The sequence below is a fragment of the Amphiura filiformis genome, chromosome 9 (assembly GCF_039555335.1).
Source record: "Amphiura filiformis chromosome 9, Afil_fr2py, whole genome shotgun sequence".
Taxonomy (NCBI): domain Eukaryota; kingdom Metazoa; phylum Echinodermata; class Ophiuroidea; order Amphilepidida; family Amphiuridae; genus Amphiura; species Amphiura filiformis.
The window spans coordinates 8,065,958-8,187,853 of record NC_092636.1 but is presented as its reverse complement, the minus strand read 5'-3'; the positions used below and the strand labels follow the sequence as shown (position 1 = coordinate 8,187,853).

General features: G+C 36.8%; 1 long non-coding RNA gene across 1 annotated transcript; it reads right to left on the bottom strand.

The window, feature by feature from the left end:
- Positions 1 to 480: 480 nt before the first annotated feature.
- Positions 481 to 41,498, bottom strand: LOC140160577 (uncharacterized). Its single transcript, XR_011859995.1, has 3 exons — positions 41,445 to 41,498; positions 29,096 to 29,535; positions 481 to 765 (listed from the first exon to the last, which is right to left on the bottom strand). It is a non-coding gene; the product is annotated as an uncharacterized lncRNA (long non-coding RNA).
- Positions 41,499 to 121,896: the final 80,398 nt, after the last annotated feature.

Genomic DNA, 121,896 nt, shown 5'->3' with positions numbered 1-121,896 from the left:
TGATGGGAGTCCTGGTTGTGACATTCCTTCCACCTGCCTTTACCAGGGTTTGAAATGGCTTGAATTGAACTGTGTCCTTTATTATGAGCTTGTCTATATCTTAGTGATGGGAGTCCTGGTTGTGACATTCCTTCCACCTGCCTTTACCAGGGTTTGAAATGGCTTGAATTGAACTGTGTCCTTTATTATGAGCTTGTCTATATCTTAGTGATGGGAGTCCTGGTTGTGACATTCCTTCCACCTGCCTTTGACAGGGTTTGAAATGGCTTGAATTGAACTGTGTCCTTTATTATGAGCTTGTCTATATCTTAGTGATGGGAGTCCTGGTTGTGACATTCCTTCCACCTGCCTTTGACAGGGTTTGAAATGGCTTGAATTGAACTGTGTCCTTTATTATGAGCTTGTCTAGACCTTAGTGATGGAAGTCCTGGTTGTGACATTCCTTCCACCTGCCTTTGACAGGGTTTGAAATGGCTTGAATTGAACTGTGTCCTTTATTATGAGCTTGTCTAGATCTTAGTGATGGGAGTCCTGGTTGTGACATTCCTTCCACCTCACTAGAGCGATATTGCCTTTGCCAGGGTTTGAAATGGTTTGAATTGAACTGTGTCCTGATACATGAGCATGTTTCAGATCTAAGTGATGGGAGTCTTGGTTGTGACATTCCTTCCACCTCACTACAGCCCATTGCCTTTTACTTTAATTGACACTAAACCGCTGTACTGGTTTGTTCGGGTGTCCTTCCATATCAACGCACACCATTAGCTACACATGGGGGTTGAACGAAAGAAAGGAAAGAAAATTGTTAAAATAAACGAGTTCCTGTTGGCAACAATTGAAAATAATTAGGAAAGGTAAATGATACACTTGGACACAAAGGCATGACATTAAACAGTTGATGGATAATAATAATTTAAGGAAATCTTAAAGTCTGAAGTGGTACAATCAAAGTTGAATTCTGGTGTTACTATTTTTCAATCATTTTTGTTTTCTTTGTGTGTGCTTTGTTAGAAAATATAATAATAAAATAAAAACAAATTAACCTCTCTGTTTCCCCAGTTTCATGCTGAACATTTACCATGATTACCAGAATTACTAATTCATATGTGTGTTCCAAACTTCCAATCTCTGCAAAGTGCTTGCTCTTGTCTTGGGAAACTCAATATGCTTGTTTTTCGCATTGGGTTTGCTTTGGGTATGTCTGTAAATGCTCACAAACAAACATTTTATCTGGTACATATTGGAAAACTTATACTGGCGAAAACTGACTACAAAAGTAACTTACCAACATTGACTTTCACCTGTGACATTTAAATTTAACTTTTTACAAAAGAGCTGAACCTCAGTCCAAGGGCACTTTTTTATCATGAAATTAAATTAATTCTGTACGACGATTAAATTAATTCTGTACAACGATTAAATTAATTCTGTACGACGATTAAATTTTGTTAATCCCATATGCAGAGACATATTGTGATATTATCAATGATTCACATTATCTTGCTTCACTTTTTATTGGTTAATACAAAGGAATCAATTTCTATTTTACCAATCCGATGATCATACACAAGTAAACTCGAGTCTTTCTTTAAAAAAGTTGACCGAAATTGTTCTCAATTATTGCAAAATAAAGAGGTTCTCAACTGACTGTGACAATACTGACGCCAGGACAGGGACCTACTAACAATGAATTGACTTGACTTGACTTCTTCAATTGCACATTGGAATTGCTCTGCTTGCTTGGACTTGCCACACTAGTTTTGTGATTTTGTGAAAGTAACATTCTTTTGAAAAATTTCTTTTTATAGTTTTCTCTGGTGTACTGATCAAGTGTGAAGATAAAATAGAATTAGAAGTTTAGTTTAGGAACAAAGGATGAATCGGTAGACTAGACAAAGTTGTAATTATGATGGATTGGGGCTACAAGTTAATTGTTTGGGAATTGCATTATTAAAACGTCTTACTTGAAAGATGGGATATGTTTTTTGGGACAGCTAAGAGGGGGCATTAACCATAGGGAGGGAGGTTGAAAGGCCAACACCACCCCCTATGGCCATGTCACTGATACATGTAAATAGGCCGAAGCTTTCTTGAAATTAATTTCCTTTTGGGTTCACAAGCCACACTGAAAGTTCTTGGGGGCTCCGAACTAACCTATGGACGGGCATCTAAAAACCCTTGATCATGTTCATGTGGATGTCGAGCCACACTGAAAGTTCTTGTGGGCTCCGAACTAACCTATGGATGGGCATCTAAAAACCCTTGATCATGTTCATGTGGATGTCGAGCCACACTGAAAGTTCTTGTGGGCTCCGAACTAACCTATGGACGGGCATCTAAAACCCTTGTTCATGTTGATGTGGATGTAGAGTCTCCTACTTAGCTACATGAAGATGTGCTGGGGGGGGGGGGGTGTTAATAACACTGTTATGTACTTCACATTTACAAGCATGATTAACCTGTGCAAAATACTTTGATATTTCATATTATTCATAGGGAGGAAACCAAGAATGTCATTGAGCGTGTTTATCTACAGAGCCAAATACCGTCAAACGATAAAATATGAACGACAAAATAATTGTATGGTGGTCAAGTTATATGGTCTGGCTAGCTGGCTATGCTGGCTATTACTATATATTCAATGCTTACTCTCCTCTTCCATGCTTTCCAACAGGTAGTTGGGTGAGTAATTACAGAACAAATATTGTTATTATTTACCATGGTCACTTCAACCTCCCCTGTAAAAATGTCAATAACCTAACCCAGCTATTTATGTGCCATTAAAGTGTGTGACCAGAGGATGATTTAAGCACTTCCCAGCAAGTCTTGCGGTTAGCACAGCTGTGTGCGTAAACATGACACCACTGCCCGCCCACTGCATACCCCGGCTGCATACACACGTGCATGGTTAAATTTGAATTTGGACAGATATATTTACAATAAATACACCTTCAAATAGTTGGTCGATTTCACATTTTATGTTATCTACAGAAGGTGTGAATTATCATTCATGCATACATCACTTTAGATCTGAAATCGACCAAATAATGACGACACACGGGCAATTCTAAAACAACATCTTTTGCACAGAGTTCAATGGGATTTGAAAAGTAAAGTGGCAGTTGAAACTCTAGTGATAACACATTTACAGTGCATGATGGGGCTTCCTTAAATCATCCTCTGGTGTGTGACTAACCAATTTCGTTTTATTTGATCAGTTTATCTCCAATGTGTGTTCTATCCTGTGTATAATTTGACCAGCTCTCTAACTGCATTGTGCATTTTGTGTTTAAATGGATTTGCTTGCATTCTTATGTTATCAAAATGAAAAGCTTTTATATTTGGCAAATTACACATACATAGGTAGAAATTGAATTGTTATAGATTTGTTCAAAACTTCCTGTTCACCAAATCGAGGGTATGGTACAAGAAAGGCCTACCCGCAATAGCTGCCCTGTAGATAATTTGACCATTTCTGTATTCTATATTGTACACATTTGACACCTGGCAGCTACTGTAGATATGCCATTCTTGCTCTAAACCCCCGAAATGCTGCAAGTTGGAAACAATATGCCAAAGTATGATTACAATACTTGTTTCAAGGATTTTGATACATTTTTTTGACAGACAGTATTTTCCACAAATCACAATTTAATTTAAAAACATTTATCAATAGGATTAGCTATGAATACCTGTAAGTTTTTCTTTGAATAATGTGATTGATATTTTTCACATTTATTACTTTAAATTACAAGAAAATCTGATAGCTTCTAATTCTGATTAAAAATGATTAGAAGAGCTACCGTAGAATTCCGTCTAGAAGCATATATGCCTCTAAACGAGGGGTTTTTTTAACGAAAGATATGAAAGGCCAATACCCTTCTCAAAAACATTGCAATAGATTGGTCTTACAAATATACATGTTTGTACAGCCGCCTTTATTTGTTCAAACTCCAAATAACGTTTTTGTTGAGAGTGTCTGCCTGTTGTCTCTTGTGTCAAAAAAACCTCGTTTAGAGGCATATATATGCTTGTAGACGGAATTTTACGGTATTGCTATTCATACAAGTATTTAACACACAATTCCCTGGTCATGCTGGTATATTTTTCTATATTCATTACTTGGGTCCTGCATGTGCATGTGTAAGATAAAATATTGAGCCTAAATTGTTCTTGCTTCCTCTAATATTTGAGGTGAAAATTTGATTAAACATTGCAAAAATTATTATGAAACAACACTTGTGTATACCACTGATAATCAGGTGTCAACATTTTACAGTTCTAAGATCCTAACTTCAACAAAATAAACACTAAAAGATAATTCACATTTACCTATAGTACCCCATACATGTATTATTGTTTTATTGACAGGGTGCACAATTTCAGCACCCAACAATAACGAATTTCCAATTAAATATGATTTAGCGTTAATTGGCAATTAACAAAATAAATGTGATGCATGTCTTATCTTGGAAATTAATAAAAGCATGTTATACCTGACTTATCTTGGTCAAGTATCAATTAAAAGGTAGGAAAATGGGCAGACCTGCTGATGTCAAAACAAGCAATTAAAGGTGTTTGTCAGGTCATGGACATATTTAGGCCACAATAGGTACCTATATAAAATGTTGATGTTGTTGACAATTATTGGTAATTTAATATTAATACCAATACAAGAAACTGAATTATGATAAAAAAACAATGATTTTTTCTTCAATGAGTGGTTGTCCTCTTTCTTATCTGGCATAATATTACAGTACTATTGTTAGCAAGTCCAAATTATTATGATTATCAAAACAATTTGCTATTTTTGGAAATACACATTACACAGTAGCTAAAGAATTATTTCAAAATAACTGGAAATGAAAAACTTAGTTTAAAATTAATAAATGGGAGGAGTGAAACACACAAGGGACAAAGGTGAGGGTGAGCTTTTGTGTCTGCAGACCTGTAACGAAATCAGAGGAAACATCCACTTATTCCAAATAATCTAGGTATGATGAAGAGGTTTGAAAGCAACCATTTAGTGGCTTGTTTGGGCTTGCTTGTATTGGCAATAATCTCACCTTTCCGGTCAAGGGTAATTGGTCAGACAAGGTGCGATTTTAAACCATTTCTATGCTATATCATCATATTGCTAATGACTCGGGACTTTCGTTTTCAAAGATTTTTTTAAATTTATTAATGTAAATAATAATTAGGTTATATTATTACAGTGAACATGGTAAAACACTCTAAAATGTATTGATTTTGTTTATTTAATTATCTATTCTATCCAGTCAATTAATCAATTAATTTATATATCTATTTATTTATTGAGCCATTTAACGCTCATCCATTTATACATAAACCCACACAGTCACATACTCAACACATCAAAAGAGCAGTTTGTATATGTGTACAGTGATGAGAGACTTGTGGGCAGTGATTTCAACACTAGGATTATGTGCCATAAGCAACTAATTTGTCATTCTTATCAACTTGATTAACTTTATTGGGTGATGATGATTAGCTGATGGAAAGATGCCCCAACTACATGAACTTCAAATTTATATACAAAGAGCCATGTCGATGTCACATTATATTTTAAACTTTAAAATGTGGATTTTCAACAGGAAAATCATCTGACTTTCATTAATTAATATCTTCTAGTACAAAAACTCAATTTATTTCATCATCATAATTATCATGATTGATTATAGCAGATAACAGTAACACATAATAGTTTTAATTATGTTGTCCCCATCCCAGAGATGACCAAAGATGCTTACAAGTCTAACCATGTCATGAATTCAAGCTTCAGGCAGAGATAGAAGAGCTAGTATTGCCATGATTGCTGATAAGAGATAAGGCTTCATTAGAATGCATCAAGTAAGTCTTCATTTGGGGAATCAACTGCATGGTCATTGGTCAACATTTAGAGCCATATTTGGTCAAGTCCAACTCAATCAGTTGCTTCTCAGGCCAATGAACCCAGAAGGAACGTGAGAAATTTAAATGAATGCGATAATTGACTTACACAAAATATAATGGGCTTTCTTCACCTACACCGTATTAAACTTTGTTAGCAATTTTAATAAATTTATGTGATTCGCCATATATCCTGGAAATAAAATAAGGTGTTTTAATATAATCTGCAAGATATTTGGACTAGTTTAATAGTCAGAGCCATGACAATAGCCAGTACAGTAACCAGCCTGAGCTGCTGGATGTATGCAGGGGTTTTGCCTAATTGCAGCAAATACATACGATAAGATGGAGCTGGGGCAGGTCTATCCTTTTTTTGTACTTTTTAATTGTCAGCATCGTACATAGCTCTTCATAGTCCTCATACAACTTGATCAGTTGCCTCAGAACAACAAGCGTGTTAGCAAGAGCTGAGGCACATTGTGCTGCTACCAAGGTGCGCAGTGCCGAGGTGAGAAGAAGCGCATAGCGCCGACATAGTGCAGTAGGCTTTTTACTAGAGATAGCCTAGAAGGGGATCCTTTCCAGTCACTCTAAACTGATCAGTGTGGTACTAATAGTATTTCATCTCATTTTTTTCTAATATGGGTGAAAAAATTACAGGCTGGCTTTGGAGCAAAGCTATATCATACCAATATCAATGCAGCAGTTTAAAAGGGTGTGACCACTTGTAGTTCGAAGTAGAGAATATAAGACCCTTTACACAACAAAGTGAACAGGTGTTTCTGCAAGCTAACCTACAAAATGTCTCATGATCTTACCAATAAAAGCTCCTCCTCATCATCACACCCAACAAGGGAAACATCAAATTATTTCTTATTTTACCAAAGATATCCAGGACAATGTCTTTAAGAAGGGTGGACAGGTCTTTGGCTTCACTAAGCCTGAAGTTTAAAGTGCCTGTAAAATATCCATAATGGAAATTTGTTTAAGACTCCTAAGGCTCTTCTAACTTCCTAAACAAGTGAAGCACGTTAAGTCATGGGAAATTACTTAAGCTGAGTTTGAAGACTAAATTTACAGTGGGTTTTACTCTGAAACTAGCTAGAAAATGCTATGATCTCAAAAAGAAAACAGAATACTTATTAAACATTGCTAGCCATTAAGCCCCCGCATAACTCTGAAACCCCTCTGAGCCCCCGCTTGAATAGATCCTGGACACGCCAGTGCTAAAAATAAATGTTGATATAGCCAAAAATGGACCAAAAATGTTGATGCTGCTGTATGCTCAAAATCCAGCCCTTTTTACAATCTTATAGCACATTAATATTTGTGTGCCCCCCCCCTTTCCAGCATTTCCAATTATGAAATAAAGCATGTCAAATGTCATAAAACATGGTTCAATACATTCATACAAATTATCACACTCATAAAAACATTGTACAATACAGGTTGTCTAGTCAACCAATCATAGTAATAACATTAATGTCGTTCCATATTGGGTTTCACCTCATCAATATTTAGACCTATATCTCAATCCTCCTGTAGGTCTTACAGTGACCTACATTTAACACTCTCCTTAAATAATAAATAATATGAGACCTTAATGTCAATTTCTGAAACTTTTTTATTTCACTTTTTTTCCCAGTTATCCCCAAAGGTAAAAATTAGCAGGAGATGAATGCTCATAAGGAGGATGTTGAGGATGAAACAAGTGTGGACAGGTGGTATCCTGAAGCATCACCTATCGTGCCATGATGCATTTATCTGTGAAAGAATGCAAGAAAGTCATAACGGACTATGTAACACAACGGTACTTAACAACATTTTGCTGAGATGTCTACACCAGTGCATGATTTGACATTGCACGTACAGAAAAGCCAGTCCCATAAGATTCAAAGTGGATTTCTTTACTGATTAACCCCTAAAAATAGGACTTTTTATCCCCAAAGTAAGTCCTGTAGTGATAAAAAAATGATTGCTTCTTAGCTTTGGTAGATCACATAAAAGTGTACTTGTGAAGTATGTTGCCTAGTTGTTGCCACGCTTAAAATTTTGGTGAAAATCTGCAAATCGATTCTTGTAAACAAATGTGTGAATCAAACTTCTTGTAGACTTGCAACGGAGATTGGTGAGAATCAACTGATATGACAATTTCTTATCAAAGATAAGACAATTGTCTCATCACCTGTGCTTTATTCAATTTATAAATCTCAAGAAAATAATCACAGGTGTTCAAAAATAGGTGGTTTAATTTTGTAATACAAACAAAATCACACCTACTCATTGAGCATGTTGAATGGTGGTTTATGTTGCAGGATTTAATGAAATTGTCATCATTAGTCACTGAGTGATAGCTTCAATGTCTTTGCTTCAAAATCGGTTTAATAAATTGGGTCAAATGAGGTCAGAAACATTATTGACTAATCAAATAACGACCTTGGCCATTGTCTTTCACAAAGATAATAACACTTAATAAAACTTAATCTTTGAAGACAAAGATCACACAGGAATTGAATGGTAAATTTCAATTGGATTATCAGGACACAAAAGGGAAGTGGTCACAATATGGTTACTGTGATAATTAAATGATACCTGATATGAGTGTATTGGGTTTTAATAATTAAAATATGATGCAGTGTTGGTATCTCTGCTTTTGCAAGTAATTTGAACTTTAATTGATTCTTTATGCATACATATGGCTATAACACAAATCACTACAGGGATATGGACAAACTGACATTGCAAATCATGTTCCTGTGCCACAAAATGTGATTTAGGCATAAAATTCATAGTTTCCCCCGGGGGGGCCACTCAAATATGAGAGTGTATGCATGCGTGACCAAATTTTTTCGAACACCCCTAAACAAGTTTTCCTCTGTGAGCAAAATGACCCCCTAAGCAAGTTTTTAGCGCGCTTTCCCCAAAAATTTGACCCCTAAACAAGTTTTTGTCTAATTTTAACCCCCTCAACAAGTTTTTGTCTAATTTTGACCCCCTAAACAAGTTTTTGTCTATATTTGACCCACTTTACAAGTTTTGATGGATTTTGACAAATTGAACAATTTTTTGTAGGCCTACTATTAAACTTGCCATTGAACACTAAAAGTCTACCGGATATACCCCCCGGTATAGGCCTACCATACCACTTTAAAATATAAATAATGACACATGAATTCAGAGTGTAGGCCTACCATGAGGTCTTTCAGATTCGTAGCTTGTTACATGGATCTGATTGGATTCTCGTAAAGTTTTGTGAGAATATAAAATACCAATACACAGCGTAATCCAGAGGCAACATTTAATATTAACATCGTAGTTGGTTCCGAATTCGGCACCTAAAGTTGATTATCGTGTCCCGGTATTGTGTGCCCTTTTCATGCTTTCTACTGCAAATATAATTTCCTAATGTAATCCAGAGAAGGGGAACTCACAAATCTACCAGCAGGAGTAGTAAATAATGTGAGGAATCTATAATAAAGGTCCTGAAAATCTTTTTGAAATACATGATATTTTCGTTTGTCTCCCCGTTTGTCCACTGAACTATATACCCATCACAATTTTAAATGACGTCATTAATTATAATGAATATGCACGTTTTAAAAAAAAATCTAAACGGTATTTTACATTGAAGTACGAGGCCATGGTTAAATCACATGTAATACGTCATGAAATATATTTGCATAACATAGGGACACTTTAGGTTTGGATACGAACGGGGAATTCCGGCACTGGAATAAACTTTTTTCGGAATCGGAGTTTCAGCAGATTTGAAAAGCGGATTAAAATGGTACCCTAAATGCGTTACAAACCATTTTAAAACTACCCCTTTTCATGAAAATCACCGTTTTTTACCCCCTTAACGCGTCACGCGCGTAACGTGCCTAACCAAGAAAAAACACCCCTTTTCACGCGTTTTTTTGGTCACGCATGCTTACATCATTATATTTGAGTGGCCCCCCCGGGTAGTTTCCCCATTATAAATGTAATGCTTCAGATATATAGGGCCTACACCATACATAATGGTGGAAAATTCTACAAGGGGAAAATGATTTAAGAAAGAGATGCCAGTTGTACAAGCAATGGAAAGATGCCCAAGAATTGTACAAGCAGGGCTGGAAAAAATGAAAATTTCCCTGGTAGCTGATCAAAATTTCTCTTCAAAAAGACAAATTTCCCTCCAAAAGTCCAAATTCTTATGAATTAAAAAAAAGCCTGATGTGCATGACTGGTTAAAATGCATAAAATAATATGCACTTTTGTTGATATCCAGTCACATCCCGGACAACTGCAGCCCTTAAGTTTCCTACATGTAGCAACTTGTCAAAGCTCGGACACACAATTCACACTTTTTCACATAATCTGATATCATGCTTTAGGCTAGGCTAACCAATTTACAGGCCCCTCCATGTCCAAGTTCACAATGGTGCAATTAGATTTTTGTCTGAACCAGCATTCCAACAAGGTATTCATTTCCTTAACAACTCCAGACAGCATAGGTTACTATTGAACAAGCAATACTGTTACAATTGATTATTTCTGTTGACACTCTGATTCCAAGATAAAATTGGTTGTGACACAACAAATTTTAGCCCAAATCATTAACAATTTGACCAATTTTCTTTGCTTGGAAATGTTAGATGCTGATATCAAGTAATATTACTAAGTTTCAATCTCCTGCATTGGTTGGCCATGTTTTGCTGTTAAAATATGAACTGAATAGCATACAGAAATGACAAGGTATTATTGAATACAATATTTGAACCCAGGACCTTCAAGTAAGGATTACTGGTCTGCTGCTCTACTAGACTTTGCACTTTTAATATTCCACACATCAGTAAGGAAGAACAGATGATACTCGTTCCCCTCCACAGACACACCTGGCTAAGATAATGGAGCCAAATTTGTTTGATCTTTGGTTGATGCATGGTTGGTTCTTATAATTAAAAAAATATCAATTAATTGAGTGTTGTTAATTGTGATATTAAACATTTATTCTTTGTATGGAAATCTATAATCCAATGACGTTCTATCTATCGTTAATTTTGATCAATTGGTTGACACATGTATGATGTAGATCATTAATAACGAGCATTGAAGCAGTACCGATGGTCAAACCCAAGATCGGGTTGGTACAATTTGTGACCCTACTTCTCATACCCCACTTTTCATACCCCACTTGACCCGACTTATTTTTTAAGTTTTGTGAGATATTAGCAGCGTATTCAGTAGGTAATCAAATATTGAACAAATACCATACACATTTCCTTTATTATCGACTAAAATAACAGCATTTTCAAGCATTTTTTATAGCAAATTTCAAAGCCTCGTTCAGCGATATTGAGATATAATTAGCATTGATGAGTTTTGAGCCCTGTGCAATACAAATCACCCGGACTTATTTGCTCAGACCATGAGCACACCATGAGTGTTTGCTTATTGACCAATTACCAGGAGAAAAGTCAATAACTGGTTGCCCTTTATCTGCTATAAACTTGGTTGAATCTGGTGTGGTGGTAGCCCTATACAGCTGTATACGATGAAGTCAATGTTAAATAAATGCCAAATGTTGCTAGCAGTAAAATAGTTAAATAGACCTACCGCATGCAATGACAATAAAAAATAAGTTTATGATGTCGGCATGCGTAGATCTTAAGGTGGTATTTGAGGCATATTCTAGAAATTAATAAATGGCCGAGACAAAACCGTTTGTGACTTTCAGAAGATTTTTAGGTATGTAATTTAAAAATAAATTATTTGAGTTTGATTTGTTTGACTAGGTCTAATTCGTTTTAGGCCTAACTTTTTAATTAATAGTGTACTCTTTATAATACAGATATTTTATTACTTTCGGAAGATTTTATTTTCATTTTGAGTTAATGTGGTCGCCACATCTCAAAGACGGAAACTAAGTACTTTTAATAACCAAAGCGACATAAAAATTCGAAGCACAATGCATGGGGAGGTACATTTATATTGGCATTCAAAATATAAGAATTTTATCATTTAGGTGTAAATATAGGTTTTCCCGTCCAATTTCAAACTTTGGTCGTTCAGTTTAGTATAAGTGTCATTCCTTTTAATGCGAAATTGAATGAACACTTACATTCTCGATTCAATTTAGCAAATGTGCAATCTATTTCATTTAATACGCATTCAAAATTCTAAATAGTGAACCCAATTTAGCACATTGTGCAGCAAATTTCGCAATTGTGCAGCCAAATTCACGTGGCCTTGAATTCAGAGCCTATTTGGAAATACAAATTCATATATGCTTGAAACAAAATGGAAAAATGTTCAATCGAATTCGCAAAGTGCAAAATCAAATGCAGAAGTTCTTACAATGGTTCAAATATAAAAATGCTATTTATCGTGTTTATATTGAACATTAGATAGGCCTACATGTATCGTCAACATTGTTCAAACAAGCACGCTTGCTATATTAAATGTGAAGGAAAACATATTTTTAAATAATGTTTAAAATTGCCGTATGCATAGGCCTAGTAAAACAGAAAATGAGTTATAACTAATTATAATATTGAAAAGCATTTTACCGGTTTAGTTCAGAAACCATAAAGTGATGTATGTCCCATAGTTCAATCAAGCTCAGTCTAGTTAATCATATAAATTATAAAAATATAATGAAACTTTTTTCTTTAAGTTAATGCTACTTTTTCTTACGATAGATCGTTTTTAAATCTTCGTATTTTTAATTGTATAATATAACCTTTATCTATCGTATGAATAAAAACTGAATGAACACAGTCAAAACAACATCTAGAAATCATATTTTGCAGTCGACTTATAAACACACCCTTCACATCACAACCTGTTTAATTAGACCCCAATCGTGTCCATTTCATTGTGTGAAAAGCTATTCTATATAGGCCTATAGTATAACATTTTATTAATTTTTATTGGGGGGGGGCACCGACCATGATTGAGGGCCGGGTCTGATTAGGGGGCACAAGCCGTTTTTCGCCATTTTCCTGTGGGAGTTTTTAAAATTTCAGATCGATTGAGGCACGTGCCCCCACCCCGTGCCCCTATGACGCTACGCCACTGGATTAACTGACATGTTAAAGTGTTAATATTGCTAACACCCGAGCGTGTTAAGTGACGTTTTAAACATATTTTAATGTGTTCGTGTGTTAAAAACAATATTAACATGTTACATTCAGATTCAGTATTTGCAAGCATTAATGTGCTTTAATGAACACTGTATCTAAAGTATACTTCTCATTACAAGCATTACCCATAAAAACATGTTTGTGTTTATTCTGTGTTACATAGGGCTACTCACTTTTTTCTGCTGCAACGTAGGCGTGGGGCCTATAGGCCTATGTCAGTATAAAATCCGCATAATTTCAAATTGAATTCCTTTTAAGCTAATTAGATTGTCAATGCATGATATTGAAAATAGGATTAACAACATTTCGCAGTCCACCGTGCATCTTTTGCGAAATTGATTGCCTATTCCTTTAAATTAGGCGTCTAATGGTGAAATTGAAACATTCGAGAACGAAATTGAACTGACAATAATGAATTGTTCTGATCATACATTAATTTGATTGAACTAAAATGAAATCGATTGCTCATAATGCGAAAAAGAAATCGGGATTCGTTGCAATCATTCAATCTTGCGCGAAAACGAATGACACTTTTATTAAATCGAACGCACAAGTTGCGAAATTGGCCAGGAAAACCTATACTTTCGTTAACGAATAACCAGAGTAACATGAATGAGAAACCCCGGGGGTAGAAACATGGGGGAGACTCATTATTGGCATTCAACAGAATGAACTAATGGATGTTTCATTCAAGTGCAAATATTCTAAGTAGCTTAAACTTTAATAGTTGCCCCGTCGGCTTCTAAATAGTCAACAGAAACTCAAGAAGCGTTCACTCTAATTTCACACTATTCATTTTCTGAATAGAATAGAATAGAATCCCTATTTTTGATCCCGTAACTATTTCATTTTGATTAGATATGTTCATTTTAATTAGGTATATTATCAACAATCTTATCAAAATGTTCTCAATAAGTGCAAATACTACCCTGTCAGCTTTTGAATAGAAAAATTAATTATGCAAAGTAGAGCAGCTAACTAATTAATTATCTGGAAGTCATTAGGAACACTTTGACCAACTTTGAAACCAGTATTCTATTAAATAAAAATGTTATTGAATATTAATGAGCACTTTCGAGTCATATTGGTTCATTGATTATTGATGAAAAATAATACAATGCAAAGATATAATTGTGTGTATTATAAAAACCATATAATGTCTGATTAGCTTAAAACGTAAGGCGTATTGATCAGTGTTCTTGGCCCTACTCATTTAGTCTATTATTTTTAACATGCATAGAGCACTTCCAAAATGCCTCAAATACCACCTTAATGCGACAGCTTACAAACGACTGGTTTGGAGATTATGGCAGCGAACGAGGAAGAGCGAGGTTTATAAACAATATCTTTGAAAATATGATTTTCACTAATCACACTGATTTAGCCATGTCAATTCGGTAGACTTCATTTACACTTTATTTAGTATTCATTGAAATATTTAAACAGATTTATTGTAACGAAAAAAAGTCGGGTCAAGTGGGGTATGAAAAGTGGGGTATGAGAAGTAGGGTCACAAATTGTACCAACCCCCCAAGATCAAACAAATTTGGCTGTTAAGAGGGTATCATTCATGCTATGTACCACCTGAGTAAGAGGATGCTCCTCTAATGTCTATAATATCAAATGCTAAGTGGTGAAAACAGACCTTGACTTTTGAAGATGAGCCCTACATCACTCTTCTAAGGAATAGGAGATTATTAGGAGAGTGATAGCTCTCATTCACAGCCTGACCCTATGATAGTCATAGCTACATAGTTGGTGTCTTGGAAGAATTTCAACATGGGGGCTGACAAAACCAAATTTTTGTTGATGACCTCTGAGGAGGGTTCCAACTAATAACCTGTCATTCACTAAAAAAAAAACATTCTTGTCTTCTTTTCCTTCAAAAAACACTTCTATAAAATACTAGTGCCAAATATGCTCACCCATCATTGTTTTGCTTTCATAGCTTTGGTGCGTGATGCCCTACTTTGCCATAACCCTGTCTTCCTATATCTTCCTGACCCTTAGTCTGACCCTCATGTTTCCATAATGCTATGGAATGCATCTTTTCCTACTTCCTGAACTTCAAAAGTCATAATTCTGTCAGATTCAATAGTGTTTGTTCAATCCATCAAGATGTAACAAGAGGCCAATTTCTAATGGTGTGTGAAATATCAAATTGGAGAGACATGAACCAGCACTGAACCAGTACCTATGCATGAACCAAGCAGTTCTGACAGTATTTGGTATGTCATGGATTTGAAGTTTTTGTGAAATATGGCATGCAGTCACAGTAAGGAAATGGGAAATAGGCTTAGAGGGTAGGCAATCAAGAAATCCTTCTCAATGCAAACAGTGCTAGAAATCATCCCAAGCTATGTGTAGGCCTACATGTACATCATGCATATTAAAAAAATACCATAGAGAGAAACTCCTTCCAATCAAATTATCTTGCTTTCAATCTAGTTGTAATTGATTAAGTTCCAGCCCTCAGGTTCGAATCCTGTCTACAGGGTCCTTAGATTCCTCACTGCATCCGGGCACTGCAATCAGTCACTACATATTCTGAATACTACAGTAAAGGTTGAACTTCATGAATTCATACAAAAGATGCCTATTTGTGAATAAAGTTTCTATAGAATCAGGATTATGAGTTGGTACACTGATAATCCTGGAGCATTAATATACATTCTCCATTGTACCATTGTTGACTGTCCCTTTCTAAATCTCTCCCAATGAACTCTTTTTCTTTTGCCTTGCCTTGTCCAGATCTCTAAAACCCCTGATCTGGTATCAAATTCTTTTTCGTCAAATTAAAGAATTATGTCCAAATTCCATGGTCCAAATTACTACCCCACACAGACCATCAGATATCAGAATAGATAACTAGTTAGCCTTAGGTAGGACAACATGCAAGGTGAAGTTTGCAGGGATGCCTCTAATTTGCTCTTATCAAAACAATAGCTTCAAGGAATCTGTATGCAGAGATCTGATGGTATATTTATCAGTTGCATCTCGTCTTAAGTTGAGAGTAACACCATGTTGGATTTTGCAGAGGCAGATTTCGATTTGTGCATGCTAGCCTAATCCGCGGAGCGTACACACGTAAAAACTAAATGTGATTTGTCCATGCACTGGTGACGCAACCGCGTAAAACAGGGTTGTTTGATTCAAATCATGTCGATTTAAATCAGTGATTTAAATCGCGATTAAAATCACTTGATTTTTTTTTTTAAATCACTGATTTAAATCAACTTTTTCATTTTTACCATTTTTTGATAAATATAACTTAATTTCTTTCTTAATTTGACTGTTTTACATCATTCCTGATGTTTCTACAACCTTTGGATACAATTAAAATACCTTTATGATGTCACTGTATCTTTTGTTAAAAATTCATCTCCAAGGTGCCGAATTCAACAGGTTTTTCCTCATGATTTTTGCCAAATTTTTTCTTTGAAATTTTCACATGTAAAAACACGTTTTGAATTTTTGTAAATACCTGATAGTATTGTGCATATGTCTAGCATTCCACTGGTCTCTTTTGAACTTATTATGGGGTATAGCAGTTCTTGAAATAAAAAAAATTAAAAAAATCGATTTAAATCAAAAAAATCCGATTTAAATAAAAAAAATCTGATTTTTTTGATTTTTTTAAAAAAATCCAAAAAATCAACAACCCTGGCGTAAAAGCACCGATTCGAATCTGCCAGTGCAAAATCCAACATTACTCTCAACTTGAGATGAGACACACTATAGCATAAGGTATATTGCAGATGGGCATGCTGGGAATGAAAAGGGCCCAAAAGCTATAAAATTTGTGAATATGAGACCCTTTTTGTGGGATAGGCTTTTACGATGGGAATTCATAACAATTAGTGGGTTTTTAGCGGGTTCGCCGTCGGACAAGTCTAGAACTGTCAAGCTTTCGTCAGGAGTAGCTCTGACTTCTTCAGGACAAAGTACCTAAGAATGAGACATGTAGACCGCCCCTTGTCTGACAAGAGTCATTCACTGAAGACTGCCCCTTGTCAACAGAGAACAAGCAGATCTTGCCTATCTGCTAATATAAAGGTTTTTGGTGGCTCTGAAAAGAGCCGTTCACTTTTCCTTCCCAGCATGCATCACTTTTGCCAATCAATCACTATCAGCAATATACCTTATGGTTATCCCAGGAGCTCCCAGGGAAGGGAGGGTGGCTATCAGGGTTGTAGCTAGAGAATTTTTAGTGCCGGGTTGTATTTGAGGAATTTTTTGTGAACAAGACAATTTAATGGCAAATTACCTAAATTTGGCCAAATTCTATGTGATTTTGCAATTTTTGACTGGGTGCTAGAGCTTAAATTGTTTATCAGTGGTGGGCTCTAAATCTGAGTGCCGGGCTCTGCCGCCCACCACCGCCCACCGTAGCTACATCCCTGGTGGCTATCATTCTTGAATAGCTAGACCCTGCATATTTCACATCCCAACAAAATAATGCTTGCAGTTCTATGATTGATGAAACCTTTATGAGTTCAAGTTAAATTTGAGGTGAAAGTAAAGTTACATGACTAATTATTATTAATTAAGCTGTTGCCATTGTGCCTAACAATGTGTTGATATGATTTATTATTGAACTGCTGCATAAAATGATGAAATATGAGCGAGGTTATAGGAGTTTGATTATAAATCTTTGTCAGATTAGTGACACATAGCGTTCAGTTAAGGGGGTACTACACCCCACGATAAATTTGTGTCTATTTTTTGCATTTTCTCAAAACTAATAACACAGTGGTAACAAAGTTATGTATATTATAGGGGCAAGGAATCAATTACTACACTGGAATTTCAGTGACCCAAGACAAGCGGTTTGTTATTTATGATCAGAAATAAGGTACCACTAGGATGTACCTCGTTTCCTATCATATATACTGAACCACTTGTCTTGAGTCACTGAATTTTCAGTGTAGTAATTGGATTCCTTGCCCCAATAATATACATAACTTTTGTTACCAGTGTGTAATTATTTTTTGAGAAAAATGCAAAAATAGTCACAAATTTACCACATGGGTGTAGTACCCCCTTAAAAGCAAGGGGATAGCCACTGATGACTTTGAACAGCTCATTTTTGGACAGAACAAAATACTGTAGTATCCTCTCGCACTTCATCACATCATAGACCCTGGAATTAAATGCAGTCATTAAATTTGATTTCAAAAAGACCAAGGGGGTTACTGTCCATTGTCTTGGGAGCATAACGAGCTGGAGGAAGATTGCCCCTTTGTAAAAATGTTTCATGTAAAATTGGAAATTGGAAAGAACAAATATAAAGCGGACTGTTAAGATCAGACCTTTTATTTTCCCCTTTCAAATGGCATATAATTTCAAATGATAAAGCTTTTGGCCTACAGAAATGAAATGCAACAAAACATTTTAGTATTGAATAATTCTATTTTATCATCCTAGAAATCCATGGACCCTACATGCAAAGCATTACATGTGTACTCCTCAGAACTTCTTCAAACCGCCTTCAGCAGTAAAACAACCCATTTTGGTATTTGCAAATGATATTTTTTCATTCATTTATCTGATGACAGACAGTATCCAACCATTTACATGTATCAAATCGTGGACCATCTGGAAAAGTTGTTGGTTATAGTATACCATACTTACTATTTTGGTAATGTTCATGACCTACAACTTGAGGTCATTGTTTACTGCCAGACATCCACATGATTAATCACCAATAATAAAAATTCCTTTAAAAAGGAATGGGGTGCCCACTGGGAGATTTTTAAAAAGAACAACATACAGCTTGAAATTCCATGAGAGTAAATTAATATTTGTGTAGGTCTACTCTACAAAAATATATAAAACCAGAGGATTCACTATGCATTGGCTTCAACATGGATGACCCTTTGAATATTTGCAGGTCCTTTTTTAGGGGCCACATATTATATTGAAAATTATGCATCCCTCCAAACCCAGCATGGCATTTGGGCCTCAATCTTCTTCTTCCTAGACCTAGATACGTGCTATACCTCTATTTTTTGTTTTGGAGTATTATCGCTCAAGCTCACACTTTACTTATGCACGATCCTGGAACCTAGGATTGATTGCAGATATCAGAACCAGTGATGGTCCCCCTTCTCTTTTCAAATAGCTCCGACACAGGTTTTACTCTTCTTGTAGACAGGACCAACAGCTTTATGTGACTTTTGGAGAGGACGAAAATATATCAGATCTACTGTATAACTAAGAAACTAAATAATATGTACATGTATAAAGCACTGTACTGATCATGCTGATGCTACAGTATAAGTTACTGATGTGACAACACTTTTGTAACATTCATACTAGCAGAACATCGAATACCAGCCAAAATATGCAAATAATATTCTTTAAACTAATTTTCAACCAAACACCTATTTCATTATCAGTGACTTACCATTTAAATTCCAGCAAATATAATCAAATGGAAGATGATTAACAGATTCAATGAAGATGATACATGTGCCAAAAATGCTTACACTATCTGCAAGTGACTTTTCTGACCCTGAAGATTTTTGCCAATTGCCACAACACTATGAATTACCCACATGTAATAATATGCATATGCTACATGACATGTCATTTTTGATAGAATAACTTTTACTGTTGCAATATTTTACAGCAAATCCTCTTTACTTGAGGTTTGACAAAGCTTAGTGACAATATCCCATAATTCCCCATTCAACACCCTCATAAGATGGTATAAGTGATAGATTCATAATTCTATAATAGGCCAAAACACCAAGGAGGATTTCATGCATGGTGATTCCAGCTTTCCAAGGACCTCTTCAGATCATTATCCAGGAAGGGAAAAGTAAATGTTTTTACAGGGCAATATAGTTTACAAAGCAAAACTTGTGGATAGTATTGATATCAACAACTGAAAGAAAAGTCTCCAATTGAGAAGAAAGTGGCCAAGTTTAAAAGAAAAAGTGGTCAAATTATTGATCCACAGTTCTGCACATTGGATAACATGTGGTATAAACTTCCTAAAATAATCACATGAAAATGTTTAGTTGGGTAAAAATTGGTATATTTTTAGATACCACACAAGATGCACATATCATGATCAGCGTTCGAAATTTTGGTTGTCCCGTTGCCCGGGACAACTAAAAAAGTCGCCGGACAACCAAAAATACTGATTCGGTTGTCCGCCGGACAACCATAAATCTAGCCAAAAGTCACATTTGTAGGCCTACGGACAACCAAAAACTTAGACAGACAACCAGAAATTGTAATCTGGTTGTCCGTGGGACAACCATTTATTTTTCCTAAATTCGAACACTGATCATGATTATTTCATTCAAATTCTACTACTTATTGTAACTAATCTTGTTTGAGGTGGGTTTGACTTGGAATTGCATAAAATGTGGATTGGGTATGGATTTAAGCACTGATCTGTACAAAAATACAACTTTTGAAATGGAATTGTAGTAATCCCAAATGGATTAGAATAAGAACACTGTGGAATAAAGAGGTTCTGGACTCCAATATCTTTCTTTGTGGCTCCTTACATTTGTATGCTCCATGTAAATTTTTTTATTCTTAACCAGCATGGCCAGAGATCAATTTTTTCTTATTTTTTTATTATAAAAACATAGACCTTGGGTCTGCGACGAGAAGGGGACCAGAATAGTGTGCCCCTGGAATTAGTAAAGATCGATTCGAAAAAGTTTGAGGGCTACAAAGTGTTGCATTGCAATAACACACATTACACATCGGGCCTATTTCCAACATATTACACACCAGGATTACATATAAAAAAGCACACACTTTGAATTACAAATTTGCCAGGAAGCACATGATATGTAAGCTGCATAGCAAAATAATAGGCCTACATGTACACTATTTTGCTCTCCATGAGCGACTCAAAAGCTTAGCAGAGAACTATTAATATATACATGTAGTCTAAACTCTGGGTCTATAAAACATCTTTGTTCTTAATGCCTGCTACAAATGGTATCAAACATTTGACATATCTATTGACTTCAAAGGAAGGATTTGAACTAGTGTCTCGACACCATAATGTAGTCTAAAACTAATGGGATCATGACTAAGACCCTGTTTACCTGAGACTAACAGGAGAATTCGAAATCAAGTTCAACATGTTCAATAGCGATTAGTGAAATTGAATTCAGATTGCGATGTAAGGATTAGCATAAATTATTTGTCAATGGCGGAGTGGTTACATGGTAGTTGACTTCTAAACAAATTGATTTGACTTTTATGCCATCACTTGCTCACTCTTCAAATAACCATTATGAACTCAACTTCTAATTGCATGTTCATTTACACTGCATAAGTCGAGTTTGAATCCGGGGTTTGAATTTAACAAAGTTGTTCAGGGTTGTCATTAGAAGTTGACTTCTTAACCCTAACCCTCCTGAATACTACAAAATACTACTTGATATATGCGCTGTTCGTGCATGCATCCCACGTGGTGTGATGACGCAATCGCCCTAAGTGACATATAGGCACGGTTTCATTTAAGCTGGCCAGAAGCCCAAGACCTGTGGCAAAGTGTCGCCGACCGAGTGCTTGGCATGCGAGGGGTCTCGGGTTCGAATCCCACCCAGAGCAAACAACTTCTTTCTTTCTTTTCTCTCTTTATTCTTTCCCTTCACGTCGCCAAAAAGCCCCTAGGCGGTTAGGGTAAGGTTACCACTATCGAAACTCAGTATATGCTTCCTTAACCCTAACCCTCCTGAATACTACAAAATACTACTTGATATATGCGCTGTTCGTGCATGCATCCCACGTGGTGTGATGATGCAATCGCCCTAAGTGACATATAGGCACGGTTTTGCTGGCCAGCGAAGCCCAAGACCTGTGGCAAAGTGTCGCCGACCGAGTGCTTGGCATGCGAGGGGTCTCGGGTTCGAATCCCACCCAGAGCAAACAACTTCTTTCTTTCTTTTCTCTCTTTATTCTTTCCTTCTTTCCCTTCCCGGCGCCAAAAAGCCCCTAGGCGATTAGGGTTAAGTTGAGTTCAAAACGTGGCAACCCAGTCTACACACAAACTGTGGAGTTCAAATTTGCCGCTAGACTGTGTAAACTAGGATCTCTGATTCACATTTTATATTAATTTTTCTATATGGTGTAATAAACCTGTCAAAGATACAGAAGGTACAAGGCCAGTTGATAGATCCCTATAAGCCTATAATGTAAAAAGATCTATATTGATCAATACTTGTAGTAATCAATATCCCAATAAGCACACCATGATTCAGGACTTGAGTGGATAAATCCTCCTCTATCATGTCTATTTTTCTACCACCAGCATGACCAAGAAAACATGAAGTGATAGATCAAAAGGTCAAGCAGCTTGTTAAAAACATTTATATTTCAACTTAAAGCCATATTGTAACATTTCCATAAAAATGGATTTGTATTTCTTTTCCATAAAATGTTAGCTGTTACTGTCAGATATGTCCCCTTTTAATTCTAAGCTGAACAACTGAGGTAAAGCAAAGAAAATTGGAATTCACTACCAGCGCCAATGTCGCCAATGCGTATCACTCCATCGGTTGTGCTATGGCACGGTCCTTTGATGTGTGTATGATCGTCCCGCTTGCCATGTACGTACTGTGTTATGAACATCGCGTACATGTTCGACTAATATTTCCATTGTATAAATGATTAAACAATGGTTCCTGCGCTTTATTCAAAATCTCGGATTTTGACCAAATTACAGCACCTAAAGCCTTGATTTTTACAGGGTATGTTAGTTACATCTCAATCGTGTAAAAAACCGAATTTTGAAAAATATTGAGGGCGTCCTCAGCAAATGTTACAATATAGGTTTAACTAAAGACTTCATGAACATCAGCAGGGGACAGCTCCAAAGAAAATGTTGCACCCTGCAATATATACAATGTAGGTGCACAGAAGTCATACAATCATTTAAAGATTTTTTTTAAATAAGGGCCAAATTTAGCTTTATTTTGCTATGTTTACTCTACATTTCAGAACTGTTCAACATGATGTCCAAGGGCCAACCACATTATTGGTCGGCCGGATCTGGCCTGCACAATAGGCCTCCCGGCTAAATTAGAACCCTCTATGCTGATGTTGCAATCTATAGCTTGATTGATTCTTCAAACTAATCAACAATGTATCATTTCCTGACAAAGAAATAATATTGGAAAGGCTGAAAATCCATCCAAATTTAATTAATGTTAACATGGTTAAGGGATCTAAAATGAGCGTTTATTGCGTTTCGACAGTATTTTTTGTAGGACATGAGAGCACCTCAGACCTATCGAATTGCATTCTGAATACGAAGCATGTCTTTCTGATATCAAGTAATTTTCATTTTTTGAAAATCACAATATAATACAAATTTTATGACAAATTATAAAAATTTGATATTTTTCAAATTTTTGATATATAACAGTCCTCGAAGTAAATTATATAAATCTAATGATATATTCTTAAAGTGTATGTAGCAGGGAGGAAAAGCCGACGGTCAATTGAAAATTTGGACCTTTCATATTGAAGATATGGATTTTTTCCCAAAAGACCTAATTTTTTTGGTGTTTTGGGAAAAAAATCCATATCTTCAATACGAAAAGGTCAAAATTTTCAATTGATCGTCGGCTTTTCATCCCACCTACATACACTTTAAGTATAAATCATCAGATTTGTAAAGTTTACTTCGAGTACTGTTAAATATCAAAAATATCAATTTTAATGATTTGCCATAAAATGTGTATTAAATTGCGAATTTCAAAAATCAAAATTATTTGATATCAGAATGACATTCTTCAGTATTCAGAATGCAATCGATATGTCTATAATGTCCCAAAATAAATACTGTCCAAACGTTCATACCCCAGCCCTTAAAGGTCCGTAACCCGATCGACAGCATCATCCCCGATTTTTTCATTGTTGATGAGGTTTTGGTATCACATAATAGATACTATTTTTCTCATTACTATCCTGAAATTTGACGCTCCAAGTCGATGTATTTCGAGAAATCATGAATCACAGCGGTTTTTACAGGTATACCAGTTTGTAAACAATAAAAATTACTTCGGATCATGGGAAGAGAAAAAAGCGAACTACGCTAAGTGTAGTCTCCTACACAGCCAGTTTGCGTCGGTCTGACACTCGTCGATCCTCGTCGATAGCCACATACAGTCTGGCTCGAGACTACGCTAAGTGCTGAGGAGACGGTCCGCCGTATATAATTAAAACAATTCCTTCATTATTTCAGTTGGTGAAATAGCTCAATTGGCTAGCGCTACCGTTCTTTTACCCTAGAGGTACCCGGTTCAAAACCCGTATCGGAAGGTTTTTCCTCTCCATTTTTAACCCAAACTTTTTATATTCATTTGAAATGTACATATTGCAAGGGGAAATATATTTTGTTTCCTTTTTTCTGAAACGTGCGAAAAAACAAAAAAACAAAAATATTTTCCGTTCAATACTGGGCCGAACATTGCAGCATGTCAGCATTCGTCATACTGAACGGGAATTGTTGTTGTTGCATGCCTACCCAGAATGCAATTCACGTATACAAGGTATTGGATTGCAAATTTGGCTATTTATTCACATTTACGCTGAAAATGCTCTCGTTTTTTTCACAAAGCAGCATAAAGGGGGAGATATTTGATATTATTATGTAATTTTAAAGACAATCCATATCCAAAACCAATAGGGTTACCCCCCTTTAAGCTGATATTCTATTTACTTCTGCTTGAAGTGCATACAGGCCTAAATAAATATATGTCTAACATCTGAATAGGTTTATACATAAACCTATTCAATGGAAGATACATAAAAATGTAATCCAAACATGATACTTCCAATCACATAAAACCAATAATTGTTCAAATTTCCATAAAATGGCATTACAGTAATTTTTATGTTGGTTTGTACTGAGTAAGCATTGGCGGTATCAGGAATTCCAGGATCTTTGGTTTGGAAGTAGCATATATCTGAAGATAAGCACACCAACATCTTGAAAAAGTTTTGCGGTCAAACAAGAGTGTGGCAGTTGAAAGACTACATTTCGATACAGAAGATACATGTAGGGTATATTGGTTGTTGCTATAATTATTTGTGGGCAAAGCACCTTAAAAGAATTGATGAAAAAGATGTGAGAAAACAAGCGAGAACCAAAAGAACTTAACGAAAGCAAGAAGAAAGAAAAAGTTATATGTATGTATATCCACATACGCTAGACTTGAATCATTAGATTTCAAATCATAATAGGTTTTTAGAAACCAACATTGAATCTGTGAAGACTCCTCATCAGACAATTAACAATCGACTATCAATGAGGCTTGATCAATACATCAATATACACAACAATATATCTTCCTCTAATCATATCTTGATCAACTACCTTGACTAAAAGTATGACTGTGTCCTCCAGACATTGATCAAATATGATGAATATATGAGAAAATTAATTATTTATGATTTTTTTTTTTTTTTTAGCAAAAACAAGATTTCTTTTCAATTTGGGCAGGTGGTGAATAATGAAACACTTTTAAAGCTTAGTACTAGTTTTGTCTCAGTGTTTTTTCCCTTCAAAAGCATGTTTAAATGAATTAGGATTTCTTTTAAGTTGTTATTCATTTAGCTTTTTACCATAGTAATAATGATAGCATTAACTGTCACACATTGTTTTCTGCGTAGGCTGAATTTAAGCCAAATTAATACGTAAAAATACGTAATATACCAGAACAGCTGATCAGCTGTTCGTGAACACTCATTTGTAACTCACTAGGCATTGGCACATTTACAGAAGAATCACTATGGACCACTATGGCATAGTCCAATAACCTTAATTAAACAATCATAGTGCAAAATTTGACCTAAAGTTGAAGAGTATGAGTTTTTGTACACAAATTTTCAAAGGTCATTCAATGAATGTGCAAATGTATTGGGGTTAAAGAACTGTGCCCCTGATAGATACGCATATTGTGGATCCTAGTGAATCCTACAATAAACATGATAAAACACAATCTCAGATTCTGTTGCAATTAGAGCAGTGCTACGGATTTTGTAGAGGGCACAGTATTTCAACTTCGGATATCTGCGTACATATCAAATTATCAAAATCATTTGAAAATCAGAAGTTAGAAAACAATGGACGGCACTCCTCGTTGTGAGCCAATCTCACAATATTACTTTAATTGGAAGCAAAGTTTAACCTTTAAATACACCTTCTCAAGGAGCAGATTTGACCACTTTGTTACCATTTTTTAGTCAGGGACCCTTAAGTATCAAGTAACAATGAAAAAGTTACCAACTGTCTTAACAATCAGTTAGCACAATGCATCATAACCACTATTATATTTGAAGTTTTACAATACTCTTTGACTACAAAATGACTTAATGAGCCAAAACGACCCTTTCAATTTGTTATGAATGACTATTTTTGGAAATATCGGTGAGAGAGACCACACCACATGGAATGAAATTAAAGAAAAAATCAACCATCCAATCCAACGCAGCCCTGGGAAATGACATCCATGCCTATTGTGTTTTAATGAACCACGGATGGAATACAACTTCTCAATCTCACCCCTAAAGGTGTTACCTTTTGTCCCTGTTAAAGTCGCATACAAAGAATTATCAGTCTGCTTGTTAACCTCAGGGGTCAAGAGGTCAACACAAGACCAAATTAATGGCTGGGAACTTTGGTTGTAGTGATGACACCTTGCGTCTTCTTTTGTATGAATCTCCCCACAAAAAGGAATATTATCATTGATATCAATTATTGTTTACTTTCTTATTATATGTTTTTGGGAAACATAACATTCACTATTTGATTGACAATAGCCTAGACCTTGACTGCGATGCGTGATTGCGTGTATACACCTTATTGATCTTCCCACAATGCATTTCTTCCCTTACCGATTTATTATTAAAAGCAGCATGGGTCGATAGTGACGAAAAAATAAATACCGGTACCTCAATTAACAGTGAGAGCTCACCAGATCTTGCAATCAAGATATTTCTTGTCACTACCCAATGCAGGGAACAAATCCTGGGGGGGGGCACTCAACTTTAGAAGTGACGGGTATGTGCCTACCGGTGTCGCGAAGTAGGGGCCTATCGGTAACAAAGCGTTATTTTTAAAAAGGGGGTCATTGGGTACAAAAAAAATAAAAAAGGGGGGTCATTGGGTATAATATTTTGAAAAAAGGGGGTCATTGAGTATAAGATTTCCAAAAAAGGGTCATCGGGTAGAAAATTTTGGAAAAATGGAGCAAAATTTTGAAAGTTTCGGCATAATTTTGAAAAAATGGAGCAAAATTTGAAAGTTTCGGCATTATTTTGTTGCATTTTGATGATGCTCTTCTAGAAAATCTAGAAAAAAGGGGGTAATTGAGTAGCCGCAACCAAAAATAGGGGGTCATTGGGTAGCCGCAACTAAAAAAAGGGGGGTCATCGGGTATGACTTTTTAAAAAAAGGGGGTCATCGGGTATAGTCGACTTCAAAAGAGGGGGCCTATTGACAGGCACATACCGTCACTTCCAAAGTTGAGCCCCCCCCCCCCGGAACAAATGTGGGAAGTGTAACATAAAGTTTGACCCCATCTATATTCCTCACCCTTTGGATCTTCGGCATATGTATTCTTACGTTATTTGTGATCTTCTGATTAAAATCATTTCACCGAGGACGTCCTCAGTTGTTGTGTGTCCACGTTTTCCTGGGATACAATGTACCAAAACAAACACACGCTCACATACACATGTCTGAGAATGAGATGCATGCCTCTCAGATTGATAAACAGAGTGGCAAAAGTCTGCAAAACATGTTCAATCTTAATCATTTCCAGCATACTGTTCAAGTTCAATCAAAGCAGAAATCAGCACACATGGCACAGAATATGAACTTTATGTTACACTACAAGCTGATGAACCTGAAATGGCACAATGCACCCTAAGCAATACCACAGCAACCAACATCTCATCTATCACTGAACATGTATACAACCAAATCTTATTACTGTACTTCCACAGTAACCCTGTGGGTTAGGATTGGCCCTTATACTGCTGTAGTTACACCCAAAAAGTCAGAAATCCTAACAAATAAAATATATCATTTGTATGGCTTATCTATTCTAAAAAGTATTTGAGTATAAACATGGTGAGAAAATCTTTTTTATAAAAACTTACCTTTCATTAAAGAAAGATATAGCACAATGTTCTCCCTCTACCCACCACAAAATTTACCAAGTAAAAAGAACATAAATCTACAGCACATAAATGTAATAATTTCTTTATGATTTCATAGAAATTATTCCCCCATTGCTATTATTTAGGTCAGTGACCCAGAGAAGTGCCCCCAGCTGATTCACTCACTCCACTTTCTCTACAGTCATTGACATTGCTTTTATTCATAACATTGGTGTAGCTTTCACTCTTGGTTATAAAGAACATCTATATTTTGCAGTTTCCTGTAATATAATGTCTCATGGACTGTTAGTATTCTTTTGCTTTATTTGTGGTGTATGTTTCATTTGCAGACCTCATGTGCTGTGCAGTTGATAACGTGTGAGTCTATTGAGAAGTAGTGAAATCAAATTGTTCAGATGGTATCACTGATTGCATCTTACTATGTAAGAGGTACATCATAACCTTGAAATTCAGGATTTCTGTGTTTTCCTTTATTTGATGTCATCAGTAATGAAATCTAAAGTGTTATCATCCCATCATATGAGAGAACAAGTTCAAATATGTTTCCCAAGCGAACATGATACTCATTGCCTTACAGCACAAGCACTTGTTTGTTTTCCTGCATTTTGGCCTGGCCCTTGTCCATCTTTCCAGTTCTGCAGATATTCCTGACTGTGTGTTTGCTGCTGATATTGCAGTGATGTTCATTTACATGTAGTATTAATTTTTCAGACAACCACAACCACACCAGAGTGCACATAATGAACTTCTACAGTTTACTTTACATGGTGATGACTACCTTAGACATGAATTCTAAAGAATCAATATTCAGGTTTTGTGGTTTCACAAGACCAAATGTTGCAATCAATCTTTTTTTTAATCATAAGCAAAAAATGATATCTCACCTTAAGGTCATTGAACCCATGCAGCCAGACAACCAAGCCCCTTTTATTCTCCGATCCCGACTTAATTCCAATAGCCTGTGGTTTATTTAAACACAAACGTTTAACGAACCACTAAAATTCATCAGTCCAATTCACCCCTCTCAGAAATCAGACTTAGAAATCACTGTACTAGGTCTCTCATTGCATGATATAGAAAGTCAAACCCAGTCTGCCAATCTCCCGTTTCCGATTATATTACAATGTCAAGAAATCGTTTTCAAAATAAGACGTTGTGTCTCGGTGACGGCATGTTATATCGCCGTCTGTCCGGTGAAATACTCAAACAAGATATGCGATACTTCCGATATCAAAAAGGTCCATACAAAACAAACGATGGAGCCAGGTAGTGTAGTTGTATAGAGATAGCAAGTTCAAGTTGCGAACACAGCATAATGATGAATCTGTAATGATATCAGACAAAATATAAATGCAGTTAAGTATGGTGTTTGCATTGTTGATAGTTACAAAGACATAATTTCACATAAACTGCCGCTAGATAAAAAGAAGTGCAGTAGAACCAAATTTGGTAAATAATTTACTAATGTTTGTTTTATTATTATTATGATTATTGATAGTACCATATTAATTTTTCAAAAGCTGTCATGTTCTTTTATGATTTGTTATCCCGTTAGTGTACCAGGTAAATGTGGCAAGGGGCTGAGCCCCACCCCAGGGTTGGTGAAGGTTTCAGGCCATGTCCAGCCCTAATTATACTATTATTAGGGATGGCAGTGATGGGGGAGGTGAATGTTATTCAATGAGCCGGAGGCAAATTTGGGATTTTCTCCATTGGCAGCTGTACATGTAACTTCTACCGCAGGCTCGTAGTGTGTCTGGGAAAGGGTACAGACTTGGGTAGGTAATAGCACTTTCCTTCCTCGTTCATTAAGATGCCACATTTTCCTCAAATACTCTGTCTCGTTTTCCTCAAACGTTGCACCTCATTCTCAGACATTCTCTCCACTCAACAACTTGTCACATCACATACACTTTTGCTGAATACCGATAAAAGATTTTAACAAGAGCCTTAGAACATGGTACTGAATGCTTTGATTACCTGTGTTTAAATTCTTACAATACATGCAGCAATGCACACAATGATTTAACGCACTGTGAAAAGATGTCTCTTCATGCCATCTTTCGTTTCGGCGACACATCAAGAAAATGTGCCGTTAACTTATTCTTGGTCACGATTCATTGTCAATTGGCTCGCTGCAGTATGCATGCAAAGGTTGCCAGCCTGTGATTTGGTAGCCCAATTGGGCGACTATAAGATTTTTACCACAAAGTTTTCTCATATTCTGCCACATAGAAACTACTGCTTAAAAGAAAAAGGGTGACTTTTCAACATTGGCCACAACGAACCCATAGTTTCTCGACTCGTAGAAACTAATGGTTAATGAAAAAACTTATGCTACTTTTCGGTGATTTAACACACCATTCAGACTGAAAATTTTCAGCAATACTGTATACATGTTGGTGTGCAGTAGGAAGACAATTAGCGAGGGAAGATGTATTACTCTATGGAAAGCAAACAGGAACAAGTTGATGGAAAGGTACATGGTGAACATTTATTAGTTGGTCTGGAATGGGGTCACATTAGTGTGAGGTTACTGAGCACTATTGTGTGTCAGTCTGTCAGCATCGGTAACATCTTCAGTTCATCTTGTGGACAGACAAGAATACATTATGGCAACTGCCGGCTTGTTTTATTTTTCACCTACGTCCCTGGCACTTTATCAATGATGTATTATACAATTGACATTTAAAACATACATGTCATACTAGTAATTTATACTGCAAGCATCATGTAACTGACTGGAGAAATACAAAAATTAATATTCATGCAACTCCTTTTACGTAAATGTATAATGTAACAGAGGAATTTTAGAATGGCATACAGGAGGCCCATGCCACAATCCTATAGTCCTATTAATCATATCAAATGTTCATCAAAATATTCTGACCCTAATTAACCACTAACCCTAAAACCTACCCTGAATGCTAAAGTTCGATGTATACTCCACTTCGCGAGAAGTTGTGATGAAAAAATTAATTTGCAGCTTCGCGCGAAGGCATTCATGTACATACTTCATCAAAATATCGCGAAGAATTGTTGCCCGCTCTGTGCTTTCATATATTGAAACTTCGCTGGCCTACCCCCCAAAACTTGAACCAAATCCAACTCTCTGCGAAGCGAAGAAACCTGCTCCGCGAAGGAAATTCCTTCACAGAAGTCGTAAAATTTCACCTCAAATTACTTCGCGGCCTGCGAAATCGCGGTCACGAAGTGAAGTATACATCAGACTTAACTCTAAAATCGGGAGGCCATGGCTTCTAGTATTACGGTATATGAAGTCTTGAAAAGTGTTATTACCCAGCTGATGCTAGTTGCTGCGATGTGTTTGATAGGGATTCATCTATCTCTATCTCTATTGTAAAAACAATTGAGATCAAATAATTTCATATTTAACCATTCCAATCAGAACTAGAAGCAAAATATAGATTCCTACACACCACGTTGTATGCACAACAAGTTTTCCCCCCATCTACCATCCATGCTGCACCTGCACAACCAGCTAAAATGAATAATACTGTCACAAACTCAAGAACACAATTCATTTCCTTCCCACCCCTTTCCAACCTCTCCTCATAACTCATCTCCAATTACTCTCACTGTTCTGTGTGATAAATAGCCATCCTATCATATTGCCTATCATATTCAACACCACACTCCATAGGTAAACTTTCACTCAATGCTAAAGGTTGTGCGCAATTGTCAAAATGCGGAGAGCACTAATTACATGTGCTGGGCACGATGTAACATAGACAAGATGATGAAAAGAAATGTGATATGTCTCAAGTTTTCAACCAGATCATACTTCATCTGTGGATGAGGTGCTTCTTCCTATATAGACTTGCAATGTGATATTTAATGCCACATTCATTGCCCCTGTAACAAACTACATAGAATGAAAGATTTTTAATTGAAAATTGAAACAAACACTGTCCATATTAGATGTAAACACAGGCAAACGTGACAGTAATACACCACTTGAGGGTTTTCACTATCCAACACTGTGGACACAGGCACGTTTGAGAGCTTTTTATTGGTGCAGTTATGGAGTGCGGACTGACCCTCCACCTTCAACTGCACAAGTGTTTATGATGTATTGATGCCATTTTCAATCTAGTAAAACTGTTGTCTCAATGTCCACCCACCCCTACACACAGATTTCTCAGAGTTTCCAGTGTTTACAAACACACAACTTTACAATGTATATTAACATCTTCTTTGAACTTGAACTGAAAACCAAATGACCATTTCAAATTGATGAGAAAGCACAGGTGTATGGAGGATTGTAGATAACACATGTTTCGTAGAGAACAGTTGTGCCAAGGAATGCCTTCATCATGACACATGATACACATTGCTATGGATATTGAAACACCTATTTGTTTTGATTGACCATGACATTGATTTCATGTCCGTTCAACTAATGGCAAAACAAATTAGCTTGTTGTGGTCAACACAATATGGAACTCAGTATGGAGTATGAGTCATAGAATAATGAGTAATAATATGTCCTAGCTTATATACCCCCTCCTTTCCAAGGAAGCAAAGATGTTTCATATTTTCAGGAGGTTTTCATAACCATATGCCTGTGTTTTCAAGAGAATTAGTGTTTGGGACAAACATGACATCTACATGTACAGCAATGATTTACCCTTCCCCTCTCCCCATCAAGTCAGGCCCGTAGCCAGCCCTCCGAGTTAGGGGGTTCGTTTTTACAGATTTCTGTTAAGTATATTACTGATGAGTAATGGCCGCGTAGCGGGCATCGCGCCGCGGAACCGCGGCGCCGGGGGTGTCTGAGGGGGGATGTTCCCCCCCTCAGAAATGGGAGAATTTTGACAAATTAAGTCCCAATTGATCGCATTTGGTGCACAATTTTTACATTATTATCAGAAATATATGGTTTCAATTTATTACTGCAAAGAGGCAAATTAGCACGGTTAAAACAAGAAAAAGTTGCAAATCAGGCATAGGGGTGTCTGAGCTGAAAAATGAAGTCCCAATTGAAGGCATGCATGGTGCACCATTTTTACATTATTATCAACATATTGGTTCAATATATTACAGCAAAGACGCAAATTAGTGCGGTTAAAACAAGAAAAAGTTACAAATCAGGCATACGGGGTGTCTGAGGGGGATGTGCCCCTCAGAATCGGAAGAATTTTGAAAAATGAAGTCCCAATTGAAGGCATTTGGTGCATTATTTTTACATTATTATCAGGAATATATATGGATATATTATAGCAAAGAGACAAATTAGCTCGATAAAAACAAGAAAAAATTGCTAATCAGGTGCGTTATTTCATCACAAATATTATCAATTATCTTATTTTCCTATGTTATATCACTCCCTTCATCTCTGAACTAAGCTTTCTCGGTTATTGTTTTTTGCACACCAAATAATTTTTTTAAATCTTCAAATCTAGATGAGATAAAGAGGCAAATAATGACTCTGCTGTATTTATAGCATTAAATTAAGTCATAGGCCTACATAAACTGGGCGTCGGGGATTTTTCAAATCGTCCCGCTAATCTGAGCCTAAAATTAATAGGAAAATTAGCAAGCCTTGAGAAAAATAACAATTTTGTGCTAAAATGGCCATTTCAACCACATTTCCCATGTTCTCCTTTTTTGTGTCAAAATCTTAGGGGGTTCGATCGAACCCCTCGAACCCCCCTGGCTACGGGCCTGCAAGCAATGTTGGAACACATTGGGAAACTGCTGATGACATTAGCATTTCTCAACATTGCATGGGGAGAAGGGGTGACAGTTTTACGTAAGCGTTCCAAGACTTTTTTTCCAAGATTGTAGGCGCCCGGTGTAGGTGCTGGTCAATTTTCTGAACAGTATAATGCTATGCTATGCAGCCAGAGGCTATGCAGCGTAAATACTGAATTTGTAAAACCATGGTAAAACCTAGTCAAATTTCCACAAGATACATATTGACAAACATTGAAATGACAACCCAAACCTATTACAGACTTGGCTTCTTGATTTCAACTTGAATTTCACTGATTGTATCAATAAAAGAACCAACTTGGTGGATGGTAAAATCTAGCATTACCAATTTATACATACCACAGGCTGGGTTTTGTTTGGGCATACTTGACCTAAATAACCTGTGAAGCCAAAGGTCAAGATAAATGTAGACCCCTGGTTCAAGTTATGCCATGATGATATGCCCCATGCATGGAACAGGTGGAGCTATACCCAGGGTCACAAGTTTTGTGGTTGCTAAAAATACATGTTACATACATCATTTATGACACTGTTTTGGTTTTACAAACCATGGGTCATGACACAACAAACTATAGAACAGAATAACTTATTTTCTTGCTCGATAAATTGCTATTTCTAGAGCTAAAAAACAGTAAATGACATAAGAATAGCGGAGGAAGGAAAAATCAAGAAAATGATTCTAAAATTTTTTTAAATAGTGATGATATGAAGTACACAGAAAAACTTTGTTTTCAAACCTGAAGCTGCACAGCTGGAACCAAAATCTATGCTGGGACCAAAGATTGCAGATCATTCTTCTGCATGTCAACATATGATGGCTTTTGGGGTCATTGATGTTCATGAGATAACTTAATTTGAACTTATTTTGAACTTCTTTAGGTTTGATCGGGGGCACTCACATGTTAAGGTGAATGCGGGTATGTGCGGCGGTCAAGGGTCCCTTTTTCAGGCTCTCCGGCAGTTCCTTAAGCCCCACATTTGAATCTGCTCCAGTTCTTTGAGCCTCAAACTCTGACAATTGTAGCTCTTTAAGCTAAAATTTGGAAAAAATTTAGAAATTTTAAGCTCAACAGCCTATAATTTGCCCCAAATTTCAGTTCTTCAAGCCCCTATTTTGCCCGAAAATCAGTTCTTAGTTCCCAAAGTTCGGCGCTCTGCGCCGCACACCCCTACCAAAATTTCAGTTGAGTGCCCCCCCCCCCCCGGGGTTTGATCATCTTGATTTTTCAACTGATGGAAGGCATGTGTATAACATGCAATTTCTTTTGCATTCTGCATCCATTTATTTTTTATGAAAATTGAGTTGGGCGACGGACTTGCCAAGTAAGAGTTCGGTCAGTCAGGATTTATTTTTTTTCTGGAAAAAAGATCCTAAAAAATCACTGACATACTGTAAAAGTCAATATTTTCGCGAGAAGATATTTTTGCGATTTTGAAGATTTTGTCAATTGCGCGAGAATTAAATTTCACGGTTTTGATATTGATACAATAGAAACCTAATGCAAAAGGTTATTTTTGCGAGTTTTTATTTTTTTTCAGCGATTTTATGTCCACTCATGAAATTCGCGAAAATAAAAACCTCATGAAAATGTTTTACTTTTTACAGTATTTTGACAATTTTTTGTAAGAAAATTTCAGTCAAAAAAAATCGACTTTAGCCAAAAAAAGGCACTTTTAAATTTTATATATGGCCTATGGTAGCTAAACAAAACAAATCTGCAAAATTTTGGTCGTTCGGGCCCGTAGAATGGGTATTTTCCCCTTTTGTCAACCTTCCCAATGTACTCACAAGCCTATAAGCATTATCAAGGCACTGCTGCTTCATACAAGGGCATGATTTGAACAAACATTTTAATCAATAGAATCAATTGTGATTTCAATTTGTTTACTTGGAAATTAATAATACCTCATCTCATTTTGTCTTTGTGGCAAATAGTAGTTCCAACAAATATCAGTACTGTACATTCATAAAAAAGTCTATTGTGATTGTCTCTCATGAATTTTGTGCGATTGGTTTGGTAATTACTTAGGGATGCACCATTAGACTTCAAGGGCGGGGGTAAGAAGTTATAAAAAAAAACCTTCACCAACTACATGAGCAAAAAAAAACAACTTTCTTCACCAACACTAAAAAAAAAACTTCCCCCACCTAACTCACAGTGTATAAATGCATGAAATTTTTTTATGCATGAAAATTATGACACAATCATGCTACAAACCGGCCCAATGATGGAAATTTTCATCATTCACAAATGATGACACAATTGTAGTATGCCAACTTCATTGAGCAGACACTTAATATTATAATATGATTATGACACAATCGTAATCGATGGGAAAAAACACACTCGTGTGGATCAGGTCTCAATCTGAATGTCTTATTTTCCTCTGTGATGTTACCACTGTTGGGCCCTAATTCTGTAAAATGATCTAACTGGGGAAGCAGTCAAACTGCAGAATAACATAATTTGACAGTCCTATACGGACGATGCGCGATGTGAACTTGTATAGAATTGTGCAGAGATTCCCAGAATTTAAGTTTCGCTAAATTTGGCCATTCAAGGCAAAGTTGACCAAAGGTTTTTGTATAGACTAGAGCCACGGCTACTACCCTATCCATAAGCCAGCTGGCTCCGTGTCGGTGCTGTACGCCTTTGCTCGCACTTGCTATTCATGCATTGCGGTACCATAATTCAGCCTGATGGCTGCGAATGCCGGGTGCGAATGTAATTCTAATGTACCCTGAATAAAGATAGTCACTTGTGCTGAGCATCAAATTGGTCATTTATCGCTCACTGTTCAAAATGTGACATCTACCCCAATTACAGTCCCCGAAACTGTCTACTTTTTAGCCGACCTCAATTCCGAAACATTTAGTGATAGTTAAAAATGCGATCCCCAACCCTTTGGTTACCTTTGGACGAATTTATCGAGATCGCCGCGGAGTCTCCGTGTCTGAAATTCCCCGGTACAAACATCGAAAATGTCGCAATTTTCAGTTCCGGTGATGATACTATATCCGCATCGCTGTTTTCATACATGAATATATGCATATCTCTGACCCCTGTAAGGTCAAAAACGTGGCGTTGATTTCAACCAATCCGATCCACCGTTTAATAAGCAGCTTGATACTGACGTCATATCTGAGGTGACCAGGAGGCAGGAGCTACCATTTTGGTAAACTGAACTCGACTTCGTGCGTTCTTTTGGTTCACATAAATCGAACAAAATTTTCAATAACGGGTAATAGTATGATTTCAATTTTTATTAATGAAGTTACTTGTAGTTTTGAGGAATGACAAAGTTGTTTTTGGAAACTTAGATGTTTGTTTCAACTGATGATGTAGGATCGCAAGGTGAGTGAATTCGTGAAGAGATTTGCTTGTTTGAGTGATAGTAGGATACGGGATGTAGGCTAGTCCTCTGTGTTTGACCGGCTCCGACGTCCCAATTCACGACGTCTCAATTCGTACCTGCTTACCAGACAGCAATACTGCGTATTGCTGTATGGAACCAGATATAATTCTAATGTACCGAATGAATGAATGAGTGAATCTGGAGCCTGCATAACGTGGTGCATGCATCATGACACTGACATCACAAGTAAATGTAAATTTTAATTATAGGTAATAAGGTAAATAAATGCATATCACTTGTTGAAAGAGAAATTGGACTCAATAATTAAATCACACATGCTGAGATGTTGATACGCCCAATGCACTAGCCCTGCAGCCTGCAGGGTTGAGTGCATTGGATGCATCGATCACATTCAGTGCAAGTGCATTGATATTGAGTCTGTGTAAGTGCATTATTGGGTCTAATTTGATAGCATTTATTCATCCGTTTCATACTATACGACAAAGAATTTATGTAATATCTGCTATTATTTTCAATCAGAAACGCACAACACGTTATGGCGTTATACGCGCAACTGCACGCGAGTGCAATTATACAATTTATTACGCACTCCATATATTTTTCTAACAGACTTTTCTGATTAGCTATGTAACAGCGTGATCGATTGTGCACGCACAGGAAATGCAGCACTACCCAAAGCGTGTGTGGTAGGCGTTATACGCTTGACGCAATTGTCATTGCTTGCCGATTGAGCTCTCAAGATCGAGAAACTATATAGTAGTTAGTACTACAAAGGCTTTTCAAAAACACCAAAAACATGAAAAAGGGATGGACCGGGGGGATGGAGATTGGAGAACAGTAATTTTGTTCGAACCGGCTGATAGCACTGGAGTGAAAACAACATTTGCTTAACACTGAGTGTATCACAAGCTATCACACTATTGTGCCAGGTTTGACTCTCTGTAAATAAAAATATGCGATAAGTTGTTTTCACTCCAATGCATGAATGGATGTGACGTGGCCCCGACCGAGAGAATAAAAAAATAGGTAGGCCTATGACTTGATGTGCTGCTAGACCTGCCTGCATGTCTTAGGTCCTATCCTTCAACATACTGACACAATGTCATAATGTAGGTAACCTAGGCAAACCTTAGTTAACACATTTACTAGTCAGCGAATTCGCCGAGACCGGGGCCCCAACACAATGCATATTTACATAGAAATTTGAATTTTTTTCGAGAATAGGTGGGTGAAGGAAACCTACATAAATATGTTTTCTATACTTCGCTTGACCCAAATATATGATTTTTATGGTGATAATCAAGTCGCACATGGAATTTTAGAGGATTTTGATAGCAGTTCCATTAAAAAAAGCTGCCATCGCCATGAGACTAAGATCTAGAAACACCCCGAAATGCCGTTTTGGGGAATTTTGCTAGCTGAATCTTTTTGATGAAAGTCAATCTTTGACAAGATGTAACTTTGCTACGGAAAGTGCTATGAAAAAAGGTTTTCAGTTTTGGCTTAGTTTACTCAAGGGCTTTAATTTGATATATAAAATGATGCAGTTTGATGGCAAATTTGAATTCAGCTAGGATACCTACATAATGTTAAATAAAGATTACGTAGGCTAAAATAATAGTTTCTCGATCATGAGAGCTCAATAGGCACGCAATGTCAATTGCGTCTGCGTACAGCGCCTACCACACACGCTTTGGGTAGCGCTGCATTTCCTGTGCGTGCACAATCGATCGCGCTATCGTGTCAGACATTCCACTAAACTTGCGACATTATGTAGGTATGCCAGGCAAACACATTTGCTAGTCAGCCAAATTGACAATGTCAATGCATTTTTACATAGAAATTTAAAACAACTGGCCGAAGAAAGAAACCTACATAAATATGTTTTCTATACTTCACTTGACCCAAATATATGATTTTTTATGGTGATAAGTCACTCGCACATGGAATTTTAGAGGATTTTGATAGCAGTTCCATTAAAAAAGCTGCTACCATCATGAGATTAAGATCTAGAAACACCCCGAAATGCTGTTTTGGGGAATTTTGCTAGCTGAATCTTTTTGACATTGTTTGATGAAAGTCAATCTTTGACAAGATGTAACTTTGCTACGGAAAGTGCTATGAAAAAAAGGTTTTCAGTTTTGGCTTTGTTTACTAAAGAAGGGCTTTAATTTGATATATAAAATGATGCAGTTTGATGGCAAATTTGAATTCACCTAGCATACCTACATTACGCAGTGCACGAGACGTCGCAGTACATACTCTCATGATCGAGAAATTATTATTTTAGCTATAACTGAGTTACAGTTACTGGAACTAGATGTGCTGCTGCTGTGCTGTGGTAAACGGTCTGTTTCAGAACAATTATCACAACTCACACCTGACAAGAGACCATGTTTTCTGACAGACTACTGTGAGTGAGCATGCATACATGTACTGCAGTACTGTGTACTTGGTATCATATTTTAAAATGCAAATTAACAATGCCAGTTTCTGAGCTGTGCAAGCAACTGCATTTTTGGCCATTGCAAGCTCAGTCAGTGTGCTGTGGAAATATATCCAGGCTGGACACATCACACTACCGTGTGATGTGTCCAGTTCGTCGCCGAACTCGCATATAACATGGAGAGCTTAGCATAACGGCCTGCCTATTTACGCTTCCTGAAAACACTCTTGCACATAACATACAAAACCACAAATTCACTAACTTCAACTTGCACTACCGACACCATGAAAAATATTTTAATTATTACCGATCCTTCAGAATACTTGCAAATATTGGCAGTTTCATAAAATCCTGCTGCTGAAAATCGTAAATTCCACAATCTTCTGTCAGATCCAGGTCAGTAATCACAGGTGGGCGAATCTACCAGCGTGACAAGACCAGAGATAATAAAAAGGATGAGAGGCCACGCCGTACAAATAGCTAGCCTGATTGGCAAGCGTCGTCGCTGGCCAGATCTTCTACGGTCGTGTATGATGAGTAGAGACCATAGAGCCCTATATAGGGCTCGGTGGAAGAAACGGTTCCTAATTTTGAAGCCATGGATAATATATTCATTTATACGAGAACCATATTTTTGTACCAATCACAGAACAGAATTTCACTTAACTCACAGCTGTCAATCATTCTTGTGAAACGTAAGCTCCGCCTAGTATCAAGGTCTTCTTCTGCGCATTGGTTGTGCGCATTAACTAGCCTCCACCACAAATCCTGTGCACACGATCAGGTTGGATGGGCGGTTTACGCCTGGTTTACACAACAGGAACTGCGATGCATCCTAAACTGGATCGTTTCCGTGTATTCGCATTGCATGGTGGGTAATCGCCTGCCAATCTCCACGTTCACAACAGTTTAAAATCAACACAGGTAAATCCATATAAAATTAACATGGACACAAAATTGACATAGCTTATGTAATTCAAATAATAAAATAATAAAATGTAATATTATCATGATAGATGCACGCTTTATTAAAACTTGAAAAGATTATTAAGTCCAATAATTTGTTTGTGTTAGCTTGCACGAGTCACAAAATGGCGACCCATCACGCATTTTCTGCATGTGCCGACATTAGTAACTCATAGTGACTGTCCTCAAACTAGCACCAGTGTGTCTCAGGCCTGATAACGACCCCAGGTAATTTAATGCAGAAAGTTTTCTTGCGAACAGCTGCAGGTGACAATTAAACAATGAACACGGCTTGTTTATGTACATGCGTGGGGAGGCTTGTACGTCAGCTGACGTGTTTTGGACATGTTCCGGCGTAAAAAAGTGTCGTTTTTCTTCATGAAAAATACCAGCGATGACCAGTTTTTTGTGGGCTATTTGATTTACAGGTATGTCGGTTCGTCATAGGGTAGAAATGATAGCTGTACAATTTGTATAACATACAGTTTAACATAGGCCTAAACATTTATGGGCACAAATCGACCTTCCGTATTATGCACAAGTATGTGGAAGTGGCAGGCATACTGTGGAAAGTCCAATGCAAAGCAAAGCAAAGGCTAGCATATTAAATGTTGGCAACATCATGGATTCAGTATGACCATTGCACAAAATACGATAGTGAACAGCAATCTACATTGATTATTCGTCCCTAATTGGTACAATACCTTTCAAGTTCACGAACTTAAGTCGATTCATTCGAAATTCTCCATCAAATCTACTTATCTACCCACGATCAATCGAAACAGCTGATCAGGATTTTGACAGTAACTTTTACAACAAACTAGAAACAATTTGGATCAAATTTTACATTATTCTTTTTGTTTGCTGAGTATGAAATTTATGATTAACATTGACAGAGTTCCTGAAATTAATAGAAACTCATAAACAAATGAAATAAAGTTAGGTTTTAGTGCTCAGTATCTGTGTAAATGGGTAATTTTTTTTTCAAAAAATATTTTTATAAAATAGGAACAGGCCTGCAGCAAACGGTCTTGTTTAATAGCGCCCTCATTTTTAGCAGACAGCTTCTTCGCAAGGAATGATGGGAATGGGAATGCCGCATGCCAATGATTGAAAGTAAACATCTAAAATACAGCATAATATTTCTGAAAGTTTGCATCTGCTTTCTGGTAAGTAAGTTAGTTATTAGTTAGTAATTGTTACTTGGACACAAACCATACATGATACATATATGCTTGGTTTCCGAAATTAGGAGATGTGTGCATTTTTTAATATTATTTTCTTGATGTTTCAACCAGTAACTTTTTGGTAAGCTTACCCCGAAGCTTACCAAAAAGTTACAGGTTGAAACCTAAAGAAAATAACATTGAAAAACCTTGGTCGGCTGAAGTCACATGGGGGAAAGCCTTGTAAAAACAGTGTGAGCATGTGTAGTTTCTAGCCCGAGTTTCTATAGGTACCGTACTTGTTTGTCTGGATAATTATACCGTGTTGCGCCTTGGGCAAGGCGCTTTGCCTCGCTTGCCTCACCCCACCCAGGTGCAATGGGAAGCTGTTAGGGGTAGTCACAGTCGTTGTACTGATGGACCCTCGCCACTTGTATGCTGCAAACGTGGTTCCGACATATTCTAATGACGGCGGAATAAATGTAAAGCGCTTAGAGGCTTTTTACGGCATAAAGCGCTATATAAATGTCTACATTTATTTATTTTTTTATTTCTAAGTCTAAGACTAGAAGTGTATGAAATAATATAAAATATTTGTATAATATATTTGTTTGTTACATGAATTTACTTAAATAAGTTGCAGTGGCCTGCCAATGGCATTGGAGTAACCAAATTTTCATTTGATTTGAGGTGAATCAGCCAAAATTGCAGTACCATGGTGTCCCAGGCCATGAAAAATCTAAAACTCTCCATCATGTACCGGTACTAAAAACCTGTTCCATTTTTGGGTTGAGATGGGAGGGGTGCAGAGGGAAAGAAGGGGGAGGGTCACAAGGAGAAAGGTTCCTGACTGGGGGATGCTCAAGTCACATAAAACTTCAGATGATTTTACCCATGATAACATTTGCCCCGTACACTTATTTGAAACTCAACCATTTCAAAACAACATGGCCAAGTGGAGAATATTTGTTGTGAAGATCAATTTGCTGTCCCGTTTGCTGTGCTACTACATTGTAACTATTGAGAGGTTTTGCAGTAACCATGTATTAACTCTGGAGATGAATTTTAATTCCAGCCCCTCTCAATTTGTAGAAGAAATCTCCAATCCCCACATGTCAATATTAAAGCCATATTATAACATTTCTTTAAAAATAGATTAGTACGGTATTTATTTTCCATAAAATGTTAGCTTTTACTGTCAGATATGTCCCCTTTTAATTTTGAGCCGAACAAGTGAGGTAAAGCAAAGAAAATTGGAATTTACTAATAGCGCCAATGCATATTACTCCGGCGGTTGTAAATACGATCCTCTGGCATGTGTGTGTGTCCCGCATGCGCCGTGTATGTAGTACTGTGTTATGAACAATGCATACTGCGTTTGACTAATATTTCTATCGTAATAATAAAACGCCGGTTCCATCGGTTTATTCAAAATCACGGATTTTGACAAAACTACAGCACCTAAAGTCTTGCTTTTTGCAGAGAATCTTTGTTTACTAAAGTACCGGTACATTACAATTGTGTAAAAACCTGAATTAAAATTTTTTTGAGGGCGTTCTTCTCAGCAAATGTTATAATATGGCTTTAAATCTTACATTGGTCCAAAATAATACAGTATGCATGTTTGTACCGCTTTTCAATACCCTTTTAGTTTTGTAAATTACAAAGTGCATGTCGCGTATCCACTGTGTGAATGATTGTCTCTGATTGGCTGAGCACTAACGTACACATGAAGCAATTTGCTGTTGTCAAGTCACTGAATTATGCCTCATAGTATAATAAGGTTTTCAGTTTCCTAAAATTAAGTGTCTATTAAAATCCCTTGCTTAGTATTAGGCGAAGGTGCCGTATTTAGCGTTAGCTTTGGATATTTAATTATTTTCTTTATTTACCACCGACTTACGGTGAAAAATAAAGAAAATGGTTAGATATCCAAAGCTAACGCTAAATACTGCACCTTCGCCTAATGTTGACCAAGCAAAATTGCTGTTCCCTCTTTATCGCTTACCAGAAATTCATATATTTGTGGAGCATGTGTGGCCGAGTGGATAAGGCGCACGACTCATAATCCATAGGTTGCGAGTTCGAGCCCCGCTCGTGCCAATGTAACATGTCCTTGGGCACGGCACTTTATCCTCATTGCCTACTGGGGGATGGGTGGGGTTGGATTGGATGGTTGTATAGTTGTTTGTTTCAATGTTGCAATATTGGCGCTGATTAAGCTGCTGCCTGCAAATTGCATTGTGCCTGTTTAGGTGTGTTTAATGTACTATTCTAGCAATTTGACCTGTGGGTGGGTCACCATTAGAGTTTGAAATAAAACCTTCCTTTTTTTAGATACACTTGATCATCAGCAAAAGAAAGTAATATACTCCAATTAAAAATAAATAAATGAAATAATGGACTGGAAAGATTATGTGCCTGGTGACTGGTGTATAGATTAGGCATGCTTCAGTGTCAAATTTGTCAAACAGTTCTGGGTTTATCTGCTCATGCAATAAAAGTTGTCCCTTAAAAATGTCTAATTCCAAGTTTAGAGAATCATCGTTTAAAATTCTCCACACTAGGTCTCCAACTTGATATTACAAGTCAACATACCCTAATTCTTCACACAACATCCCTTTAACATTCTAGGTATTATTTTTTATTAGCACATATTTAGCCTCTTGCCATTTTGATGTTTATGCACGGTTAAGTTGTTTGCAAATGTCACAACTGTTATGTTCATCTGTTACTCTGTAAATAGCTGACATTATTGCGAGTTGATGAGGTTGATGTGTTCCACTCAGCTAGCTAGCTAGCTAGCTAGCTCTAGTTGTCTTCATGTGTAATTCTTTTTCCTGTCATGGATCTAGTCAGCTAGCCTAGTTTGTGGCCACACATGGAAGAAATAATGTTACTGGTTTATAGAAATTGGGGTGCTATATACCTCTGCATATCTTAGCTAAATATCATTATTATTGTTCAGCATGTTGAATATGTCGTGCAACATATCGGTTATTCCTTCATGTAATTTTACACGAAATTAGGGTTAGGGTTAGGGTTAAGGTTAGGGTTAGTTTAGGGTTAGGATTAGGGTTAGGATTAGGGTTATATCTCTCCAATTGGCTTAGGAAGATTTCCTAAGTCTATGTCTCACTAATTAATACCAAGTAGGAAATGGATACTTTATTTGGGTGAACAAATTCATCAGGTTCGGTGAAGTAAATTCAGTAAACATGGTAAACAAGGTTTGTTGTATCTGATCCTGCCTAATGCACTTACTTGTGTACGTTTCAGCAAATACTGTTACCTTTGACAACACTTGATGATGAGTGATTGCTACTGGCAACCCGATGCTAAATATATCTCCAGTGTAGATCTTGGTATTACCAGGATATTGTCTCATATCCCTGGTATTACCATTTTACTTCATTTCTATTTTCATATGACTGGACCCAAATTTGATATTTTCCCCACCTCAATGTAAAAGTAAGTTATAGTACTCCATAGTACTCAATTCAAATTTTTAATTGTATAATTATAAGCTTATAAATCAAAAGAGGCTGACTCTGGTTGTATTAATCCTTTCACTATAATTCTTCTTTCATCATTTGACTCATTTCAAATTAGCCAGCATCATGCAAGGCATGCTCATCCACAATTTGCACAATTATTATATTTCATTGGGGCATCCTAACCAATCTCAAGCTTATCTCCTGTGCAAGATGATTAAAGAAATAGGAACAAAGCCATAGCCAGTTGGATCTGAGGATGTCACATATCCCCCATGCCAATTTTAATAAAATGGTCCATTTTTTCAGTAAAAAACGTCATAACATACACAAAGCAACGGAAAGTACACATTCACCACAGTTTTTAAACAAATGATAATTCTCCATTCTACTGTGCAAGGTGTGAAAATGTGTGTCACTCTATTATGTGATATCTAGAGTAGTGTTGGCTTTGTGTTTTCACTTGATTAACTCATTATTATTTGATATGTTTTTGGTGCAATTTTTACAGCTATATTTGTCACCATTGTTTTGTCAGAATGGTTCAAAACAACGTGACAGGTGCGAGGGCAGTGTTTATGTTTCCAGCTGATTTCAACACACATCTGGACAGCCTTTAGGCTTTTCATGATGATGTGGATAGGGACCTAAGATGTGTTTTTTCTATGTTTGTTTGTTTGTTTGTTTTTGCATAACTGGTCACTCCATGTGTTGATTTCAAATTGGTAGAAGTTGTCATGATCAGTCCATTTTCAACAGCCCCTTTGTTAATTTAAAATTAATTGAAGTAAAATCATGAAAATTAATCAATTTTGAATGAGGTACCAAGTGAGGCATGTGCTAATTAGTTTGTCAAGTTGCAAATCTATGGATGCAACAAATGCATCCAACCATTAACTACTGAAATGCCCACCATACTTTAATTGTCTCCATTTGTTTCTTTTAAATTGGTGACACCAAAAACCATAATAAAGGCACACTTCAGAACTGGAAGCAGGCACTTTTCTTTAAGAAGATGATCCACTAATTTGCTTTCTTATGCTACTTTGCACATTGCTAAATCACCATAAATGTGTGATATCTTTATGATGATTTAATGTCAATGTCAGTGTCATATTAATAGACAATTGTAGACAAGATTAGCATGGTCCCATCTGGTGTGTTTGTGCAGTAATTAATTAGTTCAAGTTAAGTAACAATTTAATTAATTCTCTATAGATGCTTGAGATACCAGACCCCAACTGGGAAGGATAAAACTTTTTTTCTTCCTACAAATTTAAATGGTAAAGTAAAAATTCAATTTGAAATGAAGTGAAATGTAAAATAAATGAAATAGAATCATTAAAGCTGAAATGACACATTGGCCAGTGTTGGCCACACATTTTAACAAATTACTTTCGGGCTGACTGAATGACTGTACAGGGTATACATTTACCATTTCTACTGCATAATCAGAAAAATGGTTTTAAAAATTTGTATGGGGTTCGGGGGTGATTTACATTCCAGTAATTTGTCAGGCCAAACCTCAATTCTCTAGATGCTCTACCAAAGAAATAAAAATGTGCCCATTGCTGAATATTTACTTTTTAGTATGGCAGTAAAATGATGCAGTTTTGACAGTTTATGACAAACTTGTATATAAATATTTAAAACACATCCACCTCACACCCATCAAAATTATGACAGATATTTAATAGGTGAAAAAGTAGGTCTACTTTGTGATTTCATGTTATACCGGTAGTGTGTGGGTGGGCACCTGAGAGGGGGAGGATATTTCATCTTCTATAGTTTTAAGTGTGTATTGATATTAAACATTATGCTTCACCCACATCCAATAGCTTCCAATCTAGTCATTTAAACAACTGCTGATTTTGCACTTTACCAATTGCACCCTAGATTGGAAAACAGCCAATAGTTAATACTTGTGCAAAAAGTACACTTTCCTCTGATAGCTAGAACTCAAACTGACTCATTTATATGTTTGGTTCATTGCATTTGTTGAGGCACTGGCATGGCAGGTTTGCCAAGAAAAAAAATCAGCCCAAATCACAAATCAAATAATGGAAATGTTGCCCAATTTTTCAGTCGTGTTGAAAATCTTCATAAGATGAGGCTCCCTCATTCAATCAGTGATGTAAGAAAAGGCAGCATTTCCCTCCCTCTTACAGCGTGTTTATACTGAGCACCTCGCATTACCGCGAATTCACCTTCACCCGCATTTCAATCCTCTCGCATTCACTGGGTCGTTTCTACTACCCTGTTAATGCAGGGTAACAATTCACTACCCACATATTTTAGTGGGGAAGGCGGAAGTCCAGCAAATAGTTTTTGTGACCTTTCAAGGTCAAATTTTGAATGCTCACACTGTATTGTGATAGGCTAACTTCCGGTGTCACCCGCAAAATCGTCACCCGTACTGTTTCTACTGCGAACGTTACCACGTATTAACCACTATTAACCACCTCAATAGGTGGTTGACGGATTCACTCGCATTACCGCGCATTAACCTTCACCCGATCTGTTTCTGCTGGGGCCGTTACCGCGTATTCCTCGCATCACCCCGAATTCACTCGAATTAACCCGCAACCGTCTGCTCAGTAGAAACACGCTATTAGTCCTCTCTCCATTGCTGCATACACTCTCTCCATTTGCCATGCTCATTGGTCTATTTTCCCTACCTATCTTCCTCTTCCTCTTCCCCTCCCTTTCCCTCCACTTTCTCTCCTCAAGCTCCCCCCTCTTCATATTTAAAGTAGTCGTTTTCTAGAATAGGGCCTACACATTATGAAAGCTGACATAATCTAAGCCTGAATCTAGGCTGAAATTTATAATATACTGTACGTGCAGTCTTATTCTAATCACTTTTATATGGATCTCTCTGTTATAGATGCGGATTTAATATAGTGATCTTCATAGGAAGACATGTTTTTAATGCTATATGACACTTAAATTTCATGCTCTGAAGCACTTTAGAAGGACATAATCTGTACAAAAAATACTCAAATACCATCTGTCATTGTTATTACCATGACTACCCCATAAATTCAGTCATCTTTTTTTGTCCCAAATATAAACTGGCCTAAAAAAGAAACTTATAATTTTTCACAAGGTCATATCTTAAAATCCTGTCCATAAAAATTAACAAAAATTGCACACAGGATTACTTCAATAGTCAATACTCTACTCTAAATACTGGTCAGTATTAACCAAACAGTTGTCCAACTGACACAATAGCAAAATGCACTGACATGGAACACCTTCCTGGACCACATTCACAGCCCAAAAGACTTCTTTTGCTGGGTTCAAAGCAAAAGCAAAGCCTAGCCTTCTAACCGATAGTGGAAGCTATCATCCTGATCAATGATTGACCACCCTGTAGATAAGATACATCACATATGGTGTCTGTAACATCCATCTTCATCTCATTGTTATTACTTGTGATTGTCACTTAGCCAATATAATATCACTGAATATAAGCTAGCTATCAGAGTCACAGACAGGTCATGGCTAATGGCCAATATTAGATTAGTCCATATGGATTACACAAAGTAATATTACTGTGACATTGTCAGTAGTATTTCTTAATGTTTCAAATATCCATCATGATTCAGACATTGTCAGATGGATTAATAAGATCTTTACATTTTATAAGATTAGCTACTTTGCAGGTTCTCTTTGATCAAGATATCTTAACCATTGTTAACAAACAGAAAGTGGTATTCTTTCATTGAGCTGCTGTTGTTGGTATTTGTTGCAGTAATCAAGCTTCAGTGATTTTAAAGTAGCAAACATGTTAACAGTAACCTTTTTCAGAGTCTTGGTTTGCAATGATGTAGCTTGTGACACTGTCACAGTGTCTTCATTCAGTGTAGCTTTTACAATCCTCTGGTCACATGACCACCCCATGGATTGTCAAGTGTCAGCAGATCATGGCGGGCAGATCGTATCCGACGTCCTTGTTGAGTGTAGGTTTTGAAAATTTCCTTGGTGGTAACAATATTTCCCATCCGGTTAGTTGTGCATGTGCCACACAAAAAATTACTAGCGTTCCAAGTACTTGTCAATGTAAAATTATGAAACATGAACTTCATCCATGGCGTTGTCTTTTTTTTAAAGACATTTCTTGTTGTGTCTTAATCTCCAAGGCTTCCCTGATCTTCTGTTCCAGAAATGATCTTCCCTGCAGATGACTTCCATATTGTCAAGACTGATGTCATGTCCATGATCAGATGTATGAGCGTGTTTCTACAGAGCCAAATACCGTTTTGGAAGCGGTATGGAACCGTTAATCACTCCTGTGGAAACAGCCTCCAACGCCTTTTTAACGCCTTTTCGCCAACGGAAACCTCGTTGGAGTAGGTTTTACCCGTTGACGAAGCGGGTAGATTTTCTGTGGAAACAGACCTAAGCGGTAACTTGCCGATTATTGAGCAAAATCAAAGAGCGTGTTTCTACAGAGCCAAATACCGTTTTGGAAACGGTATGGAACCGTTAATCACTCCTGTGGAAACAGCCTCCAACGCCTTTTTGCAACGACTTTTCCACGCCAACGGAAACCTCGTTGGAGTAGGTTTTTGCCGTTGACGAAGCGGGTAGATTTTCTGTGGAAACAGACCTTAGCGGTAACTTGCCGATAATTGAGCAAAATCAAACAAAATGGCTGTTAATCAACATGTTAATTGGACAGACGACATGACAAAAATGTTATTAACAGCCTGGGCAACATAACAAGTCCAAACTATTATGTAAAGCCACAACTTCTCCGTGATACGGAAAAACAGAAAAACTCACAGAATTCGGGGTTTGGTCACGGAAATTTGTAAATGCTACAAAATAGTGAAAAACTGTGTAAAATGTAAAACTTTTCTGTTGATTTGCAAAATATAACAAAAAAAAGTGATTATTTAGCAATAATCAACCATTAAACAATCCATTCTAACATTTACATTAATTCTAGGCCTACGATGCAAGATTTTGGCCATACTACCGTATTAAACATTAAACGGTATGAACACGCTAACGGCAAAAACCTGTCTGTGGAAACAGCAGGTTAAACGGTAAGATAACGGTAAGATAGCGTTATCCATATAGCGGTAACTTAGCGGTGCGCCTGTAGAAACACGCTCAAACAAAATGGCTGGTAATCAACATGTTAATTGGACAGACGAAGCTAGACGACATGACAAAAACGTTAATAACAAGCCACAATTTCTCCGTGATACGGAAAAACAGAAAAACTCACGGAATTCGGGGTTTGCTCACGGAAATTTGTAAATGCTACAAAATAGTGAAAAAGTGTGTAAAATGTAAAAACTTTTCTGTTGATTTGCAAAATATAACAAAAAAAAGTGATTATTTAGCAATAATCAACCATTAAACAATCCATTCTAGCATTAATTCTAGGCCTACGATGCAAGATTTTGGCCATACTATTGTAAAAAGTAAGACAAAATACACTTTAAAACATGTTTGTCATTCAGATTAAACGGTATGAACACGCTAACGGCAAAAGCCTGTCTGTGGAAACAGCCGGTTAAACGGTAAGATAACGGTAAGATAGCGTTATCCATTTAGCGGTAACTTAGCGGTGCGCCTGTAGAAACACGCTCCATGTTCATCGGATGGTCATGTGATCAGAGGACTATAATAAACACTACGCTGAATGAAGACTCTGTGATGGTGTCGCAAGCTATGTCACTATACAGTCCAAGACTCTGAAAAAAGTCATTTTTTAAGCAAATGTATGAGTCCAATATCAGTCTACACACTGCTATTGTTATTTCATGTAACTTTGTGGCAAGGCTCCTACTAAGGGGCCGATTTCTCAAAGCTTGGCTAGTGGTCAGGCTTCCTAAGCCAGCAGGCCAGTGTGGATCCATTTTATTGATTTATCTTTCCATGTGATGTACGATGTAAAATTGTAAGTACTGATATATGATTAATTGGGCTTTTGCCTGATGCCTTAGGAAACATAACCACTAGCCATGCTTTGAGAAACCGGGACAAATTTAATGTGGACCGGTACTATTATGTTTCATCATAGAATTGACCAGCTTCCTAGTTAAATAAGATATCACTAGATTACAAGTCAAATACGACCAAAAATTGTATCAAATTTGACACAATCCGTGTCAAATTTGACTCAATTTGTGTCAAATTTGATAAGAATTTTTAAAAGTGTAATCTGGGTCACCTTATCATCCTAAGTGCCATTGCCATTGGCAAGCCTTAGGATCTGACCAGATAATGTTATTCTAGGAGATGCATCGGAATCAATCAAAATGTGTCTATCAGGCTTGATTGATTCCCCTAAAGCAGTGAAAATGTGCTAAATTATTCTAGAGAGGTGGTAAAATGTGTGCAGCAATTTTACACCTATCTTAAGTCAAAACTTAAGAGGTGACAATCATTAATATTGCATGAGGAAAAAATGCACTGATACTATTAACTTACAGACCTAGAAAAGAGTGCAAAGACATAGTAAAGCAAGTAAAGATGGAGAAAGCATGTTCGACCATAACTGGGCGAGGTGTCAAACAGTTTTTAGCTTCAGTGATTCAACCGAAATTGCAATAATTCTGACTATTATTCTCAAAATCCTAAATCCTAGATATAAATGTACGTGGATAGTTCAAGAATTTCATGAACAAACTCAGTGATTAAAAGCTGGTGGTGTATATAATGGTTGGTGGATGTTGGAAAAGTGCATTAAAGTTTCCAGACTTCACTTGAACCATACAATTCTGTGTCATGCTCAGTATTACTCTAGTCTATGACTATTTTTCTGATTTTGATGTTTGCATTAAAAATTAGATGAAAATGGTCAAAAAAGAGCTAAAAAGTATTAAAAAAACATAAAAATCTTAAATACCAGGGCATGCAGCCAGCACCCTCTAGGAGGGGAGGGGGCAAAACTTTTCATAGAGGGAGAAGTCCTCCTTTGCTATGCCACTGCCTGAGATTGCCTGTTTATCATGTCTATAGTACTAGTAGGCCGACTGATAGTAGTATTGTGTCTTTTAAGACTTCATAACAATTTAAGCTCCCCTCCATGTTCGGGGCAAACTTGATGTTCAACTTTCATTCATGAAAACATGCCATTTCCATTTTAGGAAAATAAAAATTCTCAAAATACCAATGGTTCCATCCAGACACCTCCCACAAAATAATATTTTCACACATCTGGTTCTTAGACTAATATTAATACATATTACACTTGAAATACAATATTGAAGTTCACCTTTTCAAGGGCTTATCATATACAAACATAGCAGGGATGTGTCTCAGATATTATTTGGTTCTTTCATTTCTTTTGCTTGTTTGTGTTCAGATTAGCTGGCATCTGGCGGTGGATTTGATTACAAGTGATGCAAGTACGTGGAGGTCTTCTGGGTGTGTCCGGCTGGCTTTTGCTTAACACAGAGATGGATGGATGGATATAGAGATGGATAGAGCAACTTGATAAGATATAGCCTGGAGAGTGACTGAGTATGGTAAGTACACCAATTCGCTGGAGTGTTTCTGACCTGGTTTCTCATTTCACATTTGGACTTATAATAAAACTGTGTATTTTCTCTAACCCCAATGCCCCAGGGGTTTTTTTGGTGACGGGAAGGGAAAGAAGGAAGGAATAAAGAGAGAAAACAAAGAAAGAAGTTGAAGGCTCTGTGTTGGATTCGAACCCGAGACCTCTCGCATGCCAAGCACTGGGTTGGCGACACTTTGCCATTGGTCTTGGGCCTATACATCACTTAGGGCGATTGCGTCATCACACCATGTGTGATGCACACACAAACAGCACATATTATATCAAGTGGTATTTTGTAGTAACTGTGCGTGTTAGGGTTAAACTAGCTTTAAAACTATACGTCCTGTGACTTTCAAAATAGCCCAGAATAGGCCATTTTCAATCTTTTTTAATTGATCTCATTCATAGAAGTTAAAAACCACAGAAGCTAAAGCTTTTACTATTTTGACAAACTTGCACTCAAAGACACCATAGTTTTGCTTTAATTTGGTCTGCTCTCGATCTCAAGGATCAGAGACATTTGGGAGAATTAACATGTGATGTCAAGATGATGTGAATCAAGACTACTGACTGGTAACAGCATTTAAAGTGACATCACATTATTGCCACACTCCATGTGAAAAAATTTAATCCTGTATATTCTCTGTGACTTGGATAAAGAGGATATGATAAACATGAATTTAAAAACAAGAGGAATTTCAGTATAGTCGCATCTTCCTCGTGATAGCATCGCTAATTTCAATTTCATCGCACAATAATATGTTGCAAAAAAGCATCACAGCATCATGAGATATTGGGATAAATGGAGTATGCAATAGCCTTAAGAGAGAGAGATAGAGAGGGAGGGAAAGAGGGAGAGAAAGAGAGATGAGATAGTGAGAGGTGAGAGAGAGATAACGAGAAGTGAGAAAGAGAGAGTGATGCATGTTGCCAAAGCAGTAAAAACAAGGGTGGATAGATACCCGGGGGGGGGGTACTCAGTACAAATGACCATACGGAGACGTGCCGCAAACATGGGTAGCATTTTCAGCCTTCTGGTATATCAATGACCCCTTTTTCAAAGCCTATTTTGGTATATGAATGGGTCCTTTTTTCAAATTGTTCTCAATTTTTTTGGAAAACAGCCCAATTTTTCCTTAATCTAGCCAAAATTTTCAAAATTTCCCCAAAATTTTGGGAAAATTTGTAAAAACTAAGACAATTTTGGGTAAATTCGGCCGAAAATTTTGACTTTTGGTATATCAATGGGTCCAAATTTCTTGAAAAATTGGTATCTTTATGGGTCTACTTCCAAAATCTCAGCGGCACGTCCCTACCAAAACCAAACTTGAGTACCCCCCCCCTCCGGATAGATAATTCATTGAAGTATATTTTGATAGTGATAAAGTATTCAGCCCTTTACATAGACTATCCATCTAATCAACTTGAATTGAAAGTTCAGCCCCAGGTTCAACTGAAATAAATCCTATGCCTTGATGGACATAGCCGTATCTCATATAGCTGGGATAACTATAATTACATTATGCAAAATTACAAATAAAAGTAACGCTTATATGCTCCATATATCTGGGCAGCGTGCATTTAATCTCTTTTCCTACATACGTCTATGTCAAGCGTGTCAAACGCTTTTAGGCAACAGCGGGTCAACCGATGTCCCAATTGCATTGCCTGATGTTGTAAGCTCCCTCTAGCATATGCTGATAAAAAAGAGGCATATATTGCACTAATTGTGCTTACTTTACCTATATTTTTATCTTCATCAGCTTCGCTAAATATTTTGCTTAGATTGTAGTTCGAGGGACACTGTTGGAATGTGATTTTAAGAGTTCATTATCCTCATATGTTAATTGTGAAGAGTAAATTAAATTTGGTACAGACTGGCCATGCATTCTGAATTCAAAATTGTTTATGCATTTTGCAGTTAGAAGTTAAAACTACAATCCCGGAAAAAATGTGTTTGAACACCTACTCTAATGTGTATGTTCTTCTTAGCATAGTGTGCAGGCTATGAGTCAATGGAAACTAAGAATTATAATAGTGTTGTCTCAATGTTCATCTTATGTGTACCCCCCTCCCCTTTCCCCACCAAACAATGTTGGGAGAAGATATGACGAAGATGAGCATATTGGGCATGCCAACATTGTACATGGGTAGAAGGGGGACCATTTCCAATTAGGCCTTTAAAGTGTTCAAAAAATTATTTTTAAGTGGACTGTATGTAAGAAAGGTTGTGCCAGTTTCAATATTTCTAGGAAATGAATCCTGTGATTATGATGTAAATAAAACATGATCATTATGATAATGGGCTGCAATGTGTTACCATGGTTACAGTTCTGAGAAGACCCGCAAAATTCAGTTTTTGATTTCAAAGAGCATGTGATTTGTTTATATTGCGAAGGGATTCTTTAGCAGTTTATTTGTTTCTTTTGTTTGTTTTTGACTGAATCTGTGTAGGGTTGGTGGAGCAAGCTGGGAGAGGCAGATTATTATATATCATCAGTGAAAAATAACCCATAACTGATTTGTTTCAAAAATTTACTAAATGTAGTAAGAGACTGGCTGGCTGTATGACCTGAAATTGGTTGGGAATGTTCAACAAACAAACAATGAAAATAATATGCACACATATCAAAATAGAGGCTTTCACTTAGTTCTCTTGTGATATATATTTTTTGCTATAAATTTGTGTGATTAAAGTTTTTTGTATTTGCTTCATTCCATCATGTGATTGTTCTTACGACATGAAGAGTAAGACTCAGCAAATGAGATGAATCATGAATGTGGATCAGTTGCTGAATTCACCATGTTTACATATAGGTGCACTTTAGTTTGTTAGACTCTAGGCTAAATCATTGTACATGTGCTTTTATTTTCAAATTGGCTCATCAATGATGTCACATGTGTCATTAGCTATCAGATTACATCCATGTGGTTGTTTTAGCGCATAATAGGCCTCAATAATATATTGTGGATGAGTAACATCCCTATGTCATGACACGCCATTACTGATCATAACCTGTACAACCTAGGGAAGATGAGTGGTGAAACAAAGTACCATAACAAAGCTGTATTACATTGTCATCAGGTGAAGTGTCTTCATTTCACCATAGCCTCTTCAAAAGGCCTATGATTTCACTCTTTTGGAAACTTGGAAACAATTCCAAAGCTATCATGACTAATTCTATCAAGATTAGAGCTGATTCATTTCCCTGTCAGATCAAGAACGAACTTCGGAAAGCAGGGCACAGAGATGGACCAGTTCACAGTGCTATGAAGAATACTATGGGCAGATTTAGGAAGGGGGACATAAGGCAACACCCTCCCTGCAGCTGGTTTTAACTCCCCTTTGTTCCACTTGGCGCTTGCTAGAACTGTCAGCAATTATGCCCCGCCCAAAAAATAAATAAATAAAAGGACAGGATTTTGCTGAATTTATCTGTTGACAGATGCAACATGGATCAAATGAAGATCAACATTTCAGCTGTGGATTTTGGTTTCATGATAAAATTGTAAAAATAGAAATCAAACATTGAAGCAACAAATATGTTAGTTTAAGGGTAGGATAAATTCATTTATTAAATTGTAGTTAATTTCTCAAGTTTGACAGAACCATAATAAAATTTCATCATCTTTTAGATATCATCTATTTACATGTTAGGTCAATGACTGGGGATCAGGAAAATAGTCTGAAATTGATATTAAATGGTAAAAGTTGACTTTGGCTCATACAGACAAGACTGACTGAGACATGTAGGCAGGCAGTTACCCAGGCTATACATCTTAATCTCCAGAGAAACTTACTCCTAGGATTATTTGTCATTGTAAAATATTGCTTGGAGATGTTTTTCATATTTTTATATTTGTTCATCACTTCACAATGCTTAAAATAACTAACCATGATATATCATGTCATTTACCTTAGTGAGCCGTTCTCCTATGAGGAGCTTCACTGACATTTCACATTTGAAATTTATGTATTATGATCTTTTATTCATGTCAAGTGCTGCAAAAGCTTAGCAGGTCTGGTTTAAGGAGGTATAAAAAATGCCATATGGAAGGCTGAAATGTCAAAATTAAGACATTATCTAAGGATATAATTTAAATGTAGAGCAAGCCATGAAAGAATTTGTTGCAATTATGTTTATTTATTAAGTTTATGACTTCATAATTTATTATTCAATTTTATGCTTCATGCATCTTATGGGAGAATGACATAAATTTGTAAGATGTGTAATTTTGCCCCAGATTTCTTTTATAATGTAGGATGTTAATGTCCTAGGAGTAGGAGATATATGGAAGGCCTGAAATGTCAAATTTAAGACATTTAAAGATAATTATTTGTGCATAGAAGATGTTGAGCAAGGGCATGACATGAAGTTGCAGTTATATATACCCATAGCACATTTTTACTGAAGTTCATATATGACTTACAAATTTATTATTCAATTTTATGCTTCATGCATCTTATGGGAGACCGACATAAATTTGTAAGATGTGTACTTTTGCCCCAGATTTCTTTTATAATGTACTAAGATGTTAATGTCACCTGTATAAAAAATATGTTATGGAAGGCCTGAAATGTCAAATTTAAGAAATTTAAAGATAATTATCTGTGCATAGAACTAGAAGATGTTGCACAAACGTTGCAGTTATGGCTATACATGTATACAACATGTATAGCCATAACAATTTTTACTGAAGTTTATGACTGACGAATGTATTATTCAATTTTATGCTTCATGCATCTTATGGGAGACTTACATCAATTTGTATAATGTGTATTTTTGCCCCAGATTCTTTATAGGATGTTAATGCTCTGCATGCTAGCCATAGGCTTCAACATAAAAAGTCCAAGTTTTCAGGTATTTTCTCAAAATATCAAAAGCTATCTTAAGAACCGCTGAACCAATGCTAGGCTTGTTTGTACTCATTTTAATGCATTCTTCATGCTGATTCAACATATGGTCATGAAAATTAACATTTCTGAAATTTTTGACTTTTTAACATTTTTTTAATCTTGTCGTCTGCAGTCGACACCCGCGTGAAGAGAGTTAATGTCCTTAAGTTATTGGGTCAAACATATGCCTTAGAGCTTTCTATGTAAAGAATATTAATGTTTAAAAAATAACTTGCATGTGCGGAGGTTTTCAAAATATGGTTATTACCAAGTCGACCAAGTTGATTTTTCTTTTTAACTAAAACTAAACTGACCAATCACTGAACTAATAAAACTGGTTTAGGTTGTTTTTTATATTATTTTGCAATTTTTGCCCCAATGCTAACCCTAACCTAGAACCCCAAACCTAACCCTAATCCTAATTCTGATGCTTTTAATACAGTCATCATGTAGGCTTGAACTTTAAAATGTGCTCTTTTCAAATCAGAATCAGAAGCTTTTAACCACAGAAGCTTAGCATTTATATTCCATCAAATTGAACTTGCCTCACCTCTAAAAAGGGGTCACTTTTCTTTCATCAATTTTGAGGATAATGCAAGATAAAGTGTCACTTTTGTCTAAGATGGAGTAGTCTTCCAGATGTGACAAAAGGCTCAAGGGATGTTGCACCCCAAGAGAATTGCTCCCAGACACAACATCTATTAAATGATGCAGTACCCATGGTACCAGCATTAAAGGCATCACCATATCAAAAACGGTACCGAATTCTGAGATTAACTGTTTAAAAAAAATTTAAATCTCATACCACTGAACCAGAGGATGATTTAAGGAAGCCCCATCATGCACTGCAAACGTGTTATCACCAGAGTTTCAACTGCCACTTTACTTTTCAAATCCCATTGAATTCTGTGCAAAAGACGTTGTTTAAGAATTGTGCGTGTGTCATTATTAGTTGGTCGATTTCAGATCTAAAGTGATGTATGCATGAAGGATAATTCACACCTTCTGTAGGTAACATAAAATGTGAAATCGACCAGCATTGTGAATGCGTTTTTATTGTAAATATATCAGTCCAAATTCAAATTTAACCATGGCCGCCAATGCAGTGTGCGAGCAGTCGTGTCATGTTCACTCACACAGCTGTGCTAACTGCAAGTCAACACAGTGGCGTGGTGGGAAGTGCTTAAATCATCCTCTGCCACTGAACAAATACTAGGCATGTTTATACTCATAGGCCTGTTTGAATGCATTTTACATGTAAATTTAAAATATATTGTTAAAAATTATTTTTTTATCTTGGTGCTTGATAATATGTATCCTTTGAAGAACTGAAGGGTTAATCCACAAATGTAAGGCTACCACTTGGTCATTGATCAGCTGATGGTTTGTGTTATTGTCAAAACAATGGATCTGTCAAAGAAAGGAATTAACACTAACTTCACAATCATGATAAATAGTGCAGTAAAGTTCATGATGAGGAAATGTGTTTTACACATCATCCATCTTTACTGGATAAATTGAGGGTAGCAAGTGTTGTTGCATTAAACAATGTGCATTGAAAAGTGGAAGATTATGGGTGTTTTGCTTGAAATATCAGAAACAAAAGTAAAATGTTGCCATGTCCTTGGTTTTTGTGGGGACATTAGAGATGTTTGGAGTAAATTCTGGTATTCTCAAGATCCCACATTTGCTATTTTCAAGATTAGGTATCTCAAATTGTATGCATCTTCACTATCCTATTAGTTTTTCTTTGCTATGAACATTTAAGGGTAGACGAGGTAGTGTTGGTCGAAGCAATCTAAAAATCGATTTTCATTATCTAGATCAATATATTATTGAAAAATAACACCTTGATGTTTTGCAAAAGTTGCTGTAAGATGCTGTGAACTACCAAATTACAACAGTTTAAAATAACTAATAACCTTAAGAGTGTTTGGTTATAATATAGCCGTAATTTATGGCCTGTGATTATGTTGATGTGGACTGGAATAAGTGCATAGAGCGCCATATCGAGAGCAAGACCTTCTGTAGCCTGCATACATATAAACTAAGCAACATAGTTTGCTGGAGTGACAGTACACTCTTTTTATAGCAATTTGCCTTTTTCTGACATGTCAACTCTAAATCTGTAAAAACCTTGCAACGTTAAACTAAAAATAACAGATGAATAAAATCAGTTTGATCAAATGATATTAAATCACAGATATAGAATACTGAGCCGCCATCTTACCGTTGTGCAAGTGAACAACAAGTATATTTCAATTCTCGTGTACGCCGTTAATCTACAGGTTATAATAGAAGCACCGTCCAGGAGCACATAGTACTATTATAAAGCTAGCATGTTTTTTTTCTAAATCTATGCAACTCAGAAATGAGACTACCTGCCAAACAGCCCTTGTCACTTTAACCGCATTTACCCAGTAATACAAGGATGTTGTTGAATGCAAATGACTTGTGGGATCGAGATGGTCATCAGTTCAGTGAAATATTCTGACAGTAGTCTCGACAGACGGCCATGTTGTGACTATTTGGATAATGTTGTCCGCTATTGCTGTCAACAGTTTGTATCTTTAACATTCATAGCATGGTGAAGTGCGGGCAAAAACAGCTTTTGATAATGTCATAGATGTATTTTGACTCTCTCGGGTTATGCATAGTGTATTAATAGAGTAAGTCATTGAATACGGTTTAGAAGGTCTGCATTCCCGAGTATAAATGCAGTATCTACACATATACTGCCTTTTTACCTGGGGAACATATGTGACATGATCAAGGGGAAGTAGTCACATGATGTCTGGCAGTTTACAAATGCTATATTTTTATGCAAACCCCATCAAAATCGGACATCTGGTTACAGAGTTATGAGCAATTTATCAATGGCTGAAAACAATAGAAAAGAAAAGAATTTGAACATGGTTTTTGCCAATATCTCAAAAACAATATTAGCGACATCCGACTCATTCCCCTTGATCATGTCACATATTTTTATATGTGATCTGATCTGATCTACACAGGCAAAAGTCAGAAATTTTGAAAATTGAGTTACTACCATTACTAACTGAGACGAATATCAGTACCTACACTTACTGATAAAAGCCCTGGGTCTATTGAATACTATACTTATGCCAAGTTAAGAACCTTTTATATATCCATTTTCTTATGTTTTTATTGTTTTTCCCCTCATTGTTTCATTATTGCAGACTTTATCCTGATCTCAGATGTTGTCACATGCCATCAAAGTCAATATGCAGTATTCTCAACAGGGTTTTCCTTGCAAAAAAAGCAACCTTCTAGAGCAGCACATCCCCGTAGATCTTATATATGTGAATACCCCCTCCCCCTCCCACCCCCACCCCCATAGAATCTGTTCCATTACATATTCGCAGATATTGTATGCAGTGCAGTGTTTTAGAATATGTTAAAATAGAATGTTTTAATATTCATATAACAACGTTTTCCAAGAGATAGGGTCTTTTCTGTCCACAATTTTCATCTTTGTAGGGTCTGTGTTTACTGTTCAGCAAATCTTTGGGTTCACTGGTAATACTTTAAGTTGTTGATGGTGATATATTAAAAGGGTAATAACAATGATGATGATACTCAATGGCCTAGTGTGGGGAGGGGGGCACCGACCATGATTGGGGGGCACAAGCCATTTTTTGGCAATTTTCCTATGGGATTTTCTCAATTTTGAGATCGATTGGGGGCACGTGCCCCTATGACGCTAGGCCACTGATGATACTGGTGGAAGCAGTAATAAAGATAATGATGATTTTGATAATACTGATAATGAGAAAGGCCTTCAGTTGCACAGTATGCATCAATTTTGCACATTCTGTACTATTGTTCATATGGCGAGTAGTTTATCAATACTGCTATCTTCATAAGATATGATCCTGCTTACTCAAGTGCTATTATATAACCTTGTCATGATATGACTACTACTTGCATGCTTGTATCATTGCAAATTATAATTCAGCATACAAATTGCCGGGGGGCACTTCAATATGAAATGGATATAGGTGTAGGGTTGGCACTTTCGCACTAAGGGGCATTCGGTGAGAGCAAAATGTAAAAAATATGGGGTCATTGGGTGAGAGCATGATTTTTGGCATTCGGTGAGAGCAAAATGTGAAAAATATGGGGTCATTGGGTGAGAGCATGACCTTTTTTTAAATGGATCCTTTGGGTGAGAGCTGAAAAAGCACCACAGAAACCTCGAAAATCAAGTATCTAGTTCTAAATGGCTTCAAATTTCCTTGTTTTTTCAAAATAAGTAACAAAATCCATGATAAATGAAAGTTGCTGTTAATATGTTCAAATTGGACAAGGGTCTTTGGGTGACAGATTAAATGGAAAAATAGGGGGTCTTCGGGTGACAGAGCATGTGTTCGTAAAAAAATGTGGGGTCTTTGGGTGACAGCCACGCTGAAAAACGGGGTCTTAACAGCCCTACATACGCACCACCTCCAAAGTTGGAGTGCCCCCGGGACAAATTGCACTGAATATTACACTTTTAGGTTGATTTAAAATGATATTGACCCTGATCAATTTTTCCTATTGTCTTAACCAGTTGAAGAGTAAAACTGAATAATTTGTGAGTTTGGTATGATCCTCATTTTCTCAAAATTAATTAGCATAAATATATCAGAAATTTCTATTATATACTAGTATATAGTAGGCAGGGGCATTTTTGGTCGGGGGGGGGGGAATAACATTTTGGATGCACAGACGGAAAAAAATTACAGTTGCATCATACAATACATAGAGACTGTATGTCTTCGAGCTTCAAAAAAGGCTTTATTGGGATGATGTGCACGTGTAGCATGCAAAAATTTGGCTCCTTGCCCCTTTTCTTTTTCCTTTGCCCTCCTGATTTTCTCTTTTATTTTTTGTCAGAGCTGAGACTAGTATACCTAGTCTCAGATCAGAGGGGCACTTTTTCTTTCATTTTTTTTTTTTTTTTTTTTTTCATTGTTTCTCTGCCCCACCCCACCCTGTCCCCCCTGGCTACCCTACTGATAGTAGGCCTACTCCAAAGTGTCATAACTCATATTGACACACGCATACTGACATTTTGTTTTTCATATAATTTGAGCACACACATTTACAAATTGCATCATGTTTCCAATTCGAAATCAAGATAGTACAATGATGTAATTTGTCAAAGCAGTTTGAGTTGCTGGAGCTATCTAGAGATGGGAGGGAGGCTTGTTTTCTTCAAATACAAATTTGTCAGTGCACTCACTCAAGAGTGTTTGTTGAGTGAGTAGTTTCATGTAATGCTACATGTTGTTAGCTAACTAAAACATCCATCAGTGAAATTGCACAAATGTAGGGTTATGGGTACGTACATGCTATAGAAATGTTTGCCTATATAGTTTTATCCAGTTCTAAACTTAATATCAACTTTTATATAGTACTTGGCCTCTTGTTTTGCAATACCGGGACAGTTGGCCCTAGTCAAAATACAGACAAATTGGGGGGGGGCACCACCATGATTGGGGGGTACCAGCCCAGATTGGGGTAGGGGGGTACAAGCCACTTTTCAGCAATTTTATTATGGCATTTTCTAAATTTTCAGACTGATTGGGGTGGGCATGTGCCCTCTGTGCCCCAATGACACTATGCCACTAAAGCAGATAATTTTCAGCCATTTGAATCCTATATCAAAGAGTCATTATTGGGGATGGGCACATGGGAGCATAGTGTGAAAGTTATGTTCTGTTCATTATATTCATGCACTGACATGTTTAAAAAAACTGTTCGTTTCAATGTGCTCAATTTTTTACCATACAGAAACTCTAATACATATATACCCCCACATAGAACCATTAAGTAACTCTAAGTTTGTTAATTTATTGCAACTTTTTTCTGCACGTACCAGCCGCGGATCTAGAGAGAAAAAAATACGGGGGGCGCAAAATACATGAGATTTCTAGAGGGCTGATTTAACTATATGGCCTTGAAAGCGTCATGGCGTCAAGCTTATGCCGACATGAGGGGGTGTCTGAGGGGATGTGCCCCCCTCAGAAGTGAGAAACTTTTGCAAAATTAAGACCAAATTGAAGCCATTTGGTGGACCATTTTGACACTATTATTGTGTAAAATTTGAGTTTGAAAGAGCGGAAAATTTGTGAAATGACCATAACGGCTATTTCCTATTCGTGGACAAGTTTTCAATATTATAATATAACGGCTCATTTCCTATTCGTGGACAAGTTTTCAATTATTATAATTGGATACATTTAATTGCTTGCGCTACGCAGGGGGTGTCTGAGGGGGATGTGCCCCCTCAGAAGTGAGAAACCTTTGCAAAATGAAGACCTAATTGAAGCCATTTGGTGGACCATTTTGACATTATCCCAGCAAACACAAAAACGTTTTAATTAAGTTATATTTTGGCTTTTGGTTTAAGTAAAAACGTTTTAATAACATTAAAATGTCGGGTTGTATAAAGGTCATGATAACGTTTTAAAACGTTTTGTATGAAAATACACTACAACAATATTTTTTAAATGGTTTCAAAAAATGTTATTGTAAACTATTTTTAAAAACATTTTTACTAAATATATTGTCAATACTGAAATAACATTATGTTAAAATATTTGAACCCAGCAAATACAGAAATGTTCTTAAAATGTTTTTTTCAAAACCTTTTAATAACATTTAAATGTCGGGTTATATAAAGGTCATGAAGACGTTTTTAAAACGTTATTGTAAATATTTTGGGCAATCATTTTTCGCAAAATATTTTTTTCAACCCCAAAATAACATTCTGTTTAGAATGTTTTGTATCAAGTTTTCAAGAATGTTTTTGGAATGTTATTAAAACGATTTTATACCCTTTATATAACCCGACATTTAAACGTTTTCTGTAAAACATTTTTGTTTCCTGAGCAGTAGATTATCAAAAAATGTTTTGTAAGGTTATGAAAACGTTTTATACTCTTAATATACCCTTTATATAACCCGACATTTAAACGTTTTCTGACAACCTTTTATCACCTTTTGCGAATGATGTAGAAAACGTTTTGTGTTTGCTGGGATTATTGTGTGAAATTTGAGTTTTAAAGAGCGGAAAATTTGTGAAATGACCATGCCGGCTCATTTCACATTCGTGGACAAGTTTTCAATATTATTGTATAAATTCAATTGCTTTAAACATAAAGTTCCGGTATCCAAAGCATAAAGAAAAGGACAACTTCTTTATACATACGCAGGGGGGTGTCTAAGTTGGAAAATTGTGCAATTTTGTAACGATTTTGACACTATTAAAGTATTATTGTGTAAAATTTTAGTTAGATAAAGTTCGGAAATGTGTGAAAATGAAGGCCCAATCGAAGCCATTCGTGGAACATTATCATTATTCACTATTACTGTAGGCCCAATCATTATTATTCAGTTATTACTTAAAACAATATAGGCCTAAAGTGTACGGGTGTCCCAACAAAAGCAAAAAGCGGCCAGTTGTTTACGCATACGTGGGTGTGTCTGAGGGGAAAATTTTGCAAAATGAAGGACTCAATTACGCGCAATTTAACCTTTCTCTTCTCTTTTCTCGCCTTTCTCTTCTCTTTTCTCCTTTTCTTTCTCTCCTTTCCCTTTTCTCGTTTTTACGGGGGCGCTACCCATCTTTCCTACTTTTGCTATTTTTACGGGGGGGCGCGCGCCCCCTCCGCTCCCCCCCTGGATCCGCACCTGCGTACCCTTAACTGATTTGGGAGCACTTGACAAAATATTGTAGTCGTTGTTTCCCCTCATTCTCCTCGTACATTAGAAAGATGTAGCTGATAGAAGCGAAACCAGGGCAGGGTTAATGCCATCATGGAAAGCATTATGTGGCATAAAAACGTAACATATGCTAGCACAGAAATAGGATTTTAAAGAACTAGCAGTAGGCCATAATAAGTCCCACGTTACTGTTGTAAATGCTCGTAGAATTTTCGAGACCGTAAATTGAAATCTAGCGAATGCCGCGGGGGCGAATGTAGTACCTGGTACAGGATTGTCAGTATGATCATGTGATGAAATATTAAACACCTTAAAATGTCACTTGGTTGGTTGCAAAATTAATTATGTTTGTTTTAAGCAGTCTCATTCAAAGCATTTTTCCAGCTCTGAGGACACTATCTTCATGATTCACAGAATAGCATCGTAGTTTACATAATGGTTCTTCTATATAATCTTGTCCCGGACTCTTACAGCATTTGCAGTGTTTGATTTAGCTGTGGGTGTGCAAATCAAGGCTTGGAAGTAATTTATTTAAAACTGACATTTTGCTAAATTTTTTACCATGGCAAGCAAAAACCTACCGAAACTCTAATACATGTATACCCCCACATAGAACCATTAAGTAACTCTAAGTTTGTTAATTTATTTTAAATTTTTTCTGCACGTACCCTTAACTGATTTGGGAGCACTTGACAAAATATTGTAGTCGTTGTTTCCCCTCATTCTCCTCGTACATTAGAAAGATGTAGCTGATAGAAGCGAAACCAGGGCAGGGTTAATGTCATCATGGCAAGCATTATGTGGCATAAAAACGTAACATATGCTAGCACAGAAATAGGATTTTAAATGACTAGCAGTAGGCCATAATAAGTCCCACGTTACTGTTATAAATGCTCGTAGAAATTTCGAGACCGGAAATTGAAATCTAGCGAATGCCGCGGGGGCGAATGTAGTACCTGGTACAAGCTTGTGAGTATGATCATATGATGAAATCTTAAACACCTTAAAATGTCACTTGGTTGGTTGCAAAATTAATTATGTTTGTTTTAAACAGTCTCATTCAAAGCATTTTTCCAGCTCTGAGGACACTATCTTCACGATTCACAGAATAGCATCGTAGTTTACATAATGGTTCTTCTATATAATCTTGTCACAGACTCTTACAGAATATGTAGTGTTTGATTTAGCTGTGGGTGTGCAAATCAAGGCTTGGAAGTAATTTATTTAAAACTGACAAAATTGACAAATTCAAGGAAAAGTGGGAGGTTGCTACATTTTGGTGAAGTTAAATGAAAGTGCTTTTCTGTTGTGCTCATTTGAGATCTTTCGGGAAAAGCATTCAACCTGCTATTCGCTGTCATAGTGAATACATCATACCTTCGTTAGTCATACCGTTGCCCCGTTGCCTCCCTTATTTTCCCCCTAAAAACCCAAAATTACAAGAATCTCAACTTTTTGCAGCAATTATGTGCAAAATTTGCTGATTTTATCACCCCCCTGAAATTCACTTTGTTGCCCCTCCCTACAAAAAATCCAGGAATCGCCACTGTACACAGAATTACCTTTTGCACAGAAACCCACACTGCACAACTTTTCAAATGAATGCTATTGAACTACGCCATTGGAGGACACCATTTTGAATGTTAGTGTGCGTGTTTGTGAAAGACGAAGGAAACAAGCTTATCCTGAGGCAAAACTTGAATGTTTCGAAAACAATATTGAAGCCTATGTGGTAAAAAAGGGGGAAAACAGACTGGCCCATCACATTATAAATAACCATGTTGTCCATTGCTGCAGGCAGTTGCAAAGAGGAACTGGAGATGGGGCAAAGGAAATGTCAGATTGGACATAAATAGCTACTTTGTATTTTTTGTAGGCTAACATAATATACCAATGATGCATGGCATTCTCAGGTGTTGAGTCGGGAGGAAATACGATACTTAAGCATGTTTAAGTGAAAACCTGATCCTGGAAAGATAGATGGAGTAACTTAATTTAAAGTGCTTGATGGTAATTTTGAGAGTAATGAACTAAAATGAGGATTCCTGTGATGTAGAAGATGCTCCAGAATTATGGGCTAGGGTTATGAGGACAAAATGATGGTTATGCGCTAGATTTTGTTAAAAAATATTTTCGTATGTCAGAGGATGGTGTTCTAACTTACAATACTCACAACTGTTTGGTCATTTTAGCTGGTGACCAGCAAAATGCAAGTGCAGGTAGGAGCACAATCTGGTCATTGGATTATGGGCCTGTATGTGCATTTGTATGATATTTATGCATGCAAATTAATTTGTCACAAATTATGTAAATTTGTTACTTATTTATTTTCAATTTATGTGTTTACACTACAGGTTAATATATCCATATTTTTTTAATGCTTTTGCACATTAGATACAGAGCCTTTAAATATCTGCAAATCATTTGATTCTTTCATAAACGAGTCATTTAAAATTCCACCAAACAAAAATAATGTTGCACAACATTTGACAATAATATCTTGTAAATATGGAGGGAAGGAAAATGGATTAAATATCACTATGATCCACAACATGCTCATCTACCAGGGGCAGAGTTCTTTTAACCCATACATTTGTACATTTATTGACTGACCTTTGAAAATTTGGGTACAAAAACTCATACTCTGCAATTTGAGGTCAAATGTTGCACTGTGATTGTTTAATTGAAGTTATTGAACTATGTCATTAGGATGAGGCCATTGTGGTCTGTAGTATTCATCTCTCAGTTTGATCTGAATTACACTAATGAATGAGATGTCAAATAGATGACACTGAGGTCAAATCAATACCACTTCTATTGAGTAATACTAGTAATTAAAAAATTAAATTTATTCCAGGTATGTCAATATTAGGATATCATCATCATCATTTCTATCAATTTATGAATGACTATGATAGGATGACAGAGTTAATATTATCCAAATAGTGCTTATTGATTGGACTTGTCATACTGAAATAGCGATACAGTGCAGCTCGGAAGTTTTAAAGGGACAGTCTACAAAGTGCTAAACAGCAAGTGCTTGTTACAGTTTTGTGTACAGGGTTTGATTTTTTTTTCTTGATAAAATAATATGACTGCAGTGGCAGCAGTAGCATTAAGGGGTGCAAAATTTTGTTTCCGATTTTGTGTGCTAAAAATTTCAATTTCAAACTATTTTAGTCCAAAATAAAATTGAATTTTACAATTTGATGGTCTAGTGCATGTGCAAAAAAATTTGCTCTATTTTGGCCATAAAAAACATAGTTTTCTGGCTAGTAAAAAGGAAGATGCACAGGGCCATAATTATTGTGTTATTTTTTCTTTTGATTTTTATGAGAGAAGGAAAATGTATATGCATGTCCCCATATACCTGACTTTGAAGGAAAATTAGCCATTTCTTTTTCAGTCACTTTTTGACAATTTAGGTCAATGTTTCAATGTTTTTACAGTTGATGTGTCAGGAAAACTGAAACAGTATACTCAATCCATCATCAAAGCCAGTACAGACAGGTCTATGAATATCATTTGACATGAAATCATGATGAAATACCTGCAATAACCATCAAATATTATGAAACACTTCCGTTTCCTAATTGGCTACCTAATCCTCCTCACCTTTGGTTCATTTCCTAAACATGACACTTTGTATACTCTTGGGTGCTGTGATTTACACTAAAAGGCTTTTGTTTGAGGACATTGGGTGATCCATGTTGCATAATGTGACCATTGCCACATGATCCATGGTCATGTTGTGATTCTGTCCTTTTTATTTATTCATGGCCTCTCCCTTCCTGACTGGTCTGCTTCATCTGTTCATGGCCATGATGGTAGCAGGATCCTGGATCCTGTGGACGGACCTGTGGACCTTACAGAATCATATTTTACCTCCTATTTTCCCCTGGTTGGAGAGCAAATCATTTACATTTTACCAATAGTTTTTTGTTTAATTTAGGCAGAGCACCTGTTTCCAAAATAAAAAATATAAAAAATTAAGAACCTCCAACATCCCAACATGATGATCCCTTTCATTGTGTCCCCCACGTTTTGTGTAGTACACAAGGTCTGTTGTAGATTTGTCTCAAGTTCTTTGTTTTTGTCTTCTTCCATTCCAAATTTAAAATGCACTATTTACTGTGTATGAGATGAATAACCTCTACCCATCATTATATACTGCGCCAAGAAAGTATCCTTACACTTGGAAAAATAATCACAATTTCAAAACTGAACCATATTGGGGTAAATTTGTTTTTTTAATAGATGCACTATTTAATCCGGCACATTTTGACACATTGAATCCAATGTGACTTCAAGAAGCAAAGTTACGAGCATTTGATTAGACGAAGGTCCAGTTTTAAAAGTGACACACTGGCCTATTCAAAACTCCACGGACTAGACATTTGCTTTGAGAGTGGTAAATGTCTAATTTGTGTGTGCCTTTAATTTAAAACAAAAGGAACAAAAGAATACTGAAACAAAAGAGCTGACAAATAAAAATTATGCAAGTTATGAAAAGTTCAGAGAAGTAAAAACTGAAATAAATACTGCTTTAAATAAAGTTTCATTGAAGAAACTGTGTAGGCGCTTGTTGGAATCTTTTTGCACCTTGTATAGGCCAATTTGTCACTTTTAAAACTGGACCTTTGTCTATTCAATTGCTTGTAACTTTACTTCTGGATGTCACATTGGATTCAATGTGGTGTCAAAATATGCCGGATTAGATAGTGCATCTATTACTAAAACAAAGTTACCCCAATATTGTTCAGTTTTGAAATTGTGATTATTTTTCCAAGTGTTATAAGGATACTTTCTTGGCGCAGTATATTTCCCCTACTTAGCTAGATCATAGACCCTAGAAACCCAGATTTCATGCTGCGCTGGCTGCTGCTTCACAGCATATTATGCATAAGCCACTCTCCCGCACAAGATCATTGATCATAATGATTGATAATGGCCTGGATGGGGCGGACAGAAACACAGAGAACATAAATTGACCGATTTGTTTAAAACATTCTCATTTATCAGTCTGGCATATGTTCCCACTGTGTAAATCTTTCATTGAAAGAGATGGGATCAAAAGTTGAAGTATGTTGTAACATGGTTGCAATAATTGTGATAATCATGATAATGTTGTTTCAGCTCAACCTAACAAATCAATCACTTGGAATGGAATGAGCAGTCTTTCAGACACAGTAAAATCTTTTCTGTTTTAACTGATCAGAATCCTGTAGTCAGGATTTTTTATGTGGTGTGTTGAAAGGGCTGATTTCAACATTTTAAATGAAATATTGGACCTTTTGTGAATTTTTCCTTCAAAAAAGAGCAAATTGTGAACATTTCTACAGATAAAAAGGAACTTTTAGTATGTTTGACATATTTTTCCGGGGTGTATCTCATGATCACGATGATCACACAAAGATGCAAAAATCGAGTCTGAATCGAACTTTACAGAAGCAAATACTTTGGGCCAAACTTTGATGCAAGTTTAATGTACATTTTTGTAACTATGTATTTTTTGCAACATGGTTCTTATGGAGATACTTCAGTAGCACATTGTATGAAAGTCATGAAATATTGCAAATGAAATACTAGTATTGCAAATGTAATATTTATATAACACCAAACACATGTACCTTCACATTCAAGCTTGATTGAATTTGTTGAAACGAAATGAAAACCCAGCGTACTTCACTTCAAGTTCAAGCTACATCTATATCTTGACAACTTTCTCCAGGGACATTACTGAAGGGTCATTGCATCTCAATGATGCAGTCAATTCCTGGTGTAGTTGACAGTGTCTGGGCTTTGACAGTCCCGATTGCAAGCTCAAGTTTCAAGAAGCTTGCTTTTTCAGCAGCTATATATATGCTCATTTACATGAAATGTGCATCAGCATTAATGCTAATAAAACAGACTTTCAAGAATTAATTCAGAGATGGCCAAGATATATTGGAATACAAATTAAGTTAGCGTTCCTGGTCATTGGCCGGTACAACCGTACAAGACAAAAGCTTAAATTATCCTAGTCTGTGCTACAGACCGTGTACCTATTTTACTGGGAACTATGCTCGCTCCACTCACTATTTGTGTGGCATCGCGTTTTGTGACTCGTGTCCCCCTAAATCATAAGTAGTCTTTGATAAAGACTAAAATTATACCCAATGGCGCTATTTATTTTAGAGCAGTTTTGTATTTTAATAATAAGGAGATGATATCTATTAATAGTAACAAAAAGTTGCAATTTCAGAATATTTGTAATATCACCTCCTTCCTCTTTTCCTTTAACTCTCTGAATTTAACTAACAGATTTAATTTCATTCTATAAGTACAGTGAACACTCCAATGGGGTAAGTAACTCTTTCAGGAGTTAATTTCACTCATTTTCTTTTGAAGAGGAAGCTCCACCAGAACAGTTCTTCTGGGAGTGAACCAAACCTGCTTGCTTATCAAATTAATCAGTGTCAAGGTTATCTCTGAATTTGACAGGTGCTAATTGATGTTTTTATTGCATCAATTAGCACCTGTCAAATTCAGAGATAACAGTCACTGATTAATTTGATAACCAGGCAGGTTTGGTTGATCCCAGAAGAACTGCTCTGACAGGGCTTCCTCTTTAAGAGTGAATTTCACTCTGTAAAAAGTATTATTTATAAACAAAAATAGATTGAAATTCACTCTTTAACATAGAGTACTCATTGCCCCCTTGCTGGCTATCATATACAAACAATCAATTAAACCAGTCCAGGCAGGCAATGCATACAGGAACATAACATCATCATAATAGTTGATTGCTTGTGATTGAATTATTCTCCTCCTCCTCTTCCTCCTCACACGTAACTCCTCCGGGTCATATGATTTAATCAGCAAAAGTGAACCATTTATAAATATCACCAATTTCATAATCAATCACTTGTACCATGTAGGTATGAGTACAAAAAAAGTGTGATATTTTTACGGAATTATTTTTGTGCAATTTGAACTTTGACCTGTTCGGAGCAGTTTTACAGTTTCTTTTTTTCACGAATATAAACAGTTACACATTAATTAAACCTATTATATGGAATAATAAATTCACGGTTCAGAAATTTAACAGCAAAAAGCGAGAAAATAAAAACTTTCGCACAAATTTCCCACTATATGCCTACAGTAAATAGAATAAACATGCATATACAATACATGTAGGGCCCCACATTAAGACCAACATTTTCATGAAGAATAATGCATTAGTTACTTCTAAGGTATGGTATCATCATCACATCTACACATAAGCTCATTTATAAAACGCACATGTATAAATTTTAAGACCAATCTTGCTGGGAATCTCTTGCCGCATATGTGTGTCGGAGGAATGGACGATGACTGTGTAATGGTATTCATGTAGATATTAGATACATGAATATATTCATTGCTTTTGCATTTCATCAATGTTATACATTTAATCCCAGGATTTCATCTCTTGACATTTTTCCTTAGCCAATGGGTATGTTTCAGCTATGTCTTACCATGTTGATCAAAAATGCATGCCTTGCTTCTTGTGCATGCCTCATACATGTAGTGTGTTTGCACACACACCGTCGCACATGCATGGACATACTTTGCAAATGAGGACCTGCAACTGTTACCTATCTAACTGAGGACCTTGCACCCAAAGCTAAGCTTTAAACTGTGGACCAACTTTAGTATATAAGGTAGACCAGACTTTACACTTGCATTTTTTCATTGTTTGCAATATTCAAACTGAGGACCTTGCACCCAAAGCTAAGCTTTAAACTGTGGACCAACTTTAGTATATAAGGTAGACCAGACTTTACACTTGCATTTTTACATTGTTTGCAATATTCATATGCTGGTAAGGACAGGGAACAGTGGGCATCCTCAGTTGCTGGATGTCCTTGGTTATCATATTATTATCGGGTGGGCATCCTCATTTGCGGGTCTTTATAATGTGGACACCTCACACACTTGCGCATAGTCATATGCAGTATGCACATTGCACACAACATACACATACCATAAAACACACATGGAATTAAAAATGTGACAAGCTAAGCAAAATGAGTCACATGCCAAGCAAAGCCACTTTTCACTTCAGATTTTTGTTCAAATCATATTCTAGTTTAGCACATTGCACACTAACATACACATACCATAAAACACACATGGAATTAAAAATGTGACAAGCTAAGCAAAATGAGTCACATGCCGAGCAAAGCCACTTTTCACTTCAGATTTTTGTTCAAATCATATTCTAGTTTAGCACATTGCACACTAACATACACATACCATAAAACACACACATGGAATTAAAATGTGACAAGCTAAGCAAAATGAGTCACATGCCGAGCAAAGCCACTTTTCACTTCAGATTTTTGTTCAAATCATATTCTAGTTTAGCACATTGCACACTAACATACACATACCATAAAACACACATGGAATTAAAAATGTGACAAGCTAAGCAAAATGAGTCACATGCCGAGCAAAGCCACTTTTCACTTCAGATTTTTGTTCAAATCATATTCTAGTTTCTATATGATGAAACATTCCTAGTTTTTGGAGCTAATTAAGGCATAGCTGAGATACAACTATTTTTACATTAACTGAAAATAATAGACTTGAGACTCAATGAGTACAAATGACCATACAGGGGTGTGCCACATTATATGAATATCATTTTTTGGGTCTCTAGTATAAAAGTGACCTCTTTTTCTGTAAATGTTGGTATACATGGGTCATGTTTTTTAGATTTTTCTCTAGCATTTGTAAACATTTTGCAAATTTTGTTACATTTGTCCAAATATCAGGGCCTCAGATATTATATAAAAATGGGTCAAATTTTCTTGTAAAATTGGTATAAAAATGGATCCACTTTGAGATTCTGTGAAGCACACCCCTGCCCAACCAAACTTGAGTACCTCCCCTAGGGCTGCAACTCAAAATGAAATTAATTTGACTTTAAAACTGTTTTTATGTAAACATATCAAAAAAAGTAACTAACCCCCCTTAAATAATGACCATTATTCAAAAACATGTGATTGTATTACAAATCTGTAAAATGCGTTGGAAGCAGAATTTATTTCTACACATTTTGACACCTCATTTGTAGCAATTGACTAAATTTTGACGTCACAGCGTACATTTAAATCAATGTAGCCCAAGATTTGAAAGTTGAGTGTTTTTGTATTGTAAAAATTTGTATGTAATTAAAAAATGCAACTTTCAAATCTGGACTTCACTACATTTAATTGACCAGTGTTTTATTGCTTTCTGGGCTATGAGGTGTCAAAATGCGCAGAAATAAATTCTGCTTCCAACGAATTTTACAGATTTGTAATACAATACCCCTTTTTGAATAATGGCCAAATATTTAAGAGGGGTTAGTTACTTTTTTGAGATGTTTATAAATTAATCAAGATTGTCACTGCATGCAAGTTCAATTTGACTGTTTGTTTGGTCGATTAGTATTAGGCCTATCAAGCCCGGATCCAGGGGGGTGCTTTGGGGGCTGCAGCACCCCGGGGTATGGATCGCAAAAAAAACCCAGAAAAGAATGAAAGAAAGAGAGAGAGAGATAAAGAGGGAGAAGAAAGAGAAAGAAAAGTATACACCAAATTGCGCGAATTGAGTGCAGAAATGCAACATTTTCTTAGGTAAGGGTCCCCTTCACACCACATTTCGCCAAAATACATTCTAGAAACGCTTGCTGTTAGAATAAGAAAAATTTTAATGCTAATTTATTGCACATTCTAGGGAAGCGTGGTTACCTTTTTAAAATAACCGAGTGAGAGGGTTTTCAAGAAAATATTTTTCCTGTCAAAACTGAAGCATCCTCTGCATAAAAGAAAATATGAATATTAACTGCACATCATATATAACGATTCGTGATACCCAATTGTGGCACATTTGATGTCGTTTAAGAAGCAGAGAATTTTATTTCAATTTTATATACGCCAAAATATTTTTTTAATTGAGCAAAAATAAGGATAGAAAAAACGTTGAAAATCCTATGTGAATATTACATTAGACCCGCAAAAGATTACTGTTTCGCTTTTTATGGTAATCTAATCTTTTATTTCCTGAAAAACATTTGGGGTCTAAAATGGAATTTTTATGTAATTGATAAAAACATCGAACGTGATACAAGAAAATGGTAGGTTTTCCTCTATAGTATTTTACTGACCATGGAAATGTACTGAGACACAAGCACGTGTCAAAATCGATATAATGTATTGTCCATACAGACGCCCAGTTATCACTGTTTATTATTGGATTTTTTTTGTATAAAACACGCAGTTAACTTAATTGAGCGCTAATAATACACATAAATGTTTTTAGGCAAATAAAATTCCAAAATATGGTACGTTTTCTGCCTTTGCTTGTCACGTGGTAGGCCTATGTTGAAGTTGCGATTATACCTTCAAATAAGTTTCAAATAAATTCCAAGAAGACAAATGGCCGAGTGGTCTAAGGCGCTGGGTTCATAGTATATCCAAAGCAGTCCGCCGCCGCCGTGAGTTCGAACCCCGCCTCCGCCAAACTTTAATGAAGTAAAATTAAAATTGAAATTTTACTTTTAAAAAATTTCATATTGGGGAAATGTGACTGGCAGAATTTATGTATGGCGTGGAGTGGTGTGGGTCCCCTTCCAACACTGTCTGGACCCCCGTTTTGGTCACTAACTTTACAGTAACAACAGATTAGGGGGGGCGGCGCTCCTTCCACAAAAAAGAAGAACGGAGAGAAGAGAAGAGAAAGCGGGAAAAGGAAAAAAAAGAGAAGAGAAAAGGAGGAGAGAAAAAGTTCAATTGTGAAAGTGCGACGCGATGACCGCTTCACGGCCATTTTTTTTTTTTTTTTTTTTTCTATTTTTAAAGCACCCCGGGGAAGCAGTCCTGGATCCGCCCTTGAGGCCTATACTGGGTAAAAACAAAACAAAAGACATTAAAGTAAACTTAAGGATCAGGTAAGGCTAACATGAAAAATATGCTATGTCTCAAATCGCCCACGCACAATCGTTTTTCTCAGAATTAGGTAAAGCTAAAATTAAAAATATGTTATGTCTCAAATTGTCCGCACATATTCATTTTTCTTAGCACATCCATTTCATCTGAAACAGCACATTCTTATTTCAAATTTTTATTTCCTTTTTTTGCCGTAAAATAGCGATATTGTGAGCTAATATTTTGAAGAAAATTTAATTGAATCGATTATTATAATCGATTACTATAATAGGTACAAACCGATTGATATTTGTACTTCAATTGTTCAAATGAACCACAATTTTATGCTGTGTACTTTTGAACTCTCGCTAATTACATCTCAATTCAAAATTAAGTTTTAAAAAAATCTTGGGATAAAAAATAAAAATTTGTATTTTGAAACTGCCAAGGGTTTTGAGATGTAGCATTTTTTTAGCCTAATGAGAATAAAGTATATCAGGGGGTTGTCAATGAAAACACACATCACTTTCAAATACTAAAATCTTACCTTTAAAGTATATTATAAATATCCAGGTTAATTAAATGTTATATATAAATACACAAGGTGTGCAGACAAGCTAGCTGGCACAGTTAAAATATTCCTCTCCAGGGGTAGGTGAACATATATCATCAAGTTGAATACATCCTCCAGTCTTAAAAATCCAAACCATGCATGAGTCGACTATAGTACGAATATCCTCTGTTTACACTGATAACGCTGATGATGAAGAAGATGACGATGATGAATCTGGCATTTACCTCAAATCAGGGGTATCCCTTTTAAGATGTATGAATCACTGGCATAAAAAAAGCAGATGATGTGTATATTGTACCAGATGGGTTGGAATTTGTAAATCCAAGTTTTGGTCGGTAAGGAAATAAGTCAGCAGCTTACTGTGCAGATGATAGTGATGGTTTACCGGAGGAGACAGATTTGCATGGAGCAGGTTTAGTAGTGACTGTCCGCCTGTCTTAGATGATCACCAGCTATGCACTGCCAAGAATTTAGACTTGTCCTGAAGCGATGGCAGCATACACCACATACAGGTCCATTCCATTTGACAGACAGGGGTGTGCTTACATGTGTAATCTGATGATAGAAAAGAAGATAAACAAATATATTTTTAATCAAAGTGAAAAAGAATAACATATTTTTATGTTTGATGGAATAGTTCATGTTATTATCTTGATATTCAGTCAAGAAAAATGGATTTCTTGCCAAATTTTGTGGATGATAATGAACATTATGAAAGGAATATTTTTGCCAATTTCATTCACAGTTCTAAGGATGAAATGTCACAGTACTTAGTAAAATACTATAAGGCCCTTCACACTTATTTCTTAGTTTACTGTTAACTGCCCGCGTCCAAAATTGAATATTGCAAAATATTTAATTAATCTATTTTTATTTTGGATTTTCTCCTTTAAAATAACTTTTAATCCCGGCTTTTAATGACTTTTACTTGCTACTTTCTAACATGAATCATATCAACAATAATGATGAATAAACGAACAGCATAACTGTATCTTATACTATGAGTAAAAGTAGCTAAAAGTAATAAAATAATTGAATGCCGACTCCCGTCAAAACGGGTTGACAATTGGTTGTGATAACTAATACTAAATAAAGAAAATAATAGATAATTAATAATTAATAATTAAAAGTCACCTCGTCCTCTCTTTAAAATCTTGAACAGTAAACTCTGAATCAATTGTGAAGGGCCTAAACAGCAAATCTCCAATTAACATGACACTACTTAGTTTTTCTTTTAAAACAAACTTCAAATTTGCTATTATTTTGTTTTCAAATCTGAAGCCAAGACTCAGGTGAGGCCATTGTGATTTTCCTCATAATATTTTGTCATACACAGACTTTCCGACATTATGGAAAAAGGTATTTTTCAACAGCTTTGTATTACATGATCTAGATCATATTGCAATAATCATAATAAAATATCATTCATGACTACCAGTGGCAAAATCCAACTTGAAAGTAGGGGGGTGGGCATTCTCCAAAATTGTTAAAAAGTGGCTGAAAAGTCAAAATGGTCGTCTGGACACATCCTTGAGTCCATAATGACCATCAGAAATCAATGAGGGCATCAACCATTCTAAACCCCCTCCCATCAATACAAACTGTGAAATATAAATTAAATGGGTTGGGTTCAAATGTATTTTTTGACACAAGAACACAGATGTGTCTCATGTTTGCATACCAGGAGATTAATTTAGAATTGAAATTACATTACATTATATCCACAGGATTACCAGCTCTTTAAAGTTCAGCTATGTACTCCATCCACATATAAAATGTCACAGTAACATTACCCATCATGATCATACAGTATTATCTGGGATAGTTTTTTCATGCAGTAAACCACTGATGATGACTTCAGATTTTCATTTCAGAGTTTTATGGATCACATCATTTTTTGAGCAAGTCATCGTGGTCATTATACTGCATCTGTCATGTTTGTGGCAACCTATTATAACTTAAGTAAGCTTAATGTCATCAGAAAAACAACCAGTGGCGGCGCCAGGAATTTTTTTCCGGGGGGCATTGAGGGGGCAAAGTGAATTTCAGGGGGGCAAAATCAACAAATTTTGCGCAAAAATTACTGCAAAAAGGTGAAATGTTCGTAATTTTGGATTTTTACTGGGGGGGGCAACAGGGGGGCAAGTGTTCTGACTGGGGGGGCATTTGCCCCCCCATGCCCCCGTGGCGCCGCCACTGAAAACAACTTGTTTTTGTTGGAAAATCAGTATTTTTCAAAATCCCTCTATGAATAATTCATGTTACTTGAAGTCTAATTGGAAAAAAAGCGTTCCACTCACAGACATGCAAGTACATTTATTTCTTGAATGCCCCACGTAAAAGTACATTTATTTCTTGAATGCCCCACGTAAAAGTTAAACTTTTTTTTCACAAATTTTCCCAAAACAAACAAATTTTTATCATTTTTGTTTGTCCACCACAAACAAATAATCATACCTTCCATTTGTTTGTTTGTTTGCAGAAAATGAATTTCACAAATTTGTTTTACATAGGCCCAGCGTTCAAATTTTGGTTGTCCGGTTGCCGGGACAACTAAAAAATCGCCGGACCACCAAAAATATTGATTCGGTTGTCCACCGACAACCATAAATCTAGCCAAAAGTCACATTTGTAGGCCTACGGACAACCAAAAACTTAGACGGACAACCAGAAATTGTATTCTGGTTGTCCGTGGGACAGCCATTTATTTTTCCTAAATTCGAACACTGCATAGGCCTATAAAATTCAAAACAAAATGCTCACATTAAACGGCTTGCCAAATTAATGAAGTTGTTTTTCAGTAATCTCATCCAGACATCTTTTATAAACCCTGTCCTTCATCAAGTTACATCTTTAATTAATAAACATTCTAATCGCAATTCTACTTTAACATTTCCCCAGCTTTCTATCACACCTGTCTCATGTACACCGCATACATACCTTTTGCTGCCAAATTTGGCAACAATGTCGTAGGGCGGTGCTGAATCACGCTATAAAGTGCTGAATCATGAGTCATGGTACATTGTGCTACATCTATGTTTTCATAGTTGCTTTTGACATCTTGATTCCACACTAGAGGCAACATGATATCATGTTTTACATAGAATCCCTGGTCAGGTTCTTAACTCTGCTGCTAATTTACAAACATTGTTCCTACAATAAGTGTTAGTTTTCAAACCTGCAAACCATAAGGTGAATTTTGGGGTACTTGTTAAATCTGGGATTGGGCTAATTTCCAATTTCATTTTTAATCAAATTATAAGTAGACTTCCGTGATTGCATACTTTTAAATAAAATATTTTTCATGGGGTCTTCACTAGCAATGTGATTCTGAGGGAGGGGTGAGGGGAGGTTACTTTCAAGGGGAAACATGTGGTGACAATTATCCAAAATGGTAAAAAAAAAAGCCTAAAAATCATTACAATTTCAGCTGCCCCCTTGCCTGGCAACTGTGAATATGAATTAATGATGTGGCTCCAGAAACTTGCCTAAAGACACTGGTGGGGTCCAGTCTGGAAATGGTGACCCCATGTTAGTAGGCCATATACAAAACTGTATTATGTTAGATCATAGATTTCTTTCTACTGTAGTCCTGCCTATGGTTACACAACTCACTCTTCCTCTCCACGCTCTCGTCCTCTCCAGCTTTCCCTCTCTTTCTCACTCTAGATGAAATCAAACCCCATAGGGCATTTGAACGCCACCCTCCCTTGACTACCCTTCTTCACGTACTACACTGGTGACATGATATAATAGGATAGTGACTTTGTGAGAGTGACTTTAAATACTGAAATCCAGAACCACTTTTGATCAAAGGCAAACTAAAAAGTTTTATCAATGTTCACATTCTGAAGTATTTCTGCATCCACTTTAAATTTAAACTGAAAACCAATGTCAGCCCTTACTCAAAAAGGCTTCCTTACCTTTCTCCCTGAAAGCAAATGCATGCCCAAATATCTTTTTTGATCTGCTGAGCCAGGGGACACACATTTAAATATCAACTTTCATCAGTTCCAAGCCCTAACATGAAATGCATTAAAGTCACAGCGTGTTTTACTTGAGTTTGTAAAATCGGGGAAAACCTGGGTTTTGTGAAAACATAACTAATAATCTGTATGCAAAATGAACGACCTGTGTAATATTTTGAACTAATAATAATTATTATACTAATTGACTGCTTTTTCTGTAGTCTCACATTTGTACACTTCCTCATATTGTCCTCACTTGGAAACTAAACATTTATGATGATGAGTGTTGTATTTCAAGAAAAGAGAGCTTGTAAAATTATTTTAAATGTATGGTTTTTTTTAACTTTACAGCATTATGATTGAAATCAATGGCACTTCTCTTATTGGCACATTTATAAGATTTTACACATTGTTTATGTTATGTTAGAGATGTTGTTCCATAAATTACAAATGCAATATGCAATACTATCAAAATCTCATTTTTCATGGTGCAAAAAACGTTTTATAGATTTTATAGTGCAAGTAAGTTAAATGGTAAATTTGATATTACATATAATAAGATTATAGCTATAATATTCATGCATTTTTTGACACATTTTATCCCCGGGATTTCATCATATTGTATACTTTGTTCAGTTTGCAATAGGCAAAACTTCATATATTGATATAGAATGGCATAATTAGTGCAGTTGCGCTCAACATCTACACATGTGCTTTTTTGTATTATGGGGTATTCCAATTACAATTATTGCAGGGGTACACTTTGAACCAAAAGAGTGGGCCTTTTATCATTTTTTCTCCTACTTTGGAACTTTTTATTGGAAAAAATAGCACAAATGTCCATGTTTTTGGTTCAAAAACTCCAATTTTTTGGTTCAAAAGGTCCACTTTTTTGGTTTAAAAAGTCTAAGCAAGGGCAATTTTGAGTGGGGGTCCACCTTTTGCAAAAAATCTGCCCAAGCATGCTTTTCATCAAAAAAGGTCCACTTTTTGGAAGTCCTGCACCCCGCATAAATCTGTGTATGGTCCTGAATAAAGACCAAGACTAGTTGTGATCAAAAAAGATTTCTTACCCTTCCCAGAATCCTTTGTAACATGATGTATTGCCTCATTATATTAAATGACACCCTTAGTACTTTGTACAGGTTCCTTTTGTTTTCATGTTGAGAATAGACTGGCTAAACATGGTCGATAGTCAAGAAATAACATTTTGCAAGATCTGGATGTGCTCTACTGTATTCATTAATCATTGAGGTACTTTTTGTCACTATCGACCCATGTTGCATTTGATAGCAAATCAGCAGAGAAGATTTATAAGCAGTCCCATGATACAACTGAAACATCCGGGTACTTGAGAACCAGTCTAGTAATCACAGAGTTTCACACAATTGCTCACTGTTGATTCCCGTTCCAAAGACGCGATTTTCAAACACTCAAAATATGTCTAAAACTTGGGTCGATAAGCGTTTTGAGATGATCCCTGAAAAGAACATCGGTACCCTGTTCAAATGAGCTCTTTTTTGTTACTATCGACCCACATTTGAATGAGGAATAGAAGTCTGAAAGTACAAGAAATCGGTATACCAAAAGTACAAGTTTAATGGACACAGCTGCCAACAGCTGTACCCGATGCGACCGATTTCGTATGTTGCGTATTTCAAAGTACAACGCGAACGCACGACCATGGATACAATAATTAAAATACTAACCAATCATGAGTGAGTTGGCAAGGTTGAATTCACTTCCATGTTACGCACACGCGGGCGTTCGTCACACAGTGTACGCAGAGAATCATCAAGCTTTTGACAGCTGTATTCATTCAATTGAAATTTCTAGTAGACTGGTTCTCAAGTACCCGGATGTTTCAGTTGTACCATGGGACTGCTTATAAATCTTCTCTGGCAAATCAGTACAAAAAATTGAAATTGATGAAATGCATTATGAGAAGCGTAAGATATATTCTCTGACGGTTGTGATGTTGACATGTGCATTTACACTTTAACAGAAAGTGCCAATTTCCAGTTGAACATAGTATAGTGATTGGCTCATCATCTTGCAAGCTTTGATTGAAGTGTGTTACATTGACTTAGCCAATGGCAATCACCTGCAAAAAATCAAACTACCAACAAATGAATGTCACTTTATTTTGTCAAAAAAAGAGAAAGAAATTGCACAAACTTTCCCTGAGGGATGTCATCTTATGAACTCATTCTTGTCTATAACATTGAAGCTTTAGTAGGCTTATAGTGTTGTATGATTATGGGATGAATGCAAATGTTTTACTAGAGGAAATTGAACAGATATTAGCTTTCATGTTTACTATAAAACAGTCGATGGTATGTGGTAGCATCATGTTACATATTCAATTTCATTTTCGGTGCAAAATATTTTCTAGATTGGGATAAGAAACTAATTTTGAAGTGTTTAGATTCGTTTATTTGCTATTTAACAAACACACATTTTTAGTGGAGAAAATAATGAGTATGGTGTCCAAAATCACACACTATGTAGAGCAAGGTATAATTTTTTTTATATTTGTCTCGAAAACATATTTTACCTGGTAACAAGTTTGATTGTTGTAAACTTTGCTTGAAGAAGCCACACTTATTATTAAATTTCATATCCGAGGATTGAAAATACACAAAGAAATAAAAATTGCATTTGAGGGGGTTACACTTCCTTTTTGGGGTTGGAGGCAGCGTAACTTTTATTCCCGGGTTTTATTCATTATTTTATGGACGTTGCACCTCTCTCTTCAACTCTTTACAGAATTTATACACAAAGTATAACTTGTTTATGAAATGATACATTTATTTACTTGCATAATGATAAAATTTCACCTATTAACCTAGTTGATTATAAAGGTATCCTAATTATAGAATCAGGGATTTACCAAAATCGTAAGTACCATTGCAAAGAACAAGGTCCAGAAAAATATTGTATGAACTTTAAATTGATTCAACCATATCTATTTAAGATACCAACTTCATTACCCAGATCATCTATAGAACTATCTATAAAATGATCCTGATGAATGTACTGTAAAGCCTGATATTTTTGCAGCATTAAAATTTCGCATTTTGGAGAGAACCCATGTTTTTGCAATGTGAAATTTTCTCAAATTAATGCATTTCCTAGGCTTATGGGAAGAAAGAATATTTGTGTGTATGGAAATTTTGCGAATCACCTGCACTCAAAAAAGTTTCATCATACACATGAACATTTCATACTACAGTACAAGTGAACATTGCAATTGGAGATGAGAATAATGATTATCTTATCACTGTGAACCAAAATACTCTCATTTCCAGTGGCACAGTTCAACAACTTCTATTCAACAATTGTGACACGATCAAGGGAAATGAGTCAGATGTCGCTAATATTGATTTTGAGATATTGGCAAAGAAAGTGTTAAAATTCTTTTGTTTTATATTGTTTTCAGCGATTGATAAATTGGCGTAACTTCACAAACAAAAGTCGTATCAACATGGGGGTTCAGTTTCTGAAAGCTCTAAATGTCCTCTTTAGAAACATGTGTAAAACCCATTTTCGACCAGGGCCAACATGTGACTCATTTCCCTTGATCATGTCACAATTATATATCCAAAAATATTGACCTTATTCAATGAAACATGAGTTTTTGTAACATTTAAAGTTAATTTTACAAGTGCATAATCATAATGGGTCACAGAACTCTGGCCTAAGAGATGGGCTCATTTAAAGTCGATAGTCTTTGACAAAGACTACTTGTGATGGAGGGGCAAGGCCGCAACGTCGATCGCAAACCGTGATCCCTCTTGAATAGCGAGCGAAGGGGTTTGTCAAAGACTACTCACAATTGAGGGGGCAGCATCATCGATCGCAAACCCGATGCCCCTCGAATAGCAAGTGAAGTGATGCAGTGTGGTTTCCAAGAGTGTGTGGTTCCCAGTAGTTTATCTCCCTAGATGGGTAATATAGGTACACGATCTGTAGCACAGACTAGGTCAGGGATAGGGATGTGCCCATACAAGTAGGTCATTATGCTGATCACATAGCCAATGTCCTAATCAGGGTGCACTAATCTGTAATGGTCCAATTAAACATATCCTAGGGTCATCTTCCTCGTTAATGAAGTGTGAGGAAATGATAGCCCTCATCACCAACTTAAGCATGTGTGGTAGTATATACATCAAATATTTGCAAGGAGTAATATAATAATTGACTGTAGTTTTAATTGTAGGATTGATTAGTGGTATTTTTGCATGAGATGAAGAACTGCTAAAGTATGTGTATGTTGTTATTTTGTGAAAGCAACTTGCCTAAAATAGAATGTTTAAGTGAAACCAAAATAAAACCGAAAGTGAAAGTTGCACACTGCAAAATATCTAACCTTTTGTAGTAATTGGTGGGAATTGGTGTCTGTAGCTGAGAGGAATAATATGAGATTTGCATATAAAGTTGGTATCATGGGTATGGCAATATAGAAACAGAGCTTTTCTATACACCCCTAAAGTTTTGTTTATACGCTTGAAATGAAATTAGATTAACTCTTATTACAGTATTTTACATTTTTTCAGCTAGCTCTTTCTGGTGAGGGAGGCCTTCTTATAAATATATGGGTTTCATGAAGAAGCACTGTTGTATCCAGCAAATTTTACTCAAATATAACAAAAGGCTAATTGGCAATTCTGACCCCTAAATCTGCTCCTGGATCATAAGAAATTGAATTGCATTATAGGCTGTGCTATTCAATAATTAATATCAGGTTTTTTTCTGTTACTGAATACATTTTTAAAAGCATTTGAACAGAAACAAGCTTCTGGCAACTTGGAATGTGTGGTAAAGTGGTACGGGACTTGGACTCATAATCTGTAGGTCTGTGGTGCGAGTCTTGGTGGGATTTTCTTATTTTTGTTTTATTTTTTCTTAAGGCTTCGTGCTTTCCACTAAAGATCTTGGTTTTGTTTGTTTGTTTGCTTGCTTTAAATTGACATTCAATTAATTGGTGATTGCATAAACAAGACCTTTCAGAAATCTCAAATCTTCCAGAACCATTACAATTTTTTTTCTCGGGGCAGTTTGCGCAATTCTGTAGACATTCACAACTAGGTTCTAAGGTATTATTGCATTAATGAATAAGCCATTATATTACCCTTTATTCCAGACTTTTATCATAACCAGAGGGAGCAGAACTGGATTTGACAGCCATCCCTTTTCTCTTAAACATAAACCTGGGATGGTGTTCTTTGTCATAGGTTTTTTCATCACTACTTCTAAATGATAAGGGAGTGTTCATAAATACTTTGGTGGCTATTTGATGGGGGTTGGAAAATATGGGGGCTCAAAAACATTTTGGGTCCTAAAAAGGGGGAATCAAAAAGAATTCAGTCCTTAATAGAGGGATCATAAAAATTTGAGGGTAAAAGTCTGGGGTAAAATGTATGACAAGACATGCACTTTCCAAACCTTTTGCGCGCATAATATCATCTATTTTTGGTTTCTTTTTCAGGAAATGAAGGGGGGGGGGTCAAAACATTTAGACCATAAAAAGGGGGATCAAAACTATCCACCCTTTTTAGGGGGATCAAAAACATTTGATGTCCAAGGTTCCAACTTTTTCACCCCCCACCAAAGTATTTATGAACACTCCCCGGGACACTCCCAAATAACAATATTAATAACAAGAATTCACAAGTTCACGGATCAGGTGTATAGTACATGTACTTTGAGCTACTTTGGTCTAACATTCAATATTCATATCTAATCTACTCTGCACTTATTCGACAATAAATAAGTGATATGAGGCTTAATAATGATACCTGCGTCTTGACTCTGAAAACAATATTTTTAAAAACCTCATTTTGCATTTAGTTTTTAAGCCACCTCGGAGCCACCTACAGGATCTCGCTTTTGCATTTAGGTTTTTATTATGCTGCAAAGTAGCAAAACTTTCTTTATATATGGCCCAATTCGTGCCTGGAAAAGGCTATCCCTCTTACAACCTATCGACAGGTCTGATTTCTATAATGAGGTGTCACCGGGTTTGCAAGAGATAATAATACCAAATCTAAACACCATGAAATTTACCACATCACGACCAAGCTCACATTGGGTGCCCATTCCTTTTGAAAGGAATTTTATTAAGGCTATAAGCCTATAACTACAAAGAAAATTGTATCTTATCACAAGTAAACAAAATAATTACACAGCTTGCTCTTGCTAGCTTTTGTCAGGGTCAGGGATATGTATGAACACCAATATTATACAGGTTTATAGGCCTACACATGGGTTATTACAAGAGTCAATAAACATTAGCTAACATTCAATTAACTATAGAGTATAGATAATGGACTTAGTTTTGTGCAATGTAGTAATTTTCTGAAGTAAATCGCTTGCTGCACAGTTTTCTATACAGAATGATATGTTTACTTAGTAATCAGGCCTGGCTAGTTTTGATTAACCAATCAGTTATGTGTATTGTCAGCATGTGATGGCTATAAGCCAATTGCAAACATGTTTCTAAAAAGGCTAAAAAATTCCTACTCCTGGACAGACTCTTTTCCGGGTTAGGGCTAATTAGTAAGTTGTCATGTGTGGCAAGATTAGATAAAGGCATACAAACTAGGGTATGAGATGCAAGTGGCATCATTTCACTGCCGTGAAAAAACATTATTTCGAGTCTGGGTTTTGAGCTAGTCTAGTTATCTCACCATGACCTATATCTACATCACTGTTGTAATTACATCATCTCTTTATAACCATGTGTTGTACAAACTGAAATGTAAATCCTGTTAGTAATGATGAGATTACATGAAGATGATGCAAATTATCTCCACATATGGTGAGAAGAAAAGATGATAAGTCTGCCCATATGGCAAGAAAATACTCTATACTGCTTCAACCTAGAAGTACAAACCAAATCTGTGGCATTGGGGGTAGCTTTGTATCGCACACACTGCGTATTAAAAACGCGATGCATAAAGAGCGTGGTGCACTTCGCAAGTACAAATCGCACGGCAGTTGGTGCACCAAAGAAGCATTTACACACGCATTGCACTGAAATAATTATTCTCATACCTCCAGTTTCCGAGGTCTATTTACTTTGTACTTCTGAGTTGATGGACTATACTCCTTTATAATGACATCTAATTATAAACACTGTACATCAAGTAGAAATACCTACTTTGAGTAAGTTCAGTGGAGGCAGGAGCAGGGAGGACAAGCAGATTTTGGGCTTGTTTTACTTGGACAATTGTGAGCAAAAACTTAAGCCAAGATGAAGGATAATTTAAGTATTTTCTGGGTGCACACAAAATTTTGAGATGTTACCCTATTTTGACCAAAAACATGGTGTTTATCAGGCTAAAAAGGTAAATGCACAGGGCAATTGAGGTCAATTTCTTCCCAGTAGTCAGTAGATGGAGCTTTTTTTCCTTTTGGGATATTTAGGGGTGACTAACAAAATTGGGATGTGGGGGTCCTCTCCGCTGCTTCTAAACAGTCTAGATTATTTGATAAAATATAACCACTTTTGACTTTTTGACCAAAAGAATCTGTAATATTTGCCAAATTTGCTTATTTTACTATTTTCTTTCATCAACAATATAAATTATATGAAGACCACTGAAAGGTTGGTCCATCTTTGAGATCACATTCCCTATTGGATTCACATAGAATGCCTTATGCCTGGACATAAATGAAGGTTTGTTGTTCTCAACATAAAAGCACAGTGTCTATTCATTGTAGGCATTAGCCCAGCAAAAACAATTTTTTTACAGAAAAGGTTTAAATGTTGGGTTATATAAAGTGTGATGCAAAATCGATGTGATTTAATAACTGTTGACAAAATATTTTGCAAAAGTGTTTGTCTAAAATATTTTACAATAATATTTTATAAAACGTATTATGATCTTTATAACCCGACATTTAAATGTTCTTAAAATGTTTGGAATAAGCATTTCAAGAACATTTTGTGTTTGCTGGGTACTTGAGTAAAATATCTAAAAGTGAAAAAAAAAATGGCATGTGTGGGAACCGTACCCGTAAAATTGTAGTTTGGGATTGATGTTTCTCTTCCTGTTTTGCCCAAATGACTGCTGATATTTAACACAAGTGTGAGTATTTTGGAGTGTCCAGTAGCATAGCCAGGGGGCCAGAGTGTCCCCCTGAAAAAAAAATGAAAGAAAAAAGTGTCCCCTCTGACAAAAAAGAGAAAATCTGGAGGGCAAAGGAAAAGAAACAGGGCTAGGAGCCCCTTTTAACCAAAATTCACACCAATATTGGGCCAAAATATTGTAAAATACAAAAAAAACAAAAACTTTTGTGTTCATTGTCACAATTTATAAGCCCTTTTCCCGGGCCCTTTTCATCCAGATCAATCGTCCCAGTAAAGCCTTTTTTGAAGCTCGAAGACATGTAGTCTCTCTAAAAAAGAAAACCAGTATATGTATGTATGATGCAACTGCAATTTTTTTTTGTCTGACTGTGACCCCGAAATTTAATTTTGCCCCCCCCCCCCCCGACCAAGAAAGCTGGCTACATGCCAGGAGATATTCTACTTTTTGGATGAAGCCTGTACCATCTCAGCCTAATTTTGTCATAACAAAAGTGAGCCTCCTCTACCGCTATTGTTTGTGTCTGTTTCGCTTCCTTATATTTAATTATTTTGAATGATTTCTTTTATTTTTCCACATGTTGCATAGCCACACATTTGGTCTGTGCAAACAGTAGATGCCATTATTGTGCCCCATATTGTGAACTATATTGTGTATTGTCTGATTCATAACAAGTAAATTCACAAATACACTTCCTCTTACCATACCTATCATGCATGGTCATCATGATACGTCTTTCATTTATTTCAATATCATGTCATTTCAATCCAATAAAATATATTAAACCATGATGCAATATTTAGGGACTTTACAGGGCTGTCAACTCTCACGCATTTGGTGTGAGTCGCACACATTTGGGCACTTTCTTACGCTCTCATGCCAATGTAGTTAAATCTCACACATTGTAAAAATATATTTTGAGAAAAATCTTTTTATCCCATTTGCCCCCCCCCCACTTTTAACAATTTTAGTCTGCAAACAATATGGTACACCCCTGTTCGCCAAGCAATTCCGCAAAGTTGATGTAACTGACTATACAATATGTAAATGCAGTATTCACATAATCATGAAAAAAAGAGAAACTGGAGTATTCAAACAAGAATGCAAACAATGTTAAACTAATGATAACATCAAAGCAAACATATTTACATAAGAGAAGGCGTGGCGAACCATATTACATGGTAATGGTGAGGGAAAATCCCTCTTTTGCCACTGTCTAGAACTTTTTATTCTATTGAAAACTGAATTAAATTAAATAGTTTATACTTTGTCATCCATGTCAAAATCAAGATCCCTAACATCAATCAATCTCATTTTGATTGTTTATAAAAGAATTATAAGAATTTATTCTGCAAAAAATTGAATTTATTTCCCCCAACTAGATAGGTACATAATTATTTTAATAGATTACACAACACTATCAATGTAAATTGAGACATCGTTGTTCTAAATGCTTCAATTTTAGCCAATTAATATATTGGCTATTTTAAGGCAACATGATCTTTTGTTGGTCGAAGCAGAGAAGATGATTCTCATCTTCTCTGGTCGAAGCAACCAAAAAAATCAATTTTCATTGTCTAAATCAATATATTATTATAAAATAACACTTTGATGTTTTGCAAAAGTTCATTCTACAAATCATATACTTTGAAAACTTGCTTGATTTATTGTTGTTAATGAGTTATGCATGTTTAATACAAAAGTGTTGTTGTTCCGGCCCTCTTTACAACATAACTCAAGAACTACAGGACCAACAAAAGTATATCGATGATATTTTTATTCTTCTACACACTCGCTATGAAATGATCAATGCAATTTTTTCTAAAGCTCCCTACCATTCGCAAGATTCTGTGAACTACCAAATCGCAAATGTTTAAGAAAGTTGCTAACCTTAAACATTTGGCAAAGTACCAGACAGACCTAATATTTCAAAACCGATGAATTTACAGGGTGTTTAAAATGAATTTAGGGGTTAATGAATAATAAATGAAAAGCATTTCATCAGTCATGAAGATGAACATTATTTTGCTGCCACACCCTGTTTTATTAGTTGGTTGGTTTGTGTTTGATAATCTTTTTAGCATTGTGCTATTCCAATTGAAATCCATACACCCCCTGTGAAAGATATGATCTCAATCTTCCATAGAGGGAGTGTGAATTTCAAATGTGGTTACCTGCATGGGTGACTCCATTGGAAATTTACACTCCCTGTATGGGAGAGTTATAAGATCATGTCTTCTATAGGGGGTGTATGGATTTCAAATGGAATAGCACAATTCAAAAACAAATATTAAATACAAACCAACTAATTAAGGTCATGTCTTCCATAGGGGGTGTATGGATATAAACTGGAACGGCCCATTGCATTCTTTTTTTTGTATCAAATCACAAATATTTCTGATCAAGACACAATTCAATAAACCTACATTTTACCTATCATTCATTTACACTGAACTGTCCTAATTGTATCAGATCAAATGACTATGGGTGTAGATGGCTTGTTAAAAAATTAAGTAAATTTCCCACCCATTTTAATGAAATTACCACGATGCAAGGCTGTGTCGTAAGTTCAATATGTATTCATCTGTGCTTATTCACTGTATTGATTGTATTTCTACACGGGAAACCAATACTAACATAGAGGTTAAGGGTTAGTTTACTCTACACCGGTATAAGTTTCATACTAAAACATTCATTACTAAAATCCTGCGAAAGAAAAAAATTGCTGTTTTCAAACATTACTGAACAAATACTTTGCATGTTTGGACCTATTTGAATGTATTTTGCATGTAGATTTCATGTACGGTAATGAAATTGAAATATTTAATTGTTTTACTTAATTTCGATTTTTGTTGTTACCGGTAGAATGTGAGTACCATGCGCATGTTAAGGAATAAGATTGAAGGTCCCATACACAGCACCTCAACATATTGAGATTCAACACCGCAAGTTTTCACATACTTATACGTCTTTATTGACACCTCCTTCACAGTATAGCACAGTGTAGCAAAAAATTTTACTCAAAACTATTTTTTTAAGGTTTACACTTTAGATACGATGAGATTAATAGGTTTAATTAACATATTCAAAACAAAGTCTGCAGCAAATCTTTAATTATCTGAGTAAATTTATGTGATTTAAAATATCCAATTGTGCAATAATTAAATCATGAAAATTGAATTACCACCAAAACTACTGGTTAAGATAGTACCTAAGGAAATATTGCACATGCATGGGGATTCATCGTTTAGAGGTTGTATGAGTCATTCTGTGGCTTTGATTTGACCGCGAGGGCAACCTGCCGCGTACTCCATTTCAATTACCAACGTCTCACGATTCACCGCATGCATCCCATTCCGATACAGGGGGCATTTTACCCGGTTTCCCAGGCAACTTGAATGCTTTAATGTATAAATGGGGTCATTAATAATACAACAGCTTTGTGTATAAGTGCTGCTTAAAATATGATGCAATTCTTCCATGGTGTGTTTAAAACACATTCTGAAGACACAAATATATATTTGCTTGGTGTTTGTTAGAATTTCTGTGTATAAGATAACTAATATTTTAATCTCCAGTTTTTTTGTTTTTTTGTTTTTGACAGCTGCCTTTACTCAAAGTTTCTCTAGCGTTTTTTGATGTATTGGCGGTATGGCATACTCTTAAAAGAAGGGCAAAAATATTTAGGTCAACTATTTTAAATTTCCATTTTATATTTTAGTCAGTGCCTCTACATCCATGATGTAATGGATACTTATAAGTGGGAGTATATTTTATGTCTTCGGCATATTGTAAAAACACCTCAAAGGTGGTATTTGGAATTTAAAAAAAATTATAGCATAGTTTTATTTATTTTTTGTAACTTGTAGGTATAGAAACTGTTTAAAAAAATTCAAATATGGCCGTAGTGGATACCATCGCCTTAATCATTAATTAATTTTCAATATTGTGACAATACATTTATGAAAATTACATTATACACAGAAAATTTCAATGACATTAAAAAACCCATAAAACAACAGTTAGTGTCCAGTGCTCAGATAATGCTCTATGTGATTAGGCAAAATAGTATTGTGCTCAAAATAGTATTGTGCTATCTTCAGTAGATAGCAAAATACACCGGTAGATACATGTAGCTGATATCACCAATCCAGCTTGAAATGTGGAGAATCAAAATTGTTGCCATGTTGAAATAAATCATGTTTTAAAATTTAAGATAATCATTCATAAATAATAGTCATGATTTTGCACACAGATTTTGTCTAAACAGTACTTTCAGGTTTGTTCTATCAGATACAAAATTGTTCAGCTGGTTAAGATGTTGGACGTACCAGGCAAATCTGTTGGCGAGATAAATTGTAATGTGTTCTTCACCTCTTTAGCAGACTGTCTTTCTTGGCACATCCTGGAATCAGGTAATTTAAACACTTTACCACATCCTGGATTACATTTTGCATTTCCTTCCAAATCATCAGTGATAAGGATTTGAACCTGGGACCTCTAGAGCTCCAGATATATGCTATTATGCAAATTAACCTTCAGTCACCAATTCAATATTTTTTTATTATATATCACCTTATAAACTTGGTCTTAATCCAATGTATCATCATTGGCTAGATATTGTGGAAGCATGTTATACACATGCAGTCTCTACTGGATACTGGATAATACACATGTATATCAGTTTTCTATGCACATAAAAACAGTTTTGAGCATTCAGTTTTGTTCTATCAACTAGATTGGGCAAGTTGGAGCAGACAGATCTTCTGGTGAAATAGACTGAAACGTGTTCTTGACCTCTTCAGCAGACGGTCTTTTTGGCGCGTCTCTCTGTATCATGGAATCGAACAATTTCAAAGCGTTCTTGCCCATATCATCTTCAAAGACTTCTGTGTACATCAGACTTTTGCGGCTATCGTGGATATGTTTACCGAATGGTATATCCGCCTTTCCTACAGAACATTCAACAACAAGATATTTCTTGGTACCGATCGTATTCCAAGATGGATATGGCACCATTGCATAGCATATCATTCCCATGGAGAACACATCAGATTTCTCTGTGTACTGACCATCATACACCTCAGGAGCCATGAAATATTCTGTCCCTGCGCCAGCTGAAAGATAGTACTGCAGAAGCTTCCCTTCAAATTTACAAGAAGCTATCACCTTAGTGAGACCAAAGTCACAGACTTTGACATGAGGGTGCTGTTCATCTTTCAGACAAATCATGACGTTTTCGGGTTTCAGGTCGCCGTGCGTGACACCTTGCGCATGGAGGAATGCGACACCAGAGGAAATCTCTACCATGAACTGATGCTTGATCTCGGTGTTTGGGTTCTTCTTTATAACAAAGTCATTAAGTGTCCCACCATTGCAGTATTCCAACTCGGCCCACAACCGGACGACAGAAGTGAAACAATTCCTGTACTCAAGAATGTTTTCATGTCCTCGGATCTTGATCAGAGCATTCATTGTTTGTATCCATTCCTGTTTCTTAGCAGCTTTTTCATGGTCACGGAGAGTGCCGATATCAATGACTTTCACTGCACATGTATGAGTGGCTTTATACACAGTGCCAAATTCTCCGTTTTTAAGTTTCTCTCCTATTTTATACTCCGATGCCATGGTCAGTTCAGGTGTTTGACTGAAACAGTTGTGATATGGAAGCTTTACACACAACGTGGTGCCATATCAATGTACTTGTTTTCAGTTGAAAGTTGCAAACAATACAATAAAGTCAATCATGCTAAAGAAATGGACTGTGTGAGTTTCGATGATTTCATTTCCTAAAAATAATACTCTTTTTTTTTTTGCATTAACTTTTTTTTGGTGATATTAAAAAATGCAACTATTTTTGCCTGAGTCTCTTTAGAACAACAATTTTTAAATCAACCAGTGGATAAACTGTCTAAACAATACCCCTACTGTAAGAGTAGAAAAGAGTTTAAGCCTACAAACTGACTAAAGAAATCCTCAAAATTAAAATAAAAGAAGAATGCAATTATTATTTATCATACCCATGCTGTGACTGTCTTACTTGTAAACCCACATGTTGAATATTGCACGTAACACAACACAAATATTTTTATGGTGGTTTATTTGTCCCATTTTCTAAATTAATTAAAAATTGTTTTCCCTGGGCCCCTCTCAAATTCTTATTATTACACCACCCCCTTATGACTACATAAACAGTGTTAATTTGACTTTTGGCATGGCAGTGGTGGCGTCAAGGGGGGCATGGTGACATTTTTGGGGCAAATATACCATAGTTTCATACCCCCCCTCCTCGTTTCACCTTGCCGTCCCCCATTACCAGAGTCGGATTTAGAGTGCACCCGGCGTGCTCCCCCCTAATTTTTTATTTTTGTAGAGCGGCGCCTGACTTTGTGTGGACTCATGCGGGCCCCCCCCATTGAAAATTCCTGGATCTGCCCCTGATTACCCTCCTGCTATCATCATGGGCATTCACTAAAGTTGGCAACATCATTTTACTGGTAGGGTAAAACTCATACATGTTTGGACACACCTCCACACAAAACTGTTTACATTAAGTATTCAGTCAAAAATTTTAGCAACAGGGCAGGAAATTTCTTCAGAAATCACAGTTGAGACAGATATAAAAAAAAGAATCATATGCAATAATTCACCTTAACAATATTGTAATTTATTAAGTTCAAAGGTTCTTTAAGGCCTGGTCACACAGTGACGGACGATAAGCAACGAAAGGTGACGAACGTGAAAATCACAAAATGTTGACGGCAAAGCGACGACAAAAAGAGGAAAAACAAGATTCGCTGACGAGTGGGAACGACCTTTAGCGACAACACGACGGCAAGGGACGAAAGGCTGCGGCAGGAAACGGAGACTAGCGACCAAAACCGGACGTTGTCTGGGCGATGAGTGACGGTCTTGACGAGCCCGACAACAAGCAACGAGGTCAGACGGCTGGCAGCGGATTTGCTTGCGGCAAGGAACGGCAGCTGACGGTGGATTGCAGTGATGATGACGTGACTCAGCAGCCGACATCAAAGCCTGTGTGTGTGCGGGTCGTATAGTCTCATTTGGCGTTCCCACTCTTCACAACGTTCTGATCATCCGCTCAAAAATATCAATATCAATAATAATCAAAAATATTAACATCAATATCAACAATAATCAAAAATGGTAAAATCGATATCAATAATAATCCAAACTAAAATATCTATATCAATAATAATCAGGATTATTAACATCAATATCAATAATAATCAAAAATATTACACATATCAATAATAATCAAAAATAGTAAAAATTAATATGAATAATAATCCAAACTATTAATATCTATATCAATAATATATCAATAATAAAATATTAACAAATATCAATTATTATAATCAAAGATATTAATATCAATATCAATAATAATAACACATACTACACATATCAAAAATAATCAAAAAAATTAATATAAATATCAATAGGAATCAAAATATTAAAATCAATATTAATAATAATCCAAACTATTATATCAATATCAATATATCAATAATTATCAAAAATATTATCATCAATATCAATAATAATAAAAATGTTAATATCAGTATCAATAATAATCACAAATATTAACATCAATATCAATAACAATATCAATAATAATCAGAAATATTAATATTTTTGATTATTATTGGTATTATTTTCTTTTTATATGAACTTTAAAATTGCATCGTGTCGGGTAGTCTATTGAAATCGAACTGACGTCAATAAAACGTCAAACATCGCACAAAAAGACTTGATTAGAATTTACAGTCACTCATCGTGAGTTGCCGTTAGTTGTCGCTGAGAATCCGTTAGCGACCGCAGACGGCCGAAATTATTCGTCGGGAAATTTTCAACATGTTGAAAATTTTGTGACGACAAAAAAGTAGTTGTGATTCCGTTCAAATTTCGTTGGAGACTGCAACCCTCATTTCTTTGACGTTTACATACCGTGCGAAGCCGTCTCTAGTAGTTTTGAGGTCGTCACAATTTCGTTGGTAGTCGTTGTCAACGACCATAAAAAAAAGACTTGATTAATATCTACAATCCTACAAATGCATATGGTCGAATCCAACCAAAAGTGTCCACGGGCCAAAAATAAAAGTCCAAATAAAAATGTCTCCACAATTTTTTCCTTTTGCCCATTGATTGATGACATATTGGCCTTATAGGAACCAAAAGTGCCATTACTAATCTTGAAAAATAAATCCAGGACGTGTGATAGTAAATGTGATATCAAAACCCAATGTTACCTACTGAATACCACTAGGATGCTTTCACTATCGCAATACTAATCAACCTAAAACAAATGGAATATTCCCATTAACGCTTTTTTTCGTGTAATGTAGACCACAGGGTGTCAGGAAAATGCTGGCTCAGCCAGAAAATATTTGTTTTTATTTTTATAATGCGATCAATATGATCTTAGTCAATTTATGCTAGTTTATTTTTGAAAATGAAGTTTAGGTCAGTTTCTGTATTTTATTTATCAAATGAGGATGAATCAATTTACACATTGTATAAGAACGAGTAGGATATATGTTTTCAAGAATATTAGGAATTATACGCATACACCTAACGCTTTATACAATGAAAAGGTGAAGAAACCCTGGTATTCGTAGGTAACATGAGCGATTTAACAATATCTATATTGAGTTTAGAGGTTTAAATTTTGCTATTATGGTAATGAATTAATAAAATGGTAGTTTTTAGATCTCTTTCAGATGGTACGTCCAAATGAATAAATGCTATTACCTTAGATCAAAAAATTTTGATGCTTTTAGCAAGATTTTGACCACTTCATTTTGATATACAAGTAGTTAATCAGCAATTTTACATAATAAATAATTGTTGAATGAATCCGTATATGGGTAATAATAGTGTCCTGGGGTACCGCTTGAAGTTTTTGACAATTAATTTCCATTGGTAGGGACACTTCATTACACATGTCATGTATTATGCTGTATTCGTAAGTAACATTTCAGTATTTGTAGGTACTGAATTAGACTTTTGGTGGATATCGCAATCAAAACTTCATTTTATAAAGCACTTTGAATGTATTATTTTCTTTTTATGTGCGTTATCGATACTTTAGACCCTATCATGTATTAATAATGTCGGTTCACAGCGGTTGAAAGAGGATTGAAGTAAGAAACAAAGGCACTAAAGTGACTTTAATTTGCTTAATTGCACACAAATCGCTTAAACCCGTTATTGCAGACTTGTGAAGTCCATCTTGGAGTCAGTTACGTCTTGTGGCCTTTCGTTTGAGGGCAACTACAATTAGCTTTATACCAGGGTCCATCACTGTGTTGTCTAGATCATGAAACAATGAGAACAGTCGTTTTTTCCATGGTATTCGTAGGTAACCTTAGCGAAAACGTCAAAAGTTACCTTCGAATAAATCAATTTGGACACAAATTACTCAGAAACCAAAAGGTCGGTAAACATTTAAAATGAAGCACACATGACAGTTGACAAATCCAAGTATTTATCCCCTTCTAATCTTCTTTGAATCTTATTTTTCTTTCAAATGAGCAGACCGTCGTCGATTTCAGTACATATTTTTCAACAATTAAGCCGTATTCACTTTTGCATGGTGGGCATGTATGTGAATTCGCAACTTTCATTGACATATGATTTGATAGCACACACACAGGCCTTCGTTATGTACCAATATGGGCATTGGCATGAATGGCGGTGTTTCCCAATACCGTCATGATGTCAAATTGTATTCGTTGGTAACATTCGGTTACCGAAATTTACCTACTGAATACTTGCTTTTACTGTTGACATCTCAGAAATATTTAAACGCAGGTTATTGAAACTTGGTAGAAATAAAGAGTGTATTACCCTGCACCTATTGCTTAACTATTGTTTACTATTCTCTCACTTTGTGGAAATGACACAGCTTTTAACATGTATTCGGAGGTAATGCATATTTTTTACCAAACCTACCTTTGTGCCATTTAGAATTTCTGGCAGCTAAACACAATAATTAAGATGTCCGAATGCAATGCATTTCAGTATTGGACATATCAAAGCTTGTATCAATTGCGCATTTATTAGTGATTTCTATTTTTTAAAGATATATCTAGTGCTATGAAAAATTGTATTCGTAGGTAATGTAAAAATATACCACTCAAAAAATTATCACAAAAATTCATAATTATGTACAAATATGTGAAAAATTGAACAGGCAATCTTTGAATACACACCTTTCAGAAAATCAATTTAGATTCAATCCAATGACTTCTTTTCATAACTGATTTAGATGTTTTTAAAAATACTTTAAGAAATATTTTGAAAAAATGGGTAAATAGCATGTTTTGGGGTCTCTGTGTCTAAGTTTTTCACAGAAGGGGGTCTTATTATATATGGCGCGAAGCGTATGATCAAGGCGAATAAACACAATACAAAAACGAATGCCAATTGATTAATACTTTTAAGTTATGGCCCTGAACATGCCGTGTACACTTTTCGCTGGATTCACCATATATCTATTTCATGAATCGCACAAAAGTTTAAAATCGTTGACCATCGCTTTAAAAATCGTAACCCATCGCAGACCACCGTTTCAATGCCGCAGGTACTGCAAACGATACTGCAAACAATATCCATCACTCTCCGGACAAAAAGTCACTGTCGCACCAAGATCGTTACAATTTCGTTTTGCCGCAACGTGTCGTCAGGGTTCGAGATGTGGCGCCGCTTACCGTTGTTTATTCGTCAAATGGTCGCTGACAACGACTACCAACGTAAATTGTGACGACCTCAAACGACTAGAGACGGCTTCGCACGGTATGGAAACGTCAAAGAAATGAGGGTTGCGGTCTTCAACGAAATTTGAACGAATCACAACAACTTTTTTGTCGTCACAAAATTTTCAACATGTTGAAAATTTCCCGACGAATAATATCGGCCGTCTGCGGTCGCTGACGGATTCGTCAGCGACAACTAACGGCAACCCACGATGAGTGACGATAAATTCAAAATTGCAATTCGCAGCTTATCGTCGCTTGCCGTTCACCCCTATTCGTCACTGTGTGACCAGGCCTTTACACACATCACATAAAGTTATTTGGATTATTATTTATTATTTCTATTACCCCCACGACCCATTGTTCAAAATCGTGCACTGTGGTTTGTTGAAAGGCGTCACGTGACAGACCATTAATTAGCGATAAAGTGTCAAGGGCAACGAACTTTATGTTCTTCTATCATCACAGCGCACAGCAAAGCGCACAGCACACCTGCTTATGTAGGGGAGAATGGAATGCCAGGGGTGTGTTATTGTATGTGCATACCTGCTTATAGGGGAGAATGGAATGTTAGGTTGTGTTATTGGAATGTGCATACGCTTTGAATACGCGTAGGCGCTCCACCTTGAGGTAAACAACTTGAAACATTTGGGCAAAAAATGTGATATTTTCTCTTTAAATCGCACTATTTTGTGGTAATAGAATAGAAATAAAGGGTGCAGCATTATCCTTTACGAAAATAATGTTTCCTCGGCAGTAAAAAGCGTAAATAATGGGTTCGGCTGCGCCTCACCCATTATTTACGCTTTTACTGCCTCGACACATTATTTTCGTAAAGGATCATGCATTACCCTTTATTTCTTAAATACAGCAATGTCGGATTGTATTTATATGTGATATGTGTGTGTGTGATTAATTCTTTTTTGTGTGATTTCTTGTCAAAATAAAAAACACAGAAACATTAAAAAAAATCACCCATGTCTGATGTTCTTAGTCTTCAGATCAAACTTTGAAGTAGGTTTGGTACATATACATGTACATAGAATTCCATCTACAAACACTTGTAGGGAGGGGGCCTGATGCAAAATGGGGGGGCCCTGAAAATTTTTGACCCTCCTAAGGGGGGCCCTGAAAAAAAAAAAAAGTTTATATGCTTTTCTATGGGGTTGACCCATAATTTTCATGTCAAAAAGGGGGGGCTCTGAAATTTTGAGGTCTGTAAAGGGGGCCCCGAAAAATTTTCATGATGAAATTTGTTTGCATCAGGCCCCCCCTTACAAGTGTTTGTGAACGGTCCCTAAATAAGTGTTTTTTGATGAAAGAGATGAAAGGCAGTCACCCTCCACAGAAACATAATTTGGAGTTTGAGCAACTTTATTACTGATAGAAATAGAGGTGGCTGTACCAACCGACCCTAATTTTTTTAATCAGAAAAAAAAAAAAATTCTATTTACTGTACAAAAGAATACCGACCCTATTTTTGGAAATTCCTGAAAAAGGTCTTTTTTTTCTTTTCAAATTTTTGCATTCTGATGATGTAAAAAAATGTATTTCTTTAACATTTTGTTTTGTAATGTTAGTTGATTCATTCTGACACCAAAATTGTCAAATTTTTCATATTTTGAGCCTTAATTAATACAAACAGTAGAGTTTGCTTATTTGCTAGTAATTTAAAAAAAAAAAAAAGAAAAAAAAATCCAGACTGACCGACCCAATTGTTAAAATTCATTTGAGGGCAAGCAAACAATTTTTTTTCTTGGCCTTATTGAAAGACCAACCTATTGTAATCTCTTTCATCAAAAAATACTCATTCAGAGGCATGCTTGAAGATGGAATTCTACGGTATAGGCCTATTATGTTTACTGGTTTTATTCATTTTATTTCATTTCTTGTCTAATAATTTCTGCAGGTTGTTTTGAATTATTAATGAATATTGTAGTTTTCTCATACAAACAAAACCCAGATAAATGCCCCATCCCGGTGCCCCATCCATTTATATTACACTGACAAATAGAGGCATCAGGGGCGCATCATACCCAGAAACCTTAGACACTGGGCTGCCCATTGAACCTTTCCCTATTTCACATGTTCCAAAGCTGATTCTCACAGGTGAATGGGCATGAAAAGAGTCTACCGCACAACTATTTGGTGCGGACTAAATGTCACATTAGTGTACTCAGGGAATGCAATGTTAAAAAAGAAATGCACTAAAATGTGGTGAATTTCAAAGCATGTCAATGCTCAAAGTTACGTATATTAATAGTGCTCAAAAATAGCTAGACTCGTACGGGCTTGCACTCCATGTACTATGCGCAGTGCTGTCCGACGCATTTTTTTTTTTTCAGTTGATGCATGTACATTAGCTTGTATTTTCCAACATTTTTAGTGACAATTTTGTTATAAAAAAGACAAAACTCATGGAATGTTTTTTTTCAATATTGATAGGTTAATAAATGCATATCACTTGTTGCTCGAAAACTTGTATAAAATAATGCACACGTACTGAGATGTTGATGCATCTAATGCACACTCCCATGCCGGGCTTATGCATTAGACGCATCAACATCTCAGTACGTGTGCATTATTTTGTACAATTTCACTCCCAACAAGTAATACGCATTTATTAACCTATAAATATTGATGCCAGCCAGTAAGATAAAGGGATTTAAAGGGACAGATCACCCTTAAATTCCGTCATCAAAATCCACAGATTTTGAATTTTTAGAACAAGCATAAAAATGTGTTGATATTGTACTGTACAAGTGGCAGATATGAAAAGAAATATAATATTACTATGAAAGACAAAATCTGACAATCATTAGGATAAAAGTATGTGCATTATTTTATTCTCACGCAAGTGAGGAATTTGTAAATTTGGGATTCAGCTCTTAATCTTAAGATCATTTGGTGAAACACTTAGGTAAAGTGTTTTGTACAGAAAATCTCTGCTTGTCTCTTTAAAATGTTGATTAAATTGTATTCCTTGATTGAATTAAATGAAGACTAGATCTCCTATACAATACATATACACAAATTGAAGAGCTAAAGTAATTATGTTTTTTTTTTTTTATTACTATATGACAACCTTCACAAATGTACATATTGACAGACATTTATATGCAGTGTGACTGATTCACGAATGTGGCTTTATCATAGAAATAGATATAAAGAGAATTAATTTGGGACACCCTGCCATCTTTTTTCAGATATGGGGGAAATTTGAGGTATTCATGATTAACACGTTTTCTGCAGCATTTTGCAAAGACCTTTCGAACTGCCCTATTTGGCGTAGTTTATGGCATAAACAGGAAGTTGGATTCTGATTGGCTAATTGAATCACGTCATCATCACATCAGCACCTCATTTGCCGATCAATCTGCTTAGCATCACATGACGCAGGCGTGATTTTACGCGATTGGTCAGCCAGTGTGATAGGTCTTTGCAAAAGAGTGTAGGATGCATTGAGAAACTAGGCATAATTTAAAATGCTTCATGATGTGATTGTGAGTTATTGCCTCAAAAGGAGCAACACTAAACATATTTGTCATAAGATTTGGCGCAACATTGTTTTTGGGTCTGCCTATGAAAAGTGGACTTTTACCCCTTTTTTTAAAGTGAACTTTTTTGGTATGTTTAGAACATTTTCACTCAAAAAAGTAGATGTGATTTGTTCTAAAAAAAATTGACTTTTTGGGGCATATTTAAATTATGTCCAAAAGTGGACCTTTTAGGTGTTTTTTTTTGGGGGGTGGTTGCAGAGATGTACATGTACCAATCAAATGGAGCAGTTTTTCACAGAAAATTCCTAAACATAGGTCTCTGTTTGTACAGATTTTTTAAAAATTGGAAAAACTTTTTGATTGCAAACATCTCTGTTGAAATGTTATGTATGAAATTGTTATGAGGGTCATTCGGTATGTTCACAATTTATGGACCATTTCAATGAAAATTTGTTGGTCTTTTAGGCAAGCCACTGTTGCACTTCAGGACATAAAAATACTGAATCATTCATATGGAACAACTCAACATGTAATCAATAAAATCATCGTAGTTTCATTATTCTTCATTTACAAATCCCATTCACAAATCAGCTCAGTCTTATTTTCCATTCGGTGCACATAATACATCACATCACATCAATTATACAATGGATACAACCGGGGGATACAACCACTGGTGCTGTGCAATATTATGTATCCTACGCGCAGCGTTCGAAATAGGGCCAGTCAGCTGGCCATTGGCCTGTAACTTTTTGGCCTGGCTGGTAACTTTTCTGACTGGCATCTAGTTGCCGCCCAGCTGGCCGGTAACTTTTAAGGTCAAGCCCGCTGGCCTGTAACTTTTTGAGGCATATTTCGAACACTGCCTATGCGTTTCCATCAGAAAGAGGTATATTAGAAATGTTGTTCATGTTCATGCATTGTTGAATATGAAGGGCAAAAATCCCAAAATTGCTAAAAATAGGGGTGTTTTTATCCTGAAAACTTTGTGAATTATGAGCATGAGTACCTGTGGATACACAGAGTGCAGGAACCGGGGAACAGGCACAGACTACTGAGACTAATCACAATCAGTCAAAGTCTAAGCAGTCAGCATCACCTGATAATGAGGGCCGATCTTTCCATGAAATGCGACAGACAAAACTGCTATGCACATACCGCATATTTTTACAGTCTTTCGCATAAACGCAAAGAAACACAATGCTCTATTGCATAATACGTGACAGTACAAAATGCTGGCGTGTGTGTTAGGCACGCATGATGGAATGACCGGTCCTCATGAATATTTGAGAATTCACAGCATACAAAGCACAGGAACTTTGACTGTTTGTAGTTCATCTGTGGTAGTCTGTGGGAATAGGCTACAGGGCCAGGCTTATCCATAGGGGGACTGAGCGAAGACTGCTCCCTCAGTGAAATCATTTTCAGAACAAAATGTCCAGGCTTTAGCCCCCTGCCCCCTTAACACCGCATCCAAAACTGGTTACAGGCCTACACAGGGGCACTGTGCTAATTAATAGGTCTAATATGACATGAGAATTTCTCTGCATACAATTAATTTTGCTGACATTAAGAATTTACATTCTATCTCTCTCAATTAAAAATAATTATACAGAAATAATTACTTCCTTTAATGCCATGCAATCAGGAGCTATATCACATATCAGTTCAAATCAAGTTTGTCAACAAGTCTGCAGTTTTGTCCAAAGGAACATGTATATGGCATTCCATAGCCTACAATGTGATGTGATTAAAAAAATGGTCATTTGAGTCATTGATTTTATATTTCAGCCGCTGAATTAAGTGCAACATATCTCTTGTCATCAGCAACAGGAAAATTGTCGCTTCTGAGATGTATATATCATAATTTCAATTTTGTTATAAAAATTCAGCAAATTGTAGCATGTGCAATTTATTTTTAGGATCTTTGGTGCAATGAGATGACATTATAAATTAATTGTGTCCATTGCATGTTCTGACTATATTTCTCGGGGATATTTCTACATGATAAAAAATACATTCCAAGTGACAGGTTCTAAAATGCAGTAATTGTGACAAAGTTTGTCTGCAATTTGAACCAACTTGTCCTGGCCAAGTTGTGTAGGTTTCATGGTGATGCTGCTGGTGCTGGGGCCAACATAGACAACTCTTTGGGTGAGATATGCTGCAGCTTGGTGGTGACTTCCTCAGCAGATGGTCTGCACTTATGATCTTCATGAATCATTGAATCAAGCAAGGTCAAAGCTTCTTTACTCATCTGTCCTTCATAAACATTACAATAGCATAGACCTACTCCAGATTGGTGTATATGCCTGCCAAATGGTTTATCCTTATATTGCACCATGAGATACATTTTTGAATCAATAGTATTATAGAATGACTTTGGTACTAAAGCATTAAATATGATACCCATAGAGAATATATCAGCTTTCTCAGTGTAGTGTCCGTCATACACCTCAGGAGCCATGAAGTATTCTGTCCCACAGCCTGTTGTCAGATAGTACTGCAATACCTGTCCACCATAGTTGCAGTCAGCAAGCACTTTGGCAAGACCAAAATCACCCACTTTAGCATGCGGTTGCTCTTCTTCATCCATAGATATCATGATATTTTCGGGCTTCAAATCGCGATGTACTATACCATTGGCATGCAGGAAGGCAACGCCAGAAGAAATCTCTACCATCAATCTATGCTTGACAACTCTGCCAGGATTCTTCTCTATGACATAGTCATTGAGTGTCCCTCCATTGCAGAACTCCATCTCTACCCATAGCCATGTATGTACATGATCCACCAGTGGAGCTTCTGCGACCCCTACGCAGAACTTCCGTTAGTGGATTATCTGCGCACGGTGGACGCAAGGAATCCACAGTCGGATTTTCTGCGACGCGCACTGAAAATCCCTCCGTATATAGTTCCGGTGGAGTAATTCTGCGCCGGTCGCAGGGAATCCACTGACGGATTTTTCGGCGACGTGCTCAGAAACTCCCTCCGTATATAGTTCGGTGGAGTAATTCTGCGCGCGGTCGCAGGGAATCCACGGATGGACTTTTGGCGACGTGCGTGAGAAACTCCCCTCCGTATATAGCTCGTGGAGCTCCACGGACGGATTTTCGCGCACGCTTTTAATTATCTCATGAATTGTTATGATTTAATATTATTAAATGGTAGAAAGTATGAAATATTATTTATATATAACTCCGGTGGAGTAATTCTGCGCACGGTCGCAGGGAATCCACGGACGGATTTTCGGCGCACGTTTTTAATCATCTCATGATTGTTATGATTTAATATTATTAAATGGTATAAAGTAAGAAATATTATTTTAGGGCCTATATGTTTAGAGTCAGTTCTGCGCATCAAGTTTCATGAAATCATGTTTAAAAAACATGTTTAAAAAATAACTTAGAAAGTAAGAAATATTATATTTAGAGTCAGAACGGTGGAGTTTTTCTCTGCGCACGGTCGCAGTGAATCCACGACGGACTTTCGGCGAAGACGCGGCGCAGAAACTCCCCTCCGTATATAGCTCCGTGGAGTAATTCTCATGACGGTCGCAGGGAATCCACTAACGGATTTTTGGACGCGCGCAGAAACTCCTCCGTATATAGCTCCGTGGAGTAATTCTGCGCGACGGTCGCAGGGAATCCACGGACGGATTTTCGGTATGCGCTTTTAATTATCTCATGAATTGTTATGATTTAATATTATTAAATGGTAGAAAGTATGAAATATTATTTATATATAACTCCGTGGAGTAATTCTGCGCACGGGTCGCAGGGAATCCACGGACGGATTTTCGGCGCATACGCTTTTAATCATCTCATGATTGTTATGATTTAATATTATTAAATGGTATAAAGTAAGAAATATTATTTTAGGGCCTATATGTTTAGAGTCAGTTCTGCGCATCAAGTTTCATGAAATCATGTTTAAAAAACATGTTTAAAAAATAACTTAGAAAGTAAGAAATATTATATTTAAATATGACATCTCAAGAAAGAAGCTGAAAACACAACATGTATGGCCATTTGTGAATGCAATTTATTTCGGATGAACATGATCATACTGATCATACCAGACTACAAGAACATGTGCCAAGTACTCAAGCTCATGGCACACGGATTGGTCATTATAAGACAATGCGTGACAATTAAATTTATGCGTGTATGTGCACTTGAAGATTGTTTTACTATTCATTAACTGCATAACTTTATTAACCTTGTGAAATTACAGTATTCTTTAATTACTGCATTATTGCAATTGCCAACTTATATAAATTTCTTGATTGTGACTTGAGGATTGCCTCATTAAAATAAGCGGCTGCTTTTTGATGGAATTGTGAAATTCCCACATTTCCAATTGGAATTTAAAATTATCCTGTTTACTGGATTAAATGTGCTTGTGGAGAGCCTGAAGATTGCTTATCCTTATTACTTTCATTGTCGAATAACTACCTTTTTATCCACAAACTGACCCACCCGCCCTTCCAATATTAACTTGTCCTCCTATTGAGCAAAGTACAGCCAAATCTCGTTGCTCGTGAAGCTCTTAATCTGGAATAAAGCAAACAATCATTGTTAGAATATGTGCATATCAATGTAAATAAATAATCATTCATAATGGAATCTTTTACCCAAGCTTTTTGTTATATCAGTTAAAGATCCTGCCCAGTACATATTCTCAAGGCAGAATTCCCTGGAGAAGATCGGGAATGCCTCCCTTCTACAATAGGCACAGGCTTGCAACTCTTGCATTAGGCCCTCATGGATTTTCATTACGGCATGTTACTATGCCCCATACATATCTTGCTTTGCCAAGTACATCTACAGACTCAAGGCTAAACTGCATATAATTTTCCCATCAAGGACTACATTTAGGGCACGTCTCCAATCCATATCTTGCTTTGCTACAGCTCTCTGCACGGCTTGCATATCATTATATCTTGCCCATCATGGACATTATTGAAGGCATGTTACAATGCCATATACAAGTATCTTATGCGTGCCAAGTACATTTACAGACTCGAGGCATAAATTGCATATAATTAGTCCAACACAGGACTCAATTTGAGGCACGTCACTATATGCCATATGAATTGCTTTGCCAAATACAAAGGTGCATGGCTTGCATATCTCATTAGCCCAACATGGCCCTTCTTGAAGGCATGTTACAATGCCATGAACATGCATCCTGCTTTGCCAAGTACGTCTACAGGCTCAAGGCAAAATCGCATATATAATTCGCCCCTCATGGGACTACATTCCACACATGTCATAATGTCAATAACTTGCTTTGCCAAGTACCCATGCACCTGGCATCCATAACATTAGCCCCATGGACATTCTTGAAGGCATTTACCCTGCCATAAACATGTATCTTAAATTGCTTTGCCAAGTACATTTACAGGCTCATGACATCATTGCATATACTTAGCCGATCATGGGACTGCATTTAAGGCGTGTCATAATGTCATAAAACTTGCTTTGCCAAGTATGCACCTGGCCTCGTAACATTCCTGAAGGTAAGTTAAATTCCCATGCCATATACATGCACCTTGCTTTGCCAAGTACATCTACATGCACTAAGCTTAACTGTATTTACTCCGCCCAAATTGGGACTTTTTCCTCGAATGTACCGGCATTTCAGCTGCGACCAGTTTTATGCACCCATTGAGGTTGTGTGTTTAGCCACTGGCCCGCTTTTTCACTTACTTGTATTTAATATTTTATTTTATTTTAATTTTGTTAGTTTGTTTTTAATATTTAATTTTTTAAATGTCAAGCCCTCTTTGTAAAAATAGGGGTTTAAAATTGTATAAATGTTGTATTATTCATATTAGTACTTGTAACTCATCCTTAATGATGCCGCCTTAATTAATATGCCTAGTTAACCTCCTCGTGAAACCACCAATTACTCCACAAGTAAGGCTCAACGATCACCCAGTATGCTGGGGGAATCGCAGCTCCCGAAAACTGGAAGTCATCTACCACAGACCCAAGACAAATCTTAGAACTAACCCAAAACTGGCACTCAAACTGCAAGTTAGCTGCCTACCTGAGACAATCTATTTTGGGAGGGTGGGAGGAAAAATTCTAAACTGCTTGAGTCAGCAGCAAACTTGGCCAAGGTGTTGTTCTTTCCACTGCATTCACAAAAGTGATCCTATTACTCCACAGCCTGCCCAGAGAAGATGCCACATGTGTACATGTGGCACTTTAAAATTTTCCGCTCTGCCTTCTTATGCAAATTAGCTCATCACCTGATGAGCACCAGCAGGAAAGACCACTGGGAATCAGCAATAGCCCCTCTATAGACCAAAACCCATCCAACCAGAAAGTCTGAAATTTAGACTTGAGGGTTCTCTCTAAATCTATGTAGGCAAATATGCATGTGCCTAAATAGAATTAAATATGACACCTCAAGAAAGAAGCTGAAAACACAACATGTATGGCCATTTGTGAATGCAATTTATTTCGATGAACATGATCATACTGATCATACCAGACTACAAGAACATGTGCCAAGTACTCAAGCTCATGGCACACGGATTGGTCATTATAAGACAATGCGTGACAATTAAATTTATGCGTGTATGTGCACTTGAAGATTGTTTTACTATTCATTAACTGCATAACTTTATTAACCTTGTGAAATTACAGTATTCTTTAATTACTGCATTATTGCAATTGCCAACTTATATAAATTTCTTGATTGTGACTTGAGGATTGCCTCATTAAAATAAGCGGCTGCTTTTTGATGGAATTGTGAAATTCCCACATTTCCAATTGGAATTTAAAATTATCCTGTTTACTGGATTAAATGTGCTTGTGGAGAGCCTGAAGATTGCTTATCCTTATTACTTTCATTGCAGAATAACTACCTTTTTATCCACAAACTGACCCACCCCAAAAAGATGCTTTTTGGGCCCACCAATGTCGCCCAAACTGCTAGTAATCTTACCACAGCAACCAGTGTGGAAACACAGAGGACGAAGGGTGAAGGTGGAAAAACTCCAAGGCACCCTTCAGGTTATTGACAAACAAGTCTAAACCAAGCGTGTCCAAATGAACATTATCACCCCTAAACAAATTCTGCACCAAGGGATGGATTTCTGGATGGCCAATTACCTTGCCACCTGCCCTGAGGAAGAGATTCTTTGCGTTCCTGTTCACTTGCTTCAACTTCTTGGTCATCTTGCCACCAAAAGCAGCCCCCTGGTACTTTTTCCGAGGGAAAATGTATGACCAAATGAGTTTGGTAAGAGGTAAAAATTCTGCACAAAAAGACAAAAGGTTGCTCACCATATAGTGAAATGCTTTACAAGAACTGCCAATCAGATCGTTGCACCCAAGGTGAAACACAATTAAATTGGGGACCTCATCTGCAGATGCGAGAAGCTCCTGCAACTCCCCTATAGCCCCGGACAGAGTTCCTCCCCGTTTAGGCTTCCAAGTAATTTGAAGGGTATTTTCCAGACCCAACTGCGGCCCCTCACGTTGCAACGTGTGCCAGGCTGCCCAGTGCACATGACTATCACCCATGATCCAAACACGAGGCGGCTCTCGAACTAGAAAGACATAAATAAGGGCACAAGATAATAGGCGATACTACATGAAAAGATCATTAAATATCAGATAAGTCGCACGCCTCCATGATAGGAACCTACAACACATACCACATAAACCAGGATGGAGATGGGCATTGGACGAGTCGCTCGACTCATACCCTATGGCCCGATCTTTTAATGTCAATATGCAATTATCCCGTCATCATTGCAATTGTTTTTTACCATTTATGTATCATCTTTAAACTTTAAACCCTTACTGGTAAATGATTAAGCTATATATCTTTACTTTTTTAGCTATTTCCAGTGCCTTTAATGGCTGATATATGTTTATACTTGTTACATTTGTTATCCATTACGTTATGTAATATACTTTGTTAGCAATGGATGTTTTTCCGATGCCTTTAATGGCTGATATATGTTTATATTTGTTATGTTTGTTATCCATTAAACTATGTATTTTAACTTTGTAAGCAATTGGATGTTTTTACTGGTGCCTTTAATGGCCAATATTTTTATATTTGTTCACAATCAGCAGGACAGACCTGTACCTCTGATGCCATTACAAATACCATAACATGCATACAATTCCCCAGGAGAACATGAACATTTGACGAGTCCTGAGACTCTTACCCATGGTAGTTATTTATACCAATCCAAACTCCCCTTCACCAGGACAACATTGGACCACCGACGAGTCTCTACTCCATGCATACCATAACACCAACACCAAATCACCAGGACAATTTAGACCTCGGATGAGTCACTCGTCTCGTACGCATGTTTATGTATACCATAATACCAACACCAACTCACAAGGAGAGAACTGGACCTCTGATGAGTCGCCCGACTCTTATGCATGTCTATGCATACCATAATAGTAACACTACTTCACAATGAGAAAATTGGACCTCCGATGAGTCACCCGACTCTTACGCATGTTTATGTATACCATAATACCAACAACAACTCACAAGGAGAGAATTGGACCTCTGATGAGTCGCTCGACTCGTGCATGTATATGCATACCATAATACCAACACTAATTCGCAAGGAGAAAAATTGGACCTCTGATTAGTCGCCTGACTCTTACGCATGTCTATGCATACCATAATAGTAACACTACTTCACAAAGGAGATAATTGGACCTCCGGTGAGTCGTCCGACACTTACGCCTGTCTATGTATACCGTAATACCAACACCAACTCACAAGGAGAGAACTGGACCTCTGATGAGTCGCCTGACTCTTACGCATGTCTATGCATACCATAATAGCAACACAACTTCACAAGGGAGAAAATTGGACCTCCGATGAGTCCCCAAACTTAACGCATGTTTATGTATACCATAATACCAACACCAACTTGCAATGAGAGAACTGGACCTCTGAATGAGTCGCCCGACTCTGGCGCATATTTTTTCATACAATAATAATAACAACACCTCTGATGAGTCACATTGCCTCTTACGCATGGTTATGTATAACATAATACCAGCACCCATCCACCCGGAAAGAATTGGACGTCCGATGAGTCGCTCGACTCCTACGCCAATGGCAGATACTTCTCTTTAATGCCATTATGTAATTTACAAGCCATTAATAAAATTATTTTCTTTCCATTTATATATCCTCATTAAACTTTATTTACTATTATTGGCATTTATATTTAAAACTATGAAACTTAACTTTACTAGCAATTGATGATTTCTCTGATGCCTTTAATGGCCAATTATTTTATCTTTGTTTGCATTTGTTATAAATTTAGCTGTATCTTAACTTTGTCAGCAATTGATGTTGGTGCCAATATGTTTATATTTGCTCCCGTTTTGTTTATGTTGTGACTTGTGCCCTCCTTAAGCCCCAAGAAACAAAGCTCCTCTATTTTATCTGACTTTACCCGTCAGCATAGGCAACCGTATATACTTTTTAAATGCTCCAGACCGCCATCTTCCCATTGCCTGAATCTCCTGGTCTGATATGCCCATTTGCCAAGCAGTTGTCGCTGCACCAATTCGAAACGAATGAGACTGAAAAAGATGCTGATCCTGAAATTGGCAAAATTCCACTGATCTTTTGAGCACATGTTTCAATTGATATTTCGTGAGCGGAGAGGAGTCAAAATGAGCAAACAAGATTTCCGAATGGGAGGCAATTTCAAAGTATCTTTCCAGAGCTAAAACTGGACACAACTTCTTATTTTGCATGGCCTTAACCACAACTCCCTGCGATTCACCAAACTGATTATTTTTTGACACTCTAAAACTAAAGGAAATGACACTGTCGTCCCCACGACTTTGAATTGAAACGTCCGAACGCTTCAAAACTGAAGGTTGAATATTGACCTTGGATGTTGCTGCTACTTCGCCAATTCTCAAAAACCCACTAAACATGCACGAAAAAACTGCTCTGAACATGATGGTTTCAAATTTTGAGGAACACACATGCTGCAGATTATCCACAATTTTTCCAAATGATCCAGCGTAATAGGCAGGCGCAAGTCCAAGGATTTGCCTTTGTCCCTCACGAACACCATCCAACATCAATCTCACAATAAAACAATTTGTTGGGTCATCCCAGCCATGAACTTTATGCTTAAAACCCATTCCTGATAAATAAGTGGACATCGTGGCATGGGCATATCCCTTTACAGATAAATAAGCTATAAAGCTGCAAACCACCTCCACCGAAACGGGCAACTGGGTAGCCAATCCAAACCCAGCACAAAATCCCAAGAACTTGCACCATCCAGATTCATAAGTGGACTCGTTTTCTCTGCCACTCCTAAGTCTACCAGTCGCTTTTTCTCTATCAACAAATTCTCTAAAGGAGCCGAGGTGGCAGGGGAGTCATAGTTGCATCTGCCTCTGGCGCTAACTGTCGGAACCTCTTCATCTGAAATCGAGATAAGGAGTCTGAAATACCATTTGCGGTCCCCTCTATGTAACATGCTTTGAACAATATATTATTTCTCAAAGATACCAATACCAATCGCCGTACCAATTTCATGATACGAGGGCATTTGGACGTCTGTCTATTTATAATTGCTACCACCGCTTGATTGTCTGACCAAAATCGCACCCGTTTGTTGCACATTAGATGGCCCCACAATTCTAACCCAACCACTATAGGAAACAACTCAAGCCATGCTATGGAACATTTATCCAAATCCACGTCCAAAGGCCAAAGGCCCTGTGACCAGTGACCCTGAAAATAGCAGCCAAAACCTACGGAACGAGCTGCATCTGTGTAAAGCTGCAGAGTTGAACTAGAAACCCACTGAGCATCTAGAAACATAACAACCCCATTGAATTCTACCAGGAACTTCATCCACATCTCAATGTCCCTCTTGGCGCCAAAACCAATTCGAATTGGCATCTTCTTGTCAGACACGCCCTTGGTTAAATCAATCAATCTTCGCATGAAAGCTCTGCCTGGTGCAACCGCACGACATACAAAATTCAGAGAACCTAACAAGGACTGGATGTCCGGCAGTGACTCCGCCACGTTAGCTCTTTGTAGAAACTTAAGCAGCGCCTCTACCTTCTCGTTGGGCACCTTGACAAGCTGCTGTACAGTATCTAATTCGAAACCTAGGAACTTCAAACTAGTGGTAGGTCCTTCTGTTTTCTCCGGAGCCAAAGGCACCCCTAATTCCTGGCACATGCACTGGAACGCCGAGAGCAAACTACGACACCTTGGTGACCTTGCTTCCGAAATGAACATGAAATCATCGAGATAATGGCATACTCCACCTGACTTGGTAATTTTTTTCACCTGAAACTCCAAGAAGGTCGAAAAGCATTCAAACAAATAACAGCTAATGGATGCCCCCATCGGCAAGCACTTATCAATGAAGTACTTTCCTTGGAACTTGAAGCCGAGCAAATCAAAATCACCTGGATATATTGGCAATAACCTAAATGCTGATTTGATATCAGTTTTTGCAAGCAATGCCCCCCTACCAAACCTCTGAACCAATTCCACAGCCTTGTCAAATTTCAAATACTGTACCGAACAAATTTCCGCTGGTATACCATCATTGATTGAAGCACCAAAAGGAAATGACAAATGAGTGATCAGACGCCATTCACCGGGCTGCTGCTTAGGAATGACCCCTATGGGAGAACATTGCAGGGTCGACAACGGAGGCCTATCAAATGGCCCCGCTATACGACCCAAAGAAATTTCCTTGCTCAACTTAGCCCACGTTGCATCGGCATTATCTGAGGCTGACTGTAAACACCTGGACTCTCGAGGACAACGAGGACCAGTGTACCCCAATTTAAAACCCAGTGAAAAACCATCCCCCAAAATCTTCCTTTCTTTAGCTGGCGGGTAACTTTTTAGCCAACGCAACAAAACTGGTACTTTAACGGGGGTTGGCGCTCTTGAAAGGAGCTGACTGTGGGAATTGCTGTCTCCTTTGACCAACTCCTCCGGCCTTTGCTTGACCCTGCAGCTTAACCCCTGACCTTGCAAAGCTGGTTTGGCTCCCAGGCTTGAGCCTACATTGATAGCTGCCATGACCTGGTTTGGTGCAGAATGAGCATCGATGGGCAAATCTACAAGGCTTACGGATACATCTACCCTTGTTGAAGTCGAAACAATAAAATGTGCGCCTGGACGTTGAGGACTGACTGAAGGATGCCCGACCTGAGGATTGGCCACGAAAGGAACTTTGATGGCTGTAAACAGGCATCGCCAATTTTTCTAAAAACAAATCGGCATCATAAGTAGCCCATGAACGAGTTGGATCCAGCGCTTGACCTAACCGAAACTCTTTATCATAGTCAAGCCAGCCTCGACCCCCAAACCTAGACGCAAATTTTCTGATCAAATCGACATACTTAATTAACTCAATCGCCCTGAATGGGTGACGTTCCAAAAATATCGACATGTAAATAAAAAACGCACTGGTCCACTGCTGAATATCTATGATTTTCTTTGCCCGTGTTGGAGCAGGTTTCAAACAAATTTGCCCACCTACTTGGACAAAGGACAATGGTGATTCCTCTCTGACATTTTGTTCTTTAATTTCAATCAAAGACCCCAGCTCCACGAACTCGCCTTTCCAGATTTTTTCTTTGGTGATTAAAGACACAAATTTCCCCAGAGGGGCCCCAAACTTGCTATAACTCCCAGACCCACTTTCATCTACCTCTCCCCTTGTCAAAGTTTGCTCGTCAGTATTAACAAAAGCAAAATTAGGAGTACTATTCAACTCACCATTTGTGGGGTTTATCATCTCGCCACTGTTTGGGCGACATTGCCCGAGACCACCAGAAGGCCCTGGAGTTTACGCTTGGGATCCACCTCTGCTCTCGGAAACTACTCTTTGAGTGCTGGTCGCTGGAGGAGACTGGCTCTGCACTTCCTCGGTTCCTTGCTGTACTACTTGGTCGGGTTCTTCAATCTGTGGCTCCACCATCTGTCTTTGTTGCTGGCCCAGACTTCTACCTCTACGCACTGGCCCTCCGGCAGCTCCACGACCTCGACCACCACCACGACCACGTCCACCACCACGAACACGTCTTGCTTTTGGCATCGTAAATCTACAAATGAACTGAGACACACGCTAACCATTAGTCAAATTGAACTGTTGCACTAGCCCGAGACACCTTACCTTAAATACGGTTTACCTTTATCTACTTTGCCCTAGATAATGTCATAATGTTAAATAAAGATTACAGAGTTACAGTTACTGGAACTACTTTGCCCTAACTAGCTGCATACCCGCTTGAGCAACCTAGGTAGAAACCCAGGTTTCCAATTTTTTAACATTAAGAAATGGCACCTTGGTTTGCAGCACAGAACGTGCGAGTTACCCTCATACCTCATAAACTAAAGAATTTTTTCCCCGGCCTTTGCTGAGCGGAGGTAAGAGACTCAAGCCAAGTATATGACCATGCACAATAAGGAAAAAAGGTGCATACAGCGGCTTCAAACATGAGACTCCAGTGTGGGAACACCAACATCACAGCCCCCGACTGCCCAAACTAAACCATACCATGGCCCCAGAAGAGGCCTACTATTCCTCACTCAGTTTGGCTGCCCATCAGAGATGTCAAAAACCACAAAATTAATTTACTTTCATTATGTATAACAAGAATTTTTAAATTCAACCTACCAGTATTCCAACTGAGTCTGAAGAACTTTTGTAACTCCACACAGTCACTGCTGGCCGACTGTCACCGATGGAAAATTGTTGAAAATTTTCTATCTCCCCACCGTCACCGATGGAAAAATTACGAAAATATTCTAAGTCCAAACAGTCTGCGATGAGAAAAATTCTAAACTGCTTGAGTCAGCAGCAAACTTGGCCAAGGTGTTGTTCTTTCCACTGCATTCACAAAAGTGATCCTATTACTCCACAGCCTGCCCAGAGAAGATGCCACATGTGTACATGTGGCACTTTAAAATTTTCCGCTCTGCCTTCTTATGCAAATTAGCTCATCACCTGATGAGCACCAGCAGGAAAGACCACTGGGAATCAGCAATAGCCCCCTCTATAGACCAAAACCCATCCAACCAGAAAGTCTGAAATTTAGACTTGAGGGCTCTCTCTAAATCTATGTAGGCAAATATGCATGTGCCTAAATAGAATTAGAGTCAGAACGGTGGAGTTTTTCTGCGCACGGTCGCAGTGAATCCACGGACGGACTTTCAAGACGCGTCGCAGAAACTCCCCTCCGTATATAGCTCCGGTGGAGTAATTCTGCGCACGGTCGCAGGGAATCCACTAACAGATTTTTTTCGTATGCGTGCGCAGAAACTCCCTCCGTATATAGCTCGTGGCGTAATTCTGCGCCTGATCGCAGGGAATCCACGGACGGATTTTCGGCGCGCGTTTTAATTATCTCATGAATTGTTATGATTTAATATTATTAAATGGTAGAAAGTATGAAATATTATTTATATATAACTCCGGTGGAGTAATTCTGCGCGACGGTCGCAGGGAATCCACAGACGGATTTTCGGCGCACGCTTTTAATCATCTCATGATTGTTATGATTTAATATTATTAAATGGTATAAAGTAAAAAATATTATTTTAGGGTCTATATGTTTAGAGTCAGTTCTGCGCATCAAGTTTCATGAAATCATGTTTAAAAATAACTTAGAAAGTAAGAAATATTATATTTAGAGTCAGAACGGTGGAGTTTTTCTGCGCTTGCGGTCGCAGTGAATCCACGACGGACTTTTTCGGTATGCGTCGTATGCAGAAACTCCCTCCGTATATAGCTCCGGTGGAGTAATTCTGCGCCGGTCGCAGGGAATCCACTAACGGATTTTTACGCCGCATGCATTTTAATCATCTCATGAATTGTTATGATTTAATATTATTAAATGGTAGAAAGTAAGAAATATTATTTTAGGGCCTATATGTTTAGAGTCAGTTCTATGCATCAAGTTTCATGTTTAAAAACATAACTTAGAAAGTAAGAAATAAATTATTATACATATATTTAGAGTCAGAACGGTGGAGTAATTCTGCATGCGTGCAGAAACTCCCCAGGTAGAAAGTATGAAATATTATTTATATATAACTATGAAATATTATTTATATATAACTCCGGTGGAGTAATTCTGCGCACGGTCGCAGGGAATCCACTAACAGATTTTCGGCGCACGATTAAAATCATTTCAGGAATTTAGGAAGGTTTTTAGGAAGGTTTTTTATTTCAAACTCTAATCGTGACCCGCAGGTCAAATTGCTAGAATTGTACATTAAACACACGTAAACAGACACAATGCAATTTGCAGGCAGCAGCTTAATCAGCGCCAATATTGCAACATTGAAACAAACAACTATACAAACATCCAATCCAACCCAACCACATCCCCAAGTAGGCAATGAGGATAAAGTGCCTTGCCCAAGGACACAACACGTTGGCACGAGCGGGCTCGAACTCACAACCTATGTATTATGAGTCGGGCGCCTTATCCACTCGGCCACACGTGCTCCCACACGGAATTGTTATGATTTATTACTATTATGGTAGAAAGTAAGTAATATTATTTAGGCCTATATGTTTAGAGTCAGTTCTGCGCATCAAGTAGGCCTATCATGTTTAAAAAACATGTTTAACAAAATAACTTTGAAAGTAACAAATATTATAGGCCCCCTATATATATATTTAGAGTCAGAACGGTGGAGTGTTTCTGCGCACGGTCGCAGGGAATCCACAGACGGATTTTCTCATGCGCTTTAATCATCTCATGAATTGTTATGTTTAATATTATTAAATGGTAGAAAGTATGAAATTTTATTTAGGGCATAGAGTCAGTTCAAGTAGCATCAAGTTTCATGTTTACAAAACATAACTTAGAAAGTAAGAAATGTAATATATATTTTTCAAGTATGCGTTTAATCATCTCATGAATTCATGTTTAAAAAAATAACTTAGAAAGTAAGAAATATCATATAACGGTGGAGATTTTCTGCGCACGGTCGCAGGGAATCCACAGTCGGACTTTCGGTGCACGGCGTAGTGGAGTAATTCTGCATGCACGGTGCAGGGAATTCCAAATTCGAGTTTAAAATTATAGTAATATTATTTTTCCAAGGATTTTAAAGGTTATTAATGGATTGACGAATTTCCCAGTAGGCGCTAATGATACGGCCTATTTCACCAGAGGCGGTAAAGATAAGACGGCTTATTACACAGTAGGTGGGATATAGATGAGATGAGATTAGGCCAACTGCTAAGTATCTAAATAATATCAGGAATAATCCGATTCCGCGGTAATTGTTAATTAGTTAATTCCGCGGTAATTGTTAAGGTGTCGTGATGAGAAGATTCCGCGAAAATTGTTAATTAGCCATTGAATCAATAGATCAATGATGCCGGTATGAGAAACCCCGCTGTTTTGCAGCATTGAAAATAATTTTAAGAGGTATAATGATGATACCAAGAATAATCCAATTCCGCGGGAATCATTTTTCATTTTCATAGGCATTTAATATGTATTGATAATTCTTGTTTTTGTACTTTTACTATTTACCAAGTCTTTTTTTTTACTTATTGTCTCAGCTATATTCTAACTATTTTCATTATATTTCCTACCGCAATAAAGTTTGATTTCGTTCCGTAATTCAGAATATGGCCTATATTAAAAACATCGAGTGCCTGGATCAGGAAAGTTCCTAGATTTATATTTATTCGATTGCCCATGTTGTGTATACTTCTTAGTTATTTGTTTAAAAAAAATCGCCATTTATAAATGTATGTTCTGCGCATCAAGTTTCATGTTTTAAAAAATAACTTTAAAAGTAAGTAACTTTATACCATTTAATAATATTAAATCATAACAATCATGAGATGATTAAAAACGTGCGCCGAAAATCCGTCCGTGGATTCCCTGCATCGTCGCAGAATTACTCCACGGAGTTATATATATAAATAATATTTCATACTTTCTACCATTTAATAATATTAAATCATAACAATTCATGAGATAATTAAAAGCGTCGCTGAAAATCCGTCCGTGGATTCCCTGCGACCGTCATGCAGAATTACTCCACGGAGTTATATATATAAATAATATTTCATACTTTCTACCATTTAATAATATTAAATCATAACAATTCATGAGATAATTAAAAGCGTGCGCCGAAAATCCGTCCAGGATTCCCTGCGACCGTCATGCGCAGAATTACTCCACGAGTTATATATATAAATAATATTTCATACTTTCTACCGTTTAATAATATTAAATCATAACAATTCATGAGATAATTAAAAGCGTGCGCCGAAAATCCGTCCGTGGATTCCCTGCGACCGTGCGCCGAATTACTCCACCGGAGTTATATATATAAATAATATTTCATACTTTCTACCATTTAATAATATTAAATCATAACAATTCATGAGATAATTAAAACGTGCGCCGAAAATCCGTCCGTGGATTCCCTGCGACCGTCATGCGCAGAATTACTCCACGGAGTTATATATATAAATAATATTTCATACTTTCTACCATTTAATAATATTAAATCATAACAATTCATGAGATAATTAAAACGTGCGTCGAAAATCCGTCCGTGGATTCCCTGCGACCGTCGGCGAGAATTACTCCACGGAGTTATATATATAAATAATATTTCATACTTTCTACCATTTAATAATATTAAATCATAACAATTCATGAGATAATTACAACGTGCGCCGAAAATCCGTCCGTGGATTCCCTGCGACCGTGCGCAGAATTACTCCACGGAGCTATATACGGAGGGGAGTTTCTGCGCGACGCGTCGCCGAAAATCCATCCGTGGATTCCCTGCGACCGTCGCAGAATTACTCCACGGAACTATATACGGAGGGGAGTTGCAGCGCACGTGCGCCGAAAATCCGTCAGTGGATTCCCTGCGACCGTCGCAGAATTACTCCACCGGAACTATATACGGAGGGATTTTCAGTGCACGCGCGCAGAAAAATCCGACTGTGGATTCCTTTATGCGTCCACCGTGCGCAGATAATCCACTAACGGAAGTTCTGCGTAGGGGTCGCAGAAGCTCCACTGGTGGATAGCTTACATAACTCCCATAGCTTGTTATCAACAGAAGCAAAGGAATTGCGATACTCCACTACATTTTCATGTCCACGGACTTTCATTAATGCTTCAACTTCCTGTTTCCATTCTTGCTTCTTTGCAGCTCGTTCATGATCTTGTACAGCACTGATATCAATGGCTTTCAAGGCACAGACTCTTGATGCTTTGTACACTGTGCCAAAAGCACCAGAGCCCAATTCATTGCCAAGCGTGTATTCAGAAGCCATGATTGAAGTGTTGCGAGTTATATCCTGTATAGCTACTCGGTTAGCGGGATAAGTTTATTAATACGTTACGTATTTTGTGATAGCCATTGTTCATCAAATATCAATTGTGTTTATTTTGATAATTGTGTTGAT